This window comes from Dipodomys merriami, unplaced genomic scaffold (assembly GCF_024711535.1).
Source record: "Dipodomys merriami isolate MVZ:Mamm:240054 unplaced genomic scaffold, mDipMer1.0.p SCAF_49, whole genome shotgun sequence".
NCBI lineage: Eukaryota > Metazoa > Chordata > Mammalia > Rodentia > Heteromyidae > Dipodomys > Dipodomys merriami.
Genome location: NW_027206057.1, coordinates 9,614,296 through 9,758,474, shown reverse-complemented (window position 1 = coordinate 9,758,474; position 144,179 = coordinate 9,614,296). Strand labels below are relative to the sequence as shown.

At 40.1% G+C, this 144,179-nt stretch overlaps 3 protein-coding genes and 1 pseudogene across 6 annotated transcripts in view; 1 reads left to right on the top strand and 3 right to left on the bottom strand.

Annotated features, from left to right (window-relative positions):
- The window catches only part of LOC138809252 (aldehyde oxidase 3-like), a 93,066-nt gene extending 59,054 nt beyond the window's left edge, over positions 1-34,012 (bottom strand). For both annotated transcript variants that reach the window (XM_069995772.1, XM_069995773.1), the window contains exons 1-14: positions 33,788-34,012; positions 32,275-32,332; positions 30,585-30,681; positions 29,367-29,475; positions 27,635-27,761; positions 21,327-21,388; positions 18,420-18,500; positions 14,861-14,941; positions 11,115-11,259; positions 10,607-10,699; positions 7,086-7,237; positions 5,266-5,359; positions 2,459-2,568; positions 1-173 (exon numbers count right to left, since the gene is read on the bottom strand). The exon at positions 1-173 is cut by the window's left edge and continues 12 nt beyond it. In XM_069995772.1, coding sequence (XP_069851873.1) covers positions 1-173; positions 2,459-2,568; positions 5,266-5,359; positions 7,086-7,237; positions 10,607-10,699; positions 11,115-11,259; positions 14,861-14,941; positions 18,420-18,500; positions 21,327-21,388; positions 27,635-27,761; positions 29,367-29,475; positions 30,585-30,681; positions 32,275-32,332; positions 33,788-33,841 — 1,436 coding nt within the window. In that variant the 5' untranslated portion in view covers positions 33,842-34,012. The remainder of the gene's footprint in view (positions 174-2,458; positions 2,569-5,265; positions 5,360-7,085; positions 7,238-10,606; positions 10,700-11,114; positions 11,260-14,860; positions 14,942-18,419; positions 18,501-21,326; positions 21,389-27,634; positions 27,762-29,366; positions 29,476-30,584; positions 30,682-32,274; positions 32,333-33,787) is intronic.
- Positions 34,013-44,687: 10,675 nt separating this feature from the next.
- Aox1 (aldehyde oxidase 1) lies at positions 44,688-110,402 on the bottom strand. Of its 2 annotated transcripts, XM_069995770.1 has the most exons (36): positions 110,233-110,402; positions 103,930-103,987; positions 102,550-102,646; positions 101,216-101,324; positions 99,463-99,589; positions 97,937-97,998; positions 96,244-96,333; positions 93,911-93,991; positions 93,239-93,383; positions 92,556-92,648; positions 91,556-91,707; positions 91,056-91,149; positions 87,018-87,127; positions 85,464-85,648; positions 83,626-83,788; positions 82,504-82,596; positions 78,216-78,385; positions 77,794-77,908; positions 77,336-77,458; positions 73,574-73,670; positions 69,833-69,957; positions 68,435-68,568; positions 67,455-67,542; positions 64,235-64,321; positions 63,323-63,514; positions 61,419-61,646; positions 58,164-58,259; positions 56,311-56,439; positions 55,580-55,654; positions 53,752-53,804; positions 52,465-52,579; positions 48,817-48,882; positions 46,830-47,018; positions 46,051-46,104; positions 45,762-45,929; positions 44,688-45,111 (listed from the first exon to the last, which is right to left on the bottom strand). In XM_069995770.1, exons 1-36 carry the CDS (start codon positions 110,275-110,277, stop codon positions 45,061-45,063), a joined length of 4,059 nt encoding a protein of 1,352 aa, XP_069851871.1. In that variant the 5' UTR covers positions 110,278-110,402; the 3' UTR covers positions 44,688-45,060. The 2 variants fall into 2 exon arrangements, with proteins under 2 accessions (XP_069851871.1, XP_069851872.1); XM_069995771.1 differs by lacking the exon at positions 46,051-46,104 and having other exon boundaries at positions 110,233-110,401.
- Positions 110,403-117,946: 7,544 nt separating this feature from the next.
- Positions 117,947-119,970, top strand: LOC138809300 (mitogen-activated protein kinase 6 pseudogene; annotated as a pseudogene). Its single transcript, XR_011366781.1, has one exon. The product of XR_011366781.1 is annotated as a mitogen-activated protein kinase 6 pseudogene (transcript).
- A 4,872-nt stretch (positions 119,971-124,842) lies between these two features.
- On the bottom strand, positions 124,843-143,008 carry Sgo2 (shugoshin 2). The gene is made up of 8 exons (XM_069995840.1): positions 142,926-143,008; positions 136,571-136,703; positions 135,289-135,464; positions 134,339-134,416; positions 132,134-132,219; positions 130,591-130,826; positions 126,406-129,225; positions 124,843-125,027 (listed from the first exon to the last, which is right to left on the bottom strand). Exons 2-8 carry the CDS (start codon positions 136,695-136,697, stop codon positions 124,843-124,845), a joined length of 3,708 nt encoding a protein of 1,235 aa, XP_069851941.1. The 5' UTR covers positions 136,698-136,703; positions 142,926-143,008.
- Between the last annotated feature and the right edge of the window lie 1,171 nt (positions 143,009-144,179).

Genomic DNA, 144,179 nt, shown 5'->3' with positions numbered 1-144,179 from the left:
TGTCGGCAGGATTTGTTTGCACTGACTGTTGTAGAGCCAAGCCCTCCATATAAGATGTTCAGGTCCACAATGGTGGTTGTGTCCTCTTTGAAAAGGACTCTCATCCCTGTGTTTACAACTGCGAGGGCATTTTGTTGACATGGAGCTTGTCTGAAAGCTGACACAAACTCCCACTGCAAAACAACCACAGTGACTGATCATTTTGAAAATTCATGAACCTGAGAAAGTCTCCAGAGCAATACAATAAATACCTACCTCTCATTCACTTAGATTTGCTTATTTATCAGTGCTTATCCACCAATCTTATACTAGGTATGCACACACACACACACACTACACAGTCATGCATTCAGTCTTAGTTGGAACACCTGAAAGTTAATGACATTTCATAATGACATAATGACATTTCATCATTAAAAATTTCCACAAGCTGGGAACTGGTGGCTCACACCCATGGCTCAAAGCCAGCCTTAGCAAGAAAGCCTAACTACCAAAACAGCCCTTAAATGGAGCTATGGCTCAAGTGGTAGAATGCTATACTTGAGCACAAAAGCTCAAGGGCAGTGCCTGAGCCCAGAGTTCAAGCCCCAGGACCAGTACAAAAGAAACAAAATCCACAGGTAACTCCTAAAATACATAGAATTTCTCCTTTATAACTATCTAGACTGTCATGATAATGAGTCATATTAATGGTTAATGGTACAATACTATTATTTAATATATAATTCATACTCAAGTTTCTGCAAGTATACAGTTGGGAGCCTTATATCTCATAAGGGCTATGAAGGTATCATCTTTATAGCCTCTTAGCTTCTTTATTCTAGAGGCATTCTAGAATAAAATTTTATTAATAACACTGACGTGTGTGTGTGTGTGTATGTGTGTGAGAGTGTGTGTGTGTGTGTGTGTGAGTGTGCGCGCACATGCGCGCACCAGTCCTCAGGCTTGAACTCAGTGTCTGAGCACTGTCTCTGAGCTCTTTTGCTCAAATCTAGCTAGTGCTCTACCATTTGATTCACAGATCCATTTCCAGCTTTTTGGTGATTAAATTTGAAATAAAATCTTTGAGCCTGCGCTGGTTTCAAACTATGATCCTCAGGTTTCAGCCTCCTGAGTAGCTAGACTTATAGGCATGAGCCACCAGAGCCCAGCCTGACACTGACATTTTTGAGTCATAGATTAGTTGTTTTAAAAATTCTCTCAGTTTAGCTTATGTGATTTTTTCTTCATGAATTGGTGTAGGTTAAACTTTGGCAAATAGATACTGTCATTAAGTCATTAACAGTCAAAGCTGTATTTTGCCCAATAACAAACACATGAAATCCTCATATGCTGACAGTATCTTCATATGATCAGAACTCAGTTGGTTCTTATGTACTTCTCTATAGTTCTCATTAATTTGAAGAAAACATTAATTTGGGATAGTGAGGCAAAAGTAGAAGATTTTTAGAAATGCTTCTTTTCCCTTTCCTTCCTTCCTTCCTTCCTTTCTTCCTTCCTTCCTTCCTTCCTTCCTTCCTTCCTTCCTTCCTTCCTTCCTTCCTTCCTTCCTTCCTTCCTTCCTTCCTTCTCCCCCTTCTGCCCCTCTCTCTTTTGTGGCAGTACCAGAGTTTGAATTCAGGGCCACTTTAGCCAAATCCCCAGCTCTTTCTTATTTATTTGTGTTATTTTTAGGTGGAATCCTGCCTTTTTGTTCATGCCAGCCTGTCTTCAATCATCCTTCCTATACCTCCCTTATGACAAGGATAACATAAAACACACTTCCTGGCTTGTTGGGTGAGATAGAGTTGTGCTAAGGCCTGAGCAGGCCTTAAATCTTGATCTCCTTGATCTTTGCGTTGGAATGGCTGAAATTATAAACATGATTCACCATACCTGGCGTCTGCTATTATTTATTCCAGTTAACTCTTTTAAAGCTGACGGAGGGGTAGGGTCCTTGTTCTGCCACCCATTCAGTGTGAAACTTTGTTGAAATGCAGTAAGGTCATTGGACCTTCTTAATGATATGATTTGTGAGTAGAGGAACCATAGAGCGTTCGGAGAAAGAAGATATGAAAATAAAGCAATGTCCTGAATTTCTCTAATGAAGGTGATTGACATCTAGTCTTTCATTGTTGTTTATACCTATGTAAAACATGTTCTTTTTAACCATACAAGAGTTTGTATTCAAGAGCTTTACACTTGCTGGACAATTGTTCAAGCCATGCCTTCAGCTTGTCTTGCTTTGGTTTAGCTTTAGTTTCAAATAGGGTCTGTCTTTTGCTTGAGGCTGACCTCAGACCTTGGCCTTCCTACCTTAGTCTCCTTTGTATCTGGGATAACAGAGGTGAGCTACCATATCTGTGGAGCTAATCTGTAGTTCCAAAGTCTATATTTGTATTATGCTGAGTATCATTCAAGATAAAAATAAAGCAACTAACAGGTAAAAGTGAGTATTGTAAACATCATAAACTCATACCTTCTCGGAGACTGGAATGAAAATAGAAACTAGGACATGTTCTGGCTTCAGACTTGCATTTGTTGCTCCAGACAGAAAATGATCATTTAAAGGAATTTGCTGCGTTCCTTCTGTTAGAAGAAAATAAAGGCATTTTGTCCAAAGGTTACATACCATTGAAATGATTTTATACTTTATTAAATCCAGCTGTATTCTTATTCTAGAAATCAAATGGAATGAATAACCACAAACAATATTTTGACTGTCCCTTGATCTGATTGTATCAGACGTGTTTGACCTCTGTCTTAGAAAAAGTTTTCTATCTGTTCTAATAGGCTTGGACTCCTACAGTTTATAAGAAGCATGCCATGTAGGTTATAGTGTGTGGTTTACCAGATAGATGGATGGAAATCAGTGTGAAAATGTGACAGTGTCTGAAAGTCAGTGTGCAGGGACACATGTGAGGGAATGTGAAGAGTTGGGATATCTGGAGACAGATGCTGGTGAGCATGGTACTTGTGAGGACTGTGACATCAACAAAATAAAATTCCCATGCAGCAGTAATGCCAATGTATAAAACAACACTAAGCTTGTGATGATTTCACACCCATATGCTAGGTGATGCAAACAAATGTCACAGTCCTGGCTGACCCATTTATTGGAAGGGGGCTGTTCTCCTCATACCATTTTGGGGAATTCTTTAGGGGAATCTTCTTTTAGGATCTGGGTGGCACTACATTCTTTATCCTTTAAAGGTGGGATTGATTTGTACTAAGAGGTAAAAGATTCAGACGCTAGCTTGACAGAAAAAGCAATAGGTTGAACAGATTGGTTTTGCTTATGTGGTTTGTGAGTCAGGGAGAATTTTGCTGTTTCCTGTTTTACTTTCCTGGGCAGGTCCTGTTGAAACTTCTCTCCCAACTACATTTACTTGACTTGGTCAGTATAAAATTCAGGTTTTTGAATTATATTAAGTGAAGTAAGCCAAGCCCAAAGAAACATAGGTCCCATGGTTTCCCTTATTTGCAATATCTAGTATATGTATGAGTCAAGCAGAAAAGGTCAGATAAGATGATGTTAGGAAAATGAACCCTAAGATATGTATTCAAATGTTTTTTTTCTTTCATGCAATTGTTTCTAATGCATTTATAAGATTATTTCTTTGTTGCTTTGTATGTCCCTCCCCCACAGTATAACCCCTGCTTTCACTGTATTTGATGTCGGTATAATTTGTGGAGGGGAAGGGGAAAAACAAGTCATTTAAATAAGGATACAGGTGGACCGTTGCAACAATGAGAAGTACAAGTCGTTATGTCGAAAATGAACTTTACAGTTTTGGTGGGGGGGGGGGGGCGGGGAGGATTTGGTGGGGGTTGGGGGGGGAGGATGGGATGGGAAGGGTAAACAAAGGAGGAGGCTACAATGCTTGATAAGAAATATACTCATTATCTTGCCCATGTAATTGTAACCCCTCTGTACAGTATTTTCACAATAAAAAATAAATAAATAATTTTTTAAAATTCAGGTTTTTAAATTCAATAGCCCCTTATACCATGAGATATAGTTTATGGTATGGATTCCACTATACTTATAAATTTTCCCAAAAAGAGTTCTATGATATTAGAAAGGGTCCTGTGATTTTATGTACATATCTATACACTTGTCTCTGACATAGAGTTCCTGACATAGTTTCCAAAACTCTTGTAGACAGCAAAACTGTGAGAATTGTTTGATCTAATATTTGGGTTTTGGTCCCAGCTGCTGATACACAGCTCCTAAGAACTCTGTAATTTCTGGAGTGGCAGATACATCTGATACAAAGCCTATATCTGATTGATAGAAGCATTTTTTGATCCAACAATGTTTAACTCTTCATGGACATCCAAATAGCCTCAGGATGATAATTGCTTGCCAGAGTAATGAATCACATGATTACAGGATTGTCACTTTCTGCAAAGTGAGACTAAGAAATAAAGTTAACTTTTTTCCTTTAGAGTACTGAAGTATAAAAAAATCAGGCTGGATATGTGGCTCATGTCTATAATCCCAGCTACTCAGCAGACAGAATTTGAGAGAATAGTACTTTAAGATCAGCTCAGGTATAAAGTTAGCAAAGATCCTCCTTAACAAATAAGCCAGATGTTGGGGCTGGGAAGGTGGCTCAGTGGTAGAGTGCTTGCCTTGCATGAGGCCCTGGGTTCAATTCCTCAGCACCACGTAAGCAGAAAAAGCCAGAAGTAGCACTGTGGCTCAAGTGGTGGAGCACTAGCCTTGAGCTGAAGACTAAGGGACAGCACCCAGGCCCAGAGTTCAGGCCCCATGACCAACAAAATTAATTAGTTAATTTAATTTAATTTTAAAAAATAAGCCGACATGGTGGAGCATGATTGCCATATCAGAAACTCAGGTGGAAGGCTTGTAGTCTGAAGTCAGCCGAGGGAACAAAATGAAATTTTACCTTAAAAAATAATTAAAGCAAAAGGAGGCTGGGGACATACTTCAAGTGGCAGAGATCCTGCCTAAGAAGCATGAAGCTCTGAGTTCAAATCATTGTATCACCAAAAAAAGAAGAAGGAAGAAGAGGAGAGAGGAGAGAAAAGGAAGAGGAGGAGGAGAAGAGGAAGCGGTCTCTTAAGGACCTAACCATGTAAATGCATGACATACTGTAGGTCACAAAGCTACTAAAACAAAACTGTCACTAAAATGAACCTTTGTGCTCTAGTACACAGTAGCATCCAACAACACACACAAGGATTTATATTACCCCATGGTCTGTTCAGTTAGGATGAAGCTGGCATTACCCCCAATAAGAGAATTCAGTAGCTCACCTTTGGAAGCAACATTGAGAATGCATTTGCCTACCCCTAATATGGGGTTGAGATCAGAGATTGGCTGTCTGCTAACAATATGACCACCTAAGGACTGAAAGAAAGATTAATAAGAAACTTGGGTGTTATCCTTGTGAATATTGAATTCAACACAGATGACACATTTTTTCAGCTTAATTCAGTAATTAGATTAAAACATCTTCCTGCTGGAGAGATTGTCTTGCACGTCTTAAAGTGTTTTCTAGGAATGACTCATCTTTTAGTTATTTACTGAATAGAAACCATGAAGACAGCAAAGTTTACTTCAATACCACCCTCTTCCCAGATCTATGTAGAAGAGGAATTCTAATGGATGGAGAACTGTCAATGGGTGGAGAATGAATTCTGTGAATGAAAGTATTCATGGGTAGCTTGCGTGGTAACTGACAAGAAATGGTGATGCAGAGTAACCTCTGCTCTTCCTGACTCACAGTGGCAGGGCAGGCATTAGAGTGTGCATGGGGAGTATGGGAGGCTGAAGTGTAGGGGGTGAGGAAGTTGCTGAAGCAGTGTTTGGAAGAAGGACCAGGCAGCATTCCTGAGATACCAACACTTGCGAGATAGGAAGAACTGGTGTTCCCCAGCTAGGCCCTATCGAAACCACCCTCATGCAATGGCCATGAGAAAGGCAGATGTGACACAAGCCACCAGAGATGTGATCTGTGGGCCACATGCAGTAACTACTCTGTGGTCTAGGGAAGTTATGTCTTGGGAAACGTCATTGATGAAGATTTCATTAGTTGTGGATTTACTTCCAACAATGAATTGTACAGGACTGAGATTACCTTGGCTTGCTAAAGAGCCCCATCTACAGGTAGAACAATTAGTCCAAATCATACAGCCTAAATGTGCATGTCATAGAATCTAGAAGAGGCCAGCAGAAACACAGAAACATATTCATTAAAGAAGAGGATTTTGGCTGGACCACAGAAATACTGTAGCAGTTCTGTTGTTGTCTTGCTGGCAACCCAATCCAAGGACTCACACATGGGTAGGCAAGTGCTTGGTCATTTAGTCACATCCCTGGCTCCTAATAACTCATTTACATAGATATTAACAGTTAACAAGGAAAACAATGTATATTATTAATAGTTTATATTTTATCTCTCTATTATTTACAGTTAATATTTCAATAAGTAGGTAGGTAGGTATGCTACAATTGTAATATAGTATTACAAAAACTGTCAAGTAAATTGGGTGGCTCTCATACATGTGTCAGTTATTTTCAATAAACCTATTAGTTATCTTTAAAGGATAACCAGTCAAAAGTCCCATTTGAAGGATAGAAGATAGACCTTTCTGGGGGCTAGGGGCTCACGCCTATAATCCAAGCTACTAAGATGGCTGAGATCTGAAGATTTTGGTTCAGAGCCAGCCCAGACAGAAAAGTCTATGAGACTCTTATCTCCAATAAACTACTCAGAAAAAGTCAGAAGTGGGGCTGTGGCTCAAGTGGTAGAGCACTAACCTTGAGCACAAGGAGGCTCAGGGATAGCACTCAGGCCATTAGTTCAAGCCCCAGGACTGACAAAAAAAAAAAAAAAGACCTTTCTCAACAAGATAGATCTGCGGTAACAATTGCAGACAAAAGTCAAGTCCTGGGTGGGTGGGCATCTCCCACACCAACCTGATCACTGAAGTAGCTTATGCCACAAAAGTATGAAATCAGGTAACCCACGAGCTAGCCATGTGAAAATGCAGCAGGAAATGGAATGAACAGTGAATGATTCAGCTTTTCCTTCCTAAGGGCACCACCCCACATGGGGGCATGGAGAACCTACTGCCATGTTCCTGATCTGTTGTCCAGCCAGGGTTTGTAGGTGTTTCAGCAGAGCACGGTACATCTGTGTCTTCTCCTCTGGGAGCTGGGTGACCACGTCGGCTAGGATGGTCTTCACCTGTGCCAGGCTGAGGCCTGCACCCAGAGTCAGTCCTGAAAGCAAGACAGCGCTGGCAATATTCTGTAAACTTGGCCAAGAAGAGGGCAAGTGGGGGAGGCAGGCAGGCCACGGGCAGTGCACAACATCACCTTTCTCTCTCATAAATGTTTTATTTTCTGATTATTAAGGTAATACTCATTGCAGACCAGCTCATAAATGTGGGAAAGTAGGGGCAAAGAACAACAATAATGTGGGATTTGGCAAACACAATAAAAACCATTAAAGCTGCTTTTCTGTTTTACCCAGACATTGCTCCATCACCAGATGCTGTGTGGTCCACCTCCGGCCTGCTCTCTCACTCTCTGCTCATACCAGGTGATGCCTGCAGACCTTTGTATCTCCATCCCCGCCTTCTCTACCTGGCATCTCCCATCTTCCTTTTGATCTCAGCTGGGAGAAAGCTTCCCAAGTTCCTGTAAGGTTGGATCACCCTGCTATCTGCTCCTTTGACGTCAAGTACCTCGCCTGTATGCAGGAGAGGTCACAACTGCAATTTTGTGTGTTATTTGTATGACCATCAAATTATAAGTATCATGAAGGCAGGCTCTGGGCTTTTTATTTCCAACCATCACATCTCCCATACCTTGCACTATACTTGTTTCCTTGTCTAACTTCAAGCCTTCTCCATTTGAAGGCTGAGAATGAATTCCACACCTCTACCATCATGCCTTCCTTAGTACTCTCTTCTCTATATTTCCACTCACTCATATCTGGTTCCAGGTGATTAGCACCAAATCATTCTCTAATTGAGCCACAACACCAAGCAATACTGTGAGTAAATGCTGACCTTTGACACACCATCATCCACTAAACAAAAGTTTCTTAGCATCTACTGTGGTTATGAGCACAGACAAGTTCACCTCTACAGAAAGTTAATGCTCAAGCCGGGCGCTGGTGGCTCACGCCTGTAATCCTAGCTACTCAGGAGGCTGAGATCTGAGGATCACGGTTAAAAGCCAGCCCGGGCAGGAGAGACTGTGAGACTCCTATCTCCAATAAACCACCAGAAAACCGGAAGTGGCGCTGTAGCTCAAGTGGTAGAGTGCTCGCCTTGAGCTGAAGAGCTGAGGGACAGCGCCCAGGCCCAGAGTTCAAGCCCCACGACTGACAAAAAAAAGTTAATGCTCAACAGGGGAAGATGGCCATAACCAGACAAATGAACAAATGATACAGTTGCAGCTATGAAGAGCCAAAGCCTGGAACTTGGGTGAGTATGAGAACAGGTGCTCGCAAGCATCTGGCATTGTCGTTGTGGTGATCGTACGGAACTGCCAGACCAGTAGTCATGCTTAGGAAATAAAAAACTGAATCTCTTCTTAGCAAATTACCTTTCTTTGTCTTTCTATTTCACTTTGTATTGCAGCCATGAGCTTATTTTTAGAAAGCATTGCAAATAATTCACCATGGCTTATGCTTCTAAGAACTTTATGGCCTGTTGAGCAGCACACCAATGCTTTAGATTCTGTTTAGGGAACATACACTCAGCAGAGGGCGCTCACACATTAATGTTGGGATGTTGGCTAGAGAAGGTTCTCTGCTGTACTTCCTGGAGGGAGCTGAGACCATTTGAGGAGAAAGGCTTGATTTTCATTAGGCAAATAAGGTTCTATTTTATTAGCCTAATAGACTACCTAAAACTAGGTATCTCCTCTCAAGAATCCAAAGATTCTTTTATTATCTTTTTTAATCTAGGGAGCAGTTGACTGCTGCTCATCTACCTCCCATGGCTTTTTATATTGCACTGTGAAATCAGGATATAAACCTGTTTGGTCTGTCTTAATGAGGCTATGATCTACTATTGAACAGAGGTCGCTGCCCTTTGAGACTACAAAACAGGTATTTATTTAGCCCCAAAGCATGTTGATGACAAGATGATCAAGTTCAATATCAAATAAATAAAGATTCTGAGAAAATGAGTTGATTCTTCAAAAGTCAGAACTGTGAAGGTGACTTGGTCCTGAAACCACAGGTAAAATCATCAATCAGTATTAATAGATTGTGTGTGTGTGAGCATGTATCTGTGTGTGTCTGTATGTGTGTGCCTGTGTGTTTCTGTGTCTGTGTCTGTGTGGGTCTGTATGTGTATGTCAGCCTGTGTGTGTGTGTGTATGTGTGTGTGTGTGTGTGTGTGTGTGTGCTTTCCCAATACCACGAGTCCTCTTACAGGATTTAAGATGATGAGTTGAAAGTGGGAATCTAAGCCAGGAGCTGGTGGTTCACGCCTGTAATCCTAACTACTCAGGGGGCTAAGATATGAGGATCACAGTTCAAAGCCAGCCTGGGCAGGAAAGTTCTTGAGACGCTTATCCCCAATAAACCACTAGAAAACTGGAAGTGGCACTGTGGCTCAAGCGGTAGAGGGCTCGCCTTCAGCTGAAGAGCTGAGGGACAGCGCCCAAGCCCAGAGTTCAAGCCCCACAACCGACCCTCCCCCACAAACACAACAACAACAACAACAAAATTGTAACAAGCCGGGTGCCAGTGGCTCATGCCTGTAATCCTAGCTACTCAAGAGACTGGGATCTGAGGATCACAGCTCAAAGTCAGCCTGAGGAAGGAAAGGCTGTCAGACTCTTATCGCCAATAAAATGCTTAAAAAAAACCTCAAAACTTAAAAACATAGCTGTGGCTCAAGTGGTACAGCATTAGCCTTGAACAGGTTTTCTTGAGCAAGCTATCCAGAAATCACCTGTGTATCATCAAATTGCCATCAAATGGCCATTATCCTTAGACATCGATCAATTACTGTGTTGTATTTTATCTCTTAATCTTTTGCATAAATGGCCGTTTGATGTAGTTAAAAGAAGAAGAAGAAGCTCAGTGACTCAGGGGCAGTGCCCTGAGTTCAAGTCCCAGGACAAAAACCATAACAAACAAAAGTATTGAGTTCTAAATTGTATTGTGTGTGTGTGTGTGTGTGTGTGTGTGTGTGTGTGTGTGTGTGTGTATGTGTGTGTTGATAGTGGAAGATTTATGGATTTATGCTCCTTCTTGTCTCATAGCTTTGGGACAGTCATTGAAATTGGATCTGCCTAGTTGGAGAAGGAATAGACCATCTGCCAGTGAATATGCTTGTGAGGGAAGATACAGATTAGAGATAGCTGGATGGCTGGAGCTGAAAGCATTTGTTGAATGCCAGATCTGTGCAGAAAACTGAGTCTCTAAAGAGGATGTATGGTCTTTAATGGGATTTTCCGTATTTAGAGGATATTATTTGAAAAAAAAATCAGTGTGACTCAATCTAACAGTGCCAAATATGATTTCCTCCAAGGATACAATTTGGTAAGATGAAATAGCTTTTGTTTCCTTTAAGCAAATGGTTTATAACATACAGACCTTATTGTAACAAATAGAGAACACACCTTCTTTTGTCTTTGATATTGCCAACAATTCTGAGATCTTTGCAGGGGAGATGATAATTGGATAGAAAACACCTTTGAACTTCATGTCAGGTCCTAAGAAAGGGAGAACAATTATGATTAGCAAGAAAGAAGCCAACTAGATTTTATTTTTTTAAAAAAAGCTAGGCAAAGGAAGGTTACCTTTTTCCTTAGTAATTTCCCACATATTGGGACTTACTAATCATTTTTGGATTTTTGTCTCTAGAAACATCTGTTTTACTTGAAGAAACAGAAAATTTAACCCCAGAAAAACCCAATTACATTCTACAGTGGGAATGACAGGCCAGACTACTCATTAGGTGCCAGAGAAATTACATGATAAACTGGCCACTCACTTGAGAAGAGTGAGGTGGGGATTTGAATTATGTGGTAAGGATTTTGATGTGTAAATAGATGCCACAGCTTCCACCCCAGTTCAGGAATTTAGGTTTCAATATGGAAGTAGAATGGGAGTCTGTTTGCTACTTACCGAGAGCAGTGTTCCCCATTACAAGAGGAGCATTAGGGTACTCTGTTTTTAGTTCCAGGAGCTCTCTTAGCGTTCCTGGGATAATCCAGGTAATCCTCTCCCCTTGAAATGTCAGAATTTTCTTTTGGGGATTCTCCAACATCCTCTGCAATATTTAAATTGAGACATAATATTATATCAGTGACAAAACACATCGATTTCACTACAGACCACCAAACTCAAATGAACAGGACCTGCTATAGCTAAAACAAGACACTTGTACAATGTCCACCTAGTCAATTTATAATTAAATCCCCCTGAATTGTATATGTCTCTTCTCATCTCTTACAACTTAATCAATCAACGTGCATTTCAATTAAATCTTAACATAGAAATAAACAGGAAATAAAGATGCATCAGGGATGAGATTTCTAATGTCAAATAAGTATTGACAAATAATGATAGAATATCCATAGAAAATGAACTATTTTGTGTCTGACAGCTGTGTGCTATTTCTTATCAGGTTAAGTGTGTAGCAAATGCTATTACATATGCTGAAAACACAGAAGACCCATGTTCTAATTCCAGCCAAGTCACTAAGTTGCCAGATGAAAATTCTGGAAAATGTTTGAACCTTGCTAGGTCTGGCATACTTTAGTTGAAAATTGGAATTTTAGCTAGATGACTTAGAAAGGTCTTTTGGCTCTCAGAGATCACTGAAGCATGTGATTAAGAAATACAGTAAAAAACATAGAATGTCCAATTTATCAATGCCAGTGGGACCTTTTTCTCACAGATTTTACTGTTTACTAAACAAGATTGAAAAGTTTCAGAAGTACAGTTTACACGTGGGACTTAATCAGCAAAAATAGCTAATGGACAGAACTTCTTTATATTTTTCTCTAATCAGTTCCTCTAAAATCAATGACTGTGGTAGGTAGCCACAGATATAAACAAGAATGAAATAAATATTTATGAGGGTAATTTAGAAATATTGACCATACTTAGTAGAGCAGCCTTTTCATCTCCCTTTACTTCTTTTCTTTCTTCCTTTCCCTCCCTCTCTCCCTTGCTGTTTCTCCCTCTCCCTTGCTCCCTCTCTCCCTCCCTCTCTCCCTACCTCCTACTCTTGCTCCCTCCCCTCCCTCTCTCTTCCCCTTCCTTCCTTCCTTCCTTCCTTCCTTCCTTCCTTCCTTCCTTCCTTCTTTCCTTCCTTCCTTCCTTCCTTCCTTCCTTCCTTCCTTCCTTCCTTCCTTCCTTCCTTCCTTCCTTCCTTCCTTTATTTTTGTGCCAGTTGTGAGGCTTAAACTCAGGGCCAAGGCTGAGCTTTATTTGGTCAAAAATAGCACTCTTACCACTTGAACCACAGCTCTACTTCTGGATTTTTGTAGGTAGTTTGTTGGAGATAAGAGTCCCACAAACTTTCCTTTCTGGGCTGGCTTTGAATTGAGAGTCTCAGATCTCAGCCTCTTGAGTAGCTAGGGTTACAGGCCTGAGCCACTGGTGCCTGGTGTCTTCTGTGGGTTTTTTTGACGTCTGTGCTCTCCATTTTGATTCAATTGAGGGATCATTTAACACGCTAATGTTTCTTACATCTCAAATTTGTTCCTATTCCACTAAAGCTAATTAGAGTTGTTACCATATAGGGTGGTCAGGAAAGAATACAACATTTGAGGGAAACTACTGATATTTAGGTACTATTTCATGTAAGCTAATCTGGGAAATATAAGTCTAGTTTTACAGGAATGACACTTCCCAAATTAGGAGAGTAACCTGGTCAAGGTGCCACAGATGGTTAATGTGAACAGGACAATGAATCAAGGGCTCAAAGTTCCTTGCCTGGAGTTCTCTGAAAGTGAAATTCTGGCATGCATCTGGAGATGCATGACTAAGCAATTTCTACTGGCTAATAATAAACAAGAGAACCATTTCTTAAGCAGGAATAGAATTGCTTAATGTGTTTGAAATTCACTTCAAAAGCATCTTTGCTATTGTAAAAATTATTTTGCTCTCTGTGGGAGCATCCAAAGGGAAAATATTTTGGTAGAATTTCCAGGGTTCTGTAGACTGAGTGATTTCAATGTTGAACAGAAGTCAAGGCAAAGGCTGCTGGAATAAACAGAAACTAAAGGTAGCTTGGCTAAAATGCACATTTCATTTTCCATAAAGATTCAGTAAAGGTTACATTAGGTCATGAGAAATGGAAGACCTTGAGAGTGGGTGAACTCTGATTAGTAAAATAATTCATGTATTTTCATTAGGTGAGAATAGCACTTCTCAAAATACAGCCCAAGGATTCCTGGAGGCCCCTGAAATCCTTTTTAGGAACCCCAAGGTCAAAGCTATTTTATGAGTCTAATAGTGGAGTTTTACAAAGGCTACACAATACAACCAGAGGAAATCAGAAACAGATATCTGAATCTTGCTGCCTTCTCTTATGCCAGTGTTGAAGAGATTTACAAAATCTAAAACAGTGCCACTTTTCCACTGATTTTTCTTTGGAAAAATACAGTTACTATTCATGAACATATGCCATTTATTCTAATGAGCTTATTTTATTTATAAAGAAATAAGTAAATGCAGGCTGGACATGGAAGCCCTTTTATATAATCCCAGCTATTTAGGAGGATTGTGGTTGGAGGTTAGACCAAACAAAAAGTTACTAAGCCTGCCATCTCAACAAACTAAGTGGTTGTTGAGGTTCACATTAGTAATCCTAGGTATGCTGGAGGCACAAATAGGATGATCAAGGTGGAGGTTAACCTGGGAAAAATGCAAGATGCTAGTAAAAAAAAAAGGTCTGGGGTGTGGCTCAAGAGGTGGAACACCTGCATAGCAAGCACAAGGATGCTGAGCTCAAAGCCTAGTATCGCACAAAAAAGAAAAGAGAAAAAGAAATGAATAAAAATTTCAGTTATTTATATTTTTGCAGTTTTAATTTCCATTACTGCAAGCACCAATAGATATAACACACATGAACAAAGCTCTTTAGAGCTAGTATAAATGTTAAGGTATAAAGGGCTCTGAGAATCTCAAGATTCTCTGGATGAACCAACAGTGTCAGAACCAGCTTTCAGCCTTTCCCTCACAGAGTGAGCCAAGAGGCAGTCGTGGGGCATGTGGAAACCCTACACGGGGTAGGCAGAGTTCATGGGATCAAAGAACAGTGGCTCATGTTGTCTTCATTCCAAGCCCAAGTAACTCTGAGGGAGGCCTAGAGGAATTGTTTTGGTTTATTTTTAAAAGATCAACGTTTAACCTGTGCTGGCTGATAGAGAACAAGAGACTGGGAGCTTGGAGCTGCCCTGCTGACTTTAGTGTATGTCCTGAACTTTCCTGGGAACTTAATAAAGATACTTGGGCCATGGGAAGGGAGAGAATGAAGAAGGGGGAGATACTGGTCAAGATGCATTGTACTTGTAAGCTGACATACTGAATGGTAACCCCTTTGTACAACTACTTAAATTAAAAAAAATAAATGCCTTGTATAGTACACACACACACACACACACACACACACACACACACACACACACACACACACACACTTGTGACATGCTGCCTTGATGTTGAGGTTAGGAAAGACTCAGGAGTCTACCTGAGACAGAGTCTTCAAAAACCATGCCCCACAAGTCTCAGAGTGACAGTAATGCACAGTTACTCATGGAGGCCAAGGGTGGCAGAAGCCTGACAGTACTTGAGGAGCCCCTCCATTCCCCCCCCCCACCCCCTAAGGCAAGGAGAAGGCCAGGAGAAAGAGAACAAACCATTAGCTCAGGAGGGAATATAAGCTCTTGAGTTGGATCCAATGGTTGAAATTCTTCTTTCTCATACAATTTGGCACAGACCTTAAGAAAGAAAATTGTGTTTTAGTCTTTGCAAAAAAACAGAGACAAAGATCAATAAGCATCTTGGTGCTTGGTAACTCTTCAGTATTGAGTATCCCCTCTTTGAAAGGCTTAGACTGGGGCCTGGGGATCAAAGCAATGAGATAGGCCAGTCCTTTGGTTCCACCCTGGCTGGCAAAGCCTGGAGAAGGCTGGGCCAGGAAGCAGAAAGAAAGTTGCAACTATGCGCTTGACCCCGGGACCAGCTGGAGAGCTAATTACCCTGAGTGGCAGCAGAAGCCAAATGCCTTGGAGTGGCGCAAAGAGCAAGTTCCCTGGCTCCACAGACCAGGACCTGTGAACGCTCCTGAAAGATGGAGACACAGACGCCTAAGGGAGGCTATTCATGGAGTGCAGAGAGAGGTCAGGCGAATTCCCTCGAACCCAGGGGAGAAGCAAATAGGAGGAGGGGAGATGGGACATATGGACCACGGGAAGCCTTTCAAGCAGGCTTTAGCTCTGACATGGCATTTGGGAGCCAGCAGGACCCACTCAGCACTTTGGAGCCAGCGTTTCTGGGAAATAATTTTTTCTGTGGTCTACAGTAGTTTCCAATTCCAGGCCTGCAGACTCACTGCCTCTGCCTGCTGGGGAGGTTTGTAAAAGCTCAGAGCGAGTCCTAGGTCACTTCACAGGAGGCTCTAATTCAGAAAAAGCAAGAGAAGAAGCTCAATCAAAAATTTTAGAAGCTTTATAAATAACGTGTGTGTGTGTGTGTGTGTGTGTGTGTGTGTGTGTGTGTGTGTGTGTGTGTGTGTGCAAATCCTGGGCTTTTTCACTCAAGTGGCAAGCTACCACTTGAGCCGCAGTTCCATTTCTTTCACTTTTTTGTTGATTAATTAGAGATTAGAATCTCATGGACTTTCCTGCTTGGGGCTGGCTCTGAACTGTGATCCTCACATCTCAACCTCCTAAGTAGCTAGGATTATAGGCATGAGCCACTAACACCCAATTTATAAGAAATTTTGGGAGATTTTTGGAACTGTGCCCTGAGTTGGGTTGGAGGAGGAACTCACAATCAATTTCAGATAAAAGAATAGAAGAAGAAAAGGATTTGGGACTCATTTATGGAGATGTTACCTTGAGTCTCAGGAACAGGAAAGGATTAGGGGAGGCAAGCGCAGAAGAGCTTGGCTAGAAAGAAGACAGGAAGGAAGACAGAGAGAGGCAGGCCGCAGCAAGCTGTCTCTATGGGAAAAGCTGTCTCACAGATGAAAGACAGATTCAGCCCATGCTAGTTTACATGGGGAACTTACAGGACAGCACATCTCAGCTCAGAACAAAACAAGGCTTTCTAACATGTCTGCCCCAGGACTACCAAGGCCAGTTCTGACCACAGTTCTAGGAAGTTTTGCCCCTCTATTTACCAGTTCTCACAGGAATCCAATGTGACAGAAAAAGTAGCTGAAGAATCAACAATATGGTAGCAATGGCTTGAAGAATTATGCCAAGCACTCCATCAGATCTCCATAACATCATTTTTTAGAAACTGCATCTGAGAAATCAGAGGCCTGCCACACCCTCCGTTGCATTTCTATGGGTGTCAGAAACACTGAATGGGGGTCCAGGAGCCCATTCCCACATTTCCGCTGGGCTTCAGATCACTGAGGTCCCAGTTCTGGTTCCCCCTTCCCATGCCACCCCCAAAGGCAAAGACCACTCCGGTCCTGAATGCCACAGACTTTTGAGCATTATATTCTCAGAGTTCTCTGCTCCAAAGGCCCTCAAGGCACTCCATGTGGGCCTCTGTTCCTCTCCTCTCAGAGAGGAAACGTGCCTGGGCTTCAGCCAAGGGGTGGGTGATTGTGGAATGGAGGGCATTCAGACATGTGAGCTGGGTGTGAATCTGTGATTCCAGCCATGTAGGACAGAGCTAGGTAAGAAGAGGAAAGAACTGGAATAATCTACTTGTATTCTTGCTTTGTGCCTGTAAATGTCAGGGGCAGGCCTGACCTTTCTGTCATTCCAGGAAAGTATCTTTGGTAGCTACTGGGTAAACCAGTCTTTCAAGTTTTTACTTTTTCTTCACCCTTTAAACTAGGAATCAAACCGACCTGGCTGTGTTTTTGCTGAGATTACAATACCATCCATAAGATTTTAATACATTTTTCATCTATGTGCATTTACTAAAAAAAAAAAAAAAAACCTCTAGCTGGGTGACTCATGCCTGTAATTCTAGCACTTGGGAGGCTGAGAACAGGAGCATTGTGGTTTGAGGCCAGCTTGGGCAGAAAAGTTTGGGAAATCCATTCTCTACCCATAGCTGGGTGAGGTGGTATGCACTGGGCATCCTAAGCCTTATGGGACATTGAGAGGCGAGATTAGGAGGACTGTGGTACCAGGTAAGTCCAGGGGAAAATGTTCATTAGATTCCATGTACATGGAGGTGCCTGTGATCTCCAGCAACCTAAGGGATGCCTAAGTCAGAGTTGAGGTTCATGAAAAACAGAGCTGGAGGCATAGATCAGCATTATTGTGCCAGCCTAGCAAACAAGTCTCTGAGCTCAAGCCCTAATACCACAAGCAAAAGAAAAAAACAAGAAAATCAGGTCTAGCTACTGAAAATTTTATACAAGTAAGTAACATTTCTTAATAACATAACTGTGCAAGGATAACCACCATTAGTTTTTATATCTATATATAGAGATACATGTCTTTCTATATAGCCATCCTTTATTCTCACTCTGTATATATGTGTTTATATTATGTATATTGATAACATTTTTCAATTTGTACCCACATAACAAAGTTTCATAGTGTAATTACGCCATGATACATTAGGCAATCCCCCACTGTTAAAACATTCAGGTCATCTTTAATTGTCATTACTATAAAAGCATTTTGACCAATACCTCCATATAATGAAGATTTCCCCTACTTCTGATTATGCTCCCAGAGTAGATTTCTGGCAGTGGCATTGTTGGGTCAAAGAGTGTGCATATAGAAACATTTAAATTCTTAATACTAATTCTATTGCCTTGGTGAGCTATCATTGCCAATTTGACTAATCAGATGCTTCTGAACCTTAGTCATTAGGACATTGCTACATGTTTAGCAGTAGACTTGGAACTTCATGTACATGATCTATGTCTATCATTTATTCTTTCCAAACCTAAAACTTCTGGGATTATTATCCCAATTAGATTGAAGAAAACCATGCCCTTTTGTTCTAAAGGAATTATCACCATGCTGGTACCATCTTTGAGAACTTGTTATTTCCTGAAGGCCCAGGTCAGGTCAGGGGATCCTTTGCTTCTACATAAACCTGGGTAGATAGTAAAGGCAATGGGAAGAAAGAAGTGGAAAGCCTGGGAGAAAGACAACTGTTTTTTAGAACCCCTGAGCTTCTGAAACCAGCCCCTTGTTAGCTGGATGGGAAGGACTGAGACCAAATATGAGCTGGAGGTAAATAAAAGAGGGAAAGAAAAGAAAGACTTACATTGGATTTGTTCTCAGGTTTATTTTCTTTTTGATTCAAGCAACATCTCCCTTTTTCATTCATTTGGCAGCAAGATGAACTCTATAAAAGAAAAGAAGGATGGAAAAATCAGAGAATCATAGAGTTGTGAAATAATAGAAAAGAGGAGGAGGAGGAGGAGGATTTGATATGCTAGGACATCGATGTTTGCCCTTTCCAAATCATGTTGAAATGTAGTTGCCAGTGTAACAATTAGGAGTCAGGGCTTCTAAGAGGTCTCTATCCTCACCAATGGACCAATGCCATTATAACTGGGGTGAATTGCTACCTAAAGGACAAGTTAGGTCTCCTTTTGCCTCTCCCTTATGGTCTCTTTTTCTTCCACCATTGAATGCTTTCTACAATGCTGTGATGAAGCCAGAAGGCTCTCACTGGATGCGCTCCATGTTGAACTTCCCAGAATCTGGAACTGTGAGCCAATACATGTCTGTTTATTATTAATTACCCAGTCTATGGTATTCTGTTATAGTAACATAAACTGGACTAAAGATATGTTGAAAAAAGAGACAGGACCAATCCTGAGGTTGAATTTGTAGCTTAGGTGGTAGCGCCCCAGCCAATGAGCCGAAGAAAGTATCAGTTTGAGTCCTGGTCTTGGACCAAAAACAAAAGATATGATGAGAGTGGTGGTAGTAAATATATTAATTGTGGCTTCTGTTTTGTTAAGCCTTCATCATGTGCCCAGTATGATGCTTTATGCTTTGCAGACATGATATAGTTTTAATTCTTGTAGTCAGAATCTTATTTTACAGATAAGACACTAGTATTGAACAGCTGATTTTATGTTCAGAGAGGACAGGCATTCATTTGATGAGCAGTTAGCTCAAGGGATCTAATATAGGTAAAAGAGGGAAGAAAAAAGGCTCACATTGGATTTGTTCTCATACTTGTTTGGGATTAGGCCTCACTTCAGAATTCTTCCTGCTTCCCAGCCCAAGAGCCCTGCACTTAACACTGGCCCATTTTTTTATCTCTGTGCTCATCTGACTCAGTGACTAAGATCATTAGAATGAATTAAATCACGTTTAAACTCTTCAGGAAATGGAAAATAAAGTATAGGTGACAATGGAAGCTACTTAGAGTCTGTACCTTTAAAGTAGTGAATGAGTGAGTGAATGACTTGAAAAGGAATCAGCAAACAAATGAATACAGTATTTTCCATTGGTTTTATTTCTCCAGTTCAGATAGGTGGTAGTAGTAACATTTGTTAAGTTTTCCACAGAGTGGTAAATGTTTTACATGCTAACATGACCACTTTGCTCATGTGGCTCTCTAGTCTCCATCTTTGATTTGGTCATATTTCTTTGCATACCCCCTTTTGTCACCAACTTAAGTTGTTCTCACATTTCCATTTCTTTTAAAGAATCCAAGACTTCATACATCTCTGGATATATTATTTCTGTAGTTTATGAAGTGTATCTTTACAAGAAAATGATTTAATTTTTTATTATGGAAGGTTTCATATAGTCTTTCTTTGATATTTGCTATAACAGGGCTTTTGGGGAGAGGGGTGAGGGGAAGAAAGTAGAAGAGAGTAGTATAATAAAAGCAAAATTGGTTTATGTCCCAAGTTCACAGAGATCTTGAAATTCTTCTGACTTCCCACATAGCTTTCATTATTCATAATGAGTCCCTTTTGACTATGCTTGGCTTTATCCTATGAGGTGGCTTAGGCTGGGACTATAGAAAGTCTCAGGATGATGCTAGTCAATGGAAACACCAAGTGATCAGAGAGCTAGAACTTTCAGTCCTACCTACCTTCATCTGGGCAGATAGGGGCTAGAGATGGAATTCAATCTATTGAGATGGAATTCTTGCAAACGAGGTTGAAGAGATTCTGAGTTGGTGACTGTATCTGTATGCTGATCTACCTCAACTCCAAGACTCTGGACCCTTCTGGACCTTGCTCTATACAGATCTTCATCTGTTTCCTTTATAGTAGTCTTCAGAATAAGCCAGCAAACTTAAGATTATTTCTTGAGTTCTATGAGCCATCGTAACAGATTATGGAACCCGAGGCAGGGGGTGAGGGGACTCCTGATTTGTTGTTGGTAGGTGAGACATACAGGAGGCTGGGACTTGCAACTGATGGATGGAGACAAGGGAAATCATGTGAGATCGAAACGTCAACTTGTGGGCTGTGACACTAACTCCAGGTGGTCAATGTTGTAATTGGCTTAAATTGTAAGACACCCTGATGGTGTCCAGAGAGTTGGGGAATTGCTAGGTGTGGAATAAGCCACATATCTGGTGTTAGAAGTGTTCTGTTGGAATGTGGGAAAACACTGTGTATCTTGAGTGAAGGGACTTCAGAGGGCATGGGTAGGGAGAGGGTTAAGGCTGATGCTCTGTGCAGGTTGCTTGGTGGAGATTGATTCCAAGCAATGTGAAAGATGGAAATGGCTTCTCTGCTCTCCCCCATCAACCACCAGTGTATTAATCAGAGGCAAGCACATTCAGAAAGAACATAGCATTTATTTGCTGAAAATGTTCCACTTTGGCTATGATTCAACAAAATGTGCTTGCTGAAGTGACAGTATGAGAAATAACTTTTCCTGGGTTTTTTTTCCCTATCATAAAGTAAGATGTTAGGAGGATTGGTCTAATCTATTTTCACTTAGAGTGTGCTATTTTATAAACTCTGCCTTCAAAAAATCTATTACAGGGCTGCTACCTGTCTACATGTCTGAAAAAAAAAGCCCTAGTTATGTTTACCAAGATGAGCAAAATGGCAGACCTTTCTCCTTGATGGGCCAGCACTATGCTTTTCTTTGAAACCAATTGAGAGGGACACACAGAACGGGGGCTAATGCTTTGCTACTAAACTAGAACTGCTGGCTCAGCAGTTGCTAGTTATTTTATACTCACGGAAATAAAACTTTTCCCACTCTCCACAATGGGTCTGTATCCAGTACAGCGACATAAATTGCCTGGGTGGAAAGAAATAGAGTGTTTCAAATGAAACCCAATTTCTCTACATTTGAAATGTCTGCCTCATTCACTGCCAGCTCTCATTCACTGCTCCCTCACACTGCCCCCACCCCAAAGTCATAAATCTCACAGTACACGGACACAAGGTCATCAGATGTTATTTCTGATACATTTCTGGAGTGTACTCTTTATTTTGGGGTACTGGTATGGAGGGTTGAATTCAGGTCATGAGCTCTTGAGGTCTTGCTCGGACACTGTACCTCTTGAGTCACACCTCTACTTCCAGGTTTGTACTGTTCAATTGGAGAAAAGAATCTCATGTATTTTTCTGCCTGAGCTAGCTTTGAACCTTGATCCTCAGATCTCAGTCTCCTGAGTAGCAAGGATTACAGTGTCTGGTTGGGGTTTATTCTTAGAAAATAAAAAGAACAGAAAAATCAGTGAAGAGAAGACAGAGAAAGCCTCTGTAAAGGGATCCAAGTCACATGCTACGATGTGTACATCTTGTGAGCAGAGTACTGACTGCTTTTGGCCCAGAACTTTCTGTTCAAGGATGCTCATAGAGTGAAGAGCCTTGGAAGATAGGCAGTGCCTTCATGAAGACAAATGGGCAGGAATGGTGATTTCTAGGGTAATATGGATTCAGTCACCTCTGAGCCTTACCACCCATTTCAAAGGACAAGTGCCTTGAAGTCAGGGTACCCTCCTGTAAATATAGCCCAATGACCACGCCGGCATCTGATTGCTCTCTTTATATGGCCTTAAAGGAGCGATGACAAATGCTCCTACTATTGTTATACTAGCGTGATGAGTAATAAAGTCCTGTGTCTCTGACCCAGGGATCTCCTGTCTTCTGTCAGAAGCTGTCAAACTGTACCAGACTGTACTTGTTAGCTTGTAAGTAGGATGAAATCTCTCAACCCTTTTCAGTTCTTGACAGGCACTAGATGGTGTTCTTATCAAAGGAACTGCTGCTGACACTGACAGACTGAAGGAATACTGCTTATAGAAAGCATGTCCAGGATACAAGACCTTGATCTAATCAGGTGTTTCTGTACTCTCCTTATTTCTGTGTCCTTTTATTCTATTGGCTTTATTTAAGGGAGAGGAGGTCATAGATTATTTGAGAATCTGATGATATTTCTTTTCTGTGAACATACACACAAAATGTGTGGGTTCATTGATCCCCTAAAGGCATTAGCCAATCATAAATTAGAATCTCTGTTCAGGGATGATTTTTCCCAAGTTGAAGGCCTATCGGGCTACTCAGCATACAGTTAGCAGTCATTAAGGACTCTGGAAGGGAACATAATTAAATTAGAGAAAGAAAGAGTTAGGAAACCAAAATATTCATAGATGACTATGAAATCAAAGGGGATAGTACTTATGTTGGGGAAAAGGACTGGTGGTAAAAGAAGTCTTGTTACGTCTCCAGAAAAAAATGACTAGGAAAAAATGGTCTTAGAATAATAATAATTTTCATATAAGGTAGATAAGAACATGGATTCTATAACCAGACTGTCAGGTTTCAAATCTTGGCTCTTTCATTCATTGGTTATACAATCTTGGGCAGTAATTTTACCACTCTGTAATCAGTTTCTCTACAACTGGCACATACCCAGTATTTACCATCGAGTGATATACTTAAGAAAAGTGCCTATCATGGTGGTATCTAGATGTCCAGGCACAAACTTTTAAACAGAAAACTTGCCATTTTGGTGTAATAAGGCTACTGATGTCTGACACATATCCCCAAAGCTTTGAGAGATGAGATCCAATCATGGGATCTGGCCATGTTAAAAGACAAAAAAGAACAAAAGAGACAGAGGCCATATGATCACAAAGTATATACCTGAGAAGAAATCCAGGAACTCACAGGAAAGAAAGAGACCATTTTGGTGAGAAGTTCAGATCGTGGACCTGAACTCTGGGCCTAGGCGCTGTCCCTCAGCTCTTCAGCCCAAGGCGAGTGCTCTACCGCTTGAGCCACAGGGCCACTTCCGGCTTTTTCTGTTTATGTGGTGCTGAGGCCTTCCCAGCCCGACTATGGCTCTTTTATTCATCACTCATGGACGGCAATGCTTGCTGCAGGTAATGGTCCCGATTCACTCCTACTTTTCTTAAACTTACTATTTGTGTGCATGTAGAGGTGGGGAGGTACTGGGGCTTGAGCTCAGAGACTTGTCATCTTACTTGTCCTCCCCCCCCCCTCCCCCCGCAAAGTCTAGTGCTTTACTACTTGAACCTCCTCCACTTCTGTAATTTTGCTGGTTAATTGGAATGTGTCTCTCAGAGTTAACAGCCCAGGCTGGCTTTCACTATAACCTTCAGATCTCAATCTCCTGAGTAGCTACTACTGGTCTAAACTTGATTATTTCTTTATTAATTAATTGATCATCTTCAGGTTATCTACTAATAGCTATACAAAGGGATTTCAACTCAATATGTCAGTTTGTGAGTACAATGTATTTGATCAATGTCATCCCTTCCACTATTCTCCCTTATCTGTCCCCACCCTATCCATCCTCTTAAATTACCTGGTTCCATTTTCACGTAAGTACATTGCATATTTTTTTTTTTTTTGGGTCCGGTCGTAGGGCCTGAACTCTGGGCCTGGGCACTGTCCCTCAGCTCTTCAGTCAAGGCTAGCACTCTACCACTTGAGCACCACTTCCGGCTTTTTGCTTATGTGGTGCTGAGGTATCAAACCCAGGGCCTCAGGCATGCAAGGCAAGCGCTCTACCACTGAGCCAACTTCCCAGCCCCAGTACATTGCATATTATGATTGTATTCAACCACCTTCCTCTCTCCATTCATCTGTCCCCCTTGCTTTGCCCTCACTCACCTCTACCAAAACATGCTTCAGCGTCTTGGTATTCATTTTATTAAAAACGGTAAGTTAGGTCTTCAAAGAAGTTATATCATTGGAATCCTCCCCTGTGTATACCATACGCTTATCAATTTGCTAGACTTAAGAGTCTCTGGTTCTGAACCTTCTTTGCCTTCTGATATCTGCTTTTAGTTTCTCCATTTTCAACAAAATGCTAAAATGCTCTAGTCTGTCCATTTTCAACAAGATATTCCCTGAATCCAGCCTCCTTTTTGGTTCTTGGGTCTGTTTGAACACTGAGCTTCAGCTCTGGTTCGGGAAAGCATTTGAGCCACAACTTCACCCTACCAGTTGGACTAGCATCTAATTCCTGGAGGGAGTTGGACATCACAGGAAAGCAGCCTCAACAAAAGGTGCGACAAGGATGGTTAAAAATGGGAACTGAGGAAGACTACAGCTGCGAAAGCATCGTGTAAGGACTCACATGTGAAAGGTCTACCTTTTATACAAGAAGAAAGGGGGAGAAAGGCAAAAAAAATTCTCAAAATTAGGATGCTGCTACAATGAACTAAGGCTATCAAGCAGATCACTTGGCCATGATGTGAAAGTAGCAAGATGTTAGGTCAGAGTGTCTCTCTGAAGAATTCTGGCTCTACTTCAAAGACAAAGTGTGCAAGAAGCCAAGTTTAAAAAGAACAGTGTGTGAAGAAACAAAACAGTACACAGAGCATGGAAGGGTCTAGAGATGAGGTTTGGAAGATAGGACTGCAGAGAAGGAAGAAATAAAGGGAGGGTAGTAATCAGATTGCTTTCTTACCAGCAAAAATGAAGAAACAAGATGAAGAGATGATGGAAGCCATGAGACAGAACTGGAGACGAAGGGAACAGTGTGGCCCAGAGCAATGGCAGATTGGCTAAGTGCCAGGCTGAGATTTTGTACAAAATACAATAAATGACAAAATGCATATTTAAAAAAAGAGAACAAATCCACTGTTCAGAGATGATGGAGAGAACTTCATCACTCCTATTTTGTTACCATATTGCTCACCAAAGGAATGCCTGGTAAACTAAAAGCACCAGATAAGCCTAGCTAAAAAGCTCTGAAGTTCAAGATACATGGAGATGTTTAAATTGCACTTAGTCTTTTAAAATGTCTCATGACATGAAAGTAACTTGTAGCTGAGATGATCAATAATCTTTTTTAGATATCATAGTAAACAAAAGCAGTCCCAGAATACTAGAGACAGGCAACCATTGATTCTGGTGGATTTTGTTTGGGGCCAGTCCTGGGATTTGAACTCAAAGCCTGGGCACTGTCCCTGAGCTTTTGTGCTCAAGGCTAGCACTCTATCACTTGAACCACAGCTCCACCTCTAGCATTTTTTTTTTTTGTCGGTCGTGGGGCTTGAACTCTGGGCCTGGGAGCTGTCCCTCAGCTCTTCAGCTCAAGGTGAGCGCTCTACCACTTGAGCTACAGCGCCACTTCCGGTTTTCTGGTGGTTTATTGGAGATAGGAGTCTCACGGTCTCTCCTGCCCAGTCTGGCTTTGAACCGCGATCCTCAGATCTCAGCCTCCTGAGTAGCTAGGATTACAGGCGTGAGCCACCAGCGCCCGGCCACCTCTAGCATTTTGACAGCTTCTTGGAGATAAGAGTCTCATAGACTTTCCTGCCCAAATTGTCTTTGGACTGTGATCCTCAGATTTCAGCCTCTTGAGTAGCTAGGATTGTAGGCATGAGCCACCAGCACCCAGCTTGGTTCTGTTTTTTTTTTTAAACAAGATGGATGGTAGGCAAAGTTCAGTGGCTCATTCCACTTTAAGCTACTTGTGAGGCAACATTAGAAAGACTGAGATTTGAGGACAGCCTAGACAATAATCTAAGAGTAATGGTGTTCATCTTGTAATCCCAGTTACTTGAGAGGCATAGATAGATCACAACCCCAGGCCAGCCCCAGGCAAAAAGCTTTCTGAAAAATAACTAAAGCAAAATAAAAAAGAGACTGGGGTGTAGCTAAGGCTGTAGAATACTTTCCTAACAAGCATAAGGCCCTGCATTCAAATCTTGGTACTACCAAAGACCAAACAAACAGGTAGATAAAAAAGGTGAAGTTGACCTCTCTCCAGCAATTCTTTGGGTCTGTTCTGAATTGGACTACTGAAGACAGAAAGAATCTGGGAACAGTAGTCCCTAAGAAGAGATTGGGTACTCAAGAAAGCTATCCTCTTTCCTTTGGGGATGAGAAACTTGGATTAACAATCTGCTCAAAGCAATCAGCACAATGTATCAGGACCTCAGGAGGCATTGGACCATATCAGTTGGTGGAGAGGAGTAGAAGGCAAATACATGATTATTTTTAAAAAATGATTCTTGATTAAGCGATAGTTTGGTGTTAGCATCATTGATTACTTTTCTTTTAATTCTTTGCTTAACCTACTCTGTTCAATATTTTAGCTGACAACTTGCATAAAGACAGAGGTAATGTTTACCAGATTTCCAAATATCAGAATAGAAATTACGTTCTTTGGCAAGCTAGAATGCCCATTTATGTAAAAAAAAAATTGGGGGGGGGTCTGGTTGTGGGGGCCTGAACTCTGGGCCTGGGCGCTGTCCCTTAGCTCTTCAGCTCAAGGCTAGCACTGTACCACTTGAGCCACAGTGCCACTTGCGGCTTTTCTTCTGCTTATGTGGTGCTGAGGAATCAAACCCAGGGCCTCATGCATGCAAGGCAAGCGCTCTACCACTGAGCCACCTTCCCAGCCCTGTAAAATTTTTTAAAGCATAAAAGTGTTCCGAAAAGGACAAAGAAGGAGAAATACTACTTTAAAAGTCTTGAAGCCATTTCAATCAAATTCTTGTAAGTGTCTGAATCACAAGCAATTTCCCTATTAATTCTAAGAGTCTGTGATTCTGTGAGAATTAATTATACTTGAATAACAACTGCAACACAAAAGCCACAACAACAAACACAAACAAAACACCACAAAAACAATCCCAAGGTCACTGATTCTTTTGGTTAATTCTAAGTGTATAATTGAAGTCCTAATATTTCCAAACACTATTTCAATATGATTGCAGGCACATCAAACACACCCACACAGACTGTTTCAATTAAGTATTTGCTACTCAATTCTATATAATACATCAGTTACCGGAAACAACAGATACAGTGCCAATCTCCACATGGGAAACTCACTTTACTTCCTTACTGAGGCTGGGTGCCTTAGTTTCTCCTCCTGCTAAATAGGGATAGACAGCACTTGGATACTATGTAAGAAGTATAGATCATAAGGGTCAAGGAGCACATTTCAATCATATCTTCTGGCCCAGTTCCTTGCATGGAAGGCTCTAACATCCCTGGTCCTTTTTTAGGGATGGGAATAAACTTTCTACAATTAAGGAGGTTCGTGGCTTACCACTCAAAGATTCCATTAGCTGCTCTGTGGACGGTTGTGGGTGATTCCTTAGGAGAGTGTAAATACTCATCACCATGCCTGGGGTGCAGAATCCACACTGGGTGCCATGGCCTTTGGCAATCCTTTCCTAAAGAACATGAAATTCAGGTGTAGGACCCTTCAGAAAGGAAGCAGAAGCGTTTTTTTTTCTCTGACTACACGTGGTACAGGGCCTGTCAGGTAATAACCAGTAGTGCTGTTGATCACATTTATGATGCAAAGTGAAGCTTTCTGTGAAAAGACTTAATCAAGATAGCTGAGGAAGGAAGTGCTCAATGACAACCTGGTAAAGCCAATCAAAACGATAGAAACAGCTGGGTGCCGGTGGCTCATACCTGTCATCCTAGCTCCTAGGAGGCTGAGATCTGAGGATCGCAGTTCAAAGCCAGCCCGGACAGGAAAGTCTGTGAGACTCCTTTCCAATAAACCACTCAGAAAACTGGAAGTGGCACTGTGGCTCAAGTGGTAGCCTTGAGCTGAAGAGGTGAGGGACAGCATCCAGGCCCAGAGTTCAGGCCCCACAACCGACAAAAATAGAAACAGAAATGAACTACTTTTTAGGTTTCTTTTTTTCCAGGTAGGGGGTGTCATTTGTGAGGCTTGAACTCAGAGCCTGGGCACTGTCTCTGAGTTTTTTTTGCTCAAGGCTAATAGTCTACCACTTTGAGCCACAGCTCCACTTCTGGTTTTCTAGTGGTTAATTGGAGAAAAGCATCTCACAGACTTTCTTCCCTGGGTTGGCTCTGAATTGCAGTCCTCAGATTTCAGCCTCCTGAATAGTGATGATCACAGGCCTAAGCCACTGGCACCAGCTGAAACGACCTACTTTTATCTGGTCCTATCCTCATTCAGCTACCACTTGTCACTCAGCTCTGACACATACAGCATAACAACATGGAGAACTTTCTTGTGTAGGCTCGTCCCCATAAATAGAACCTATCTTTTCTTCTTACTTTTTGTTCTGACCTTGGCAGGTGACCTTGGTAGGTACCCTTGACAGGTAACGAAATTTCATTTATGTGTCAACATTTTTACTAGTGAGTTGGTACTATATGTGTTAAAAACTTGGCTCAGAGACCTACATGTGTGCATTTGAGATTCTGGAGGCTTCCTGGGAGGCAGAGGGCAACCAGGCCTCCTCTCTGGCTTGTTACTCAGTAGTCTTTCAGTAATCTCTATAAACCCAAATTCCCTTAAGGTATTTTAGAATAAGACATCATCTTTGCCCTCAAAGAGTTTGCATCTTAATTTTGGAGATATGCATCATATATGACTAGAATTTGCAGCCTGGCTATTAGCACAGACAAAATATCAAATGCACATCCATACTTTTTCCCCCTTTTTTAATTGCAGAAACCAAAAACAAATATTCTATATCTTTCTGAATGGACCCAAAGCAGTCCTGAAACCACAATGCCTTCCTGAGGTCATGGTGGGAATAGATGGAGGCCTGCCTGGAGTCACGTCCTCCTTAACCACTTCTGCCACATTTTTAGAACAGTTTAATAAGCTTCACAGCATGATAAAGAAAGCCGCAGAAGAAAACTAACATTAAGAAAAGGGTTCTTTTTATTCTTCTGAAGAGGACAGAGACTTCACCTGCTATTTTGTTCTCTAAAACTATAAGCTAAGGACAACCAAAGAAGACACATAAGTCTCAGTTTTATTTGTATGTGTTAAAATATGTTCTTACCTGGACAGGGTGAATCCTGGTCTTAGTGTTTCCTATTCCTTCCACAGTGGTGATGGCGGCCCCATAAAGAGAGCAGATAGGCACCAGGCAGGCAGCAACAGAGAAGTGACTTCAAAGTTCACACACAGTAGAGCAAGAATAAGTTGCATAGACCAAAACAATGTGAGGGGAAAAAAGAAAAAAATAGATGATCATAATTGTAATTACTTTGTGCTACTTAAATATTCTAATTAAGAATTCCATTTTTTTCCATCCAGGCAATCCTGTTAAAAATGTAAGAGCAGCCAGGAACTGGTAGCTCATGCCTGTAATCCTAGGTACCATAGTCAGAAGGTTGAGATCTGAGGATTGAGGTTTGAAGCCAGGCTAGGCAGGAAAGTCTGTGAGACACTTATCTCCAATTAACCGCCAAAATAACCCTGAAAATGGAGCTGTGTCTCCAGAGGTAGTGTGTGTGTGTGTGTGTGTGTGTGTGTGTGTGTGTGTGTGTGTGTGTGTGTGTGTGTGTGTGTGTGTGTGTGTGTAAAATCATGTAATCAGTGGCTTACTCTTCAATACAGGTTACCTGTGATCTTATAAACAGCCCCGAGGGCTGGGGAAGATGTTAAATAAGACCCACCTGTGAGGAAAATCCTTTAATAATTTTACCTATTCCATGAATACAAGTACTTTGTTTGGTTTCCAGTGCTAGGGCAACAGTACATCAGTCGATACTGGTGAGATGAGTAATGGGGACCAGTAGACTTTTCCCAAATGCTCTGAGCATTCGTGCATGTGAGGTTCAGTGTTCTCCTCAGGAGGACCATGGCAATGAAAGAGTTGAGCCTGGCTCTGAAGTTGGTCATCTCTTCAAGAGGGATACTAGGAAAGAGGGTATTGCAGTAGCCTTCCAAGTTCTCCTGGGTGGTGAGTACTTCATAATAAGAATATAGGTTTAAAAATGGGTTGGCTTGAACTGATGCTTTAAGACTCAGTAGTTCTATGACCTTGGTAAAAGAACAAGCTCGCTTAGAATCTCAATTTCCTTCATTTGTAAAATGAGGATTCAGAGCAATCTTGTACTTCTTTCTTCAAGTACCAAACATATAAGATTATTCATTTTGGTTCTAGCTCATAAAAACTGAGGTAGCTTAGCATTCTCTACAGAATGGGCTGAGGCAATCCTGTGGGAAATCAACCTGGAGTCAGTGACATGGTTTAGTCTTGGAGGAAGGCTACCTGATCTTCTTGGAGATGGGATCATATCTTGAGATCATCACTGTGCAGGCACCGCAGTTCCCACCACCACAGCTATCTTTGGTTCCTGTGAGTTGGACTTGGAAGAGTTATGATCAAGGGAAAATGTGATTTGAACTCTTTCAGATTTCATGCTGAAATTTTCTCACATGGGAAGAATGACTTGAAGATAGTATGCCTTTCTTGAACTATCTTGCTTAACCTACAAATGATTTGGTGCCTGGAGTAAATCAGTCAGAGCTCAACTATTACATATCCTAGGAATTCACGAATGACAGTCACCTGTCATTTGGAAAGTTTGAAATCTGAGTCACTGCTGCATTGGAAAGACTTCAGGTCAGTGTCCTCATCATTTTAATTCATGCAAAATCTGAAGAGAGAACATCCAAGAGGCATGCCAATGATTGAGAATGGAAATTTTCCAGTGTAATTGGAGACTCTACATTACTTATTTTAATGAGAGAAACATATAATAGTTGGAAAAGAATGGAATACAATGTGCAGTACATGGGCTGAAAAAAGGGAGAAAAAACGATAGTCATCTGACACAAAAATGTTCTTTCAGTTTATCCTTAAATTGGCAATGAGGAAGACACAGGGATGTAGTTAATAAGCAATGGTATGTCAGAAATGCCCCAGTGCTACCACAGTACCTTGTCCATTGATATGAGTCTTAACCCGAAAAGTAGAAAGAGTGTACAGAGTTGGGTATGGTGGCTATTAACTATAATCCCAGCTATACGGCACATGTTGATAATCAGATAGAGATTCAAGGCCAGTTTGGGCAAGTTAATGAGACCCTATCACAAAGAACAGGTGAATAGGTATGGTGGGAAGAAGAAGAAGAAGAGGAAGGAGAAGAAGAAGAGGAAGAAGAGGAAGAAGAAGAAGAGGAAGAGGAAGAAGAGGAAGAAGAGGAAGAAGAAGAAGAAGAAGAAGAAGAAGAAGAAGAAGAAGAAGAAGAAGAAGAAGAAGAAGAAGAAGAAGAAGAAGAAGAAGAAGAAGAAGAAGAAGAAGAAGAAGAGGAGGAGGAGGAGGAGGAGGAGGAGGAGGAGGAGGAGGGGAAGGAGGAGGAGGAGGAAGAGGAGGAGGAGGAGGAGGAGGAGGAGGAGGAGGAGGAGGAGGAGGAGGAGGTAGGTGGCATATGTCTGTTAACCCAGTTACTGCTGAGGCCTAGGAATGCCTAGGAAACAGCATTGAAGTCTGGGACCAACCCTAGGCAAAAGTGTGAGGCCAAGTTAAATGTGATGCTGACCAAGAAACAAATAACTCCATAAGCTGACATTTCTCAGAATGATTTAGGGATCCTGACAGTGGAAAAATCCAGTTTAAATAATATCCCCAGGTGATCATTGTCTTGGTTTAAACAGAAAGATCTTGTGATAGCCCATCCCGTTTGTGAGACATGCAATCTACTTGATTCCACTGCTACAAAATAAAAATGTTTGCAATGAAGCATACTGTAAGGCAGCAGTTGGATAACGTCAAAAGAAGGCACCATTTTTTTTTTTTTTGGTCGGTCATGGGGCTTGAACTCTGGGCCTGGGTGCTGTCCCTCAGCTCTTCAGCTCCAAGCGAGCGCTCTACCACTTGAGCTACAGCGCCACTTCCGAAGGCACCATTTTCAGAGTCATAAAATGTGCTTTGTTTCCTCAAACAAACAAAAGGATACGAGTTTTTCTCAGATAGAACAATAAATTCACTTCAGGGTCTGCATTCTTCTCGATGACCTGTACAAAGGAAATGATTATAGATTAATGCAATTTTCCTGGGGCCTATTATGAGTTCTGAGTAGCTAAAAAAGTCACTTAGTATATGTTTGTTGATCATGTCTGGCTGGCTTGACCAAACACTGCTGTTTTCAACTATGAAATTATGTAACACTGTATTATCTTCAAGTTTATTTTGGTAGGACAAGTGTGGCTTTGTTTCAAAGGCTATCCAACAAGATGGAATATTAACACAGCATTAGTTTCAGGAAAATAATTTTTTAAAGGCATGAAATATTGTAGAGTTATACAGAATTTTCTGTCTTGAACCCATGCATGGAGCAAAGCCATGGAAAACTGGACTGAGGTTTTAAATCTTATCACTATCTGCAAAACCCACTCTTTGAAAACCTACAGTTTTTGAAAAGTATAATAAACAAGACCATGGCATCAGTAGACAAATAGCATTCTTTCAGCCACTAGCACTCCATTTAGTGCAGGGCTCCTCAGGAGATGGAGAACGTGGAAAAGGGCTATACATTTTAGGAGCTGACAGATAAAAGCCAAGCAACCCTTTCCCACCAATATTTGTTCACTCAGTAATCTTGGTACATTGTGTGACTATGCTCAGCATTTACATTTTGCACACCTGCATTCACGGTACACAACACACAGTGCCATTAAGCTCAGTTTGAGCTTTACCCTTTCTTCTCTGCTAATAGTGATGAAAATAAGCATATTGGGTTGCAAGTCACACACAATGTCAAGGTCAGTGGGAAGTAAAGAGTACATGCCAGTCTTGGATTATGCCTTAGCTCAATCTAAAGAATGCAAGACAAAATAGGACCAAAAAGGAGCAAAGGTATTACTATGAACACGGAGAGCTTTCTCTCTAGCTTTCTTATGGGTTTTCTCTTCCAGTGTTTGGCTACTCAGACCTGAACAATTACTTGCAAAAAATTTGAATACTTTAGAGGAGTGTGTGTGTGTGTGTGTGTGTGTGTGTGTGTGTGTGTGTGTGTGTGTGTGTGTGTGTGTGTATGTGTGCGTGAGTGCGTGTGCGCGCATGCAGTGGTAGGGAATCAGAGCTGGGGGAGGAGGCAGGGAAGAGGAAAGAAACAGAGAATCCTAATAAAGAGAAACTGGTACCTAACACTTGGATGAATTCAAATGCAATTACACAATGTAGTTTCAAGATGTCAACTTAATCAGATGTTTTTCCTTGTAGCCATTCTAGTACATTTGACATGCATTACAGTCTCTCTTTCTGCCTCTTCTTCTCTCTCTCTGTCCCTCCCTCTCTCTCAACAACTAGAAATACAGATTACTATTAGTTATTATCTAATGGAGAAAATCATTTGTTCACATACTACTCATCTGCATGAAATATTTTCTTTGGCAAAGGTAATGAAAGTTTACTTCAACCAGACTTTCATTGCATTCACAATTTGAGTAATAACAATGGAGAAAACTTACTTTTTTTCCATTCACAAAGAAAACAAGTTCATCTGTCTCCTTAGACTGAGGCATTCTGCCAAGGCAAGTGGCTGAGGTTTGGAAGGTTGTGTCAATGAAGGACGGTGATGTAGGTCAGCTTTCTGAGCGTGCTCCTTCAATTCAGGCCTGTTTTTATGCTTCCAGTCTCCTCCCTCTGCTCTCGCACTGCCCTCTTCCTCAAGCCACTTTGGAAATTCAGTCTTCAGTTCTTCCTGCTCTAAGGACAACCCACTGGAATGAACTTTGCAGCAAGAAGAACCTTCTGCAGTCAGTGAAATGAAGCTGAATTACGCAAACACACTGCATGCAGATTGAGTTTCTGGATGTTTGTATGCACTTGTTTGCTTGTTTGACTTTGAATTATAGAAAGAATAAGCCAGGCACCTGTGGCTCATGCCTGAATTCCTAGCTACTCAGGAGGCTGAGAACTAAGGATTATGGTTCAAAGTCAGCCCAGGGAAGGAAAGTCTGTGAGCCTTTTATCTCCAATAAACTACTCAGAAAAAGACTGAAGTGGCATTGTGGTTCAAGGGGTAGAGCACTAGCTTTGAGCACAAAGAGGCTCAGGGACAAGTGCTCAGGCCCTAAGTTGAAGCCTATCACTGGCCAAAAAAAAGGAAGTTTATTGAATAAACCTAAACAACACAGAAGTATGAAGTAAAAATAAAAGCATGAAGTAAAAGTCCACCAAGCTAAAGTTTTTCAGTTAACTATTACCAGGTTCCTGTGGAGTCCTATGGACAGCTTTGAATACATGTATCAGTGTACATAAACATACACACACATGCATGCACTGTTTCTGTTAGTTCCTAAAAACTGAGGGGGGACTATTTATAAAATTTCAGAAGTTGCTTTTTACAGGCTTCTTAGGCTCTCTGTATGAGAGGATGTCCATTTTCCCTTCCCGTCCTCACCAGCATTGAGCATTACCCACATCATTCCTTTTCCCAATAGACAGTGATAGTTTGTGATTGGCATTTCTCTTCTTTGGTGGGATGATGTATCATACTACACATTTTGCACATATTCATGTTTATTCTCTTGTCTTTTGCTTTCTTTTGTTAGGTTTTGTACTTTCTTAGCTATCTGAACATTTTTTATATATATAATGGGTATTAACCATCATCTGCTATAAATGGCTAATTATTTCTTGCCAGTCCATTAGTTGTCTCTGGGACACAACATGGTATAGAGTTCTTCAGCTTCAAGTATTCTGCACCCTAGTGGCTAAGGCCTCTTAGCAGCAGGGGCATCTTGCAGCAGCTACATAGTCAGAAGGAGCCTGGGCTGCTGCCCATGAATGGCCTCCACCTGTCACATCAACAATTTTCGAACCCCTATGTCAGCACTGTTATGACCAATGACAGGCTGACAAATAGTCAGGCTTCTTTTTATTGGTTGTTTGGCATCTCTAATTATAGGTGTGTTAGCTGAGTGCTAACCTGTGGTGCAAAACTGCTCACAGATCAGGCCGACTCGCATACACCCATTCATGTGACTCGTGCCCCCACACTCCCAATCTTTCCCTTACATTCTCCTGACCACCTGGTCAAATCATTTGTGGTGCCATGAATATTGTAAGCTTGGGCCTGTCTTTCCCGCAGAAACTGGATAAGCACACACATGTGCTCATGCCACTTGCTTGCTTGCTCCTTGCATTCCTGTTCGAGCTCAACTCTGGATATTCCACCCATCTCACTGCTTCTGCATTTGCATGCTCTATGCCTTGCACTTTAACACAAGCCTCCATTGTCTTCCATGCATGTAACACAGAGAGGCATTGCATGCTAGCACAGAGGCAAATAGAGGGATGCAAGCGAAAGCATCCTATAGGCAGAGAACAGAAGCAAAGGCTCCTAAGTGAGAAGTCCAGGAAGTTCAGATGGTAGAGAAGATGCTGAGACAAAATGGAGAGAAAGGCAGGAGCAGGACCACCCAGCACACATACTTTGCCAACTTAGGAATGTGGGACACAATCCTGGTGGGATGAGTGGAAAGCCATCAAGGGATAAGAACTCAACATAATCATATACGAGGTGCCTTTGTGTGTATTTATGTGGTGCATGTGTATCCATAAAGTGTGGCTTCACTGGAAGAATGGTTTAAAAGGGACACAAAATATACACAGGAAAGGAAAAGATTATTGTAATAGTCAGGGTGGAGGGAAAAGCAGGTGGCTGGGAGTAACAGCACTGATGGAAATAGTGGAAAGAAGATTTTTTGTTTGTTTTTTGGTCGGCTGTAAGGCTTGAACTCAGGGCCCAGGCACCGTCCCTGAGCTTTTTTTTTTTCAAAGCTAGTGCTCTACCATTTTGAGCAATAGTTCCACTTCTGGTTTTCTGGTGGCTAATTGGAGATAATTAAGCCTGGACTGGCTTTGAACCATGATCCTCAGATCTCAGCCTTCTGAGTAGCTAGGATTATAGGTGTGAGCCACCAATACCCAGCTGGGGAAAAGATTTAAGAACATCATAAGAAGTCTCTTATGAGGAGGAAAAGGGCAGGAGTGACATAAATCAAGATATATTGATAAGTTGAATTGAAACCCCTTTGTACAACTACTTAAAGATAATAAAAGCCAAATAATCAAAAAAGAACTGTCTCCAAGGCAAGACTGCCATATTTCACGTCTGCATGATGAATGCACAAAGACGAGCATCTGGGATCACTCCCCTATTTGGGTGAACACCGAGGGATATTGCATTGACCAGGAGATGTGTGGAAGAGGAGCAACTTGTAAAGGGATAGAAAGGGGCCCCAGCCAAAGAGAGGTCCCCCTCTTTTTAGAACAGTATCTACTTTTCTCCCCTTGCTCTCCCACCACTTATGTCAATTCAGTCTCCACTGTGGTCCTTTAAAGCAGAAGTGCATTCATGCCAACTGCTCCACTTTGACTGGGATCCCAAGCCCACATCCTCATGACTGTGCTAAATTTCTGTCAATCTTTGGCCACTGAAGAAGTGTTGCAGATACAGCCTGGGCCCCTGGAATGGCAGAAGACACCTTATCTATCTTCTCCAGCATCATCTTTCTTGGTGAAGATTACTCTCAGGGTTGACAGAGACAGAGGTTTTAGAAGATCATGCCTTGTTGTTAGTCTTAGAGAGTTATAGGCCTCCAAAGGCCAGCGGCATAGAGTTCCCTGGACTTCACAATGTCTTAACCTTTACCAAAGTTTACTCTTTCTCTCCACAAATGATATTTGTTTTTGGAGATACAGTCCATGTACTTACTACATGCTTGCCTTTTTAAAATGGATGATTCAGTGGGTTTTCATATAGTCACATAATGTGCAATCACCAACAGGAATTCCAGCATGTTTTCATCACCTCCTCCCCTCAAATTTCTCAATCCCTGGAAACCCTTATTCCACTTTGTCTTTATGGATACATTAGATGTAGATACTTTGTGAGGATGGGATCATATATGCAGTCTATTTTCTTTCAAAGTTCATATATGTAGCATCATGTTAAAGAATATGTTGATACATGTGCGTCCGTGTCTATATAGAATGCCTTATTCAGCCTTTATATGATGCTGAATAAGATTCTCCATATAAATATACTACATTCTATTTATCAAATCTCATCAGTTAATACAAGTTAATTTTGTGTATGCGTTGTGATGAACATGCTTTAAATCTCTTGGAGTATCATATGCTGAGTCTATGCTCTTGGGGTTTGAACTTGGGGCTTTGTGCTTGCTAGGGAGATTCAATGATTAATATATTGGTGACTACCAAACTGTTTCCCACAGCACCTGTGCATTTTTACACATTCTTCAGCACTGGAGAAGGGTTTGATTTTTTCACATTATTCTTTTCATTTTATTTTATTGTAAAGATGCTGTACAGAGGGTTACGTTACATGAGTAAGGCAACGAGTGCATTACTTCTTGATCATTGTTGCCCCTTCCCTTCCTTGTTGTCCCACTATCCTTTTCCTCCCCCACCTCCCACTCCTCCCCTGCCACTCTTCCCCCCACAATCCAAAGTTGTAAAGTTTGTCTCCAATAGACTGTCCTGTGGGTATCTTTGTTGTCATGGGTTATTCCATGTCCTTGTTTCACATTAGACATATGTATATATAAGATGCAGGGTACCAAAATCAAGTACAGTGACAATAGGCAATATGCTATAGGGGAAAGAATATACAAAGGAAACAACAACAACAACAAAATAAAATCGTATGGTACACTTAAAAGAATAACAATAAAGACAAACCTCTTGTGTCTATATCATGGGGTTCGTTTCATTTAGCATCATCTCATGGCTTTTGAGCTTTTCAGCTCATCTGATAAGATTATCCTGTATGTATACTAATTATTGCAAATAAGGGAAACCACGAGAACTACATTTCTTTGGGGCTGGGTTACTTCATTTAATATGTTTTTTCCAAGTCCTTCCATTTCCTAACAAATGGGGCGGTATTGTTTTCATTCTGATGGAAGCATAGAATTCCATATATATATATATATATATATATATATATATATATATATATATATATGTATGTATGTATGTATATATATGTATATATATGTACACACACACACACACACACACACACACATTTTCTTGACTCACTCATCTACTGAGGGTCATCTGGGTTGGTTCCATATCTTAGCTATGGTATAATGTTGCGATAAATATAGTTGTGCTGGTAGCTTTAGTATGGCCTTGTTTGTGATCGTTTGGGCAAATGCCCAAAAGTGGGATTGCTGGGTCATAGTGGAGCTCTACGTGGAGTCTTTTGAGGAACCTCCATCCTGCTTTCCAGAGTGGTTACACAAGCTTACATTCCCACCAACAGTGCAGTAGGATTCACTTTTGACCACATCTCCTCCAGCATCTGTTGTTATTGAATTTCTTGACTATAGTCATTCTAACTGGGGTGAGGTGAAATCTCAATGTTGTTTGATTTGCATTTCTTCTATAGTCAAAGATGTTGAACATTTCTTTGTGTGTCTATTGGCCATTCTTATTTCCTCTTCAGAGAAGTCTCTTTTTAAGTCTTTAACCCAACTGTTAATGGGGCAGTTATTTCTTTGAGGATTTAATTTTTTGAGTTCTAAGTATATTTTAGATATGAGAACCTTGTTTGTTTATAGCTAGTGAAGATCTTCCAGTCTATGGGCTTTCTTTTGATCTTGCTAGCTATGGCCTTTGCCATGCAGAAACTCTGCAGTTTCATGCAATCCCATTTGTCCAACTTTTCTTTGATTTGTTGTATTTCTGGATCTTTATTAAGGAAATTTTGGCCTGTGCCAAGGAGCCCCATAGTTTCTCTTATTCCTTCCTGTAATGTTTTAAAGATGTCTTTGGATCTATGTGTGATTTTAGGGAAAGAAATGTTCCTTGAATAAATTTGGGTACTTCGGTATTTGGTGAATAGATATTTAGAATTTTTGTTTTATCCTCCTGTAGGATAGGTCCTTTTATTAGTATGTAGTGTCCATCTTTATTTCTTCTCACTAATTTTAATTTGAAGTCTATTTTAATCTGATATTAGGATTGCTACTCCAGCCTGTTTGTGGGGGTCATTTGCTTGGTAGATTTTATTCCAGCCTTTCACTTTCAGAATATGTTTGTTTTAGTGGGGAAAGTATGTCTCTTCAAGAGAACAGATAGAAAAATCCTGTTTTTTGATCCAACTAGAGATTCTGTCTTTGATTGGAGAGGTAAGTCCATTAATATTGAGAGGTAGGATTGAAAGGTGTTTGGAAGTTCCTGTTATGTTATCTACTTTCTTAGGGGCTATGTCACGTAGGTTCTGCCTATGTTTATCTGATTCTTTGTTTGGGGGCTGTTTCTCTGCCTTCATCATGTTCTAGATGGTTCTCTATGTGTAGGACATCTTTAAGTATCTTTTATAGTGCTGGTTTGTTGGAGACATTGTTTCAATTTTTCTTTGCTGTAGAAGGTTTTTATTTTTCCCTCAGTTATGAAGGAGAGTTTAGCTGGATGCACTATTCTTGGTTGATAATTGTTTGTGGCATACTTCATTTAGGCTCTTCTTGCTTTCATGGTCTCTGCTGAGAAATCTGTAGTTATCCTGATTGGTTTTCCTTTATAGGTGATTGATCTTTTCTCCCTGACAGCTTTAAGGAGCCTTTCTTTGGTTTCTATTGATCCTTTGTGGATTACAATGTGGCAGTGGTATGTCCTATTCTGGTCTGGTCTATTTGGGGTTCTAAAGGCTTCTTGTATCTGAATGGACCTATCTTTTTACATATTTTGGAAGTTCTCTGCTAGGATTCTGTTAAATAAATTTTCTAGGCCTTTGGCTTCTGTTTCTAGGCTCTCTTCTACACCCATTAGCCTTGACTTAGGCCTTCTGATGGTGTCTTCTATATGCTGAATAGATCTATCATATTTTTTGGATTTGTTTTGAATACTTGTTTGTTCTTTCTTTATAATGTCTAGGCTGTCTTCTATTCCAGAGATATGATCTTCTGCGTGGTCTAACCTACTGTCCAGACTTTCTACTTTTTTATTTCTCTTCCTTCTAATTGCTCAGTTTTAGTGGCTACAATTTCTTTGTTGAAGCTTTGTTTTAGATCTTGATGGATTTCTTTGCCTCCTTGGTTTGGTTTTCTGTGTTCACCTTCTAATTGCTCAGTTTTAGTGGCTACAATTTCTTTGTTGAAGCTTTGTTTTAGATCTTGATGGATTTCTTTGCCTCCTTGGTTTGGTTTTCTGTGTTCACCCTCAAATCCCTTAGTTGAGTGGCTATATTTTCACTGGACTCCCTTTCCTTTTGTTGGAATTCAGTCAACTTTCTGGTTGTGGGTTTCAGGAATTCATCTTTTGTTTGCCTTATCATGCTCACACATAGCCTTATGTAGGCTTTCAATTTTTTCATTCAGCATGTTTACCAGTATTGTTTGTAAAGCATTTTGAGAGGTATCCTCTGGATTTTTAAATTAACTGCTCTGTTGCCTGTTTATCCTGTGTGTGAGTTGAAATTCCTTGACTTGTCATCTTGTGTTTCTGTGGCTTGTTCTGCCCATTTGGGAGTGAAAGCAAATCCAATTCCTCATTAGAACACAAGTACCAACCCAGAGTCCTGTAGTTGCCCAGATTTTGGAGGTTTATAATTAACTATGGGTATTTCCACTCTATCTCACTTTTTTTTGTAGTGAATGTCTATACACATAAACACCAGAGCACAATTCTAAGACAAGCACCTACCCAGAACCCTGCAGTTGCACAGATTTGGGGAGTTTACAATCAATGAAGGGTATTTTCACTTTATCTGACTTTTGGAGGGGTGTAATTATATCCTATTACACACCAGAACACATATCTAGGACTAGCACTTACCCAGAGCATGGTAGTAGCACAGACTTCGGGGGTTTATAATCAATAATGGGAGCTTTCACAGTATCTCATCTTTTGGGGGAGTGAAATTATATCAGTTACACACTAAATCACAATTCTAAGACAAATCCTCACCCAGACTCCTATAGTTACACAGGAATTGGATGTTCCCACTCAAAATGGGTGTTTTCACACTATTTCTCTTTTTTGGATTTGAAAATATCTCCACTTCCCCACCAGAACACAATTCTATGGCAAGCCTGAACCGAAAGCTCTTCAGTTGCACAGACTTTGGATGTTCTCACTCAAAGATAGGTGTTTTCCCTGTATCTCTCCTTTTTTGGAGATGAAAATATATCCAGTCCCTCGCTGGCACACAATTTTAAGATAAGCACCAACTCAGAGCCCTGTGGTTGTGAAGACTTTGGAGGTACACAACCCAAATAGGTATTCCACTTTATCTCTCCTCTATTGGATATGTAAGTAGGCCCAATACCACCACTGAGCACAGTTTAAAGACAAAATCCACACCTGGGCAGTATCTTTGCTCTAATTCTAGAGGTTCCCAATCGTACATAGGTATTCCCTTATTTACCTCTGCTTATCTTTGTCAGGGGAGGGGATTGTGTTTCAGAAGCGGGGATTATAAACAGTTGTAATCAGTGAGTAGCTTTGTTCTGAGGTTTAGGATGGTTTGGGGCTGAAGGGATAACACCCCAAGCCACTCTGGCACAGTCTCACTGTCTACAGATATAGTCTGGGTCAGTGTTTCACACTTAGGGATCAACAGAGTAAAGAAAGCAAAGAGGGAATGAAGGAGTAGAAATAATTGTAAATGGGTGAGGTGTAGTTAGGGGAAAGATTAAGATATACAATGAAATATAGGAAGAGAAAAATCAGATTAGAGGGATGTAGCAAAGGAAAGGAATAGAGGGAGGAAAGTTATGACCTAATTTCTAAGCAAGAAAGAGTAGAAAAGTTAAAACAAAACAAGAGGAAAAAAAGACAAAAGGAACAACAACACCAACCAAAACAAAATAAAAAGGAAAGAAGAAAAAAATACACAAAAAATAAAAAATTAGAACAATTATGCACATATGAAACAATAATACTAATATTAAGAATACCAATATTAGCTGGGTGCTGGTGGCTCACGCCTGTAATTCTAGTTACTCAAGAGGCTGAGATCTGAGGATCACAGTTCAAAGCCAGCCTGGGCAGGAAAGTGGGTGAAACTCTTATCTCCAATAAACCACCAGAAAACCGGAAGTGGTGCTGTAGCTCAAGTGGTAGAGTGCTAGCCTTGAGCTGAAGAGCTGAGGAACAGTGCCCAGGCCAGAGCTCAAGCCCCGACCAAAAAAACCAACCAAAAAAAAAAAATCGAATACCAATATTGTGCAGTAGGGAATTGGGTGATCAAATTATATTCTGAATTAAGTCTATACACAGTTATGAAGGAAGGCTAGTGGTCACTGTAGGCTGTGTATCCAGTTGTGAATAGAACAGCAACGAGGAAGGGGAAAAAAACCCAACAGGATGCTGTAAAAAGGAAAAACAAGAAAACAAAACTAAAACCAAAAACACATTAAAAAAAGCTGACAAAAAGGGAAAAAAGGCAACAGAGTTAAACTAGTTGCAAAAAATAAAGAGGAGCAAAAAAAATTTAAAGAAGTTAAAAAAATGAAAAAAATTTTGGGGTGAAAAGGAAAAAGAGAGAAAAAAGTATCTCCTATTAATTTGGGGGTGCTTATGTCTCCCGTAAATCCCTGTTCCAATCCCTTGATGACATCTTTGATTTGCTTGTAGTGGTCGGTTTTCCCGGTTGCTTGGTTGGTTTCTCAAATCACCTTTGTGGGTGCACAGAAAAAAGTTCAGGCTTGGGGACTTTGAGATCTTCTTCCCAGACTAAAAAGCTCAATCTGCTTTCTTTTTGCTTTGTGCTGCCAGGAGGAGGTGGCTGAGACTGCAGTTTCTTGCTGCTGGGACTGAGCTTGGGCGTGGTTAGGGTTTGGCCCTGTCTGGAGTCAGTGGCTTTTCCCAAATTGGGGAGCCGCCATTGGGCCTGCAGTTGGCTGAGCTGCCAGGTCGGCTGAGGTATGGGTGGAATTCCTTTGCTGCCTGCAGGGGTGGTGGCTGCCTCTCTGTGCTCACCAGGTAGTGAAGAGTGATTGCACTTCTGGGCTGGGCAGCCTTCCACTGGGCAGAGCTGACTCTCACAGATCCAATTAAGGAAAAATAGTGCTGCCTGCTGCTTTTGTGTCCTAAGTTATCTCTGCTAGCTGTTATGGTGGAGTTTATGCCAGTATCCAATATGGCATTCTTTTTTGATGGTGGAGAGGGGTGGGCTGCCTTCCCTGAGCTGTTCTGTGGGAAGGAGTGGGGAGACTCACCGTTTCCCTTGGCTTTTTGGCCCGGGTCAGCAGTGGTCAGCAGCATATGGAGTTCGGCTCATGATCATTCAGTCCACAGTGGAGATGGGTAAAGAGATGCGGGCCCTCTGTCTCCGGCCGATTGTTTGGCCCTTGTCTGGCTGGTCACATGGCAGCGGCTTGTGCTCAAATCTGTCTTCTGGTGCAAAGTGCCTGGATTTTTTCTCGCTAGGCAGAATCTCTGTACTATGATGGCTCACTTGGTGTGATTTTTTCCCATAGTGAATTATTCCCTGAACTGCAGAAAGTTGGTTTCTTAGAGAGAGCTCACATATAGCCCAGCTAGATCTCTTCCATCTTCTTCTGGTCTCTTTTTTCCACATTATTCTAACACTCATGATTAGTCATTCTGATGACTGCCATCTTTGTCCACTCATGATTAGTCATTCTGATGACTGCCATCTTTGTCGTAGCTGTGTGAAATATGTCTCTTTGTGGTTTGCATTTCCTTAATGACTATAGTTCGAAACATTTTGTCATATGCTTAGTGGTAAATTTGGAGAAATGTCTATCAATTCCTTTGCCCATTGACAGTTGGAAAAGGGTGTGTCAATCATACATATATATACTGGACCTTTATCAAACAAATGCATCCTTAGTCCTCAATCTCTTAGTGATTAGTATCTTTTTTTTGTTGTTGGTGGTGGTCGTGGGGTTTGAACTCTGGGTCTGGGCGCTGTCCCTCAGCTCTTCAGCTCAAGGCGAGTGCTCTGCTACTTCAGCCACAATGCCACTTCCAGTTTTCTGGTGTTTAATTGGAGATAAGAGTCTCACAGACTTTCCTGCCCCAGCTGGCTTTGAACCACAATCCTCAGATCTCAGCCTCTTGAGTAACTAGGATTACAGGTTTGAGCACCAGTGGTATCTTTTAAAGTATGAATTTTTGTAGTTTGATGAACTCCAACTTATCTGCTCCCTCAAACCCCCCTCCCCTGCCATGTGGTCAGACACTCTTTAGCTACAGAAATATTCTTAAAATAAAGGGGGATAGGTCCTGGGTGTAGTTCAGTGGCAAAGTGCTTACTTGGCAGGTACAACACTCTGGGTTCGATACTCAGAACCATTTAAAAAAAAGGTGGGGGGGGGGAAATAACAGATAGGAGCAAATGAAAAGATGACAAGTTTACAGTTTGTACTTGTAACAAATTATTTATTAAACTACTTTTCATTTGATGGTATAATTTCTGTTGATAGACATAAGCCAATATGAATCATATACATCTATTCCATTTAGCTAGATGAAGCTAAGGGACAGATTATCATCCTAGTGGAAACCAATACTTATTTATTCCATTTCCATTACAATTTATAAATTGTTGAAGTATATCTGTCAAATTTATTGGAACACTCTAAATTGGTTCCTATAAAAGCTGTATTCTGTGGAATGATTTCTGAGCATGAGAATCTGGTTTTCATATCTAGCATCTCAGCACATAGAGATTGGATAGATGACCCTATTTACTCCAGGGTCATTCTGTTTACTCCAGGAGATTGCATTTGATTCACACAGGCACATTCCAAGGAACATAAGACCCGGGTTCATCTCTTGGAATCTGAATAAAAAGAACAAATGGTGAGAAATAGCAAAACATAAAGTAGGCCCCAAACCACCAGAAGCCATCCAGGGTAATGAGAGGCTGGGGAGCAATGGTATATGAGCTGTGAAGGTCCCAGGAGAGATTCAGCCAGGGAAAGCTACAAGCTAGCACCTCACCCCTGAAAAGGAGGAGATGGCATTTCCTTCCTTCTAACATCAAACATCTCACCACTGAATATAACCATGAGGAGCTGAGCTGTTTGCTGAGTGGAATGCGGATGCAGGAGTGATTCCTGCCATTGTACCCGCCTAGAGCCTGCTTGAAGGGAGAGTGGAGAGAGACCATTGGAATGGACAGTATTCTTGGTGAGGGTTCTAGGTTTAGGGTATATTTCCCAAACTCTTATCACTGAGTTCAGCAAATGCCCTGGGAAAGGAGCAAAACAGGGAAGGAATATGAGCTAAGGGGAATGAGTCCTCTTTTTTTCCACGTGGCACAGAATGGCACTCCCAGTGCAGTTCACACAGACACCACCCAGGCACATGCACAAAGGCCAGTCTACTCAGGGATTCTAGTCATCTGGAAAACTATAGTGATGAGTTAAAGAAACTTTAACAAAAGCTCAGAATTCTATAATTTTTTTCCTTTTAGTGAGAATGGCCTACCATCTTGGTGAACTTGTCTTCACAGGCCATTCGAATCTTCTCTGGGGTCAGAGGACTACTGAGCTGCCATGGTCTCTGCAGGCCTCTCTCCTGTCGCGCTGCGGTCACAGCGTCGTGGATAGCGAAAAACACCGAACACCCCAGGAACACCCCAGACTCTCCCAGACCCTTGAGGAAAGCAAGCCCTCTGGATTACGACACATAGACAGATACACTCTCTCTTCCCTCGATGTATACACGTGCATATACATATCTGTATATACACACACATATATTACTCTGTACCTACCTGTATTAGAAAGGTAATCTCTTGATCCAATATTCCCATTCCTAGAATTCTAACCTAGACAAATGAGTCTAAATAAAGTAAAAAATAACACAGGCATAAAGGTAATTATTATAATATGAAAAGACAAATTTGACATGTGGTAATAGCAGTTCATGTCAGACTCCAAGATTCAGAAGAATTAAAACATCTGTTAGGTTGAGTGCAGTGACTCAAGCCTGTAATTCTAACTGCTTGGGAGGCAGAGATGGAAGGATTGCCAACCTGTGCCAAAAAAAGTTTAAGACTCCATCTCAACCAATGACGGGGAGCTGTGGCATGTGCCTGTTTTCCCAGCTACTCAGAGAAGCACATAGCTGGGTTCAGTAAGATGGGCCTATCATCCCAGCAACACAGAGAGGCACGAAGAAGGAGGATGGTCATTCCTCACACAAAGCAAGACCCTATCTTGGAAATAATCAATGGAAAAAGGGGCCAGGGAGGAGGGTTTCAGTAGTAGAGTGCCTACCTCGCACTGAGAGGCTCTGAGTTTAGTCTCCAGCAGTACAAAACCAAACAAAACCAAAACAGAACAAAAACAAACAAAAAAAATCTCAACCAATCAAACAAAAAGCATTAAAAATCGTGTTGTTAAACTAGTTTGTAAGTAACACGCATAATAAGGGGTTTTCTTCAAAACCCTGGTAAAACCACTGAACAACCAGGTACGAAAATGGATGCAGCCTTCCCTCCACCCCACAGACATGATACGAACATACATCTATTCGTAGAAGACCACGTACCTTAGATGAATACAGGGTATTTGAATTTTCAGATGGAGGCAAAAAAGAGATGTGCAGCTCAGCGGGGATGTCACAGATGGCAGGGATTTTATATTGGTTTGGACCGCGCGTGTACAGAACACCCTGAGGAGAATATTTCAGTTCCTCCATTGTATAAAGTCCCATGCCTTGAACAAATGCACCTTCAATCTGTGACAAAAATAAAAGGAATTTATGCGCATGAGAAGATACAGTCAACAGGAGGTATCATTTCAACTTCACACTGGGATATTTTGAATTTTAAAATTTCAGTTTGAAGAGGATTTCCGGGGTGTCCTGGAGCATGTCCCTGCCTGCCTTCCTAAGAGCATTTCTTCCCATCGCATTTGGTGCTACATTCAAAATCAAATGATGGGGCTTCTGATCTTGGTGTAGTCATTAAAACAATTGCTGTAGAAGAGTGCTTACATATCATCTAAACACCCTCCTCTTTAATGCAGACAAAGTGACCAAGGCTCTCACTGACTGATTTGCCCTCATAGTAGGCTTTCAGGATGAGAGCTCCATCACCTTGTCCATTGTCTTCACTCACAAGCTGGCTGGTCTTGCAACAAATTAAATGTTTCTGCTCCTTGTAACCTGAAGGAATACACTAGGAACTCTCTACACTTTCTCCCTGGACATAAGCATGCAGCAAAAGTGCCTTTCCAAACATTTTAAAAAATGATTTTGGAGTTTCTTCTTAGGTTACTTCCTTCCTATGACCACATCTCCATTTCTCACTTCTACCAATAGGTAAGGAGTTATCATGCTATTAGGTAAATCATCCTAAAACTCAGTCAGATCACTTCTACATATGAAGCTAAGTAACTATTTTTGGAGACTCCTCATCAACAAGACCATCATCCACCCTGTAGCCCCAGCTTCAGAGCTGGTTCACTCAAACACAGACACATAGTCCTCAGCCAATGTGATGTGAATACAGGTGTGCTGCAATTTGGGTCTTTCTTCAGGTTGATTTTCTTCACTTTTCTTCCCAAGTGGTCTTTCCTGACTATCAGGTCCATCCTCACTTCCTCCCTGAAGCCTTGGTTGATTTCTCCACTTAACAGATTCATCACCCCATTCTCCAAGGACACAAAGCCATGACTGGAGAGAGGATATATTTTCCTGCAAATTGGAGCTAGAGAATAGAGTTTCCCACAGGCGGAGGCAGTTCAAGCAGGTCCCCTGTCATTGGTGAGTGTGTGACTCTCCAAAGATACAACCTACTTTTTCTTCATGGAAATGCAAGTCCAGAGTTGGTAAATTTCCATGCTAGACATTGAAATTTTTCAATTTTGTTAATTATTTAAAATCTGAACATAAACATAACTGTGGGCATCACATGCTGGTGGCTCATGCCTAATCCTAGCTCCTCAGGAGGCTGAGATCTGAGAATCATGGTTCAAAGCCAGACTGGGCGAAAAAGTCTGTGAGACTGTTATCTCCAATTAGCCATCAAAAATCTGTAAGTGGAGGGGGCGTGGCTCAAGTAGTAGAGCATTAGCCTTGAGCAAAATAGCTAAGGGACAGTTCCCAGGTCCTGAATTCAAGCCGAAATGGCACAAGAAAATAACTATGGGTAAGAACATTATCCCACAGGCTATTTCTCAATAGCTACTGCTATAACTGAAGTATGGTATCCTAATTCAACTTTAAATTCCTATTGTGTGCCTATGCTCAGCACTTGGTACTAATTTACTTATACCCCACAGGTTCAGGGCCCAGAGGTACCCTCTAGCTTGGTCTTGTTTCAGGCCAGTTCTCAATTGCAGATTGTATATTTCTTCAAAAACTACCTAAAATAACTGTTTCCTCTCCCTTTTTAAATAGTAAGTCATTTGAGTTCTGTAGCTGGTCTGAACAGAAAGATGTTGGCTAACAGGCAGAGTAAGCAGAATGTAAGCAGAATAGAATGTTTTTCCTGCAGATTTCACAGCAGTTTGAACAAGTTAGTTACACATACCTGGCCTATGTCAAGGGCTGGGTTGATGCTGTCGCCAACATCCATGACAATGTCTGTTCTGATGTTCTAGTAATAAAAAAAAAAATCACCGGTTTATTTCAATGTAAATCATGTAAAGAGAAGCTGAAAAAAAACTTCCTGCTAGGCTAGCATTGGCATAAAACATTTTTTTTCTTTTGGATCATATTGTACCAGGAGAAAAAAACAACAAACATTTTATTATGTGACAAGTTTTATTATGTAAAACTTTTGGTCATATTGGGGAGTGAACTCAGGGATTCCTACTTTCTAGGCAGGTGTTCTACCACTTGAGTATCCCCAATACATTTTGCTTTCATTACTTTTTGTATAGTGCCTATGTTTTTTTGTCTCAGGCTGGCCTTGAACCACAATCCTCCTGATCTCTACCTCCTGAGTAGCTGGGATTATGGGTGTTTGCCACCAAGCTTGGCTACAACGTAAAACATTTAAAGGAATGAATACTCTAAACCAGTTTACACCATGTGATTGTTTTTTTCTTCCTCTTGGAAATAATCTGTATTTTTCCTGGAAATAATAAGAACATAACGTATTTGATTGATTTTGATTTAAGCTATGGATACAGACAATAGATTGAGCTTAATCCGCTACAAGAAACCTAATAAATAACACAATAAAAGAAAATATCTATAATGAGCAATATCTATCATGAGTAATACTTTGGTGATGCAATACTTTGTGGCTAAAGTTCATTGCAACATACAGAGTCCAATTGGCTCAGTGATGTTTACTAAAGTCTAGAGTTCAGGAAGTCCAAGTGAAAGGTCTTTGATCTGTCATCTGTTTACCTAGGGGGTGAAAAAAATGAAAGCTGAAGGAAGGAGGCCAAGCCAGGCTGCTGGCATTACCTGCAAATCACTGCCATGACTTGCAGATTTGATTTCTGATTAATAAATTTTAACAAGAAAATTAAACAAAGATCTAGCCTGTTTGACTATAGTAAAACATTATGCCAGTTGTGGTGGATTACATCATCTCAATCAATAGCTGGGCATGGTGGCACATGTCCATCAGCCGAGCTACTCAGGAAGTAGTAAATAGGAGGAAGGTGGCCCTGGTTAAAAGAAACAAAACAAAACATGAGATTTATTCCAAAGATAAGTAATGCAAAAAGGACTCAGAACATGGCTCACGGTAGAGTGACTGCATAGTAAGTGTAAGACCCTGAGTTCAACCTCAGTACCCCAGATGAAAGAAATAAAATTGAAAAATAGAACTTTAGGTACTCACATTTCTTACTGAAAGACACAATGAACTATAGAGTTATTTTGGACACTAGTTAGCAAGACTCCCTTGCAGGAGACAAGTAACCTCAACTGGAGGTGAGTGGAGGTATGCTAAAGTTAGCGAAGACTCTATTGACTTACTATGTTTTTAAAATTTAATTTTACTGTCAAGGTGATGTACAGAGGTGTTAAAGGTACATACATCAGGTAGTGAGTACATTTCTTGTTGAACTTGTTACTCCCTCCCTCATTTTTCGTCCACTTTCCTTCCCCTACAAACCCTACCCCCCAAGTTGTACAGTTAATTTCCAACATATTGTCTTGTGAGTATTACTGTTGCATTGGTTCACCCTTTGTCCTTTGTCTCCCCATTTTGTTGTTCCCATTCCCTTCCCTAATTCCTATCCTCTGAAGTAGTATGAGCCAATAAATATTTATCAGTCTTCATTCATTTATTACACAGCAATAGGTAATATATAGGTGTGCATTCAGGTGAGAACAAATTTTCAGGGATGAGGGAAATTCTACTAACACAAAGAAAATGGTGGAGATACAGGCCTCCAAGGGAAGCCTTCTGGGAGAATGTCACATGATGATATTCTGCCTGCCACTAATACCTAATCTGAACTTCAGCTCTAGTTTTTACGATTAGATTATTTATCACATCTCTTAAGATTGTTCAAGTTATGAGAATTTTTTGTCCTTCATTCTTTATTTTTTCCTTCTTTCCTTCCTGTTCTCCCTCTCCCCTTCCTTTCTTCCTTCCTTCCTTCCTTCCTTCCTTCCTTCCTTCCTTCCTTCCTTCCTTCCTGCCTTCCTTCCTTCCTGCCTTCCTTCCTTCCTGCCTTCCTTCCTTCCTCTCTCTCTCTCTTTCTTTCTCTTTCTTTCTTTCTTTCTTTTTTTGCAAAGTCTCCCTATAGCCTAGACTGGCCTCAAATTCTTACTCTCCTGCTTCATCCTTTCAAATGCTGGGATTACAGAATGCACCATCACACCCAATGCAGAAGATTAATTACCAACTCATTCTTAGATCCTAATAAAACCAAGGTATATACAAAATATAAAAAACTCCAATATGTTTTGCTTCTATTTGAAGATACAGGGATTTAGAAATCAGTGTGAGAGAATTCCCTCAAACTAGAGAGCTATGTTTAGAGTCACTTTGCTTTTCCCTAGTCCAAAATTCCCTGAAATAAATCTAGACTGAGTTAGAATCCAGACAAGCCATGCAGATTCAATAAAATTATGCATAATTTCCAAGATTAAGCTTATGGTCATGTTAAGTTAATACAACATGAGAGGACACTGTGAATGAAAACATATTACAATCTAAGATGTCAAATCAAAGAATATATATATATATATACATATACATATATATATATGTATATCAAGAACTACAACTTGCTTCTGGGTATGGTTTTGGACTATATTATTACTAGCCTAATAGTTCGGCCACAAAACATTTGTGAGGCCGGGTGCTAGTGGCTCACGCCTGTAATCCTAGCTACTCAGGAGGCTGAGATCTGAGGATCGAGGTTCAAAGCCAGCCCGGGCAGGAAAGACTGTGAGACTCCTATCTCCAATAAACCACCAGAAAACCGGAAGTGGCACTGTAGCTCAAGTGGTAGAGCGCTTGCCTTGAGCTGAAGAGCTGAGGGACAGCGCCCAGGCTCAGAGTTCAAGCCCCACGACCGACCAAAAAAAAAAAAAAAACATTTGTGAGGATCCCTGAAGTTCTATTTAATTATTAATCATTATTTATTATTATTGACAGAACAAGTAAATAACTTCTTTTACTGTTAAAGACCCAGGTACAAGAAGAAAAATGGAATCCCTAAAGCTATCTAAACAGAAGAACCTATCTTGGTAAAGTATTTCCTAGCCTGACCATTGCCTGCCCTGGGCTGGCTTTGGTGGTTGCCTGCAGATTATGGGTGCCTATGCAATCATTCAACATTATCATATAAGAGGTGAGATTTTGTTTCATTTAAAAAGAATGGGGAGGGCTGGGAAGGTGGCTGAGTGGTAGAGCACTTGCCTTGCATGCATGAGGCCCGGGTTCGATTCCTTAGCACCACATAAGCAAAAAGAAAAAAGCCAGAAGTGGTGCTGTGGCTTAAGTGGTAGAGCGCTAGCCTTGAGCTGAAGAGCTGAGGGACAGTGCCCAGGCCCAGAGTTCAGGCCCCACGACTGGACCCCCCCCCAAAAAAATAGAAGAATGGGGAAACTTAGAAGAACTACCCATTGTTTGAAAGGTAAGTTGGTATGTGACTATTTTCTCCAAGTAATATAGAGAAATCACATTTTTCCTCCAATAAATGGTAAGTGTAAACTTCAGGTGCATGCAAGTACATTGGAAGACATTTTCAGTAGTACCTACCTTATGATCCCCTGTCAGGCAATCAATTTCAACCTCTGAACAGGCAGCTCCATAGACATAGTATTCGAAGGGATGCCCCTCACCTTTCTCCCAGTCCATATTTGACTCATAACCCCTGAAACAAACACATTCTTGAGGAACATTGTTAAATGATCAAGTAATCACAGACTATGATGACTGAACAGACTATAGGAGCTGAGCAAGTCAGAGGAATACACTTGTATGGTGATATGAATACCCATAACATATACTTAGTAAATGTATTGAAAAATTAAGTATTTGCATCTTATTCAACCTGTATTGTTGAATAAAAACACCAGTTATTCCTGATCAGTGAATCCTTACTCCTAGAGGTTTATATACTTACTTTATGACTACTTGTCCTACTGCCTATAGCCAATGTAATGTAATCTTACCATCATCAGATTGGGGATACTCAACCTCTATCTCACATCAATCACGATGTTAAAGGTACATACTTGCTTGATTTGTTTGATTTCCTGACTCCAGGATTCACCTCTGTCTGAGAGGCTTGTCCCTGGCTCTCATTCTATGTCCTTACTATCAGACTCGATGGCCTATTCCCTACTCTTCTTTCTGTAAGGATTCCAGGTGAATGTCAGGGAATTAGATGGCAGCTCCTTGAGAGTCCTCTCTACCAACAGTCATCTAGTTCCCCAAGCCTGGAGATGTCCATTAAAAATGCTTCCAATGCCCATTCCTGCTCATCAGTCAATGCCCCAGGACTGCCACAACAAAATGAGGTTAAGACCCTCTCTTATCACTCTGTTTTCTGATGGCATCAGCTCTCCATTAAATAATCAGATAAACTATTCTCCAACGTGTGTCATTTCTCATTGATTCACATCTTGACACCAGAGTTGTCATCAAATTTCCTTCTGCAGTCTAGGGGATGTGAACAGCTCCTGCCATAAGTGCAGTTTAATTTGTATCCCTCCTCATTTGTTTCTTAACTCAAGGGAACCAAAGGTGTTTCCCACAGAGTCAACCACTGATGTGGATTCCACACAATTCCTCAAGAATCTTATCATACCACTCACTAGGATTGGAATTATCATTCAACTGGTTTTCATTTATATGCATGTTTTTCCTAGCAGAAGTCTATCGGGACACTTGGATGAATTAGTAGCTAATTACTCTTTATAACAGTAGGTTAATTGAAGGTACAAAATCAATGTATGCCAAATTGCAAACAGAACTAAAACTCTTCCTCAAGATACCATTTTGTTTTCCATAACATGAAACTGAATTAAAAAGAATACTTACCTGAAATATCCAACAGCTGAAAGGCTAATGCTTTCATCAAAAGCAGCCTGTGCCTGTGAAGGGAAAAAAAAGGGTGTTTTGCAGAGAGATTTCCTCAAGACTTCAATTTTGATCATGTGTTAAACTATCAGTGGCAATAACTAGGCAGAACTGAGATGAATCTGTTCCTTTTAACACTGTCCATCCACACAAGCATTTGTGGTTCACTGAAAGTAGTAATGGTGTTTGTTCAGTGCATATGATTACAGGAAATGACCTCCAGGGTATGTTAAACTTATAGACTTGATGATAGTGATCAATACATATTCCGCTTATGAGTAAATTCATTCAGTCATCTGGAAAGACTTAGCCTATTAGCACAGGCCATTTTAGGAAACAATGGCTGGTTGTGTGTTCAATTTTGATATCATATATCTGTAGCAGTTTCAGTGGAGGAGAATAATTTTGCTAACTTGTACCATTTACAGTAAATGGTTCCCTGACTCTGCAAGTGCATACAATTGAGTACTAAATGGAAAAATGACTCTTAGGGCCAAGTCTTCAGGTCTAGGAGAGAAGGTAAGCCATGTAACCATTACAGAAGGCCAAGGAGAGAGTTGAACATCAGCATTGTGCGATGGGTGGTGGAGAACAGACTTTCCTACACCTTTCTTCATCCAGCCGCTTTCAGCTTTTAGGGGGTTACACAGTTAGGGCAAAGGCAGAAACAAAGATGCCCAGAAAAGATGGAGAGCTTTCATAAATAGGAACTACAGAATGAGTCTTGATGAAAAAATAGAAAACTTTTGGGGGATGGTGATGGGGATTGAACCCAGGGTCTCTAAAATGCTAAGTACATGTTTTACTACTGGGCTACCCCACTCCTCAGCCTTGGAATCATTTCTAAGTGAAACTCACTAAATAATACTTGAATAGGCCTCTGTGTGTGTGTGTGTGTGTGTGTGTGTGTGTGTGTGTGTGTGCTGGGGAAGAAGGGTATATGTCAGTCCTAAGGCTTTAACTCAGGGCCTAAGAGCTGTCCCTGAGCTTTTATTCTTCAAAGCTAGATATCTACTTCAGTTACAGCTCCACTTCTGGCTTTTTAAATGGTTAATAAGAGTCTCATGGACTTCCCTGCCTAGGCTGGCTTTAATCAGCAATCTTCAGGTCTCAGCCTCCTAAGTGGCTAGGATTATAGGTGTGAATCACCAGTACCCAGCTAGACTGGGATTTTAACCATGCAAAAGTAATATTCCATAGTAATCATTACACATGGTCTCAGATTTTACAAATACATTCCATACCATTTGGTAATTTGTAGTCTATTAGTTTAAAATGTTTGCTAGTTGACCTCAGAATGTGTGGCTTCTCTTTCAACTAGAGTGTAAGTGTACCAGAGGAAGAAGGCATTTCCATGTCAGTGCCTGCTACACACATACTCAGGGGCCTGCTTTCTATTTATGTTAGAGTACCTGCATACTTTTTACCTTCATAGAGGTGATTGCACTGTTGCTTTTCTATGTTAGGAATAGAGGAATCTAAAGAATCAACAGAAAGTACCAGAAAGTAGGTTTTACAGGATGCAACATTCATTAGTTCTAGCTTAGTTCTTAGTTCATTAGTTCTTAGCTTCATTAATTCTAAAGCAGGAGTTATGACAGAAATAACTTTTTCTTTTCTATAATAGAAACATCTCTCGGATGAAAGAGTTCTTCCATTATATTCTGATAGGATTTTTACATGAAGAAGGCCTCTGATTCTCATTTTGCAATGATGGTAGCCCTTCAACTATTTTCGTAATTGCCCCATTTTTATCTAACAAAAAATTCTGAGAATCTACAATTCTCACCCAGTCTTTCCAAGTTCCTCCAGGATTCTTGTTGATGATGGGTTCAAGGCGCTTCATAAGAGCTTGACAAGCATCCTAGGAATTAGGGATTATGTTTTAAATTCAAATCATCATCACAATTTCAAGCAGATGCCAGTTTCAAAACAACATGGAATGTCCTCCCTTGGGCTTATGTAAGAGGGCTGCAGAAACCCAGACAAGCAGGAGACCACCCCATAAGAGGGTGAAGTGGAAGTGCCCTGTGGTACAGGCATGCACATGCACATATCAGGTGTGAACCTTAGAAGCCATGCGAAGTTAGGAATTAACAGAAAAAATGGTTGACAAACCACAAACCACTGCTTTCAAATGTAGTCTTACATTACAGGGAAGTTTGCTGGGGTAGCAAGAAGCCAGAGTGGAAGACAACAGAGCTGGGGTAGAAAGACAGAAACCATTTCCAAATCTGTGGTAAGTGTCTGACTCAAGGTGATAATAACATAACATGGCAGTGGAAAGATCTACAGACCTTTCTGACAGAGTTAGAAGGACTGCTGACCAGTAAAGTGGCAAGAGCGAGGGAGAAATAGAGGTGTGTTTGCAGCACAGGCAAACTGCTGGGTGCTATAGCTCCAATTGAGCTTGACACTGGAGGAGAGAGGCAGGAGAAGGGCAAATGTTACATCTGAGCCCAACCTACAGATTGGCTCTGGGAACTTTAAGGACTTTGATGTCACAGATGTGGTTTTTACCTTTACTGCCAGCCCATTAAGGTCTGCCACCACAGACCCTCCAGAGATATTTGTGTTAGGCACTGTTTCTGTGCTTGTCCCACGCAGGTGGACATTTGACATCGGCATCTTTAATTCACGGCTGGCCACCTGGGTTTTTGAAGAGAGTTTATTTCCTTATACCATGTCTGGTTGTAGACCCATGCACCAGTGCACACTGTACAAAGGATGGGGATAGACTGCGGAATCATGAGTTCTTGAAGGCACAGAAAGCTCCCCCATTTTTTGATGGACAGTGCTAGGGCTTCACCTCAGACACTGGGCACTATCTTTTAGTGTTTTCACTCTACCACTTAAGCCACAGCTTCACTTCTGAACTTGTGGTGGTCCAAGATAATAATCACAGACTTACCTGCCTGGGCTGGCTTTGAGCCACAATCCACAGATCTCAGCTTCCTGAGTAGCTAGGATTACAGGCTTGAGCCACCAGCGCCTGGCAGAAAATTTCTCTTTTTCTAAAGACCCTGTAGCCAATCTGGGCTCCAAGTTGGACACACTTTCTTTCTCTGTCATTTTCTTATGCATGAGAGCCTTCCGGAGAGGAGGGGAAGCCAAGACAGGCAGAAATGTTTCATTTGAATTTTTATAATCACATCTCCATACTCCAACCATTCTTGCTACACCTACTGCAATCCTCTGCAAAATTCTAGCAAATTCCACATTATCAAAAATAGAATTGATGCTTCTCTCCTATGTACGTTTCTGGAGATGCCCCAGAAATAAGCTTCTCTTGTGAGAAAGGACAGCAGTCTCAGTAAACATGAGCATCCCAAGAAGGAGGATATAGTACTGGGGCTGAGTGCCAACACAAGGGCTTAGAAGGCTGCTTTGTTTTTTTATTTATAATACCAGAACAAGTCACATTGCTGACCTCATTTGATCCAAAATACTCTTTCCTGGTAGCAGGGTGGCTTGCTAGAGTTTGCCCATAACTGTCCAAGAAGAAGGCATCTACCAGAGCACATAAGTTCTCAACATAAATGCCTTATAATGCAAACACTGCACCTCACCTCCAAAATGAAGAAAGGAAAAGAAAGGGAAGGGAAAGGAAAGGAAATTATTAACAATTCTCTTTTTGTAGGGCTAGCGATAAAACTTAGGGCTTTACATGTGCTAAGTATGAGCTTCTACCACTGAGCTATAGCTCAGCCCCAACAATTCTTAATGACAGGACAAAGTAGTCACCTTGGTAAGATTAGATGGGGAAAAAGCCATAAAGTTACACAAATAACATGTTTACCTTTTCTTTTTTGAGAAAGGAGAGACCTCAAGTTAATAAATACTGCTAAATTGTGGAATCGTGTCCTTTTTGTCTTTTAATTTTCTGCCTCTTTTGAATGCTTTATGGCTTATGATGTTACTATCAATGATTAGCAAAACAGAAACTAGTTTAAAATTAAAATAAATGATCTCAAAGGAAACTAGGAAAACTAGCAGTGTTTAACTACAAGAATCAAACCTGATTTGTATTTGATGGTTCAAGCACTTAATATAGAAGGACAAGAAATAGTGTACCACATCAGAATTTACATATTATTTCATTGCTCAAGAAAAAGAAATTAAAAAATATTAGTTAATATATTTAAAGGAGAGAAGCAAGTAACACCTCACTGCTACCTTCTTGTTACTTGTTACTTCTGGTGCTCAGTTATAAACTTGGCTTGTTTACAAAGTTTCTTCTCAGAGATTAGTAGCTTGAACTATGAAAACCAGTCTCCCATTCTTTCAGAACGGAAAATATACATTCATAGTTTCTACCTCATGAACACATATGCAAGGAAATGCCAATAAAATCCAGCAATTTGCATTCTTACCTGAATCATTTTAGTGTGGACACCCTGCCCCATTTCGATTCCACCATGAGTGACCAGAGCTGAGCCATCTAGGTAAATATGGACCAGGGCAGCAGCCTAAGCAGAGAAAGATAGAGAACACAGAGAAACTCTTTTGTGGTTGATATGATCACATTTATATCAAGTAAAACACTTTCTTTAAAAATCAAATTTTTTCATGCCTGACATAACACATATTACCCAAGCTGAGCCAGGGCTGACGTGAGTTCTGCCTTGTGATCACCCCACTAGAGACCACACTGTCCCTTGAGCTGTGCATCAGATGCCAGGTGATGCCAGAGGCAAGGGGTCGGGGCTGATGCTAGCTTCTGTTTGGTCACACTTTACTGTCCTCATGCCATGTGACACGGAGTTTCACATGCAATAATTGCCCAAGAAATGTTCAACAGATGAATTTGCCAGAACATAATGATCTGATCTGTTTTTTAAGTTTGCAAACTTTAAGTTTTCCGAGATCTGTAGCTTGACTGACATGCAATTGGGCTGTGTGTGTGTGTGTGTGTGTGTGTGTGTGTGTGTGTGTGTGCGCACGCGCGTGTGCGTGTGTGTGTCCTCTGTTGTGTTAGCCTGCTGGTGACGGCACTCTGCCTGCAAGTCCAGGGCAGTCTTTCTGTTGAAGACTGTTGGGTAATTTGTTCCACATGGTGTGCAACTGGCCTCAGGCTATTAACAAGGTCAAATTTGGTTCAGTTAAGTGGCACCACTGGATGGCTCATTGTGAGCATCACAAAAGATACGTTCACAAAGCTTCATCTATAAAATCAGCACAAATAAAGGAATGGGCCACATGGCTCTCCAATATAAATAGAGGAGTTTAGTTGAGTGAAATTTAAATCTTAAGCAAGAATTTCTGGTATTGGTGAAGTTAGCTCTAATTCTGAAGCTTCCTCATATAAAAGCATTCACAATTTGGGCTCCTACTCTGTGCCAGGTGCTGTATGGATAAATGTCCTGGAAACACAGAGGTTAATTAGCTACAATCTGTGTCCTTCAGAGGTCACAGTGTAGGGATGAAGTATATTTTGGTGACATGCATTTAACCCCCTCAGCTATTGGGCAAGGGCTACTTCAGTTTAGGGGTAGGACAGTGTGGGGGATCTGAGGTGACGTCTTTGTTTGGTTACTCACTACCTGGATGACTTTGGATAAGAGAATAAGTTGAGATAGGTTCCATTTCCCTCCACATAAAGTAGAATGAATCACAATAGAGAGACTAGACAAGTGGGACATTGCAAACCCCAGCCCAAGATCTTCTACAAAGAAGTAGAAGTAACATCCAACATTTCGAGTTCCTGCCTCTGTCTTGCTGCAGGACCGAGGCTTTCAGGATGTGCCTTCAAGAAAGAAGCCTGACACTGGTCTCAAGCTCTTCTCTTCAGCCTTGAGCAAGACTTTTAAGCACAGAAGGATACCGGTGGAGCTTCTTTGTAGCCTCTGAGGATGCATTTGTCCTGCTGGCTCTTGCCTAGTACCTTTTATGGTTGTACTGAATCCCTCAGTCCCCATCAAAGGATGGTTTGGGAAGAGAATGTTGGGAAGTGCCCAGACCTGAATTCTAACCTTGGCCCAGTTTCTGCCAGCTATGGGACTTGCAAAACAGAGATAATTTTCCCCAAGATCCTGACCACTGTGCTTCAGGGAAAATGGTCTTTACTGATCTCTTTGCTAGCTGCCAGCAAATAGGTTTATCCCAAAAGTATACAACAAGAGTCACTGCTTACAAACCCCTTTCCCAGTGGGAGCTTCCTTTGCTCTGCTCTCCTCTGAAATAATGGCATTTGGTTATATAATCATTTTTCCCTTTGTTTCTCAGCCATGGTTTCTGGACTCTTTCTCCCACCCCTAAGTAAATATTGTGCAAGTAGCTAAATGGCTCAGTGTTCATTTTTACTGTCATAACCAGGCAAGGAGCAGCAAGAGTAGGATTTAATAACTGCTTGTCATTCTCAATAAAAATTGCATGTAAACATTGTAAGGATGGAAGCGCAGCTCTGCTAGGTTCACTGTTCAATGGATGGATGGATACGGAATGGAGGAAGGACATTCTTTTGCACTGGATATTTACATTTATTTATGTGTATGTATCCAGGAAAATCTTTGCATGTATACATGCAAGAGCATAGATAACGAGAGTTCTCACCACAGCTACACAATGAGCTAAAACATAGCAGCCCTTTACCAGCTGTTAGGGTTAAGTTTCATTCAAGAATAAAGAGGTGGGAACAGCAAATGGTATTTAGCATTGAGGGGTCTGTAAGAAGCTGTGGAGCAGAGTCCCAGTCTTCCTTTTCATACCCTTAATAGCATTGTAGTGAACAAAGTCCTAAAGTTGTGTTTTAAAAAGTTTTTTTAAGTGGATTTTTTTTTCTTGTGAAAATACTGTACAGAGGGGTTACAATTACATGAGCAAGATAATGAGTACATTTCTTATCAAGCATTGTAGCCTCTTCCTTTGTTTCCCTTTCCCATCCCATCCTCCCCCCACCCCTCCACCCAACCCTCCTCCCCCCCCCCGCCCACCAAAGTTGTAAAGTTCATTTTCGACATAACGACTTGTACATCTCATTGTTGCAATGGGTCCACCTGTATCCCTATTTAAACGATTTGTTTTTCCCCTTCCCCTCCACAAATTATACCAACATCAAATACAGTGAAAGCAGGGGTTATACCATGGGGGAGGGACATACAAAGCAACAAAGAAATAATCTTATAAATACGTTAGAAACAATCGCATGAAAGGAAAAAAAAACATTTGAATACATATCTTAAGGTTCATTTCCCTAACATCAACTTATCTGACCTTTTCTGCTTGATTAAAACGTTTTTTGAATGTTTTTAGTTTCTGAGTTTAGTTTATCCAATCCTCTCAAATTCCTTGCAGCCTCCTGGGAGAGGAGTGTTGCTCCCACCCTCCTACTTCACCCAGGGGCAGTCCAGGCTTAGGGAAGTTGTCTCCGCTGTTTATTGCCAGTATCAGACGTAAGTCTCAGGTTTCTAATTTACGATCAAGAATTATTTCACCACATGTAGAAATGTAAACAGAGGAGCCCTTATCTTCTCTGGAGTAAAGCTAGCTTTGCTAACAATATTGCTGACATTTAAGAAGTGGATATCGTAAGCTAATGGTTAATCCCACACAGCAGAAACCTTTTCCAACCCCTTGGCTTTGTCTCTGCAGATTCCAGCTGTATTCCCACATGTGTATGAAGAACTAACCTGACCCATGGAAACAGAGCCAACTCCAATAGGAAATTTCAGTGGGACTATGGCCAGTCCTTTCTTCTTCCAGTAATTCTCTATGTTGAACTTATCCACTGTGGCTCTTCTCAGGGAGAAGGAAGACTTAGCCAGACATTCTCTCCAACACTGGATTAGACGTGTGGCATTAATCTCTTGTTTGTAGGGTGTTTGATCAAGTCCCTTGTACATATTTATTGTTCGAACCTATGAAAGAAGAAAAGAGATTAAAGGCAAAAAGCAACTCAACAGATTAGTTTCATCTATGTGTTGTTCTTCTGGTCTAGTTCTGTCCATCCTCTAAATTCCAAGCTGGGTTCCACCTAATTCTTCCTGAAGCCTTTCCCAAGGCACAGGTTCTCATCTTTCACTCTAGATTCTATTAGCATGCACCTACATGGATCAGTGCTGCTTGTGTGAGTTCAAAGGAAGGAATTCTTTGCTTATCTTTCTATATAGGTCACCATAGCCCTGCTGACTCTTAATGCTAGTTGCATTTGTGGCCATTTGTTGAAAGGTATCCAGGCGAAGTGATTTGGATTATCCAGATGCTATGGTACAAAAATGAAATCCCTTACAAACTAAGAATCATTGGTTCATGACTGTAATCCTAGATACTTAGGAGGCTAAGGCCTGTGGGCTGTGGTTTGAAGTCAATCAAATTGAGAAAGTCCTTGAGATTCTTATCTCTGATTAACCACAAAAAAAATCATTGTATTTGATGTTGGTATAATTTGTGGAGGGGAAGGGCAAAAACAAATCGTTTAAATAGGGATACAGGTGGACCCATTGCAACAATGAGATGTACAAGTTGTAGAACTTTACAACTTTGGCGGGGGGGGGGGGGAGAGGGAGGAGTGGGGGAAGATGGGAAGGGATGGGAAGGGGAAACAAAGGAGAAGGCAACAATGCTTGATAAGAAATGTACTCATTACCTTGCCCCACATAATTGTAACCCCTCTGTATGGTATTTTCACAATTAAAACAAACAAACAAAACAGGGGTGGAACTATGGCTCATGTGGAAGAGCAGTAGGCCTTGAACAAAAAAGCTCAGAGTCGATGCCTAGGCCCTGAGTTGAAGCCCAAAGACCTACACGCATGCACACACACACACACACACACACACACACACACACACACACACACACACACACACACACACACACACACACACACACACACACACACACACACACACACCACAAAGACCCCTTACTTCCCATACATAGAGGAAAGAATAAGTATAACTGATGTCAAGAAGGACAAAGAAATTAGAAGATTCTACTCCAAGACATTTGAAGCATTGAGTAGCATTCTTGCGTTTCCAGAATTGGCAACCAAGTTGTCTAGCTATCCAGTCACACCAGAGCCAAGCAGAATCCAGCACCATTCTCCCGAGCCCCCACAGCTGTGAGAAACAGACTTCTGCTCCTTACATAATAATCTAGCCAGGAATATTTTGTTATGATAATGGAAAAATGAACAAATACAAACTCCAGCCAATAGAAATTTCTCACTAAATGGGCAAGAAACAATGTTTACTCCTCAAAATCCTATTTCCAGGGGTTTAGAGAAGTCTGAATAAGACAGGATTGCTAACTTCTTAATGTGTATTAACTAGCTGACTGGATGACCTGGGACAAACCTTTATCTCATTGGATCTCAATTTCTTCATCTTGAATGACCCCCAGCAGTCCTCCCATGTCAGACAGTTGACTTTTTTTGTTGTTGTTCGGTAGTGGGGCTTGAACTCTGGGCCTGGGTGCTGTCCCTGAGCTCTTCAGCTCAAGGCTAGCACTCTACCGCTTGAGCCACAGTGCCACTTCCAGCTGAGCCACTTTCCCAGCTGACATTTTTTAATAGTGAAATTGATAATGTTACCTGCTCAGGGGATAAACCACATTTGGATGCCACTTCTGTAATACAGAACTCGGTGATCAATCCTGTCTGAGGAAAGCCAAACCCACGAAGACTTGTGTTGGATGGCAGGTTGGTTCTGCATGCCCGACCCAAACAGCGTAGGTTGGGAAACTTGTAAGCATTGTCCATTTTCAGAAGTCCCATTTCTATCAACTGGAGAAATCCAGAGTCAATGTGGTAAGACCCTTATCCTTCCATACCTGTTTTGCCATTCTGAGACCTTTCTATATCTCCTTTCCACATCTCAACAAACATCCTAAAACACACCATTCCCCCAGTTAAATAGCTAAGTGATTTTTTAAAGAACCTGAGCAAGTTTCCCTTTGAAACCATTCTTCTTTATATATTTTAGAGTAGTATATTTTCATTTCTACACTTCAAATATTTCTAAAAGCCTCAGAAATAGTCATAAGCCCTAAGCACTAGGTCTGCAGAATAAAATTTTATGGAAAACAGGAAAAAAGGGTATTTGTTCTATTGCATTGATTTTCAGAAATAGGTAGCCCTCTCTCCACCTTTGGGAGATATTTGGCAATATTTCATGGTATTTTTGGTTAAGACTGGAAAGTAGGGTGTCATTGACAAGGATTCTGCTAAACATCTTGTAGTTCAAAATTTTAGGAAGGCCAACATTGAGAAAGTCTGTCCAATGCGTGCACCTGAGAGCAGAGTTCTAAGTATTCAAAGTGTGGCAATAACACAGACCCGGCCAAAATCTCTGGGCTCCACCTGTGATTACCAGTAACATTAGACTATTCCAGCATGTGGTCTCTACACTTTTACAATCAAATATTGTTTAAAATTGAACATTTTATGTCTTGGACCATCTTATACAATATTTGTTAAAGAAAGTGAATTGCCTTGCACACTTACCATTAATGACTCATCCAGGGTGCTGCCTCCATTGCTGTAATGCTCCATCTCCAAGGCCAAGATTCTGCCATCATTCATGAACCCAACCTAGAAGAAGAAAAATGGCCTTTGATACTGGCACTAGGGGCGGGGGGTGGGGGGAAGTCTCTCTGAAGTTTGCTTTGCCCTTTGGGAATCTTCCACACATTGAAAAAGTTTCTTGATAGATTTTACAGTTATTTCTTGACATGTAGCTATATAAGCTAGCTCAGTAGTTTTAGGAAAGCTATATAATCTCTCTGGTTCTCTGTGAAATGAAAATGACTAAGGCAATACATGGACAACATAGACACACAACTGATACACAGCAGTCTAGATATAAATCATTAATATTACTATTATAAATACTGTTCTTGTCTATCCTCACACTATTCTCCATTAGAAAACATTTTTTCCTAGCATGAATCATCACCAGGATGGCTTTAGTAACCATAATACAGGGTCTTCCATAAAGTCCTCTGATAATGAAGGACATTTCTGTTTAAATGTTCTGTCATTTCTATCTAATATAAACGATATCATCATTGTCCTTCCTTCCACAAGGATCTCTCCCTCCAACTGGTTTCTTTCTTCTAGAGCCCTCCAAGCCATGTTTATAATTTTATTCTCCATTGTATTTGCCAAGCTTTTCTACACTCTTCGGCTCAGACCCAACTGCTTCATGTCTAAATGCATCTGTGTCCTGGTGGCCTACTGGTCTGGTCCTTGCCTCACTCCTGGTCATCTTCTCGTGATCATCATGCAAACTGCTCCAAACACCCACGTTCAGTGATGGCACTTAAGTGATCAAGTCATCTTTCATTTTTCTCACATTAGATCAAACTAAATTCCCATTCTGTGTCTCTAGGCCCCTCAATCTCTCATCAACGCACACAGCCAGTCTTATTTCCAGTATTTTCAGTTCTAATTCTTCCATCTCCTTCCTCTCATATCAAATGTGTCATGATCATTCTATGTATGTGTATTTTTACTCTCACTCATCTTACTACTTGATATGTGTTCTTTCTGCCCCTCTATTCTTGAAGGTCCATCTGTGTTTCACCTTGTCTTAGAAGTCTTCTGAACATACTCCAACTTATATGCATCTCTTCCCATAGATTTACTTTGTGTACTTTATCTTTTACCCTGCAATTACTGTGTTTCCATGCTGACATCATATGTGTAAACCTTATTCTTTTTCTAAAAAAACACCTTATTCTTTTGTGGAAGGAATTCCTTCCCCAATTTCTCCCCAAAAATAATTTTCTCAGGACAAAGTTCACCTTAATAAATCTTTTAAAACTAAACCAACGACTGGGAATGTGGCTCAGTGGTAGAGTGCTTGCCTTGCATGCATAAGGCCCTGGGTTCGATTCCTCAGCACCACATAAGCAGAAAAAGCCAGAAGTGGTGCTGTGGCTCAAGTAGTAGAGTGCTAGCCTTGAGCTGAAGAGCTCAGGGACAGTGCCCAGGCCCAGAGTTTAGGCCCACAACTGACAACAAAACAAAACAAACCCCCCACTAAAACAAAAAACTAAACCAAGCTAAAAATTCAACTTAGTTTGAAAGAGATATTTTTATTAGCTTCTAGAAATATGTATTTAGGTATACCTGTTGTGGTAGAGGCCATGTTAGGCATTCAACAAATCCTGTAGTCTTGTTCTAGATACGCAGAAAAACCATGTTTCCTAACCACCCTTGTAGATAGGTGGCAAAGTTATTGCCAAGGATATTTAAATTCAAGGAAGGTCCACTCCTCACAGGTCTGGTGCCTGAAATTCATCTCCCATGACACCATCTCCTCCCTCTTCCCTGCTGCTGCCTGCTATGCATAATCCTGTGGGAAACTCAGTCTCTGGACAGAACTATCCTATAGAACTTCCTATAATGGTAGCGATATTCTCTGTCTTCTTTGTCAAATATGGTAGCCATTAGCCACGCATGGACATTAAGCACTTAAAATATAGCTAGTGTAACTGTGTAACAGAATTTTAACTTTCTTTAATTAAAGTAAATTTAAATATAAATTGCAATAGTCACATACACCTATTGGATATATATTAGATGGTACAGTCTGAGGGGACTAGTTGCCACCAGATGAAGAAAACTTGGATCCCTGAATGAGTTTTTGGGGGCTAAGTCTTCCCTTCCCCACCCCCTACCACCTGCTTGGGGACATTAGGCTGTTACTTGAATAAGAAATTACTTAATACATATTTAAAATCCAGGGAGTCTTTAGTTGTTTGTCAAACTAGTTAACCACTCTGGCAAGTAGAATGATCCCTTCTAAAACAAAAGAATAATTATTTGCTACATGGGTTAGGGAAATGAACCCTAAGATATGTATTCAAATGTTTTTTTTCTTTCATGCGATTGTTTCTAACACATTTATAAAATTATTTCTTTGTTGCTTTGTATGTCCCTCCCCCATGGTATAACCCCTGCTTTCAATGTATTTGATGTCGGTATAATTTGTGGAGGGGAAGGGGTAAAACAAATCGTTTAAATAGGAATAAAAGTGAACCCATTGCAACAATGAGATATACAAGTCATTATGTTGAAAACCAACTTTACAACTTTGGTGCAGGGGTGGGGGAAGACGATTGGGTGGGAGGGCAGGGGGAGGATGGGTAGGGATGGGAAGGAGAAACAAAGGAGGAGGCAACAATGCTTGATAAGAAATGTACTCATTATCTTGCCCATGTAATTGTAACCCCTCTGTACAGTATTTTCACAATAAAAAAAGGAAAAAAATTATTTGCTACATGGAAATAGGATACAGTTTTAGAAGAATGCCCTTGATACATTAAAAATGAAAAACCCATTTGCAAATAATTACAATTTCACATAACACTGTTGTTATCAGAATTATTCTACTTTACCTCATATATGTGAAAATAAATACAGTTATCAGATCTACTTTCATAAATTTATATACTCACAGGTTTTCTGGTTATTCCCACTGTAATGGACACATTTGAGCTAGTACTTTTTCTCTAATGGACACATTTGAGCAAAGCAGAAAAAGCTTTTTTGAGCCAGCCAGTAATTAAACAGCACAAGGAATACAGAGTTAAATAGGAATACCACTTGTTCATCTGCCCACTGTGACTCCCCATTAGATTAGTCAAATGCTGCCCTCTGCATTTATGTAATGTTGTATTTGCAACCTCAGACCTACCCCCACCCGTTTTCTACTCACTTTGAACTTTCCCAGGTAAGGGTGGCGGCCTCCAGTTATTAACATGTCTTCTCCTCGTTCCAGAATGCAGCGGACTGCACGACCATGTCTGACACAGAAAAAAAAAAAGGCAAAGGGTAGAAAATCTTATCCAGTAGTTATTATTTGGCATCGTGCAGCTCCTAGGGAGAGCTCGAGTGATATCCATGCACATCACAGAAGAGCAAACCTACTCCCACACAGCCTCTTCTGACTGCATCCTGGCTTCAGGTTAGGGCATACGCCTGATGTTAGCTACTTTGGGAGAGAGGCTCTTCGGTACCAAAGGCTCCAGGGTGTGATATTTCTCATTGTGAAAGTACAAAGGTAAGTGATCCCAAGCCACACATTAGACTAGTTATAAATGGAGGAGCACAAGTGGTATCTGACTTTTAAGAATTCCTGATAGGACAAGTCTAGAATCAAGATCTTCTTGTTTCTCAAGATAAAAGAACTGACCAACATTTCTCAGTAAGAAATTACATCTTCTAGTTGTGTCTGTGACAAAAGTAATTTCCTATGGTAATATTTTGAGGCAAACAACAATATAAATAAATAAGCCTAAAAAAAGCAAATGCTCTATTTAACTCAAGAAACAGAATGTATGTGCATATACATACTTATATGTGCTTCAAAGAGTCACAGTCCTATACATATACTGGTCAGTTCAAGGTACTAAGGTCAAGTAACCTCACCTGTTTGGGATTGATTTTGGTCAACTTTGCAGGTGTGCTAATATTTTTTATTTCATTTTTTTGTAATTGATTCTTATTTTGGATCTAACTGTATATAAATTGATAACAGAATGCAAAGGGCTTGTGATCGGTTGCTTATTTGTGTTTGATATCATGCACGGTTTTAAATAATCTTGGCCCAGATGATCCTTCACCCAGAATTCTTATATTCCACGTGACTTGATTTTCTTTTTTGTTTTATTTATATAGCAGTCTTCCTCCACTTACTTGCTGGCAGTGAATGCAGTGATGGCTGCCAGGATGCCAGTTTTGACTATCTTTCCCCCAAATGCCCCACCGACACGTCTTACATGACACATGACCTTGTTAGCTGGGAGTTTCAAGGTTGAAGCAACGATATCCTGTGAATTATAATAGTTTTCATTAATCTGACTTATCTTCAGTAAAGACTTAATTGTAAGCATCACTGTCACAATCCACAACCTCAACAAAAAGAACCTGTCATCGAAATATGAGTGTGATATGATGGGCACTATACATGTGATTCTGTAATTCTGTACATGACACACAAATAATGTGGTTATGCCAAATAATGGGGGAAACCCACCAATAACCCTGCCATGTTCCTCAACTGATCTCACCATATTTGACTGTAATGATAATGCCAGAACGATTGTTAATATTAAGTAGCCCATCAATAGGTGGAAGATAATTCTGTGTTTGCATTTCTTTTCCTGTGAACACCAACCCAGGTGCACTTTCACACTAATCCCTAGGAATAAATTTACTGAAGCAAAAAGATTTTTCTGGATTTCCAAGACTCTTCAACTTATTTTTCCCCCCTGAATTCTATTCTGTTTCCACTGAAAAAATGAGCACTTCTCTCCTCTTTATCGTGTTACTCATGAAATCAGTTTGTTTGCCCTAAGGTGATGCTGGGAATGAAGAACAAAAAAGAACCAAGATGGAGTTCATCTGGTTCTTCTTATTGTCCTAACATCTCCAAGGCCTCATTCTCCTCATTGTCATATTCTTCCTCTTCTGGTACTATGATTAGATGAATATTACCCTCTAAATTAAGACTTCTCTGCTTTGTCTCCCTAACTTTCACCCTGAAGCTTAAGCCATAAACCACACCAGTTTAGGCAATTATTGTGGTAGTCATGGGACAAAGCGAGGCATGTGAAGGAATGAATGGATTTAGATCTTGCTGTGGAATTGTCTGGAAATATCCTTTCTTCTCCTACACCTTGACCAACCTTTTTCTGACCATAACGCCAACTTTCAGGCTTCTTTTTCATGGGACTTTCTGGCACACTTTATCTAATATTGTTTTCTAATCGGCTTCCTGTGAGTTAAGTGCAATACACTTTGGAAAGCAGATTTTCTCTTGTGTTCTTTTCTTTCTTTTCAATGCCAAGAACAGAGCAAAAGCTATGTGCTGATTGCATTGTTTTAATGTCACAGATCCACAAACAAAAGCCTTTGCTTCAGTAAAATTCTTCCAGAGGTTTGGAAATTATATGACTATTAGTATCCAAATCAATATGGCTATTTTTATTCAATATTACTTTGGTTCCTGAAGAAATGACTTTTTTACCTCTAAATGTTTTTGGTACATTTTGCTGACAGAAATTGTGCAGCCATTTCCTTCCACATCCATACCTGTATGTAGCTGGGACCCTGTGTGGACACATAGATATCCAATTCTTGGTCCTCTCCTTTGGGAACAACAAGCATGCTTTGAGTTTCCATATAAAAATGTTCTTGACCTCCCATATGTATTTCACCTGTTATAGAAAAATATTGAAAGTCAAGGAACTCATCAGGAAGAATGGTAGTTGCCCCTAATCTAACGTCATTATGCAGAAACTTTATTGACCTTGCCCCAGACCACACAATGGATAACAAAACACAGAATTTAGCTTCCAGTATATCACTTGAAGGAGAATTGTATAGGGAAATGTGCAAGGGCACTATAAAAGGCTGCAGAGTCTTAGGGGAAGTTGTGTGAGGAGTTTCTAGACTCAAAAATACTATAGCAAGGCAATTTCCAGTTCCAAGACAAGATAAAAAAGTACTTCTCCCTGTTCTTCCTGTTTAATACAAGCAGGGTGTGAATGGATCATAAAAAAATTGAGTCACGGGCTGGGAAGGTGGCTCAGTGGTAGAGCGCTTGCCTTGCATGCTCGAGGCCCTGGGTTCGATTCCTCAGCACCACGTAAGAAAAAAGAAAAAAAAAATCCGGAAGTGGCGCTGTGGCTTAAGTGGTAGAGCACTAGCCTTGAGCTGAAGAGCTGAGGGACAGTGCCCAGGCCCAGAGTTCAGGCCCCATGACCGGACCAAAAAAAAAAAAAAATTGAGTCACTATGTCATACTAAAACCTGGTGTCAATAAGTATAGGGGAAACCCCCCCTTAGATTGTATACATTTCTAAAACTGTATTACAAGTCCTATTCAAACTACTTAGGGCCTAACCATAACTCCAAGAAAACAAGGCTTGCCTATCAGCTATCTATACTTGCCAGTCAGAACATAAAAGCTGCTAGTGCCAGTGGGGACTCAATGGGTGGGCTCAACAGCACAATAGGAGCAGCAGAGGAAATGATTCATGAACAAGAACATGTAACAGAAACTGGTCAATCTAAACAATGGAATAAATAGACTGGAAAAAAAATGAACAGACTCTTATAGACTCTTAACATTTGTGTCATTGAAAACAAATATTTGAAGAAATAATGGTCATATTATTCTGCAAATTTGGCAAAGACACAAACCTACAGATTCAAGAAGCTGAGTGAATTCAAATGGGATAAAACCAAAGAAATCCATGTCAACACACATCATAGTTGAATTTCAGAAAACTGAATGGAAAGAAACTATCTTGAAAAAAAACAAACTATTTTCAGATAGAGAAAAACACCACATCATCTGTGGGGAAAGAGCACTTCAGAAGACAGCAGATTTGGGGCTGGGAAGGTGGCTCAGTGGTAGAGCGCTTGCCTTGCATGCCTGAGGCCCTGGGTTCGATTCCTCAGCACCTCATAGGCAAAAAGAAAAAAGCCGGAAGTGGGGCTGTGGCTCAAGTGGTAGAGCACTAGCCTTGAGCTGAAGAGCTGAGGGACAGCGCCCAGGCCCAGAGTTCAAGCCTCATGACCGGACCCCCACCCACCCCCACCCCCACCCCGCCAAAAAAAAAAAGACAGTAGATTTCTCTTCAGTAACTATGGAGACCAATCAAAATGGTACAAAGTCTTCAAATCAGAAATGCATACCCAGTGAAAAAGATCTTCAAGAACAAAAAAGAAATTATGTTATCCTCAGCTGAAGGAAAATCAGCAGAGTTTATTTACAACAAACCTACCCTAAAATAATGAATAAAAAGGAAATTTGGGAACAATGGTTTAAAACATGAATATCTTAGATTGTTTCAATATTATTCTTTCTTCCAATATAGAAGACCAAAAGTACAGATAAATATAACAGACTCTTTTCTTAAGTTTTCTAAATTGTGCTAAAACAAAATTATAAGCTGGGCACTGGTGGTTCACACCTGTAATCCTAGTATCTCAAGAGAATGAAATGCAGATTGTAGTTTGAAGCCAGCCTGGGCAGGGAAGCCCATGAGACTCTCATCTCCAGTTAATCACCAAAAGCTGAATATGGAACTGTGGCTCAAGTGGCTCAGGCCCTAACTTTAAGCCCCAGGACTGGTATACACACACACACACACACACACACACACACACACACACACACACACAATTATAATTTGGATTCTAAAATAGTATAGGAAATAGTTGAGAAAATTATTAATAGTTAAGAAAAGTATTAAGAATCTTATGAATGGAGATGAGTAATGAAAAGGAAGAGAGTTTTGGCTTGACACTCTACATGAATTGATAAACTGTTGATATATGAATATGACTGTGATGTAGACAGACACACAGACAGATAGATACATACATAGATACAAAGATATAATTATAGAGAGATACACACAGATAATAAACTATTTATATATAAATACATAATAGATGTTTTAAATGTTATATAAAAGGGCTTTTATAAAAGTTTATATAAGGAGATACATTCAAAAAGACTACAGATAAATCAAAATGAAATTCTCAAAAATGTCTAAGTAACCTCCAAGAAGGTAGGGAAATAGTGAAAAGCAGAGGGAACCAACACAGTATAAGGGAACAACCAAGTATGGATGGCTGCCATATTCGGTGGAAGCAGAACTTAACAAAATTACTTGCAAAATTATTTGCAAATTGTCTATGGGAGGAAGACATATTGCATTGGGCAGTTGGACTCTCTATCTCTTTTCAAAATCAGAATTAAGGAAGAGAACAAAATATCACATATAGGAAAGGTCACACATAAAAGATAAACCAGAAAAATAAACAGTTTGTTTCATTTATAAAATATAAATGTCAATTTTTTTAAGATCTGAGATTTTGTTTAAGTTTTTACCAGTCGGAAAACCCACATTGGTATAATTAGGCTCAAATTCATAGCTTTATTACTTTATTAAATATTCATTTGTTTTATTTTATTAAAAACTATTGTCAAATGCTTTATTTAGTAATAAATTTGTTTTATTCAATTTTCATCTTATTTAGAATATGCAGATCTTAAAAAGCATTGGATAGGAGTGTTCCTTTGCCATCATCAGCAGAGTTGAATGCCCTATGCCACAGCGTTGCCCATGTCTGCAATCTCTCCTTTCTACTTCACAGTGCCTCCTTCTCTTCACCCTCAGGTGAATTTTTTCATTTTTTAAAGTTTTATTTCCACTTAATATGACAGCCACTCATACTTGTTTGTTCCCTCATACACTCTGTTGGTTCTCTCTGTTTTTCACTACTTCTCTACATTCTTGGGAGTTACTCTGGACATTTTTGGGAATTTCAATTTGATTTATCTGACGTCCTTTTGAATATCTCTCCTTATGTAAACTTTTTTTTAAAAAAAAAAGTCCATATATATTTCAACTCTCTATCAAGGCTAAAACCAGTTTGACAAATTAATCATTGAGCTACAATTTTATCTCACTATGGGCTTAGGAATGATCTCCCCAGATATTTTCATTTTAATAGAGACCCTTAAAGACCAAAGAGCCACTTAGATATGAACATGTCTATCTGTACTAAACCAAACAGGTCAAGTCAGTCATAGGAAAGGTAACCTGTTTCAGAGTTCTGTGAGTAGCTCTAGCAAATCTTACACCTGAGACACATGGAGATGAATTTGTGAATGAGTTTATCAGCTCCTAAGCAGCAGAGCGCACTGAGATGGTCAGATGATATTCTAAAAGGCAAACGAAGACTTAAACTAGAAAACTTTCTAGAAGACTTACTGGATTGTTTCCCTTTTCATCATTTTTTCTCATAATCTTACCTTCAAGAATTTGGTCAACCACTTTAAATGCTTCATCAACATTTCCACATTCCAGTTTCCTTTCTTGCTCCAAGAAGGACTTGTGTTGTATAGCATCCTAGAAAGAGGACAGAAAGGTGAAGCAGCCTGAGAAAGAGCTCCAGCCCCATGGCGGTAGCCACAGATACAGTGTTTCTCCTCTTGCTCTGGAATTCACTCACCATTTCTGTGGCCTTGGGGAGCTGAGCTCAGGAGACTTTAGAGATTCTCAGGGATTAAATGTAAATTTGACCACTGAGTCTAAAGAAACTAAGCATGTTCACAACAAAATGAAACAAACAATCAAAAAACTTGGTGTGTAGGTGATCCTAGATTGAACTAGCATTTTCTGGGCAGATTATTCTCTTAGAAAACCCCTTTAAGGTATCCAAGGCCAGTAAGGACAAGGGCTCAGAACTGGGCTTGGACCCAGATCTAGAGCTACATTTTCTCCATCTACTAGCTGTTGACTGTAGGCCAGGTACTTCCCTTCCCTGAACCTCATCTACACAATAGAAGTTGCAGTTGTACATATTGCTCCAGGACAGTTGTGAAATCAGACATGTAAATAGCTTACCTGGCATAAATTAAGTGTTAAATAAATGCTAAATGAACACACTAATGTTTGGAATAGTGGAGGCCTCGCCTGCTAGTCCCACCCTCCTTTTTCAGGGAGACAAATGCTCATTCTCACCAGACAGGGGAGCACCAGATAACACCAGATAACACCCTGGAACACCAACCTTTACAAGTTCTGCCTGGGTACCACAAATCCACTTATATACTGGTTTCCCCTGGTTACCCAAAGAAGAAGTGCTGTGATGTCATTATAATAACCTGGGATGATTCTTTTATCTATAATCAAGGATGTCACTGCAATTATCTAGCTTAATTTCTGGACATTTATCTTGCTGTAAGGGTCCACTGGCAAATGTGACCTCTAGTTTGTGCTAGCATTATCCACTATGGATTATTGGCCATCCATGGAATTCTAGCCTGCTGAAAGTTGAGGATTTTCATCACTCTGGATGCTTTGGCCACTTACGCCTATACCTGCCTACATCTATTCAAACCATATACCTTGCAGGAATGCTCTTTTGTGATCCTACTGTTTCCTCCATTGAAAAAGTGGGTTTGAGCTAGTGCAGTAGCTCACACCTCACCTATTTTGATAACATTCTTCCTACTAGAATCAATGTATGAGTTTAATTTTTTATTAATCAAAGCTCAGATATCCCTCAGGTTGAAACAAGGAACAAAATTATCTGAGTCCCATTTTTAAAAGTTTAATCATTTTCAACTACTAGCTGCTTGTTCTTTGAACCAATTTCCCAGAAATGTGCCTGTAAAGATACCATAGCTCTCTGTGATGGTGTTGGTTTAATCCATTCTGATTCAGGTGATTGGCCTTGAAGAACTTAACTTCTGATTATATTATGATCTATGAAAGGTAATTATTTCCACAGTGTCAAATCAGGCAGTTAGGGATCTGCTGGTTTCATTGTGGGGAGACAGGAAGAAATGATACTGGTTTATTTATTTGGACTTTTATTTGGCTGGAGGGTAGGGAAAGGAAGAGAGAATATTTAAGCTACCATATTGGGGAAGGAATTGCATGCAAACTTTTTTTAAGGCCAGTCCTGGGGCTTCAACTCAGGTCCTGGGCTCTGCCCCTGAGATTTTGTGCTCAAGGCTAGCACTCTATCATTTGGGTCACAGCTCCACTTGTAGCTTTTTGGTGCTTAATTGGAGATGAGAATCGCACAGACTTCCTTGCCTGAACTAGTCTTAAACTGGTATCCTCAGATTTCATCCTCTTGAGTTAGCTAGGATTAAAGGCATGAGCCCCCAGTGGCCAGTTTGCATGAAAACTTTTGATTAAGTGTTTTAGAAATATTTTCTTTTTTAGAAGTAATTCTAACTCACAGACAGTATTTGGAGAAAAGAATATATAAAGTATACATGTATAAAGTATATATATATATATATATATATATATATATATATATATATATAAAGTATATATATAAAGTTGCATTGGCAACAAATGGATAGAAGGCCTGAGAAGAAAACAGAATTTGAATTTGAAACCATCCAGGGAAATTTGTGATGTCTAATCACACTTTAATTCCAACCAAACTTCTGTATTTTGTATTAAAATATAATAAAAATTTATTTTAATTTAAAAATACTAGCTGGGTATAGCGGCATATGCCTATAATCCCAGCACTAGGAAAGCTGAAGCAATAAATCATGAGTTCAAGGCTAATCTGGACCACACAGGACTTTGTCTCTAAAATAAAATACATAATTAAAAATGCCAAGGGAAATGCCATCTCCCTTAGCACAACCTATCTAATGGGAAACACATCCAAGACCAAGTTCTCCTGATGATACTAGTCTTGACCAAGTCATGTTCTCATTTTCTGCCTGAGGCCACACTAATCTCCTAGTAGTTATTCACTATATTGTGAAGATCTTATTGTTCCAAGAGGACACAGAGTCTGTACATATTGAATCTAGTCCACTCGGTGTTTTTATTCTTTTTTTAAATCAGTCCTAGGGCTGGAACTCAGGGCCTGGGTTCTGTACCAGAGCTTTTTCAGCTCAAGGCTAGTGCCACTTCCAGTGGTTTTATTCTTTAATTCTTTAGTAAATTATAAGAACAAATAAAATGTCTATAGAAGAACATTTCATGGAAATAAATCTATAAATTTCCAATTTTCTTTCAAAAAATTAGGATAGAAAAAAACTAGGATAGAAAATACAACTCTCCAAAAAGGTGCAATACCTATGTACATCTGATCATATAAAATAATATTTATCAAAATGAATTCTAAGACATGGAAACAGAGGATTTTTTTCTTTGTTGCTGTTTTTGTTTTCTTTTCTTTTTTCTTGTTTGTTCATTTATCTGTCTTAGGGAGGGTAGGGAAGGGACACAGGAATGGAGAGACAAAGAGTAAACAAATGCAGTAGTGATACTCATGAGACACAATGTTGAAAATGAACTATACAACTTGTGGGTGGGGATGGAATGGAAAAACTGGGAATAAGTGAGGTGACATTTTCCAAAAAGAAATGTACTTACTGTCTGACTTAATGTAACTATAACTTCTTTCTACATCACCTATATAAAAGCAATTAAAAGTTAAAAAAGAAAATAAACTCTAATTTTAAGTTGCCAGAATGCCTGATGGCATCATAGGACCCAGGCCTCATACGCATTTGAGATATGCAATAAAATCTAAATGGAGTGTCTTCAGTTTTTGTTGAATAGTCCACTTTATCAGTGCTCATGCTGTACCTGTCAGAGCCTGAGAGAAGGTAGGCCAGAGCTACAGGGTGGATCTATTGTCCTAGACATTGTTGGCTGTCTAGTATCCTTCTTCTTTTCTCCAGTCCAGGGGGACAATTTTTGTTTAGGTCTCTACTGCTCTAGACAGTCATGTGCTTAAAAAAAACATGATTTCACCTTCGGCCTCAGCTGACCAACAGTTCCTTGGTTCCGCTGGCTACCCATTAATGCTAAGATACACATAGGACCTAACTAGGCTGGATTTCAGATTTCTGCTGGGTCAATATTGTGCCTTCACATGAAGAAGGAAGCCAAGAATTCTAGATGCTGTCTTTGAGCAGCATGTGATTTTGGAAGTTACCTTGAGTCAGGAGATGCCAAAAGCATTTTTCTGATATACCACTGGCCTTGTTGCCTCTAAACTGACACTACTTTATTCGCATTACCTCAATTGTTAGGATCAGTGGCTTCAAGTCTTGGTAGACAATCTTCACTCTCTCAGCAGCTCGTCTTGCCTGAATCTCAGAATCTGCAACCACGGCACAGACAAGTTGACCCACACAAAATACCTATGACACAGAAAAACTTTGTGGTCCAGGAAGGCAGAGGACAGACTCACTCCCAGCACGGGCTGAGACACACAGTCTTTGTTAATAGTGCTTAATGACACTATAAGAAAATATAAAACACCAAAGTGGCTTTCATATAACTAAGTCAACTTCTCTACTTTCATAGAATATCAATATTTGATAATAAATCTATTAAATATTAATATTTTATAGGAAATATATTTTAAAAACCAGTGTATTTTATGATGTTTCAAATTAGATGCTATCTTTAAGAAAATCCAAAATGCTATTAGCTGAGAACGTTATTTTTTCAGATAGAGAACAAAGGTATATACCTCATCCGTTGCCAGAAGTGGCTCTTCAGCAAAGGAGTTCATGTCCTTTAGCTGTTCTGCAGTCACAATGTCCACCACACCTGGCAGGCTGCGAGCTTCGGACAGATCCATGGACCTAGGGGACAACATACCACACAGGACCCCTTCAGGAGGCTATGCACACAGCCCACAGTGCATTGAGAACAGTCAGAAAAGAAGATACAGGTAAGAGCTACTCAAGTCATTCTCTGCCATATATCTGGGAAGAAATTTAGGGATTAGGGCGTTATGATATGAAAGAAAATCTGGTCATAAATCTGCTATTTCATCTTATTTCACCTTTCGTCTGCCTTGGATATTGCCAACAAGCATATCATAGCTTTCCACGAATGGACTGAGGCAGCTAAGGAGGCAATCATGAGGGTTATGGGTAGAACACTCACACAATCTTAGCATGAGCTCTTGAGCTAGTTACAAACGTCAGGAAAAGCTCCTGGTCCACCGCAGGCATGTCATCACAGTAGACGGCTTCCCCAGTGGCATGCTTAATACCAGACAGATGCATCATGGGCCGGCCAATTGGGTCTTGAGGAAGCTGCCTTGGATTGACATTCTGTTTAATAAACAACCAACATATAATTTTTATATTTCTGTAGCAAAAACAGGAATACTCATGTAATGCATCTCTCCCACAAGAAGGGCAGTTATACAATTTGCCCCCTATCCAGGACATGTTGAGAAAACAAAGCAGTCACAATTCATAATAGCACCAGGACAATAAGTCTTTTTATGATAATTCAACAGTCAATTAGACTAGATAGCTATGATGCAAGGCTTTTCCTCTCCTGCAGCGCTTTTTCCTGAGATCCTAAAATCTTTTTATTTATTAACTTTTTTATTGGGAAAATACTGTACAGAGAGGTTACAATCACAAGGTAATGAGTACATTTCTTATCAAGCATTGTTGCCTCCTCCTTTGTTTTTCCCCTACCTTCCCTTCCCTCCCATCTCCACAACTACATCTGCCCCATGCCTAAATTGTAAAGTTCATTTTTCGACATAGCGTCTTGTACATCTCAAATTCCATTTGCATAAGTAAATGAACCTAAATCTTCCTTCTGGGAAGAAATATAAAATTACATTCTCTTGCTAGTGTTCATATATTTTGCATATAGAGATTAAGGTATGAGTATGGATTTGAAGCAGCTCCAGTACACACCAGACCCACTGATATAGTGCTATGTCTTCATGAACAGAGCTCTTAGCAATTCTCTTCTCTCTTTCCTTTTGATCAGATGGTGATCAAAAGAAAAAGTGCTATGGGGGTTTTAACAGCTACATTTTTTTCAGATAGTAGGAACTGATTCCTTTGTACAATATTCCCTAAAGTGTGGAATGATGATGTCATATTGGGCTCTCAGCTCCCACAATACTTCAGTAAAAATTACCCACATTTTTTTAGTATTTTTTTATTGTAAAGATCCTGTACAGAGTAGTTACAGTTACATGAGTAGGGTAATGAGTACATTTCCTATTGAGTATTGTTACCCCCACCTTTGTTTTTCCCCTACTATCCCTTCCCTCCCCACCTCCCCTAAACCTCCCCGCCCCCCGAAGTTGTAAAGTTCATTTTCAACATTGTTACAATGGGTCAACCTGTATCCTTGTTTCAGCATTTTGTTATTTCCCTTCCCCTCCCCAAATTAGGAAAATGTATATACAAGATGCAGGGCACTGGAATCAAATACAGTGAAAACGGGTTATGCCATGAGGGAGGAACACACAAAAAAGAAACCTCATCTTTTTTTTAAACTAAGAGACTTTTTGTTTTATTTTATCATTCTAAAAAGCAAAATGGTAGCTAATTCAAGCTTATTCCTAGAGTTTTCTGTTGCTGACACTTTTAATGTAAAGAATAAAACATATCATAACATTGACAGAAGTCTTTGAATTCTTACTGTGTGAGGCCTGCCAAAACATTGAGGAAAACTTCCAAAATATATCTTTCTTCTTTTGAGTAGGCAAATATGAAACAGATTACATGTACACTGCAGTCATCTGTAATGATCTATTAATGCATTTATTTGATTGCTTTCTGCATGCTCTATGCTATGGCTAAGACCCTGTTCTCTTGTCCTACAGCAGATGATCTCAAGCTACATGGTGGAGTGTAGATCATGAATGTCCCCAAAGACATTACAGGCTTCATCCCCAGCAGGCTGATTTTGACAGGTAGTAAAAACTTTTTAAGAGGTAGGGCCTACTGAGGGATTTCACATCGTTGGTGGAATCCCCTTGAACAGAGCTGTCTCCATCTCTTCCTCTTTCTCCTTTTCACTTCCTGGCCATGAGGCAATATTTTCTCCACTCTGAACATCTGCTCTACCAGAAATATAAAAGCAACAGGTTTACCTAACCATGAACTAGAATTTATCCCATACTGTAAGCCAAAATAACAACTGGGCATTAGTAGCTCATGTCTATAACTCTTAACTACTCAGCAAGCTGAGATCAGAGGATCTCAGCCATCTCAGGCAGAAAATTCCTTGATACTTCATCTCTAAAAGAGTCAGCAAAAATCTAGTGTAGAGGAGTGACTCAAGTGGTAGAGCACCAGCCAAGCAAGCATGAATTCAAAGTTTGTACGAGTGAAAAAGAAACTCTTTTTAAGTTGATTATTTCGGGTATTGGTTACAGTGATGGAAAGTTAACTGAAACACTAGTAAAATTCTTTTGTGTTAATAAAATAATCTGAGCGAAAATGCTCATAGTGAAGGTTGTAAAGTTACTCTAGCAACATGGAACTTGTGTGTGTGTGAAAGACATAGGAAAAACAAAAACAAAACTCCTCCATGTGGAAAATAAGCTGCATCCCAAACATTGCCTTGAAATCTATAATAACAACCCCCTCAGTTTAGCTGACTTGAATGCCCACTGATTTGTTGCTATTCCTTTTTGAAATGCATTCCCTTGCCAAGGCACTGTTAGGATATTTGTAAGTGGAAGATTGTGAATTCTATATTTCACAAAATGCCAGGGAAGATGGCAGCTGTTTTTAATGTTCAAAATGTTCATTTCTAAATAAGTTTTGGTATATTTGAATTTTTGAACATCTTGAACTTAAAACTTCAAGGGGTATACAGCAACATGATTTTTCATTATAACACACTGTAGGCCTTTATAACTAAATCCAACAACAGATTTAATGAACTGGTGTTTTTAAAACTCTCTCCTTATTCTTGACTTATACTCTCTGTCAAGTTTCTTAATATTAATTCCAAGGAAAAACACATCAAGTTTCATCTAATTTGGGATGTACTTTATGATGTTGTGTCAGAAAATTCCATTTGAAGGTTATGAGAAATTTTGTTCTTTTTAATAGCTTTCATTCGAAAGGCTGGTAAACAGCTAGAAGTCATGTTTGATTGATCTCTAAACTGTAACTCATAGAAAACCTACTAGAACTAGGAGGGATTTGAGGTAAAATATTGAGTCAATATCTCGTAGACCATGTCCACATTTGATTACAAAACAAATCAGCAGCTCTCATAAAACTGTTCCTTGTCAAGCACTGGTAGCTCACACCTGTAATCCTACTTACGCAGATGGTTGAGCTCTGAGGATCACAGTTTAAAGCTCACCCAGGCAGGAAAGTTTGTGAGACTCTTTTATCAATGATTAAACACTAAAAAATGAGAGGTAGAGCTGAGCGCCAACCTTGAGTGAAAAAGCTAAGAGACAGTGCCCAGGCCCTGAGTTCAAGCCCAGTACAGGCACACAAATAAATAAATATATACATACACACATAAATAGGTAAATGAATAAATGTGGCATTGCTTTACATTAGCTTATAGGTACTGTCTGTCTCCTCAGATGAAGCCAGAGCAACTCAAGGCCCAATTTAGACACAACTTTGTACTTTGATCACAAAGCTAAGGGCAGAAAGCATGGCAAATTGGGTAGCTCCTTTATGTTAATGCCACAAGTCTATAGTACAAAACATATGACTGCTAAGATCAAAACAGATGCTTTTGTTTAAAATTACCACTGCTAGTTTTGTTTTTCTTTGTGAATCTTCATTGGTTTTGAAGTGTGTGTGTGTGTGTGTGTGTGTGTGTGTGTGTGTGTGCGCGCGCGCGTGTGCACGTATGCACGCACAGCACATGCACATGTGGTGCTGGAGGTTTAACCTAGGGCCTTGCCTCTGCTAAGCTAATGTTCTACTATCAAGCTAATTCTAGCCCAGTTTTGAACTGTTCTTTTTTTGGGCAGTACTAGGGATTGAATCAGGACTTCCTTCATGCCTGGTAGGTAGGTACTCTACTACTTGAATCACACCTCCAGCTTGGCTTTGCATTGGCTATTTTTAAGGTGGAGGTCTTGCTCTGTGTTCAGGCTGGCCTGGGATACAATCCTACTACCTATTCCCACATTGATTGGAATGAACTTCTCAGCCATTGGTGGGAGGCCGGTGGGTCACACTTTGCCCAGGCTGACTTGGAACCTCAATCCTCTGATCCCTGCCTGACCACTTCCTCCATAGGTAGCATTCATCTGGCTTTGATTCTAAACTTCTAATTTACACTGAAGGAGACTGTGAACTCATGAGAAGAGCTGCTTGGGCCTATTAAGCTTGAGAGTCACTGAGAGGCGGCAGGGTGTCCAGGTGAAGTTACCATAGCCCAGAATCTTGGGAGCAACAACAAAAGCAAAGATAAAAAGGCTTCTCACCGGGTAGTTTAGTGTTTGCCAATGGTGTCTGGAGTGAAGATCTTCTAAAGCACTCTCATAGTTGTCTGCCAGGCTAGGACAGTGAGATGGGTCCTGAAAAAAGGAGAACCATGGTAGATATTTAGATAATATTAGAACTATAAAGTGGAACTTTTAAATGATGTTATTTGGTTCACTAAGGAATGGTCTTAGTACACTGTTCATTTTGAGGAGAGTCTGGCATTGGCTGAATTTTTTGTTTCTTATGACCTGGCAATAGTATTTCACTTATCTATGATCTCAAGACTCCCATCTGAAACCCTCTGGTTTCCCTCTATACTGAGAAGATACCTTCCTTCAAAGCAATGATAAGCTAGACACCAGTGGCTTATTCCTATATTTTCAGCTTCTCAGGGGGCTGAGACCTGTAAATTGTGGTCCAGAGCTAGCTCTGGCAGACAAATCTACAACACCTTTATCTCTAATTAACCAGCAAAATGCTAGAAGTTGAGGCATGACTCCAGTGGTAGCGGCACCAGCCTTGAACAAAAAAAGTCCCGTGAGAATCAAGGCTCACTACTGGCAAAATAGTTAAATAGATAAAATAATAAGTGGAGACTTTGTGGCACTTACTTAAAATTTTAATAAAATGATTTCCAGACCAATAATAGCTTCTAGTCTAGTGTGGTTGGCTGGTTGTGGTATGGGGCTCATGAAGCCATGGCTCAAGTTTCTTTTGGGTCAAGCAAAAGGAATGCAGAGAATTCTTTCTTTTAGTTCTGTCCTCGCTAGCCAAACGTTTTGTCACTTGAGTTGGCATGAGTGAGACCAGACACAGAATGTCTGTCTTATCTGTGTTGTGGTTCTGACTAAGTAATCAGTACTCTGAAGCACAAGGGTCCAGAACCACCCCTTTCCTAGGATGACCATGCAGTAGGTGCCACCATCATTTCCTGCATGAGAGAAAAGCAGCAGGGCCCAGAGAGGAAAGCCAAACACAAGAAGGCAAAACCTCTTCAAGCGGAAGAAAAGAGGTTGGATCATTCTATTCCAAAGCAACTCAGCAGGGCGGGGGCCTTTACTGTGGACATCGCCATATCCTTCCAACACTGGGAGAACTAATACATGGCCAGTTCCATTTACCATTCTCTTCAAAATCTGTGACACTTCCAGGTAGAACCGGAAGAGGAAGCTGATGATGAGGGTCCTTTTGAACTCCACTTTCCCTCCTGGAGCCCAGCCTGGAAGGGAGACTTCATCCAGAACCAGCCTGCAAGCTGTGTCCAGCATCTCTTCATTCCAGGGCCTGGGAGAGATAAAGGAAGAGACTCCTAGGCTGGCAGGACTAGTTATACAGTTGAACTAGTATATAGTATACTAGTGTATATACTGTATATATTCTGTATACTAGTTATACAGTTTCAGTGAATATTGTAAGACAAATAGCTACTGTGTAATGTAAGAAATAAGAGTAAAGTTCTGGTGTCAGGCAAGCCATGTTCACAGCAGTGTACCATTTCTCAAAGTGTCTAATTTGAGTTTCACCACCAAAATCCTTAGCTGTCTGGGAATGGTGGTACATCCCTGTAATCTCAGCACTAGGGAGGCTGAGCAGGAGAACTAAGAATTCAAAGCCATCTTACATAATAAGAGTCTGTCTCAAAGACTAACAAACAAACCAAAATGAAACAAACTGTTGTTACATCAGGAATCCATTCTGTCTGTTGCTAGGACGTTTACTGTGTGTCCAGTTCTACGTTAACACTGTGAAAGCATTCATTCATTTAATCTTCTCAATTGAATATTTAGGAGATGCCTGTCTTTGACAGGCAAGGAAACTGAAGGACCATAAATTTAAGTGAACTGACTGGGATCACGTAGAGGCTGAACTGAGATTGTGGTCAAGCAGTCTATCTCACCAAAGGCTTAAAGTGTATGCTTTTAACTGTGATTCTTTATTACTTTGTTATTACCTGTAGACAGAGGAAGTAAGGTAAGTAAATACATCTAGCAATTAATTGTAGAACAAACTTATATAATCTATTTTTATGACAAAAATATGGGATGATGGGCATTCTCTCTCTTGTCTCTTATCTCTCTCTCTCTCTCTATATATATATATATATTTATATATATATACATACATACATACATACATACATATATAAACAATCATGATATCTTCCTGGAATTTCCTGCCATTAAATAGGTTACAGTGAATTAATTGAAATGCAATAGACTTTATGAAGAGCACAAACAGTAAAAATTCTTTAAAACGACTAAGTCAAAGCACAACAAAATAGGTGCCAGGAAGTGGGTACTTGCAAGAGGGCAAGGTGGAGCCAAGGGGAGGGGGAAAAGGAATGAAAGGGGAAAGGGGGAGAATGCAGGCAAGAACTCATTGTAAGTATCTCAGAACTGAGATATACAAGGGAAGGGGTGGGTTGAAGGGGTGTGTGAAGATGTTGAAGTGGTGACACAGATCGAGATTCATTGTAGGGCTGGGAAGGTGGCTCAGTGGTAGAGTGCTTGCTTTGCATGCATGAGGCCCTGGGTTCGATTCCTCAGCATCATATAAGCAGAAAAAGCTAGAAGTGGCACTGTGGCTCAAGTGGTAGCGCGCTTGCCTTGAGCTGAAGAGCTTAGGGAAAGTGCCCAGGACCAGAGTTCAAGCACCACTATCAACAACAATAACAAAACAAGATTCATTGTAAACATAAATTGCTTTGTTAAATTGCAAAAAAAAAAATCAATACATAACCTAAACTGAAGATAAAGGAATGACTGGGTTGGTGGGTAAGAATGTTGAAAGGGGTAACATTGGTCGAGAGGCACTATATTCATAATCTACTTTGGTTTATGGCAACTCCTTTGTACAACTACTTAAAGACAAGACACATTTTTTAATGGGAAAGTTATAATAATTACATCTTGCCACTGATCAGGTGGCTGTTACTGGAGTGTAAGAACTCGATGTTTACCTTCCAATGAGTTTCTGGCAGGAATTCTTGGCACAGATGGTGGTTGACCCGACACCTCCATACAAGATGGACAACTCTTTAATTATACCGTCCCCTTCTCTGAAAAAGACTCTCATTCCTGAATTGACGATGGCTAGTGCATTCTGTCGCCGCTGGGCTTGTCGGAAGGCGGACACAAATTCCCACTGCAAGGAATTTAGGTGACCCATACAGAAACACAGAATGACAATGGAGTGCCAGTGTGTATACTGTGCCACTGAATTCATGTTGTATCCTCTCTTATCCTATCCCCTCAAAGTCAGATGTTCAAAACCCCCAGGACTTCAGTACTTTGGACATAAATCTTCAGAGAGCAAAAGTTAAAATGGGATTATTACCTTGATAATAAAATTAAATTTAAAAATGGGATTATTAGGCAGGGGCCTTGTAAGAAGAGGGACTTTGGACATAGACATGAAAGAGGGAAGATCATGTGAAGGCAGGAGGAAATGACCAAGGCCAGAAGTCTGACCTTGACATCAGATACCTGTTGGAACTTCTAGAAAACAAACCTTTGTTGTGCAAGCCAGGAGTCCGTACTTATTTGCTCTGACAGCCTTAGGAAATGAGCATGTCCCGAGTCAGGCATGATTACTCCCATGCTACAGATGAGCAATCAAAGGCTTGGAATGATCTAATGATTAGTTCAGATCTTGAAACCAGAACTCAAACCTAAGTCTCTGCCTTCGAAGGCCTTGCTTTCCCCCACTAAGTTCTACTGCAAATGTATTTTTTAGCCTCTTTCAAATCCCAAGAAACAAGCAGAGGTATATTCTTGTGTCTCATTTAGGGAAAAGCCTGGTGGTACAAAAATTGTATTTTACCTTTCTCTTTTTTAAGTACTGGAGTTTGAACTTGGGACCTTTTGTTTGCACATTGCCACAAAGCCACTCCTTCAGCCCCTTTGCACATTATTTTTTTTCATAGTTGCAAATAATTTGCCAGCATTCTTCCTCTGTTATCCTCCTTTATGAGATTGGTCTTCCTTCCTGCACATGCATGTGCATGTGTATCTCCTGCATATGCCCATGTTGGCTTAGAACCATGATCTTCCCAAGCTCGGACTCCTAGTAGTATGATGACTAGTAGTGAGCCACTGACACACATCAAAATCCTATTTATGCTTCCAGTGTAGCTGAGGTGACAAATGCACTCTATCACATCCAGCTTATTGGTTGAGATGGAGTCCTGTTAACTTTTATGGTCCCAAACTATAAGCTCTGCTTTCCAAGTGGCTGAGATTATAGGTATGAACTACCATTACCAGATGTTAAAAAGTAACTTTAGGATTTGTGGGGAGGGGAGCATGAGAAAGTTCTAGTTCTAGGAATACTAGGAAAGTGTATAACACAAATGAAAGCCAGCTAGACATAAGGCCTGTAAAACAGTGGCTCTAGCTACTCCTCCAGTGGAGTTTTCTCTCCTCGGCAAACACTCCACATTTTTTTCTGAGCCCCTCAATGCTGGGATAAAGGAGTTATGGACCCAGAGGCAAACCTGAAAGGATTTCCTCACCTTCCTGGAATAGGGGATGTTCACTGAGACCAAGATTTCCTGAGACTTCAGATCCGCACCAGGACACTTGCTGAGAAATTGTTCATTTAAAGGGATCTGCCGCTCCCCTTCTGTGGAAAGAATTGACATTTTCCCTTGGAGTAGTCAGTCTATTAAGTAACTTCCAAAATGTGAGAAGTGATTCAAATTCATCAGGAAACTAGTTGCTTGGGGAAAGAAGTGCTGTTTCTATGCTTACACGCCTTTTATCCTCTGATGGCGTCTGGCTAAGATTCTTCTAGTCTAGGACCCTCTTTCTCCTCGCCTTTCTTTTTTGCTTGCTTATAGATAAGAGATACTCAGCAGAGTAACAACAAGTTTTAGCTCAATGAGACCCTTGAAGTCTCTCTTCCTGGAAGTATAATTCTCTTACAGCCTTGCCAGGAGTGGATACTAATATTACTTTTGATCGCTGCTCAAGTCAGTCAACAAACACCCATTAAATAACCAGGAACCCAATGAGTACAGTAAGTAGTGAGTTAAAAAATATCCCCTCCAATGAATTTCTGTGCCAGTGAGCTGTTGTTTTAGTCATTTACATCTCTGCCCAGCAACTGAGGAATTTCAGTTCTTTAATCAACATACTGAAGGTAGGAATAGCCTACAGCTGTAAGAAAATATGACTTCAGTATGAAAGCTAAGGGGTTTTTGTTGTGTTGCCAATACTGGGGCTTGAACTCAGGGAATGAGTGCTGCCCCATTTTACTTAAGTCTGGTGTTCTATCCCTTGAGCCACAGCTCCACTGTCAGCTTTTTTTGCTGCTTAATTGGAGATAAGAGTCTCACAAACTTTCCTGCACGTGCTAGCTAAGAACTTGATCCTCAGATCTCAACCTCCTGAGTAGTTAGGATTACAGTCTTGAGCCACAGGCACTTGGCTTAAGAACATTTTGGTGTTTGCATCCTATCACAAAACGTTTCATTGTATGACTTTTTATAAAAGGGTATTACTTAAATTGAAAACATTGAAATCTTTCTCCTGAGTATTATTTAGTAGTTTATCCGCTTGGAGTTGATATTAGTAGAGGACATCCAGTTTTCTCAGCACTACTTGTTGAAAAGGTTATATTTTCTCCACATTTTTGGCACCTATGTCAAAAATTTGCTGGCTTTAACTGTGTGAGCTTATTTCTGGGTCTTTGATTCTGTTCCATTGTTCTACATATTTGTCTTGTGCCACTACCATGCCATTTTCATTATTATGGCTTTGTACTTTAGTTTGAGATTGAGTACTGTGATATCTCCAGCATTATTCTTTTTGCTCAGGATTACTTTGTGTGATCAAGGTTTTTTATGCTTCAATATGAATTTTGAGATTATTTTTAACCTCTGTGAAGAATGTCATTAGAATTTTGATGGAAATTGCATTGGATATAGATTGCTTTTGATAATACTACTTTTCACAATATTGATGCTGCCAATCCATGAGCAAGGAAGGTCTTTTCATCTTCTGGTGCCCTCTTAGATTTCTTTCTCCAGTAATTTATAGTTTTTCCTAACAATTTCTGCTTCCTTAATTAAATTTATTCTTGGGTACTTTTTAAATTTTTTGAGGCTATTGTGAATGGGACTGTTTTCCTGATCTCTTTTTCTGCTCATCATTGGTACATAGAAAGGCAACAGGGGTTTGTATATTGACTTTTGTATCCTGCTACTTTGTTGAAAGTTGTTTATTAGATCTAAGGGTTTTTGTGGAATTTTCAGGGTCTTTTAGTAATAAAACCCTATCATCTGTAAGTAAGGATAATTTGACTTCTTCCTTCCCTTTTATTTCTTTCTCTTATTTTATTGTTCTGACTAGGATTTCTAGTGATATTGTGGAGGATGTAAAGATAATATGATATTTGACTTAGATTATGAAAAATGGATAATGAATGATTTTAAGGTATATATGTAAGTGTGCTGTAGATAAGACTTCCCTGGTAACTCATTACTTTAGCTAGTAACTGTAATTGTAACTCTGTAACTCCATAACCTTGTAACTCTGTAACTCTGCTTCTGCAGTTTTCTGAGCAATGGGAGCCCTAACCCAGAGGAACCATTACTACCCTTTGTTCTATTCCCCTCTTTTCACAAGCAAAACCTTGGCAGGAAATTTAAACTTAAGGTGTGCATTTCTTGTAAGAATCATTGGCTAAAACCAACACCCTAGCCCAAAATGCTTAAAAACCCGTATGGGCCGGCACTCGGGGCCGTTTCCTGGGATCCCAACTCCAGGTGCGGTCCTGGCGCGTCAGCACTTTTCACTCAATAAAATCTTTTACATTTTCACTGCGGAATGAGTGGTCTCACTGCTCCTCCCCACTACACTAGTGCTGGATTAAAATAGGAGTTGGAAGACTAGGTATCCTTGTCTTGCTCCTGACTTTAGAGGAAATGGCCACACACTGGCGTACAAACATACAGAACATACATGCACACATAAAGGCTATAGTCAAATACAATCTTTATAATGTTGGGGTACATTACTTTTATTCCTAGTTCCTTTGGAAAGTTTGTTATAAAAGATGGTTAGATTTTCTTAAAGGATCTATTTGCATCTATTGAGATATTCATATGATTTCTGTCCTTGATTCTTTTTGGTGCTAAAAGGAGTACATATTTAGCAATGCACTTAACAATGTAAGTAGGTAATACATGTTTTTAAGTGAACAAAACCACCAAATTTACAGAGGGTCATATAGAACTTCCTAGTAATTGTTGGACAAGTTGGAATAAGAGAAATAAAATTCCAAGACTTAGTTCCAAAAATAAAATCAAGTAAATAAATAAATATTGATTGATTGATTAGTATTTATTAATATATTTATATATCTATTCATATTTATTAATATATTTTAATATATTTATTAATTTTTATATTTATTTTTATTTATTTATTTATTATTTATTTATTTACTTGATTTTATTTTTGGAACTAAGTCTTGGAATTTTATTTCTCTTATTCCAACTTGTCCAACAATTACTAGGAAGTTCTATATGACCCTCTGTAAATTTGGTGGTTTTGTTCACTTAAAAACATGTATTACCTACTTACATATATTGTTAAATTAAAAAACACAGCTGTAGGCATTTGAGAAGTATAAAGCATGATATGGATGTCCAAAGCTCCTGGACTATCTGGGAAATATCTTAAATAAAGGGTCCCAGTAGTCCTCCTGGTTTGTAGTTACTTTCAACAGTCAGATCACATCGAGACACAAACCAATGCAAGCATGTTCGATGTAGATGACTAGTATGAGAAAAAATTTTTCTTATGGAAGATCTCAAAAAGAAACAGATGATCAGATTGGGAGTGTGTGGCATGCATAAGACCAGACTGATCAACTTTCTAGCCTTCAAAAGAGTCTATATTATTATTAATAATGAATATTATATATTCATAATTCTCTCCAGCAGAGAAATTTTTCTCCAGTGAAGAAAATTGTTAATATAGAAATGGTCATTTTTCAATAACTGAAAAAAATAAGGTAGAGGGAACAGATTCAATAATTGCCAAGTAGTTCTGAACCAATAAATAGCTAATAAACAATGGTGAGCCTTATCAGAAAGAAATGCAAATTAAAACAGCAAAGGATTATTGTTTATCCATCAGAGTGGCAAATAGTAAATTAAAAAAGCAAACAAAATCCTCCCTGTTGCTAAGGAGAGAAAAATATTTATTCCCTACTGTCCCTCATGGTGATATAGTGTTTCTGGACAATCTGGTGAACTATATTAATTCCCTGAAATGGCATGTCTTTTAATCAACTACTTTCATCTTTTAGGAATTTATCTAAAGATGTAATAATATACATCTGTAAAGGTTTAGTGGCATGGATATTTTTGTTTACAATGTTTCTAATGGAGAAAATATTAGAAATGGGTATTCTAAAATAAGTGATGTGTTTGTTACTTATGGAATATCATGAAGTTAAATGAAATGAAATTAATTACATTAAAGATTAAAATGCTATTGTAGAACAAAAAAAAATTCCTCATATAGGAGCTAGCACTTACCTTTTGATCGCAAGTTGAGGGTACAATTACCCACAGCCAAGAGAGGATTCAGATCTGAATCAAGGTGCCTGCTGACAATATGGCCCCCTAAAGACTATAAAATAAAGATATTTTCACTTCTGTTAAGTAATTGCAAAATACAAATATTAAAATCAGGATTAAGGGGGCTGGGAAGGTGGCTCAGTGGTAGAGCGCTTGCCTTGCATGCCTGAGGCCCTGGGTTCGATTCCTCAGCACCATATAAGCAAAAAGAAAAAAAAGCCGGAAGTGGTGCTGTGGCTCAAGTGATAGAGCGCTAGCCTTGAGCTGAAGAGCTGAGGGACAGCGCCCAGGCCCAGAGTTCAGGCCCCACGACTGGACCCCCCCCCAAAAAAAGAAATCAGGATTAAGCAAGTTTCTGGAGAACTAATCCTTTTGTGTGTTCCAGAAGATAAAAAGTGATTCACCAAGGACAGTCATCCTCAGGATGCACACTGAGTTTACCGCTGTCAAATGCATACCGCCATGTTTCTGATCTGTTGTCCAGCCAGAGTTCTCAGATGCTTCAGGAGAGCATGGTATGTCTGTGTCTTCTCTTCTGGGAGTTCCTGGACCACCTCAGCCAGGATGTCCTCTACCTGGGCCAGGCTGAGGCCAGCACCCAAGGTCAGTCCTGAAATAAATAATACAGCATGATAGCTTCTTACCTGAAGATTTCCATTAGGCTACTGGACACTTGCTATCCTGCTTACTGCTAGTGGTAATGGTGATGAGGTGGTGATACTGTGATAGAGGTGAAGGTGGTGATAGGATGGTGTGGGGGGTGGTATGGGTTGTGTCGGTGAGCATGGCTGGTGTTAGAAGTGGTGGAAGGTGTGGTGGAAACACTGATGGCTAAGTTCTTTGAACGCTCACTCACTAGAAGGTATTGCTCTGAATGTTGTGGATATCCCCATGAATGTGAATAAAACTCTGAGTTATTAATAGACCCACTTCACAGGTGACAAAAAAGTAATCACACACACACACACACACACACACACACACACACACACACACACACACACACACACACACACACACACGTCAAGGATCAAACTGGATTCCAAAATCCACCTTATGATAATTGCTTCTTATCTTTTCCATTAGATCAATTTTTTTACAGGCATGGAAAGCCAATCAGATAGCTACTTAATACATAAAATTTCATTGCTTACTCGTGAGCTTCTGGAAAGGGAGGGATCACACCCATTCATCTTTCTCTTCTGTATGACACTAGCTTCACTGAATAGTGGTTACATTTCTCTTAGAGTGAAGACAAAGCTTTTTTTTTTTTTTTTGTAAAAATCTGACAATTCAGGCAATTCATCTCTTGTGTAACTTTAGAGAGCTTTTTCTAGAACCTTCCTCCAGAATGCCATGGCTCAGATAAAAGGAGAATCTCTGTGCATATAGTAGCTGGGGATAATTCTCTTTGTCTTTGTCTGTAAATTGATGAACACAAGACCCTTAAGAACTCACCATTACATGCATGTTTTCTAACATTCAGTTCTTCAATTCTATCAGGAGAAATTATAACCGGGTGGAAGACACCTTTAAATTTCATTTCAGGACCTAAAATATTAGAGGGAAATCACCATGATAGGGATAAAAAGGAACTAATTGCCCTTTTAACTTAGAAATTATAATTTAACAGATACATTATCTCTATAAACATCTTTATTCTTCCTACTGGGCTATGTATTGCCAAACCATATACAGAAAGATTGGCAGGTGGATCTTCTCTAAGCTTGGAGGACTCTTTAGAAGTATCAACCTTAAACCTTAGGTAATACAGCTTCCTTAGAATTCTCTTGGAGAACTTCCTAGATAGACCAGGAGTAGTTGGGTTTCTATCAAGACATCACTGAGAGATGAAATAAAGAGAAGTTTCAAAATGGGGCCCAGGTCCTCTCATCATGCCAGAACCGTGGTCACTGCCACCATGGTTCGTCATGAAGCAGGCATTTAGGACATAGGCTGGCTCCACTGAATACACAGGGACTTGTTCGTTTCCTGACAGAAAGTCTCTTGAGCAATGCTCAAGATTAAAGGATTACAGATGCAACCTCAGGCTGCATTTCCTAAGAATTGACCTATATGAAGCTATCTTCCTTCGTCTTTCCCCTCAGTTTCCTCACAAGAAGTCCCTGGGATCTACATACCTACAGAGGTGTTCCCCATGACCACAGGGGCCTGGGGATACTTAAATTTCGCTTCCAGAAGTTCTTCCAGAGTCACTGGTGAAATCCACATCATCCTATCACCACAAAAAACCCTGGTCTTTTGTGGTTGTTTCTCAGCCATTATCTATTGGGGAAAAAAAAAACAACAGGGATTCAAGATACTTGTGACCAAACTGCCATCTGCTTCCATTCTATTTGTGTTGTAAAAGATATAGGAAATAGAGATCTGAAAACTAAAACTAGTGATCTAAAAGTAGAGCTTTGCCAGGCATCAGATTTCAGGATACAAATATGCCAGTGTTTAATTCCTTCTAAAGGCTGTTCCATGTAGTGGTTATATGCCATAAAGTGCATTTCAGTACTTAATGATATGCTCTACAAATTATCCAATGGAAAAATGAACTTCTGTAAAAGAGGAAGTGGGGATCATGCCTATGTACATTGTATCTTCATGACTGTATATAGATACCACCATCTGCTCATTTCTCCCTTGGACCATACTCTTCAGAGCTTAGAATAAGAATGACAGATGAGTGTCGCCTATTTATTGATCAGCTTTTAAAAGAATTCAAAATCAATCATCCCCTTCTCCTGCCTCCCAGATTTCACCGTCAGTTCTTCTCTAAGATGAGCTCAACTCTCCTTTCTTACCTTTAGCTCTGGAGGAAATATCAGCTCCTGGGTTGGATCCAATGGCAGAAACTCCACTTCTGAGAAGAGTACTGAGCTTGTCTTAAAAAAGAGAGAGAATACCAGAGATTACAGTAGTCTCCCTCACTCTTATTCTCAAGGAATATGTTTGGGTTTTTTTTTTTTTGCCGGTCACGGAGTCTGAACTCTGGGTCTGGGCGCTGTCCCTCAGCTCTTCAGCTCAAGGCTAGCGCTCTACCACTTGAGCCACAGTGCCACTTCCGGCTTTTTCTGTTTATGTGGTGCTGAGAAATCGAACCCAGGGCCTCATGCTTGCAAGGCATGCACTCTACCGCTGAGCTACCTTCCCAGCCCAGGAATATGTTTTAAAACCCCAAATGGATACCTGAAGCTATAGATAGTATTGAACTTATTATGTATGGCATGGTTTTTCTTATTTATTCTTATTATAAGTCTTAGCATGTATTTTTTCCTTTCCTTATTATGTTTAGAACTTTTACTTTTTCACTTAAAGGAAACACTCTGCAGCTACCTCTGGCAAATATGATTTTCCAAAGTCTTGTGTTTTGAGGATGTTAGCAAGAAAAATAAGACTTGAACTGGGTGCCAGTGGCTCACCCCTGTTATCCTAGCTATTCAAGAGGCTAAGATCTGAGGTTTGTGGATCAAAGCCAGACAGGAAGGAAAAAGTCTGTGAGTCTCTTTTATCTCCAATAAACTGCCAAAAAAGCCAGAAGTGGAGCTGTGGCTCAAGTAGTAAAGTGCTAGCCTTGAGCACAAAAGCTCAGAGACAATGTCTAGGCCTTGAGTTCAAGCCCCAGGAGAGATACACACACAGAGTTGAACATAGCATTGCAATATCCTGCCAACTACTAAGTGACAAATAGGTGGGTATATGGTGTGGAAACACTGGGAAAAGGGCTAATTCATGTCTCAACTGGAGCTGAGAGGAATAGGGTGAGATGAGATGTTATCATACAGCTCAGAATGGCATGAATGCATTTTGACACATGGGGATTATATCTTGAATTTTCCATTCAACTATTTAGACCATAGTGAACCCAAATGACTGAAGCTACAACAAAAGTGAAAGTCTATATAAGGATTGCCTACAGTGTCACTTTCAAGCAACTCTACTTTAAATCCTTTATAGAATGAGGCTGGGAGCAGACAGATCAGTAGACCAAATTTAGCCAATCCATCACCATCTCTGAGCTCCCAGTCAGGGTTCCAAGACAGTTTTCTGGCAACTCTGCAGATATCATTGGGGCTCCGATCCTCTCAACACCCCATATCTTCTTGTTGGCCCCTGGGACAGGAAAGGAAGTGAGCCAGCTACCCACACATAGGTGATCATGAGCACTTCCTCTATTGCTTCCTCATTACTTCCACTGCCTGTTCTTCTTCCTCACATAGCTATTTTGCTTCTGGCCCTTTAAAAAGTCTTCAAAGAGAACTTCTTCAAAAACTGAGTGACAGCAGGGCTCAATGTGTTTTTCCCTCATATAGATAATTATATTTGAGTCCAGAATGAGAGACCAAGTTGCCTCTCATTTTTTAAAGTATTTTTACATCTAGTTTTTAATTGGACTTGATATCTCATGGTTGTTATTCTAGCTACTGAGGAGGCTTATGGTTTGAGGACTGCTTGAGAAAAGGTTTGAGAGATCCTACCTTGACCTGTAAAACTCTGGATGTGGGGATGTCTGCCTGTCATCACTGCTAAATGGAAAGCATAAATAGGAGTACTGAGGTCCAGGCTGGCCTAGACATAAACAAGAGGCCCTGTCTAGAAAACACCTAAAACAAAAAGGGCTGGGGACATAGCTCAAGTAGTAGAGAGCTTGCCTAGCAAAGCAGAACACCATAAGTTCAAACCTCAGTACTCTATGTGTATATGTATGTATGTATGTGTGTATGTATGTATGTATGTATGTATGTATATAGTATATATTTCTTTTAAATGACACATAGTATTGAGATTGCAATGTGTATATAATATATAATTATATACAGGGTAACTGACCTGCTATTTCAGAAATTTATGATTTCTCACTTGTGTTAAGAACAGTAAAGATCCTCTTTACTAGAACAATTTGGAAATATTCTTTCTATCCAACTGCACCCTTGTATCTATTAGCTAACTTCTGTACATCTCCCTGAGTCCTTCCTAGGTTGGCTTTTTTCTATATAGAGCTGGTGTGAGAATGGGGGAAGGAACGTCAGCAGAAGCTCAACTTGGCCAACTTGAGCAGCACTTACTCCTCCAATGAGGAAGTTATCTGCTGCCTATGTGCTGAGGAAACTTTATAACAACTTTACATTTCACTGACCTTGTTATCTTCCTCCAGTTCTGGCAATCCATTTACTCCTTGATCCAAACAGCAAACCCCATTTTCTTTACTTTGACAGCAGCCAGAAGTCTAATGGTGGAAAATAAATCAGTAAGAAATTTAATGGTGATTCTACCATAAAAGAAATGGAGTGGCAGCAATCTAAACATCATAACATAGAATCAATAGGGATACTTAACTCCCCTGGACCTACATTCCAGCCAACACCTGATAACTCAAAAATGAGATCATACATCTAATATAGTGAAATTTAAACCTTAGCCTGCCAATGTTACATTACTCTAAAGTTGGGAAAGATCATCCAACATAATGCCTCTTTATAAGAAAATGTTAAATACATTTTAAAACAAACCAAAAAAGTATATAAAGAATAATTAAAATCAAGATTATTAGATGTCATGAAAGCAAATCACTTACATGCAAACATTCTAACCCACTCTAATGAAAACCTGAGTTTAGGATGGGGTTAGCATACCTGCAATCCCAGCTACTCAGGTGAGAGATTGGGAGTATTACAGTTTGAGACCAATTCAAAGAAAAGAAAATAGTAAGACTCCATCTCAATAAAACAAGCCCTATAGTCCAGCACTGGTGGCTAATGCCTGTAATCATAGCTACTCAGGAGGCTGAGAGCTAAGGATTGGGGTGTGAAGTCAAGTCAGCCCAGGCAAGGTCTTCACTAAACTACTCAGAAAAAGCTAGAAGTGGAGCTGTGGATCTAAGTACAGAGTGCTAACCTTGAGTAAAAAAGCTCGGGGACAGTGCCCAGGCTGTGAGGGGCTTGAGTTGGAATGCCAGTTAGATGGGAGGCATAGGCAGGAGGATCTTGGTCCAAGGCTAGCCCAAGAAAAAAGTACAAGATCCTATCTGAAAATTAACAAAATTGTTCCCCTGTGTAAAAATGGTCATGGAGTACCTCACATGGAAAAGTACCCACCTAATAAGTGTGGAGCCTGGAGCTCAATCCAAAACAACAACAAAAAAATTTTAAATGAATTTATAAGAAAGTTTGAATAATAGTAATTATTAAATAAGTTAAACTATGTAAAGATTTTGTACTAAGCCTGATGTATAATGATACATACTAACCATGATCAATCATTAATATTGACTATTCTAAATGCTAACAATAAATATTATAAAGTATTGCTATCATCACTCTGTTTTTATCTACTGTCATAATTTAACTTCCAAAAGGCAATCTTTATACATGTCAAGGTTGTTTGTTGCTCATCTATTCACTCATTCATTCATTCATTCAACAAATATTGATTTCAAAGCTCCTCAATGAGTGCATCGTGATGGTCGTGCACAAGGAGAGCTCTGTTGTCAGGCAGCACACAGTCTAGTGAACAAGTCTATGTTGAGGAATGCACATCCCATGTTCACAGAGAGCTACAGGAACACATGGACAGGGTACCTGGCCCTGATAAACAAAACCTCCTAGAAGCAATAACCTGAAGGCAATGTCAAAATGTTTAGGTGCTTAAGATGTGACTCCCTAAACAAGCTCAATGAATGAGGAGGAACCTTTCATCCAAGGTGAAAAAACGAATAGCAGTGGCGGATTTAAATCCTTATTATTAGTAAGCATGATTGTTGCCCTAGCACATCTAATTAGCCCTAACCATTTTTCATTGGGAAAAATATACCTGTGTGCCTTTCTACTTACTTTACAGAAAGTCTTGCCTGCTTCAATTATGGGTCTGTATCCGGTGCAACGGCACAGGTTACCTGAAGGAGAAAAGCCCAGCTCTGTTCACTGAGTGACCTAGATAGAGGCACAGGCTGCCAAGTACATGATGGAAGGAAGGACCCCAGCCCACAAGGAAGGTCTGCCTAATTTTTTGGTCCATTTCATCTAGAAAATCCTATTTGAAATAGATTTTCACAGCTCAGCCATTTGTACTGGCTTCTACTAAGCAATTTTTATACCTTCCTCATAATAGGTGCTCAAATGACAATGATTTTTTTAAAAACTTGCTCTGTTGTCACACTGCAGAACTAAGTTTAATTTCAAGAAGCTATTTTACTGACACAATTGCCCATATACAAAATGCTATGTATATGAAGCGTATACCATATGATATGTTTGGAGAGAAGAATATGCCTGTGGGTGACATTGTCCAAAAACAGAAATGTACTTATTACCTGACTTATGAAATAGTTATTCCCCTGTACAATATCTTAATGACAGCAGTACAATTTTTAACAAAAGAATGCATCTGAGAATCCAGCCTCACAGTTGATGTTTGTGTATATATCCATCACTTCAATTTTGTCATGCCATTTCTATCTATCTATCTATCTATCTATCTATCTATCTATCTATCTATCTATCTATCTATCTATCTATCTATCTATCTATCTATCTATCTATCTATATACCTACCTACCTACCTATCTATCTATCGGCAGTACTGGCTTTTGAACTAAGGACCTTGAAATTTCCTGCCTGGCTTGCTTGTTAGGCTGGCACTCTACCACTTGAGTTATACCTCTAGCAAGCAATTATTTATTAATTTACCCATTTATTTAGTGACAAAGACACTTAGCAGAAGATCTACTCTCTTAGCAAATATTTCAGTATTTCAGTATACAATACAGTATTGACAACTACTGGCACTTATAATTATGGGAATATTAAAAATTAAATGATTTAGGAAATACACCAAAATATACATTAAAAAAGAAATGTGTCAGTGAAATGTAATGTATGGATCTGGTTTAGAGCTTGATTTCAATAAGCTAACATATAGTTTGCATAACTTTGAACAAATCACTTGTTTCTAAACCTCAGTTTCCCATTTAGGAAATGGTGATGATAATAATACCTATCTTACAAATTATTGTTAAGGTAATCTTCAAATAGCTTTTAATCCAATACATGGCATATAGTAGGTGTACAATTTATGTGGCATCATCATTTAAAAATAGAACCATAGAGCCAGGTGCCAGTGGTTTACACCTAGCTTCTCAGCGATCTTAGAATTGTGGTTTGAAGCCAGCCTAGGCAGGAAATTCTGTGAGACCCTTATTTACAATTGACTACCAAAAAGCTAGAACTATCAAAAAGCTGTGGCTCAAGTAGTAGAGCATCAACCTTGAGGGAAAATGTTCAAGGACAGCTTCCAAGCCCTGAGTTCAAGCCCCAGCACCAAAAAAAGAGGGGCAGGGGAAGAACCATGTATAACTTACCACCAAGGGCATCAGTTAACTGATCCAGAGTAGGCTCGGGGTGGTTCCTGAGCAGCGTGTACATGGACATCACCATCCCAGGGGTGCAGAAGCCACACTGGGTGCCATGACACTTGGCGATCCTCTCCTGGAAGCACAGGAAGTAGAAATGCTGACCTACGGCATGAGATGGTTCTCAGGAGAGCCCTCTGCTGGGGAAGACTCCCCTGAAAGCTCATTTCAAGACTTCTCTAACTAAGCTGGGTTGACTGATTGCTGAGTTTTCTTCTCCTTCAACCATGCTATGAGCTTCACTTTGGACAGTGGTTCTGAGCCTTTGGAATCATCAAGGGGAGCTTAAAAATGCTGGGACCCCAGGGGAACCCAGATCACTTGGTGTAGAGTCTCTGGGGAGATTGTTGAGTCACAGACACATATCTGTGAAAGACTACTGAGAGTCTCAATGTACAGCTGAGGTTGAGAATCACTGAAATAAAGGAAGTCCTTCAGAAAAATGAACCAAACTACACTCAAGTTAAGAAACAATTTGAAAAATAACTTGATAGTTTTTCACGATTGCCTTTCATCTGCCTATTAGTATACCAATGTTCTAGTGTGCAGTTTATAAAGCACCCATCTTAATCCAGAAAAAAATAATCAAGGAAATACTATATTGCTTCCATACTGCCTTTCCCTCACCCCCTAAAATGTAATCTTTGGAGTCGAACTTCTTGGGGACAAGTACACTTTAGAATCTGTCTTCTGACAACATTGAATCACTGGCAGAAAATGAAAGAGTGCTCCATGCCTGTGTGCACTTGAGTACTGAGGTATTCCTCACGAGCTGCTGAGATTTTACATCTAGAGAATGTGAGGTTTTGCATTTTCTATGTTGCTTCTGCCTTTCTCCTATCTAAATGACCTCATAAATGACCTTCATTGACTTAGAACAAAGCAGATAGCAATGGCATCTGGGGAATGTATGAGTAATCCAAAGTAGGAGTCTGAAGGAGCCTTCTCACTGAAGGCTCTCAAAGGAGTTGTTGTAGGGGAAAGCCACAGATTCCACTGTAGTGCCCATCCCATGTCTTATGTACAAACCCTGAGCTTGACAAAGCTTTTGATGATGGAGATTTTCATTGAGCTATAAAATCCTGTTATTTTCTACTTTCTAAATGAAAAAGGAAAGAAGGAAGGAAGGAAGGAAGGAAGGAAGGGAAAAGAGGGAGTAGGTGAAGGGAGGGAAGAAGGGAGTGAAGGAGGAGAGCAAGAGAGAAAGAAAGAGACAGGGAGATAGGGAAAGAAGAAAGGAGGGAGATGGAGAGAGAGGGGGAAAGAGAGAGAGAGGGAGGGAGGGAGGGAAGGAAGGAGGTGGAGAGAGGGGGGAGAGATGGAGAGGGAGGGAGAGAGAGTAGTGTTCCAAAATGTACTTGAGTTCCATTTTTTCTTGATTTGGGGAGGTACAAAGTAGATAGACAGGTCCCACATAATCCAAAAATAGAGGAACAAAACCAGGCCATATCAGTGTTTTCTTTAAAAAGGAAAACTCTTCTAGTCTCCCAAAAACATCTTTCCAAGAAGTTAGTCATGGAACACTCAGATATCTCAATATCAACACGTCAGGTTTCATTCTTGGCTCCAGCTGGGTTTTACCTGTTAGCAACAACCAAGCAGCAGGCCCCGACTGCTCTACCTCTACAATCCCAGGAGCTCACATTGTCATCAGTGGTTTTTGAATCATAGAAGACTTACAAGGGAAGAGGTACAGCCTCACCTGAATAGGATGAATTCTGGTCTTGGAGCTTCCTATGCCTTCGACTGTGGTAACAGCAGTGCCATGTAGAGAACAGATGGGGGTCAGACAGGCATTGGCGGGATAATGCCTTCAGAATGCAACAGAGAAGCACTCATTACAAATTACCTCATGTCCAGTGAGAAAGAGGAAGTACTCAGAGTCTCTTACAGGCAGGTTCTGTATGAGGTCTCTAGGCTGTGCCTCTACATTTTGTTCTTAATGCAGACTCATATTACTTTTTATTTACTTAATTTTTATTGTAAAGGTGATGTACCAAGGGGGTTGAAGTTCACATAAGTCAGGTAATGAGGACATTTCCTTTGGAACAGTGTCACCTCTTCTCTTCTTTTCTCATAGTTTTTTCCCTCCCAACCTCCCTTCCTCCACAAGTAAAATTATACATGGACATGATAAATCAAACAAGACTCTAAACATGCACACAGTGAGACCAAAGGGGGAAATTCTTAGGAGAGGATCACAAAGGCTCAATAGCCATGTGCATATGATCATGTAAAATGATGTTTATCAAAATGAACTTGAAGAAATAAAATGAGGGTTCTTTTTTAAAAAAATTACTTTTTGTGGATCTTGTTCCCCTTTTGTTACTGTTTTTTACTTCTGTACTTTTTGTTTTGTATGTAAGTTTATCTGTTTGGGAAAGAAATGGTGGGTGAAAGGGTGAACTAATTTAGCTGATACTCACTAGACCCTAGGTTGAAAATGAACATACTCATTTTACAGAAGTAGACACTGAGGATCAGAGTAATTTACTCATCAACTCAGCTGGAGGATCAAATGGCAGGATTAAAATTAGATATCTTAATTACAGTTCCAGACTAATCTCAAACAACTTACTTGATTTTCTTTGGATAAGGGCTGACAATGTCTAATTGTTTGCAACTAACTCCCCCCACTAAATGCCATTCCATCTTCTGGGAAGATGCTAGGCTTAGTCTGACCAGGAAGCTGAATTTGCTTTTTGTTTGTTTGTTTGTTTTTTTGGAAAAAGAAGTAGGTAGGGTATGGCATGTAGAACTTGATTCTCTGCCCCCCCCCCCACCTCCACACACACACAAAGGGGAAAAAACACTGCTAGAAAATATCCAGTTCAAAACAACTCTTAAAAATAAAAACCTGGGGCTGGGAAGGTGGTTTATTGGTAGAGCGCTAGCCTTGAGCCTTGAGCTGAGGGACAGCACCCAGGCCCAGAGTTCAGGCCCCACTACCGGACCCAATAAATAAATAAACAAACAAACAAATAAATAAATAAATACCTCTCATTTACCAAATAATTGGACTTAGCTACCAGTTACCTTATCTTCTTGGTTCTAGAGTTGTATTGCGAGATCATCACCGTGCAAGCGCCACACCCACCCCCTCCACAGCCATACTTTGTTCCTGTGAGTCGCACTGAAGAGTCACAGTTAAAGATAAAATATTGTCCATGATTTTCTTTCTAGGATAGCCAGCCCTGACCATAGGAGGCATCATTATTATAGATTGTTAAGTATGTAATTATTTGATATGTTTTTAACAAACGATGTAGGTATGTCTTAGCTGCTATCTGTATTTTGTAAATTCTTGATTTCTTTTTGCATGTTATAGTATCCCACCCCTCCACCCTGAAGGAAACTAGACCTCAAGTTGCCCCCCTCATTCTGTCTCTTCTCTCTGTGTCTCTGTCTCTCTGTCTCTGTCTGTGTGTCTCTCATCAGACTTTCATTGCGGTCTAAGAGCTCCCAAACCTCTCTGACTCTTCCCTGATTCCTTTCACAGAGACATATCTCCTAATAAAACTCTTTCACGTCTCTCTCCATTGAGGAAGGGCATGCTTCTTGAAGAATCAAAACAAGATGATGTCTTCCATCTTGTTTACTAGGGTGTAAACTAAACTTTAAATATTATACATCTGACCGAGTCAGATATCAGTGCCCATTGTTTTCATGTTCAAAAATCTCAGGAGATTCTCAGGAGCATACTTCTGTGTCTAAAAAGTAGCTTTAAATACCTCAGGGTGATGTTCTCTTCCCCCTCCCTCCCTCCAGCTGTCACTTGATTTTGCAGATCATTTTGTGGGGTGTACTGGTCTCCGGAAGACCAGCATGGTAAGAAAGTTTTCCTACAATGACATTTTTCAGGTTCAAGTTCTCTATAATAGACATAAATTGATGTGTTAAATGAAGACTGTTTGTGTAACTTCTTGAAGAAAAATATGTCAAATACTTAAAAAAACAAATTTCTCCATGTTTTACTTTCATTTAGGAGATTTCTGTGCTTTCTTTTTTGCCTGGCCTTGAGGATGAATCATTGAAAAATGTGTAAATATTATGACTAATAATTCTAAAGGATGCTTCACTAGTCCCTTTAAACAGCCACTGCCTCAATTCCCAAATGCTAGTTTCTCTGATTTGTACCATTGATTTAGTGTTAAAACAGAGAACCTAAAAATCTCGGTTCTTCTGACAGCCACAGCGGTGAAACTAAGATATAGGATTTTTTCAAAGATGAGACATAGATGAATATAAAGTTGTTTAAAGATGAAACAAAGAGACTCAATATGGCTATAAAAAGGTATTTCAAATATTATATAATAAAGTCATTGAAGCTAAAGACACACATATTCTCTCTCACTCACACACACAGACACACACAGAAACACACACACACACACACACACACACACACAAGGATACACTTCTTCCTCAGATATGGTAACAGCATTGTTTCAGGATCCACATTTTTTTCTATCACCTATACAAGAGAAAAAAAAAAGTAGTTATGCTAAAAAAAAATCAAGAAAGCTGGTATGATGCTCACATGGGGAGGATTGTGCTAATTTAAGGAAAACGTATATTTTTAGGGAATTAGCTAACACTTCTACTCATATTTTCACATTGATTTCATATTTAGGTACGTCTGTGATGCACACATCAACCCTGAAGTGTGGAGTCTCATTCGTCAGCTCAGTCCTCCTGCTCTGTTCCTGACGCCACTGTCCTTGGTCCTGAATTATCACTACTCTGAGGTAGTACTTGTGTTTCCATTAAAGACTATGAATGATGGAGGCATAGAATTCCATTGTGTATATATACCACATTTGTTAGGAAATGGAAAGGCTTGGAAAAAATTATATTAAGTGAAGTAAGCCAGGCCCAAAGAAACATAGGTCCCATGGTTACCCTTATTTGCAATATCTAGTATATGTCTGAGTCAAGCAGAAAAAGGTCAGATAAGGTGATGTTAGGGAAATGAACCCTAAGATATGTATTCATGCCATTGTTTCTAACACATTTATAAGATGATTTCTTTGTTACTTTGTATGTCCCTCCCCCACGGTATAACCCCTGCTTTCACTGTATTTGATATTGGTATAATTTGTGGAGGGGGAAAACAAATCGTTTAACTAGGGATACAGGTGGACCCATTGCAACAATGAGATGTACAAGTCGTTATGTCGAAAACGAACTTTACAACTTTGGTGTGGGGGGTGGGGTGGGGAGGATTGGGGGAGCGGGGGGAGGATGGGAAGGGATGGGAAGGGATGGGAAGGGGAACCAAAGGAGGAGGCTACAATGCTTGATAGGAAATGTACTCATTATCTTGCCCATGTAATTGTAACCCCTCTGCACAGTATTTTCACAATTAAAAAAAAAAAGACTATGAATGAGCCCTGTTCAGCTTCTCATAGAACACCTGATGTAGATGAGGGAAAAGACAGGAGAAGAACAGAATATGAGGGTGGAGTGGAGTAGAGTAGATGAAGAAAAACAGAAAGAGACAGAGGAGCTTCTGGAATAGAATAACTTCCTGAGAACTGCGAGATTACCAAATAGATACCCGAAAAAGAGAAAGATATTCCAACCATGAGCCAGGCACACATGAGCAAGTGGGAGGAAAGAATGAACAGATCCATCACAGCAAGCGGTTGCACCCATGGCTGGGATGATGGGAACATCATGACTGCTCTCGTTCCCAAGTGGAGGCGTTCTCTTTCCTGAAGAGCAATTTGAGGTTTCTTTTATGTTCATAACACATGATTAGCATGATTAGCTTCACAAATTCCTAAGTCAGATAAGGAAAGGTCATTTCACTAAGGAAAGGTCATTTTCCCTTGCTAGTTACTCTGGTCAGCTCAGAACCCCTCATCAATGGGCAATACAGGAAGAGATGTGAGTATGTGTGTGTTGGTATGTGCATAGGTGCATGTACACATTCTGTAATATAAGAAAGCATGTGGGACATATTTTAGGCATCCTCAGCTTAACCAGTCCCAAATGGAAGTCTTTATTTCCTTCTTCTCCCCACCATTTCACAGCCTCACTCTCTGCTAGATCATCTACCCTTTAAAACCTGAGCTACATTCAACTCTTCTTTGAACCTAATACAATCATGTAACTACATCCTGCCACGTCCCTTGAAGAACCTGTATTTCTACTGTCACTATTAGAATAAGCCCTTCACTTCATGCCTGAATAATTATAACCTCTGTCCCACAGGCCTACCTACTTGCACTCTTGACACCCACAATGCCACCCACTACACCAAATCCAAGTCTATCTCACACATCTGCTCATGGCCAAATCACCTTGCTGGGAACTCAGGGATTATTAATATAAACCCTCTCTGGAATAATGGAGCCAGACACTCTGCATCTTTAATGAGCAAGCTGCCGGGGTCTCTGGCGAACACATACTCCAGAAATCCTGAAGAACAAGAAGAAATTCAAACTCCTTGGCAATGTGTACTGGGTAAATTGCCTTTTTCACTCCCTGATTATTGACTGGGAGCTTTGCCTTAGAGAAATGGCTGCTCCCAGCGGTGTGTGGTCTTCGGCTTTTCATTATATTTGCATGCAAGGTATTTCTCTGTGCAAAGGACCTCTCTCTACCTACAAAAAAAGCTTCATGCCATTCATTATTATGCTCAAATGTTCTCTGTGGAGATCACTACCACTCAGTGTACCCTTCCTTCCCTGATCCCTATATAGGAGGAAAATAAAGAAAATCAGAGAAGTTATTTGCTCATGTAACTGTAACTCCTCTGTACAGTATTTTCACAATAAAAAAAAATTTAAAAAGAATCTATTCACTGTTTATCCCAGCCTATCTATTCTCTTTCTTCTGCCTGGAGTAGGGATGAACTGGCTAACTCCAGTAGCCGTCTTAAACTATGAGGCCACATAGTAATTGCAACACAGGTAAAAGAAAGAAGGAACTTGGGTCTTAGATAATAAGAGGAAACTTGTGGTATTTTCTCAACTTTTCTGTTTTTAGGTGTACTTTCTACAAAAGGAAATTTTACTTAGGCCTTGAACAACTGTTAGTTTTAAGCCTATACTGTTGCAACTGAAGCTAAAGCTAATTAATAATATGGTGAGCACACTGAAACCCAGTTAATGGAAAGACAGAATCTGAGTAGCCTAGCCAGTACAAATTATCGTAATAGGCTTAAAGGATACTTATGTATTTTTTAGAAGAAATTGGCAGAAGAAGAAGGTCATTCTCTTTTAGATATTTGTTTCAGAAGATGTTGCCAGAGATTAGCGTCTGGCTCAAAGGGATACTGCCTTAAAATTCATTTCTTTTTCTTGATTTGGTAGATGTCATATTTGGGGGAGGAGAGTGGGAACAGAATTTAAGCAAGATCCTATTCTGCAAGCTCTTCTTCAACCAGGAAGTTGAGACTAAGATGAGGGCTGGGGATTAGAGAGAGGTGGTGAGGTAATGGGGAATAGATTAATTCCCACTGGCTCTGAACTAGAACAAGGATGTAAGAACTTGGCTGCCCTGGGCAAAGGCCAAGTCATGGGGGTTGTAGGCACACATCCCAGAACAAATCACGGGGTCACAAGAGTTGAATCTGCCCTTTTGAGAGTTCAAGTTCCCATTGCCAAAGTCCCTAGTGGATCAAAGTCAGGGTCAGAACAGAGAAAGAAAGAAAGAGAGAAAGAAAGAAGGAAAGAGAAAGAAAGAAAGAAAGAAAGAAAGAAAGAAAGAAAGAAAGAAAGAAAGAAAGAAAGAAAGAAAGAGAAAGGAAGGAAGGAAGGAAGGAAGGAAGGAAGGAAGGAAGGAAGGAAAGAAAGAAGGGAGAAAGAAAGAAGGGAGAAAGAAAGAAAGAAAGAAAGAAAGAAAGAAAGAAAGAAAGAAAGAAAGAAAGGAAGGAAGGAAGGAAGGAAGGAAGGATGAGAAGAGAGAGAAGAAGGGGGTCAGGCTAAGAGGGAGAAGGTGGGAAGAAAGAGGTAAGTGTTGTTGGGCACAGTCAGCAGACACTCCCACAGTGTCTTAGAGGCCGGAGGGGTTGACTTCTGCACTTCCACCTGACCTGCAGGCTGCTTCCAAATTAATCTGTTGGCTCTTCCAGCTTCTTGCCATGTTCACCTCCTCTTCTTTTCTCTGAACTAGTGAGGCCATCCTAACAGCCCAGAAATCTCCTTCTCTTCCAGAAGAAGAGAAGGAAGCACTAATCTCCATCCTTCAAAGATAGCTCTTTCCAGATTCTTCCACTAATACCAAACGAGTCATGAGTAAATGCTCAATGATTGTTCCTTGGTCTTCTGATGCTTGAGCAGATTCTGGCTACTAATGCAGCAGGTTGTTTTCCTGTCCAGCTGTTAGCAATGGCCTCTTCCTTCCCAACCCCTCTGTATGGAGCTTAAATTTCACCCCTCAGGTCCAGGGTAAAGATAGCTATTGGTTCCATTTTGTAGAGGGGAAGACCAAGGCTCAGTGTTAGAAAGCAGTTTTTGCTTGAGCTGAGGCCCCCCTCAGTCACCGGCTGCAGGAGCAGGGGGTAGTTCAGGATTCATGCCTTTGGACTCCAGGAGCCAGTGTCTCCTGGAATGATATTCTTCGATGTCCAAGCATGGTATGGTATGCACTATTCTGGGGGGTTTCGTCCTCAATTCCATGTTAAATGGGTACCCTGTACTTCTGAGGGTCCTCATAGAGCAAGTTTAGAAATTTCTCTATAACTTGACCTCTGGCAACCATGACAGAGCTTGCTTGCCAATAACTTTAGCTTCAGCTTGATAACACCTTTTGAAGACCTGAGATTTTCACAAAAAGCACATACCAGAGACCATCCTGACTGCCTTCAAAGATTCCTTTAAAAACAAGGTGGTAATCCCAGAGGTCATATCTGACTTTAATACACCTCTTGTCTCTGTGGCTTATCTCCTACTTTCCTAGACTTTTACCCTCAAACCAGAAGGTGTATCTTAGTTTTATTCACATACCAAGCAGTAAAGTATGGGAAGGCTAAGATAATTTTTAATGGGGTAATTGTAAAAGGAGAGTTTATCTCTAAAGTACACAAATGGTTACAAGATATAAAATGGGCCTAAAGATAAGAACCAGCTTATCTACTCTATTAAAAAATCAATAGTATACAAACTGATGTTAGTCATTGTGTTAAAAAAAAAAAAAAACAACAACTGGGTGCCAGTGGCTAACCTGTAATCCTAGCTACTCAGGAGGCTAAGATCTGAGGATCTTGGTTTGAAGCTAGTCCTGACAGGAAAGTCAGTGAGACTCTTATCTCCAATTAACCACTAGGAAAACGAAGTTGAGCTGTGGCTCAAAGTGGTAGAGCACTAGCCTTGAGTGAAAAAACTCAGGGACAATGCCTAGGCCCTGAGTTCAAACCCCATGACTGACAAAAACAAATTACCATACAGTCTGTATAGGAAGTAGGGGAGAGAAAAAGGGAGAAAAGGTGTTATACGCAAAACACCTGTTACCTCATTGAACTAAAAATCCTTACCATAACTTATAAAAGTCTACTAATCTGCCTTTGTTCAATCCTACTGATCTATTCCTTACACACATAAAACACCTTTTGCCCCAGGATTTTTGCACCTGGGACTTCTCTTCTCAAAATGCTCCTTCCTGAATGTTTGCTTGGCTCACTTCTACTTCACCCCAGACACTGCTCACAGGTCAGCCTAAGAGGCTAAAATGTCCATCTCCCCTAAAGCATCAGTCATTGTCCATCTTCCTTTGGCTTTGTTTCTATACCAGCACACATCACTGCCTGACACCATGCATTTGCATTTGTGTATGCTTATTGGCTGTCTTCCCAGCACTGCAGGCACTCTGTAATTTCTGCATTCGATAAAATCTAACTACAGCCTGGCATATAGCTGGTCCTTAACAAATGAACTGAGTGTCAGGAACACTCTCAAGGAGTAAGTAGTGTCGTCCCCTTATAGTAAAGGAATTGTGTCTCTATTTGCAATGAAGAGTTGGAATTTCATCCTTGCTGGTTTAGGCAACCACAAAACCACTTTGCTTATGGTCTCATTCTGTTATACAAAAAGAAGACACGATGGGGATACCAATCACTTCACCCTCCAAGGATCCTGGGATCCCATGCAGCAGAGGCACAGGAAGTTTTCATGGAGGCTTGGACAGTTTGAGGGGTCCTCTTTCAGGAAGCAGATGATGAAAGCACAAGGCGAAATTAAGCCTTAGAACAGGGCTCAGGAATGAGGGGCTGGGTGCTAAACCTCAGCCAGAGCTGGCGTCCTCTGGACCAGGGCTGGGGCCCTTCTTAGCCAGAAACAGAAGGCTCTAAATGGGCCAGCACTGGGCATGTGGAAGGGAGGACTCTCGACTTTTAACCTTCGTGCCTCAGCTTCCCTTTTCAAAGCAGTGCCAGTGTGTGCTGAGGACATTCATAGCAGATGCTGGGGTCGGTGCCTGCATCCAGGGAGTGTTTTAAAGGATGTCCAGGGAAGTTTGTTGCCCCCAAGCTCTGGACCTTTTCTGGAACAGTCAGATCTATGAGACAGAGGACAGAAGCCACAGAAGCAGCGGGGGGCCTTGTGAGGCTCTTGGGCCCCTAAGCACCACCAGGGGCTCTCAGAGCCCCATGGTCCTGTCACCCCTGGAACCTGCTTTCCGCTCATCCAGACAGGCCACAGAGGCCCAGCCACCCCCGGGCGGGCAATCGAGGCCGGAGCTCCCGAGCGTGGCCCCGCGGGGAGGGGGGCTCACCTTGCGGCCGTTCACGAAGAAGAGCAGCTCGGAGGCCCGGTCCATGGCGGCGGCGGGAGGCCGGAGCACCTGCGGTCCTCCCACACCCACACCCCGGGTGGCTCCGGGGAACTTTCGTCCTCTCAGACAGCTGCGCCCTGGTCACCCGCGCTCTGGGTGGGCTGAGCAACTTTGGCGAATGAGTAGCTGGCCGGGGCCCGTCCCCCGGCCCTCCCCGTCCCCCCCCCAGCGCCCTCCCGGCCCTCCCCGGCCCTCCCCGGTCCCTCCCCGGTCCCTCCCGGCCCTCCCGCCCCTCCCCGGCCCTCCCCGGCCCTCCCCGGCCCTCCCCGCCCATCCCCGCCCCTGTTCCCCCCCCCCCCCCCCGCCCCAGTCCCGGCCGCTGGGAGTCCACGCCACACCCTTGCTGTAGCCTCGCGTTATCCGTCTCCTGTTGGTGCATTCTTCAAAGCGGCTTTTCAGCTCGTTCTGAAGTCCTCGCCGGCCATCAGACCTGCCACAAAAGTTCCATTTTTGGTGCCAGCCGGGACACGGGGGTCGCAGTCCGGCCAAGCGTGGACTCTGCCACTGAGCCACACCATGGCGTGCTGGGCACAGCACCACACTCGCTTCTACCCGCCTCTGCGGGAAGGGAGCTGACGGACAGCGGCACATGCACTGCTTTCTGCTTTAGAAAAAAACAAGCCAAGTTCATTTTTAAAGTCAAGAGCTACCCTGGATGGGGTGTTCACACCAATGACAATGTTTATCGGGTGTACATCAAGAGACCTAAAACACCCACCTTGGAAAACTTAAAAAAAAAATAAAGCTTGGAAAATACTTACATATAAAGATTGGAATCACCCAGAAGACCACTTTTTAACTCTTGTGTATGTGGTATATGGTGTGTATATGTGTGTGTGTGTATGAGTGTGTGTGTGTGTGTGCATGTGCCAGTCCTGGGCTTGAACTCAAGACCTGGGTGCTGTCCCTTAAGCTTTTATACTCCAGGCTGGTGCACTACCATTTGATCTGTAACTCCACTTCTGGCTCTTTTTTTGGTGATTAATTGGAGACAAGTCTCACAGACTTTCCTGCTGGGGCTGGCTTTACACCACAATCCTCAGATCTCAGCTGCCTGAATCACTAGGATTGCAGGTGTAATATTATTTTCCAAACTTCTTTTCATGTAACATACCTAGAACATTTTCTGATATTATCTGATTTATGTAAACTTTTTTGTGAAAACACCCAAAACTTGTAAGAGGACAACTAATATGTCTTAGGAAGCAGTGAGTGCTTCCTTCTGAAGTGTGCTAAAGCCTGAGCTAGATAGACACAAACTTCGAATTCAAACACATTATCATTTTCAACTGTCAAAAATAAGGTATTTTTAATTTTGATGTTTTTTTGAAACAAAGGCTACTTTATATTGTGCTCCTCTTTCAATTTAGAAGTGCCCTCATGCTCTTCTTTTCCATGTTTTTTAAAATAATTTTCATGGGTTGTCTTATGATTGTACATATTAATGGGAGCCCAGTGTGGTTTTGATTAATGTTTATGTTGTATAATTAGATTAATTAGTGCATATCACTCATCAATTTTTTAATGACATTAGGGAGTTTGAATTTAGGCCCTTGTGTGCTTCCAGCTTGTTTTTCCTTGGTATTGTTAAGATAGGGTTTTACTTTCTACCAGGCATGCCTGAGCTGTGATCTGCCTAGTTTTAGACTTCCTATCTTCACTGGATGACAGACACACTCCATCAATCCTAGCCCCCCTTCCATGGAGAGATTTGTTAAGATTTTTCTATCCAGGCTGGCGGGGCACCACAAGGTAGTCACCACTCTCAATGATTCATACCTTTTTATAATTTTATCACTTTCAGGTACAATAAGATATCCCACACTCACTTGGTTTATATCCTGTCCCAGATTTATTAAATATATATTTTTTCATTGCTACAATAAGCCAACCTGTATCCTTATTTCAGCATTTTGTTATTTCCCTTCCCCTTTGTGAATCAGTAATTTCTCCATAGAGCCCTGGTTCCTATGAATGGGTAATAATATTTAGGAACCATAATCTGAATAGTAGAGGTTATCATAGCCAATAAGTTGTCATTATTTCTGAGCATGTTCAGTGAACATAGCTAGGAAATATAAAATTTTGTAAAGGAAGGGATGAAAAATCCTAAGTTCATATCAATGTCTCTAATTAAAATTCAAGATTGTGAACGTTTAAAAAAAAGTCTTGGATTTTGCCATGATTTGTCCCCATCAAAACTTACGTTGAAGCAACAGTACTGGAGGTGCAGTCCAATGGCAAGTATTTGGTTAAGGAGAGAAACTCTCATGAGTGGTTTATTGCCTTTCTTCTATGAGCTCTCAGTCTCTTTGGATTAGTTACCATAAAGCTGCCTCTCCTGTTACCTCTTCCTATATACCAGCTTCCCTTCCACTTCTTGTGGTGGGTTCAAACAGCACAAGGCCCTGGCTTCCCAGGTTATGGGCCAAATAAACCTTTAATAAACTACCCTATCTCTGATATGCTATATAGCAAAAAACAAAACGTTTTATAATTGTTATCATTTTCTTATGCCAACAATCTTGGTTCTAGAACCTTAACATTAATTGCTTTATCCTATTCACAGAACAATTTTAAAACAAACTCATCAGCCAGGTAGCTCATGCCTGTAATCCTAGCTACTCATGAGGCTGAGATCTGAGGGTCACAGTTCAATGCCAGCCCAGGCAAGAAAGTTCCTGTGAGACTATTATCTCCAATTAATCACCAGAAAACCAGAAATGGAGCTATGGCTCAAAGTGGTAGAGTACTAGTCTTGAGAGCAAAATTGTTCAGGGACAGCACCCAGGCCGGCCCAGAGTTCAAGCCTTATGACTTACAAAAACAAAAAACAAAAAACACAGTAGACAGTAGAATAACAGTAACAGTAGTATAGTGAGTGAAAGTCCTCTTTATAGTTCTTGTTATCCTTAAAGTGAACCTACTGAATATGTAAACTCAAATGCCCCCCCACCCACCAGGTGATTTATCTCAGTTTTCTGTCACCCACTTGGCAGGAAGTTATTTTCATATGGGGTTGCTATCAAATAAACTTTCACTTTTTATTTAATTTACATTGTTCTTGTTACAAACTGTAACATAGTGACCTTTTTTGCAAGAAACTTTTGGTATAGTTGACTAAAAGTAGGATTGCAGGGTCAAATGATAAATGATACAATTTTGTTGGCTGTTGTCAAAATCTTTTCTGTACTTACATAATTTTTACATCCTCCCAGCAGTGTAGAATAATCTCATGTGGTAACAGAATAAAGGGGTTGGATTACCAGAAACTTTGGGGAAGTTCTGAAGGAAGGCACTGCTCAGTCACTATGTATCCCTCAGAAGCTAGGTAAAGAGCTTTCAGAACTGAGATCTCTATGGCGAGGATGCAAGGGTGGTGCTGGCATATTAGGATATTATAGAGGTCTCCCTGATAAAGCAGCTCCATGGCCTCTGAGGGAGCACAGCCCGATAGGTGCTGGTACCTTGGAGAGAACAGGATGTGTGTTCTAGAAGTACTCAAGTGGACGTAAGTGTAACAAAGGGTTCTGTCCTTGGGTGAAGTGCATTCATTACTGAGGAGATACTGACAAGAAAAGCAAGCAATTTTTTTTTTTGTCTCTTTCCAACTCCTCTAGTGCCCCCTGTTGTCAGGAGTTAGAATTATTCAGGTAGCAAAGTAGAAATGTTATTTTTCCGAGTCTCAGAATTACATGGCAAAATGTAGTTTGGTCTAGAAATGAGACAACAATGTCATTCATTAAAAATGTAGTATTAGCAATAAAAGAGTGAATGGGGCCCAGAAACACAACAAATCACAGAAAAGTTGGACAAATGGGATTGCATGAAGCTGCAGACCTTTGCATGGCAAAGGACATAGCTAGCAAGATCAAAAGAAAGCCCATGGATTGGGAGTGGATCTTCACTAGCCATACAACGGACAAGGGTCTCATATCTAAAATATACCTGGAACCCAAAAAATCAAATCCCCCAACAACAAATACTCAAAGAAACAACTGCCCAATTAATAAGTGGGCTAAAGACTGAAAGAGAAACTTCTCTGAAGAGGAAATAAGAATGGCCCATAGATACATGAAGAAATGCTCAACCTCCCTAGCCATAAGAGAAATGCAAATCAAAACAACATTGAGATTCTACCTACCCCAGTTAGAATGGCTAGAATCAAGAAATCTAATAACAACAGATGCTGGAGGGGATGTGGCCAAAAGGGAACCCTACTGCATTGGTGGGAGTGTAAACTTGCTCAGCCACTTTGGAAAGTAGTGTGGAGTTTCCTCAAAAGACTCCACATAGAGCTCCCCTATGACCCAGAAATCCCACTTTGGGGCATCTACCCGAATGATCACAAACAAGACCATACTAAAGCTACCAGTACAAGTATGTTTATTGCAGCATTATTTACCATAACTAAGATATGGAACCAGCCCAGATGCCCCTCAGTAGATGAACAGATCAAGAAAATGTGGTATATATACACAATAGAGTTCTATGCCTCCACCAGAAAGAATGACATCGCCCCATTTGTTAGGAAATGGAAAGACTTGGAAAAAATTATATTAAGTGAAGCCAGACCAAAGAAACATAGGTCCTATGGTTTCCCTTATTTGCAATAACTAGTATATGTCTGGGACAAGCAGAAAACGTCAGATAAGATGATGTTAAGTGAAATGAACCCCAAGATAGGGACACAAGTGGTTTTTTCTTCCTTGCTATTATTTCTAACACCCCTTTATGATGAAGGTTTTGGAAAAATTAGGAATCCATGGAACATTCCTCAATACAATAAAGGCTGTATATGACAAACCTACAGCCAGCATTATACTTAATGGTGAAAAACTAAAGCCATTTCCTCTTAACTCAGGAACAAGACATGGATGTCCACTCTCTCCACTTCTCTTCAACCTAGTATTAGAATGCCTAGCTAAGCAATAAGACAAGATGCAAACATAAAGGGGATCCAAATAGGGAAAGAAGAAATAAAACTCTCCCTCTTTGCAGATGACATGATCTTGTACTTAAAGAATCCCATATACTCCACTCCCAAATTACTCAAGCTGATTCAAAACTTTGGCAAAGTAGCAGGGTATAAAATTAACCCTCAAAAATCAATGGCTTTTCTGTATGCCAACAATGAGAAAAGTGGGGCTGAAATTAGGAAATCAACTCCATTTGTAATAGCCCCATAAAAAATAAAATACCTAGGAATTAATTTAACCAAAGAAGTGAAGGCCTTCTATGATGAAAACTTTAAAAACTTGAAAAAGGAAATCAAAACACAACTTAGAAAATGGGAAAAACTCCCATGCTCCTGGATTGGAAAGATTAACATCGTGAAAATGGCAATACTTCCCAAGGCTATCTACAAATTTAATGCGATACCTATCAAAATTCCAACCTCATTCTTCAAGGAAATAGAAGAGGCAATCCAAAAATTCATATGGAACAATAAAAGACCCCGAATAGCAAAAACGCTCCTCAACAGAAAGAACACTGCTGGAGGAATATCAATAACAAATTTCAAACTCTACTATAAAGCCATAGTAATCAAAGCTTATTGTTGTACCATGGGACTCCTCTGACTCATCGAGGGGCTGTGGGGCCACAGACTGACCCCATGGTTGGCTCTGGTCTCCAGCTGTGCCAGTGGCAGCTGTGTCTCCGAAGCTGTCTTATTGTTCATATTCTTGACAGTAAATATATTTTAGATATGAGACCCTTGTCCATTGTATGGCTAGTAAAGATCTTCTCCCAATCTGTGGGCTTTCTATTGATCTTGCTAGCTATGTCCTTTGCCATGCAGAAGCTCTGCAACTTCATGCAATCCCATTTGTCCAACCTTTCTTTGATTTGTTGTGTTTCCGGGTCTCTATTAAGAAAATTTCAGCCTGAGCCAAGTAGGCTAGGGTTTCTCCTATTCCATCCTGAATTAAATCCCCCAACAACAAATCCTCAAAGAAACAACTGCCCAATAAATAAGTGGGCTAAAGACTTGAAGAGAAACTTCTCTGAAGAAGAAAGAAGGATGGCCAATAGACACATGAAGAAATGCTCAACCTCCCTAGCCATAAAAGAAATGCAAAACAAAACAACATTGAGATACCACCTCACCCCAGTTAGAATGGCTATAATCAAGAACTCTAACAACAGATGCTGGAGGGAATGTGGACAGAAGGGAACCTTACTTCATTGTTGGTGGGAGTGTAAACTTGTTCAACCACTTTGGAAAGCAGTATGGAGGTTCCTCAAAAGACTCCACATAGAGCTCCCCTATGACCCAGCAGTCCCACTTTTGGGCATTTACCCAAATGTTTACAAGCAAGACCACACTAAAGCTACCAGCACAACTATGTTTATTGCAGCATTATTTACCATAGCTAAGATATGGAACCAACCCAGATGCCCTTCAGTAGATGAATGGATCAAGAAAATGTGGTATATATACACAATGGAATTCTATGCCTCCATCAGAAAGAATGACATTTCCCCATTTGTTAGGAAATGGAAAGGCTTGGAAAAAATTATATTAAGTGAAGTAAGCCAAGCCCAAAGAAACATAGGTCCCATGGTTTCCCTTATTTGCAATATTTAGTATATGTATGAGTAAAGCAGAAAAGGTCAGATAAGGTGATGTTAGGAAAATGAACCCTAAGATATGTATTTTAAATGTTTTTTCTTTCATGCATTTGTTTCTAACTCATTTATAAGATTATTTCTTTGTAGCTTTGTATGTCCCTCCCCCACAGTATAACACCTGCTTTCACTATATTTGATGTCGGTATAATTTGTGGAAGGGAAGGGGAAAAACAAGTCGTTCAAATAAGGATACAGGTGGACCTGTTTCAACAATGAGAAGTACAAGTTGTCATGTCAAAAATGAACTTTACAACTTGGGGGGGGGTTGGGTTGGGGGTAGGAAGGATGGGAAGGGATGTGAAGGGTAAACAAAGGAGGAGGCTGCAATGCTTGATAAGAAATGTACTCACTATCTTGCCCATGTAATTGTAACCCCTCTGTACAGTATTTTCACAATAAAAAAAGAAAAAGAATAAGCTTTGACTGTGATTGTGGTGAGCTGGAGCCACCTGATCACTAACAAGACATCTTCTGTCAGCCACCAGCCACAGGGCTTCCTGTTGAAATACAGCAACAGAGGAAGAAAAGAAGCTAAACGGAACTAATGCTTACCAGTACCTTAGAACGATGCTGCTCAGGACCAGTCCAACACTGAATGTATCTGCACTGTGAGGAGAATGTTCATACAAGCCTGTCATGTGCGTATTTATTCACATTTTTGTTAAATGTTAAATCGTTTAGCACAGTAAATCTGAGTGCATAGTATGTCATTTCATTCCATTTGAGTTTCTGGAGTGTTTCTTTAAATGTCTGCAGAGCTGCTGCCCCTTTCTTGAACTATGAGTACTGCAATCTTTTTAAGTCCCAATATGAATAGAGATTTTTGAGTTTTAAATCTAAAAGGAACTCAACGGGCCTGGTTGGCATATGCAATGAATATCCAGAAAGCGTCTCGCTGTGGAAGCATAGTTATTTTTCTTCTCCCTTTTTGAAAGATCTCTCTTTTGATGCCAGTTTTCTTCCTTGTTTACACAAGTTCAACAATTGGAAAGGAAAAGGCAATAGTAAGGGTTTCAAAATGGCAGAGAAATTTGAAAGTCTCACGAACATTCATGGTTTTGATCTGGGCTCTAGGTATCTGGAATTAAAACCATTGGGTTGTGGAAGCAATGGCTTGGTTTTTTTTTCAGACAATGACTGTGACAAAAGGGTAGCCATCAAGAGTGTCAAGCATGCCCTCTGTGAAATCAAAATTATTTGAAGACTTGACCATGACAACACTGTGAAAATGTTTGAAATTCTTGGTCCCACACAGACTTGGCTCATGTGCTAGAGCAGGGCCCTCTCCTGGAGGAGAATGCCAGGCTTTTCATATACCAGCTGCTGCACGGGCTCAAGTACATTCATTCTGCAAACCTACTGCACAGAGATCTCAAACCAGCTAATCTTTTCATCAATACTGAAGACTTGGTGCTGAAGATAGGTGACTTTGGTCTTGCACGGATTATGGATCCTCATTATTCCCATAAGGGTCATCTTTCAGAAGGATTGGTTACTAAATGGTACAGATCTCCATGTCTTTTACTTTCTCCTAACAATTACATTAAAGCCATTGACATGTGGGCTGCAGGCTGCATCTTTGCTGAAATGCTGACTGGTAAAATCCTCTTTGCAGGTGCACATGAACTTGGACAGGTGCAACTGATTTTAGAATCTATTCCTGTTGTCCATGAGGAGGATCTTCAGGAGCTTCTCAGCGTAATTCCCGTTTACATTAGAAATGACACGACTGAGCCACACAAACCCTTAACTCAGCTGCTTCCCAGAATTAGCTGAGAAGCACTGGGTTTCCTGGAGCAGATTCTGGCCTTTAGCCCCGTGGATGGCTTGACTGTGGAGGAGGTGCTCTCTCATCCCTACATGAGTATTTCCTCCTTCCCCACATAGGAGCCCATCTCCAGCCATCCTTTTCACATCGAAGATGAAGTGGATATTTTGCTTATGGATGAAATTCAGTCACATTTATAACTGGGAAAGGTACCATGACTGTCAGTTTTCTGAGCCTGATTGGCCTATACACAACAATTTTGATATTGAAGAAGTTCAGCTTGACCCGAGAGCTCTGTCTGAGTCATGACGAAGAGGTGCAAGTGGACCCTCAGAAATACTTGGAGACCCAGAGAAGTATCTGGAGGACCTTGCTTTCAAAACCCATTACTCCACAGAGTCCTGCTGGCAGTACCTGGACCACCATGAGAACAAGTACTGAGACCTGGAGTGTAGCCATACCTGTAACTACAAAATGAGGTCGTCCTGGTACCTTGACAACTTAGTGTGGAGAGAGAGCGAGGTTAACCATTATTACGAGCCCAAGCTTATTATTGACCTTTCCAACTGGAAAGAACAAAGCAAGACAAATTGGATAGGAGAGGCAAGTCCAAATGTGAGCGGAAAGGATTGGTGAAGGTCCAGATAGTGTTAAGGAAGCCTCCCAGCAGTGGGCTGAGAAGGAGAGAGAGAAGGAGCAGGGATTTGATTTCAAGTACTTCATTGCAGGAACTATTCAGCTCAGCTCGCAGCATGAGCCCACTGCTCATGTTGTTGACAAGTTAAATGACCTGAACAGCTCCGTGTCCCAGCTAGAATTGAAAAGTCTGATAGCAAAGTCAGTGATCAAGGAGAAGAAGGAGAAGGGGATGGCGAACCTGGCGCAGCTGGGGGCCTGGTACCAGTCGTCCTGGGACAGCCAGTTTGTGGGCAGCAGGGAGGAGTGCTTCTCATCAGTCAGTTCTGCTGGGAGGTCAGGAAGGACGAGCAGGCGGAGAAGGAAAACACGTCCACCACCTACTTGGACAAGTTCTTTAGAAGGAAGGAAGAGTCTGGAGTGCTAGAAATTGAGCCAGAGGAAGAAGGCAGGCTCGGGGCCAGCCACAGCGGGGAATTCCTCTTTAACAAGCAGCTCCAGTCCATAGGCAGCCCCCAGTTTCTCAGCCCCATGGGGTCACCACTTCAGTGCAGGCCACCTAAATACCTTCTGCGCTGAAATCCTCCCCTCAAATTCCTCACAAGACACACAGCAGCATTCTGAAACACCTGAACTAAAATACTCAGCAGACATTTCCCTTCGTGTTTTTCATGAAATGTTTTGTATTTATTACTAGTGTTTGCCATTTTTTTACTTGAATCAGAAGGTATCATTTAGTAAGGAATTAGTTCTTGGTTTTTAAAACCCAGTCTTTTTTTCCCTCTCCACGTGAGAGTTTTCATTGTAACTGGCATGTCGTTTGCACACACAGAATAGAGCAAGCTAATGCAATGCGGGGGAGGTGGGAAGGGGGGGACGAGTGTTCAGACACCGCATTCTCCTACTACAAGGAGCTGATTTACAGGAAACAAAAACCTGGCCTTGAAATTTACACAGTGAGACTGTAAATACTTGCATGAAAATGCCTTTTTCCAAAAACATTTTTCATTCATTATTATTTTCAAGTTTTTCATACTGTACACATTTCTTAAAACACGTGATACCAGCAGCAACTGAAAATGAATGCCGAGTTTGGTACACACGTGTTATCTACCTCAAGGTAACAAGTACGTGGCAGAACCAGTTCCACCCAGCGCCCGTGGGCGCCCCGTGCAGCAGCGTCGCCGCCATCGTCTCAAGTGTTCTGATTCCTAGTGCATCACATCTTATTTATTTTAGCAAATCAATCTATTTTCTGTATTTAATTATAACAATTAACTTGTTCAAAACCTTTACTTGCAGCTACACTTTGTCCACGTGGCACTCTGGTCTGTTGCCTACCTAGCTGAACCTACAAGTCAGCCCATCCGACAGCTGCCACTGCTTCACCACTACTATGCGTTCGTTTAATTAAGTACTCACTGTGTACAGGAATTTGTATTTTGGAGGTGCTTGATCTATCTACAAAGAAAATTTAGGAATTACTTTATTATAAAATGCTCCTACAAGTCTTGTGTTTATTTTTTAAAGCCTGTAACGTTAGACTTGTGCATGGAAGTAAATAAGGTACATCATTATGTAGTTTCCCAATTGTACACGGTAGACATTTGTTGTTTTTGCTGAATGATCTATTATTCCTCATCCCCAAGGCAAGCATGATAAACTAGGTTAAATGTAGCATGGGACAGCACAGTCTTAGAGTTGGTTCCATCTATTTTATTTTGCTGAATACTGTCTGTATCTTTGGTTATCCTGTTTGAAGAAAAAGGACAAATAAAATATGGCCAGCAAAAAAAAAAAAAAAGAACAATAACAAACACTGGAGGGGATGTGGGGGAAAAGGAACCCTGTTACACACTGGTGGGAATGTAAAGTACACACACTCTGGAAGGCGGATTGGAGATTCCTCAAAAAAATTAAAAATAGAACTACCGGATGAGCCCACCATACCACTTATAGGCCTCTTAGAATATGGTAAAGACACTTGAACGTCCATGTTCACTGCTGCACAATTTATAATAGCCAAATTCTGCAAAAGCCAAGATACCTTACAAGAGTGGATCAAGAAAATGTGATATTATATATATATATATATATATATATATATGTATATCTATCTATCTATATATATCTATATGCCACATCCAGTTACTCATCCATTAGAAAGAATAATGTCATTTGTAGGGAAATGGATGGATTTGCCTAGAACAAATCATGTTAAGTGAAATAAGTCAAGCTCAGAGAGACAGATGGTACGTGTTTTCTCTCATATGTGGAAACTAGATCTAAAATATAACTATGTATACCATATACAGGGCTTAATGCATTTACACACAAACTAAAGGAGGGTATTCTTAGGGGAACTCAAAGGTATAACTCCCCTGAACAACTGAAGTACTTTTTTATCAAAACAGTGGAAGTGGAAACATGCTTTGGGGTGTGAGCAATGAGGGGCAGACAGGAAAGCAGGGAGTAAGGGTAAGCTAATATACTCTTTCTATTCGATGTACATTATATGAAAAATGAACTATGAAACCTGAGGATAGGGGAGGCCGAAAATGGGGAAAGTGAAGGGAAGAGTGACATTGAGAGGGGGAAATAGGGGAAAGAAAAGGAAGATGTGACATTGACTAAGGGTGGCTCTGTACTGATAACCTGACTTAAGGAACTATAACCCTTTTGCATATAACTTAACAACAATGACAACAAAGAGTGAAAGAGAAAAATTAAAGCTGGTCAAGGCAGGAGATAATTTTAAATTCTCTTAGATGTTTCATATATATTGAATGGTTCAAAAAAAGATATTCACATACACTGAATGCAAAACAAGGTAATTTGGTATGCAAGATAACCAATATGTAGATATTTATTAATATATTTTATTCAATTAAAAGGGTAAGAGCTGTTTGGTTCAAGAATGTTATGTAGAAACTTAAATGAAGAAGAAAATATTACATAGTGACAAAATTATTTCAAATACTACAAAAGTAGTTATGTACATATATGTAAATATAGGGATGGATAAACAAACATACATGAAATGCCAAAAAAGAATGAAACACATTTTTTCTCAAGTGTTTGTCAATCTTGATCCTAGCTGTATTTCTGTTCTGATTTCACTATGCTTCTGAGAACTCAGAAAAACTAGAATCCATAGGTTTTCCTCATCTTCTTATCTTCCTGAAGAAGAGAAAACAAGGCAGATTAGTAAGAACCCCAAACAAGGGCTTCCGCTTTGGAAAACTTCCCCATACTAGTAAAAAGACAGTTTCCTTAAAACCTGCTTTGCCTGCACGTGACGTGCTCACATGTCAGTGCTTTTCTTTAAAGTGTTTACTGTCCGTGATTAACTCTGAAAATTAATAGATTTGGTTTTCTTGACATAAAACCTTCAGCTCAATGGAATCATCCTATGGGTATTTTTCTGTGACTAGCTTTTCTACTCAGTATCTTTACTCATTTTTAAACTTCTCTTTTCTAAGAACACTAAATATACTCATTTTATATTTTATACCTGATTCTGCCATCAGTTGTTTCTACTGGAACCTTGTTCCATGGTTTGTACATGTGTGTTTTTCTTTACTTAAGTTAGCTGTTTGGGGGGGGGGGGGGGCGGGAATGGAAAGGGATAGGAAGGGGAAACAAAGGAGGAGGCAACAATGTTTGATAAGAAATGTACTCATTACCTTGCCCAAGTAATTGTAACCCCTCTGTACAGTATTTTCACACACACACACACACACACGGTATTTTCACACACACACACACACACACACACACACACACGGTATTTTCACACACACACACACACACACACACAAAGTTAGCTGTTCATTTACTTTGCAATTTGAGCTGTGGAAAATATGCTGAGGCAGAAATGGTGGGACAAAGTGATACTCAACTTGACACCATGTTGAAAATGGGAAGGGGGGGGCGGAAGGGGAAGAGGTTTAGAAAGAAAGGAACTCAATACATGACTTCTGTAACTATAATCCCTTTGTATACCACCTTTACAATTAAAAAAAAAAGTGCTGAGGCCTGAGATGAAGGAAAACTCCTGGAGAAAATATTTATATTGGCTCCTTAAAGACACAGGTGCACTACAATTCATGGATTCCTTAAACTAAATCCTCAGCTTGAAGGTTTTGTGCTTTCCAGTTATTAGGAATTCCAGTTATAATCTTCATAAGAGCTCAATATTGGTTATGAATTCTCAGAATACTTTTTTTTCTTCTCCATTCAGAAGTAGAGTTATTTTTTCAGGCTGAAGAAGCTAGGGAAGAGTTATTTTTAGCTTGCTGCACTACTAAGAGAGCAGCTCAACTTTACTAAAGAGAATCAACTGTTAAGACTCTTCATTTCAGCTGGACTCTAGGATTTATATCATGTACCCAGACTCATATGGCTGTGAATCTAGTGCTCTGCTTCACCTAGTTAGATAATTACCTTCAGGCAAAAGCCAATTTCAAGCTCCACTTACCCTTTCTGGGTTCATGCTATCACTCAATCACAAATCTGAGCTTTTCTTACTTTTCTACTAGCTAATAAATGAACAAAAAAAATTTACCCAGTAATTTTACTTATTAAGAGAGTCAATCTACCTAGTACTCTATGTTGCAAGAAGTAGCATTCTATTTCTTCTCTATATTTTACATATATGTACATGTTTTTGTATGAAATGTACTCATGGTCCCAAACTTAAAAGGTAGCAAAGACTACATGAATATTATTGTGGTCTTTGCTCCGTGCTGTACTCCTGCTTTGAGTTAAGCAGAATTGGGAAACTTTACAAAATATTGCAATGCACATCCAGTACACATAGTGAACGATGGCAATCCAGTTGCTACTTTTTTCTTTGTCTTAGATTGGAAATGAAATATAGGTATATCAACATTTTCTGATTGCTCCCATAAATACCATCTCTCTCCCTCATTTTTTTTTTTTTTTTTTTTTTTTTTGCCTTGAACTCAGGGCCTGGGCATTGTCCCTGAGGTTCAAAGCCAGCTGGAGCAGAAAACTCCATGAGACTCTTATCTCCAATAAACCACTAGAAAACCGGAAGTGGCGCTGTGGCTCAAGCGGTAGAGCGCTCGCCTTGAGCTAGAGCTGAGGGATGGCGCCCAAGCCCTGAGTTGAAGCCCCAGGACCGACCAAAAAAAAAAAATTCTATTGGTGTGTTTGTTTGCTTGTTTATTTATTTATTTTGCTGGTACTGGGGTTGTAAATTCAGGGCCTTGAGCTTTTGTTGCTCAAGGCAGGTATTCCACCATTTGAGCCATACTCCTTCCTCCTTCCACTGATTTTTTTCCCCGTGTGTGTGGGGGGGGAGGGTTAACTGGAGATAAGAATCTCAGACTTTTCAGGCTAGCTTTGAACCAAAATTCCCAAATCTCAGCCTGAGTAGCTAGGATCATAAGATGTGAGCCACATTACTTGGCTAAGAATACATGTCAACAATATTTAGGTTTTACTAATAGTTAGAAGTACTCAAATACTAATTCAGGAAATGCTTATAAAAACCTGTGAAATAACTGAAATACTTGCCTTCTGAGGTCTGGCTCTTTGAAATTGAGAGATATACACCTTCTTTTTCTGTTTGGCAAGTCTGAAGATAGATCTTTAAACTCATTTTCCAATTGTGCAGTGTTATTTGAAATAAAACAGGTATTTGTCAAGTCCTGCAATTTATTTTTACCTGAAATGAATTTTTCACAAACATTTGTAAAGTATGTATGACAGAGATATGAAAATAAATATGAAGTATTTAGTAGTCTGTAAATCATAAGGAACGAATTTTAAAACATAATTTAACTTTGTAAGGAAAAGAGGCTTAAAACTTAAAAAAAAAATCCAAAAAGTCTGCTCTGAAACACACACTGAATGTAAAAAATTCTTCATGTTTCAACTCTTTCCACAGAACCACTCCAATTACTGGATATTTATTCACTCAACACATACATTACTGACTGGTTGCTCAGTCTGTGAAATACTGTGAGTGACAGAGAGGTGGAAAATGGTTCACCAGTCCTCTAACAGACCTTATGACTAAATCTTTGGACTTCTTTTGCTTCTAGTACCTTTTCTCTGGAATATCTTTATCCATCAACATCCTAGTAATCCACACACACACACACACACACACACACACACACACACACACACACACACACACACACACACACACACACACACACACACACACACACACACACACACACACACACACACACACACACACACACACACACACACACACACACACACACACACACACACTCTTAAATGGTAGGTTTCTAATAGGGAAAAAAATGATATGGGAATGTCCAGTAAACATCTTATAGTTTAACATGCTGCCTATGTAATGACACATTTGCAGATTCCTCTAATCAAAATTTCCCTTCATTACATCATCTAGCATAATTGGTCTACTTTTTAAAATTTATCACGCCTGTCTTTGTACTTTCACATACACATGTTCTGAGGATAGAGGCCAGGCTTACTTTTCACTCCCTAATAACACCTATAACTGCTTTGATCACAATAAATGTATGTTGCTGGATAGACAGAGCCAGACTTAAGAAATCTACAACTGTTTTTGGTAAAATAAATGAGAGCATTTTCTTGACTACATTTAAAATATTCACTTTCCGGGGCTGGGAAGGTAGCTCAGTGGTAGAGCGCTTGCCTTGCATGCCAGAGACCCTGGGTTCGATTCCTCAGCACCACATATGCAGAAAGAAAAAAGCTGGAAGTGGCGCTGGGGCTCAAGTGGTAGAGCACTAGCCTTGAGCTGAATAGCTGAGGGACAGTGCCCAGGCCCAGATGACAAGAGAAACTATCAGGATTATTAGATAATTGGCAAAGGCTGAAGATTTTTAGGTTAAAAATGTTCAATATACTGTTATTATTCCAAATTTCTTTAATTGCTTCAACTCTAATTTCTTCATGCTGCTTTTATAGATACTATGTACTGTTTTAAAACTCCCCAAAAATGCCAGTTTTAGTAAGATATTCTTTACTAGGTTAAAAAAAGAAAGCACTTAAAAATGTGATTACTTTAGGCATTGACTTACCTATTTCTGATTGTTTTGTTCTCTGGTTAACTTTAAGTTTCACTGCTTTTATCTTCTCATGTATATCACCTACTGGAAAGATGGGTAAGCTCTCCAAGACACAGTTTTCTTGTATTAAATTTGTAGAAGAAATACTCAAGGGTATTGAACAATCTTGAGCACTGTTAAAGGAAGAATTCTGTATATAAGATGAGTATTTCTCAGATAAAGATGGTTTTAACTCCTTTGTGCAAAAGTCTGACTTCATTTGCACAATTTTCTCACTCTCCAAATAATTTTCCTTATTGGCCTGAGAAGAGTGAACTGGCTGTCTGTGGTCAGTGTCAGGAATTATCTTTATCACTTCCTGGGTATCTGGAGGTTTTAGGAAAGTCTTCCTTTTCTTTGATTTGGATGTCCTTTTGTTTACTTTATTGACTGAGCACTTTTCTTCCTCCACTCCCATGGATGGAATATCTCTTTCTGTATTCTGAGTTACAGTGCTTTGCTTTTGATTCTTAAGTAGTTCAATCTGGTTTCCAGGCTCAGAATCTGCTTCCTTAGTGATATGTTTTAAATCAGATTCTAAGGTCACAGGTGCCTGTGAAGAATCTGTTAACAGCAAAATAGATTTGCTCTTTTCTCTTGTCAAACTGTTCTTTGCCTTGGCTGATGACTTTTTTCCATGTTTTTTAAGTACCTGGTAAGGATTTGGAATTTGATCACAACTTTCCTTCTCGTTACTATTGACTTTCATATAGGGTTCATTAGTAATGTCTTGGCATTCTCGGTTTTGCTTAGATTGGTTTTTAAGATAATCATTAATATCAGTTTTTTGGTCATGAACATCAATGTCTTCATATATTTGGTCCATTCTAGAAATTATTTCTGTTCTCCGATTTACTTTCAGTCTAACTTTCTTATTTACTTTTAATTCATTTTGCTGAGCAACTTGTTTATTAGTAACATGTTTTTCCAAATCCAATACACTCTGTGTCTCATGATCACAAAAATTTCTACTCTCTTGGGTGGGAAGATCAGCTATTTGAAATTCATTTGCAATTTCTAGATTTTCTGAAATAGTATCTGTATCTTTCTGGGTTGAAGAAACTATGTGATCTTTTTCTAGGTCATGTCCACCTTTGTTATCAGTCTCATATGTCTGTTTGACTTCAGAAATTACTTCTGTCTTTCTATATGCCTTTTGTCTAAACTTATCTATTTTTGAATCATTTTGATAAGCAGGTTGCTTATCATAAACATGTGTTTTCATTTCCAAAATACTTTGAGTCTCATAATCACAGAGGTTTCCACTGTCTTTGGTACAAAGACCAGGAGTTTGAAACTCCCTAGAGTCTTTTAGGTTTCCAAGAATGATTTCATTATCCTTTTGAATAAAGAGAGAATTATCCTTTTTTGAGCAAGATAGACTTTTTTCACTATCAAAATTCATTTCAGAAATTATTTTTGTCTTCCGATTTACTTTCTGTCTAAGCTGCTTAACTTTTGATTTGTTTTGTGGAATAGGGTACACATCAGTGATCTGCTTTTGCAAACCAAACACATTCTGTATCTCATCGCTATGTAAATTCCCATTATCTCTTGTGAAAAGAGTAGGTATTTGAAACTGTTTTGAATTTTCTAGGCTTTGAGATATAGTCTCTTTATTCACTTGGGTTTGGGGAAAATTGTTGCTTTTGTCTTGGTCAGATACTTGGCTCACTTCAGAGATTATTTCTGTCCTCCGATTTACTTTCTGCCTGAGTGTATTTACTTCTGACTCATTTTGCTTAGCAGGCTGTGTATCAGTGACATACTTTTTGAAACCAAGAATATTCTGAGTTTCATAGTCATATACTGTTCCATAATCTTTGAAGGAAAGATGAGCCATTTGAAATTCACTTGCACCGTCTGGGTTTTGAGAAGTGGTGTCTAAGTTATCTTTTTCCAACCTCTGAATCACAAATGTCTGTCTAGAAGCTTTACTTTTATCATAAGTTATGGAGTTCTGACCCATATCAAATTTATTCTCTTGTAGGACTATGTCTAAACTCTGGGAGAAAGAATATGCTTCCTCTTGTTCATCTGTTTCATGAATTCTTTTCTTCATTGTGTTATAGTGTGTATTTTGTCTGTCACCTTGATCAAAATCATTCCGTAGAGTTATTTTCTTCAGTATGTTTACCTCAATTGGCTTTTCAGTGTCAAAAACAAGATTTGGATCTTCTGCATCGTTTTTGCCATTCGGAATAGATTGTCCTTCTGGTCTATTTTCAATCTTTTCTTCAATATCCACATCTGAACTGCTTTTACATTTTTTCTTTGATCTTTCTCTCTTTTCTTCAGAGCTTGGGATTCTTACTTTCCTGAAAGTTTCCACTCCACAACTTGTTTTTTTAATTCTTTTATTTTTACTGCCTCTTGAAACTACAATTTTGCTTACTTCACTAGCTGGTAAATCTATGTCAGCATTTTCATGCACTGTTTTTTTCAAATGAAAGTCATCATTACTCTGAACTTGATTCATGTACTTTACATTAGATTCACTGGCAGACTCAGAAGATAACATATTTCTTTGCATTTTAATATTTTTTTCATTAATACAGTCATCTATCTCATTATTCCAGTTTATTCCTGAATTTGAAATCTGCTGGTGATCTAATTCTGTAGCACTGGAGATGTCTATAATAGGATCTTTTGACTCCCAAGAAGACTGACGCTTCTTCCTTTCAGTCACATTGTTAAGAGATGAATTCTCCCTTCTGTGGCTGATAGATGAGTCACTTCTTATCTCACTCACTAAGGAATTCTTAGAAGTTTGGTCTGAGTGGTAATGACTTTCTATAATATGAACAAAGAAAAGATCCAGTTCTAAGTAATCAAATAAGTAGTAAGTTGCTTGAAACAAATTAGAAACAAGCTGTTTTACAGTGAGGATTTCTAATAATTTGTTCTGTTTAGATCCTTACATCATGTTAACAAAAAGTACGTTAGAAATAATCAGAGTACTCAATCATATTTTACACTTATCTATGGAAAATACACACTACTGAGAATTTACTCTGCTTAAGCTCCAATGGAAAAATGGAACATAGACAACAGTAAAGACATTAATACATATTATGAGAGTTGAAGGAGACCAACTAATGAACCCAAATAATAGTGGTAGCCCTTATAAGGATACAATTCTAGAAAAAGTGATTACACTATGTATAACTGTAACAAGGAACAATAATTCTGAGCTCTAAGTTTAATAGCACAATTTGAAAAATTGAAGACAAATGTAAACAACATAAACTATACCATAGGATTATCATTTAGGAATATAATGTAAATAAAATGTAAATATTACCATTTTTTTCACTAGTCATTATGCAGGCTCAAGTTTTGCTTTAGAAATAATTATGTTCTTTATATACTCTATACTCACCTAGGTCCCCAATTTTCATGGGAAAAGGAGAGGGCAAAATTAAGTAAATGTATGGTACTTTTTGAATAATAAGGTAAGGTAATAAATCTCCTTAGGTACTGCTTGCAAAATAACAGATTAGGCCACTGTGGGCTTAAAAATTTTCAGCATTGGGGCGGGAAGGTGGTTCAATGGTAGAGTGCTTGCTTTGCATGCATGAGGCCCTGGGTTCGATTCCTCAGCACCACATAAGCAGAAAAAAGCCACAAGTGGTGCTGTGGCTCAAGTGGTAGAGTGCTAGCCTTGAGCTGAAGAGCTGAGGGACAGCACCCAGGCCTAGAATTCAAGCCCCACGACTGGCAAAAAAAAAAAAAAAAAACAGGAAAATTTTCAGAGTATTTGTTTGTTTATGCCAGTCCTGGGACTTGAAATCAGGGTCAGGGGTCAGGGCTCTGTCCTGAGCTTCTTTTTGCTCAAAGCTAGCCCTCTACCACTTGAGCCACAGTGCCACTTCCAGCTTTTTATCTGAGTAGTTTCTTGGAGCCCTGCTTGGGCTGGCTTCGAACCACAATCCTCAGATCTTAGCCTCCTGAGCAGCTAGGATCACAGTTATGAGCCACCAGTGCCTGGCTAGAATATTTACTTTTAAATTAAAACCTTCAACAGTCATTTTAAATGGTAGAAATCAGCAAATCTGTAGCTTATTAACAATCCCCTACATTTCCCTCAAGAAAAATGTCTGATGAATATAATTATTTATTGATACTGATATACTTAACTTTTTAAAGCAATCTCACCTATTGGAAGTGCACTGTCAGTGGAAGAAATGTGTTCTGAATCACCTAAATTATACATGTTTTGATTATCTTCTTTAAGAAATAACATCTCCAAATTACAATGAGTTGATATTGATTGTCTTGTTGATAGTGAAGATGAAATATTGGGTGATGTTTTTGGTACAATATTGTCATGCTGCGTTTCCTCTTTACCATTATCAATGTCATCATCATCATCATCTGAAGTTAGTGGGACCCTAAAGGCGAGTGAAATGAGTAAAATTTTATATTTTACAAAAATAATTTAGAAAGACTATAGAACATGAATATATAACACATATAAGGAGATAACTTAATGTCATGATGAAAAACTTCATGTCAATAATTTAACCATTTAGATAAAAGAAATGAACAAGTCCTTTAAAAGAATTTGTCTATTTCCTTACAAATGGGGTCATTCTTTCTGATGAAAGCATAGAATTCCATTGTGTGTGTGCATGCATGTATGCATGTATATGCATGTATACTATACCACATTTTCTTGCATTCATCTACTGAGGGGCATCGGGATTGTTCCATATCTTAGCTATGGTAAATAATGATTAGATAAACATAGTTGTGCTGGTAGCTTCAGTATGGCCTTGTTTATGGTCATTTGGGTAAATGCCTAGAAGTGGGATAAGCCAGATCCAAAGAAGCATAGGTCCCATGTTTTCCCTCATTTGTAATAATTAATATATGTCTAGGATAGTCCTAGCATATGAGCAGAATAGCTCAATAGTTACATACATATTACCATATATGATGCTAAGGGAAATGATCTCCAAGACATGAACATAAGAGATTTTTCTTTGTTGTTTTTTTTAATGGTGTGTGTGTGTGTGTGTGTTTTCCCCTATGGTTTATCCCTCAATAGTTACATACATATTACCATATATGATGCTAAGGGAAATGATCTCTAAGACATGAACATAAGAGATTTTTCTTTGTTGGTGTGTGTGTGTGTGTGTGTGTGTGTGTGTGTGTGTGTGTGTGTGTGTGTGTGTGTGTGTGTGTGTGTGTGTGTGTGTGTGTGTGTGTGTGTGTGTGTGTGTGTGTGTGTGTGTGTGTGTGTGTGTGTGTGTGTGTGTGTGTGTGTGTGTGTGTGTGTGTGTGTGTGTGTGTTTCCCCTATGGTTTATCCCTGGTTGTCACTGAGTTTGTTTTTGGTACCCTGGGTATTGTATATATATTAATCTGAATTAAGAAAGGACAAAGGGGAACATATGCAACAGCGATACTCAGACAGTATGTTGGAAATGATCTGTATAACTTGAGGGGGTTGACAGGAAAGAGGAAGTGGGAGAAAAAAACGAGGAAGGGGATAACAAGTTCGACAAGAAATGTGCTCACTACCATACTTATACAACTGTAACCCCTCTGTATATCACCTTGACAATAATATTTTTACAAAAATTAAAAAACTTAGCCAGGGGGAGGTGGCTCACTCCTATAATCCTTGCCACTCAGAAGGTTAAGATCTTGAGGATCAAAGTTTGAGACCAGCCTAGGTAAAATGTGATTACCTTGCAAATGGAAGGCGCATCAACTTGCATTGTTTACTCATCTGTTTCTTCTGGCTAGCTGGCAGTAAAAAAGAACTTTGATGAAACTAGTTTTGAAAAGAACAAAAAAAAATGGAATTAAACAGTTTTTAACCTTATTATGCTACACTTGTTATTGAAGTACCAAATTACACAAGGATATCAACAGTAATAGAACTATTTTTACATTATATTTTACAGATGAGTGAGAACAATGTGATAAAGTTTATCCTTAAACGTTATCTTGGTAAGCTGTTAAAACAGTTTATCCCTGAACAAAACATCTGATTATAATCACTACTGATATTCTGTTAATCAGTTTTCCAGATTTTCTTCTATGTATAGGAATAAATATGTGTATACACTCAGACATCTATATTGTATACATACATTAATATAATTACTGGATATTATTCATATTGAAAAGTGGAAGTCCAGGTGATTTCATTGTTATCTTTTGCATCCTTATGCTTTCTAAATTTTGACACTAACATTCTTTTTGAGTAATTTTGAATAAAGGTTAGAAAATGAAACTATATACTTTCTATAAAGATGTCTCCCACCAAGCTGTTGTCGGCAGAAGCTGAACAGGGAGCCTAAACTTTGACCCTTAGGTGGCAATATAAAATGCTTCCCCTTATTGACAGTATAGACTCTGCTAAAATAGAAGATTTAAGATCTGGAATCTTGTAACACAAGACATCTAAAGCACCACCATAAAACTACTTTACCAATCAATTCCTAAAATAGCTAAGAAAAAAAAGAGAAATAATAGAAAGACAAAAGGTTCAGCCTACAAATCTAAGAAACCAAGTAAAAGGATAAACATAAAGAAATTCATGCCAAGTGGCGCTGTGGCTCAAGCGGTAGAGTGCTTGCCTTGAGCTGAAGAGCTGAGGGATAGTGCCCAAGCCCAGAGTTCAAGCCCCACAACTGACCAAAAAAAAAAAAAAAAGAAATTCATGCCAAATCACATCAAAAGAAAAATTTTAAAAGGAAAAAAAAAAAAAGAAAAAAATCAGTAGAAGAATTTTTAAAAACTGGGCTGTGGTAGCTCATGCTTATAATCCTAAGTACTCAGGAGACTGATATCTCACTGATCTCAGAGCTAGACCAGGCAGATAAATCTAAGAGATTCTTTTCCCCAATAAACCAGTATGGCTTTTTGTCCTTGTATTAATATGCATGTGAGTACACAGGCACACACACACATACAAAAAAAAAAAAACTATATAAGCGGGCTGGGAAAGTGGCTCAGTGGTAGGGTGCTTGCCTTGCATGCATGAGGCCCTGGGTTCAATTCCTCAACACCACATATGCAAAAAGAAAAAAAGCCGGGAGTGGTGTTGTGGCTCAAGTGGTAGAGCACTAGCCTTGAGCTGAAGAGCTGAGGGACAGTGCCCAGGCCCAGAGTTCAGGCCCCATGACTGGACCCCCCCAAAAAAAACAAAAACTATATAAACATTGACTCAAAGTTAGAAAAGCAACAAAAAGTAAACCACAAAAGGGCAAGGCTTATTTTGTAAAAATAAAAACCAGTAAGTTTACAATGATAAAACTGAATTCAAAATTGAAGAAAATGATTGTGTGTGTTTGTGTGTATTAGTCTGGGAGCTTGAACACCAATCCTGGGCACTGACCCTGAGCTGCTTCTGCTCAAAGCTAATGCCCTACTAATTGAGTCTGGTTTTATATTATACTGAGTAGTCCATACAAACAGCCATACAAATATATAAATTTTGAATTTAAGATATTATGATTCTATTAGCATGTACCTTTTAGCATACTGTTGCAGATTAATCATTTTCAATTTCAGGTTAAAGTACTTATTTGCAAAATTAAATGGATTTTGCTTTTTGAGGGTAGTTAGAGATAAGAGTCTCATAGACATTGGCTTTGAACCATGATCCCCAGATCTCAGCTTCCTGAGCAGTTAGGATTACAGATGTGAGCCACTGGTGCCCAGCTAATCCTATTACTTTTAACAAAATTCTGTCTTTATGTAAGAATTTCAGTATCAATTACATAGACTAGTAATGTTCTATTTCTTAAATTGGATATTACTAATGATTATCATTTCTTTGTACAAAATTTGGAATGTGAATAGATATTCATAACTTTGATGTTATTTAATCTCAATTATCTTTAGTAATGCTGAAAAATGACACTGCTCACACATAAACTTACCTCAGAAAGACTGCTCATTTCAATTGCAGTTATTAAGTTATTGTTCATGAGTGATTCTATTTCTATAAGCTTCTTATTCTGTATATGTGAAATAAAGACCTCTTTTAATCAAATTAGATTTAGGGTTTAGTATAATATCATACATTTATGAATATATCACTGTTAAAAGACTTTATTGAGATCATATTCAGGTAAAAAGGTTTTATATTATACTGAATAGTCCGTACAAATTTTGAATGCTTTAAAAATATTATGATTCTATTAGCATGTACCTTTTAGCATACTGTTGCAGATCAATAACTTTCAATTGCAGGTTAAGGTACTTATTTGCAGAATTAAATGGATTTTGTAATAAAAAATATTATGTTCCATTTTTCTGTCTTATAACAACATATATGGCAGCAACTAAACAGTAGTCAGTCATAGAAACTTAATTTTTAAGCAGTGCAGAACATTTGCCCACATTTATTTGATTTCTGCTTTAGACTTAGATCTATAAATGCAGGTAAATAATCATAGCTAAAAATAATCATAGCTGAAAAAAAAAGCAAGGATTACAAATGTCACTCTATTTAGCTTGTGGACAATGAATGAAAAGATTAAAAGAGAATACAAACTCTCTGTGACCTCCTTTCCTTTAAATTCACTGTAAGAACCATGCTTATCTTTTTAAAATGTAATAATGCACCAAACTTTACTTACAAGGGGCAATCAAATGTTAATCAATACAATCAAATGTATCATACTGCTTTGTAGAACACATAGTACATATTTAGAATTAGACTTAGGATGTCTATTTTATTACTCATAGGTGTTTAGCCTATATCAGAAATTTGAATAGCATATTGACTTTCTTAATTCCTTACAATTGGAGGTTTGCAAAGCATTTTCAGATCTTCTATAATGTAGCTTTAAGGATTTTAGTCACAAAAACAATAAATCTTCTATACCAAGTTATTTAGCTTTAGGCGAAGAAAGGTATTTTCAAAATTCAGTTTCTCCACTTCTTTTTGCAGTAGCATCTTTTCAGTTGTAATTCTTCTAGAAGTCTCTTTTTCTTTACTAAGAGCTTGAGCTAATGCTCTATTGTTGTGTTTTAGAGAGATTTTGAAAATAGATGAATTGTCTGTAAAAAGATTTTTAAGAGTTAATATTAACAAGAGTTCAAGCCCCACAACCAACAAAAAAGTTAATATTAAACTTTTATTTTAATAAACTTTCATATTCCTCAGCCTCTCAACTGTTAAACCGTTAATATTATGCAAATATACTCAGCTAAAATAAATTTTATAAAATATATTGAGATTTTTAGGTATTCAGAGAAAGATGAAGTATATAAAACTTAAGCTCCTAAAAGTACTTTATCCAGGTAAGTTTCAGACAGCCTTTCCTGGCATAGCCAGTATAGACAGACTAGAAACAGTTTAGGATTTCCAGAAAATGAAGGGTTAGTAACATTTTTCTGTTGTACTTCCCAAACTCAGAATATATCCTCATAACACAGGGTGTGTAATGATCCTGTCAAAGAGAGCAGAATACAGCTTCTGTGTGAGAGGGATTAGTTTAAAAGATGGCCCTAGAGAACAATAGGAGCAATAATATGATTTAAAGATTCCCGGGAGGCTTGGCTGTTCCATAAAGCAAAGGAGTTATATTAGCAGGAAATGAAAAAAGAATATACCCCCCATTTTCCTACTCTAGCTAAGATGAATACAACCATTGAAAAAAATTGCAGAAGTAATGAAAAGTTATCTTGGGGAATTTCCCTATCTTTTTATGCTTTGGGTTTTTTTTTTTTTTTTTACTCATTGCATCTTACCTCCAGAAATTATGAAATTCGATTTCAAACAGTAGTGTCTTCCTGATGAGCTTTCTGGCTATATACAGTCACCCACACTAGTGTGATACCTCTGCAAACCTCTGGATTACCGATAATCTAATTGCCACAGCATTCTAGAGCAATTATTCTTCTTTTTTCACTTTTCCAGAAAGGTATAGGTAAGATAGTTTCCTTGGGCTACCCCAGACTCATTGTTGAAAATTCAGTTATCAAAATTACCCATATGTACGATTTCAAGGATATACAAAAGATCAAATGATCAAAAGATCCAATCAGCTAACAAAGTAGACATTTTAGTAATTTTCTACAGTTGATCAAATAAAGTAACAAATACATTCAAAAAATAGAAAGAGTAAAATACATGAATACAAATTACAACTAATGGTACTTACTTAATATTTTTGTTTTGATTTTTGAAGCAAGAGAAACATTCAACTTCATTTTTGAAGTTCTTTTGTCTTTTACACGCCTCTTAATTACTGAAGTAACTGAGTTAGCTTCCATCCTTGGATACTCCATCACTGACTGAAGTAAAAGGAAATGAAAAAAGGTGTTGAGTTTGATTGCTAACTGACAAAAATAAATTCTAAAAAAGTGGCAGTAAGCCAAACGCTCATGGTTCACATCTGTAGACCTAACTACTCAAGAAGCTGAGATCTGAGGATCATGGTTTAGAGCTATCCTGGGCAGAAAAGTCTGTGAGATTCTTATCTCCAATTAACCAAGAAAAAGCTAGAAGTGAAGCTATGGCTCAAATAGTATAGTGTTAGCCTTGAGCACAAAAGCTCAAAAAAAGTAAAAAAGCTCAGGGACAGCACAAAGGGCAAATTCAAATGCTGGGACCTGCACCCCCCACCAAAAAAAAAGTGACAAACGTGACTTAGGATATGCTTCATTTGTACCAATTTGCAGAACTTTTTATATAAAATCTGAAAGCACAAATGAAATAAAAAAATAATTTAAAATAGAATCCAAAAATGACATTGCTTCTTCATTTAAACTCATAGTCTATATGCATGTTCTAGACTGGGTACTAACAGAAAAGCCAGGATTTTCCTATTTTGAGAAAGGAATGGATGCCAGGCACAGTGGCTACTCAGGAGGCTGCAATCTGAGGATTATGATTCAAAACCAGCCTGAGCAGGAAAGTCTTTAAGATTCCTAGTTCCAATAAACTACTCAGAAAAGGCTGGAAGTGGTGCTGTGGCTCAAGTGGTAGAGCGCTAGCCTTGAGCAAAAGAAGCTCCGGGTCAGAACCCAGGCCCTGAGTTCAAGCCCCAGGGTTGGCAAAAACAAACAAAAAAGGAATGGAATAGTTTATGTCCATACAGACACTGATTAGATAGGAATATAAGTAATCTTAGAGATGTGCTAATAGAAGCACATAAGAGCAATGCTAAACTCAAAGGAGAGAAGGACTGGAGAAAAAGGTAGAAAATTTTAAACTTGTCATTAGTTTATTAGATCTATGTTCAATTAGATATTAAGGTCTAATAGTGGAATTAGGAAAATAAATTATACATTTAACATATTACATTAGAATTTGATGAAGCGGCTGTCTGGGTAATGAAAAAAATCAGAAAATGTTTCACTTATAAGGGCAGATGTTTAGCCATGTACATGGACAAAATCAACCTTCCAAGCCTCCATTCCCTCTCCAAGCCTCCTTGCCTCAGTATGTATAAATCTAGAAAAAAGACTGTTAACTGCACTACTTACTCCCAATACTCAGTCTTCTCAATTTCAACCTGTCTTGTCTCTACAGATCATTCATCTTCCCTCACCCCTAAAAATTCCTAGTCCGTTCTTTATGAATTACCCTCATCCCTGGGTCACTTTATTAGTAATTTCATACCTTAGATTATTCTGAGAATATTGAAACAACTACCTCTCTACTGACATCTGTTTCTGCATATTGGTCTTGCTGCTGTTACTATGGATAAGCAGATATGAATGTGTGCACTGAATCCTCTGCCTTCCTGCCTTCTCAAAGCAATTACTCCAACAATTCTTTTCTATCACCAATTTTCCTCCTCCATTATGTCTTTCTCATCAACATACAGCTATTTCCCTTATCTTAAACAGTCCTATCTTCTTTTTACTTTATCTTCAAATTACCACTGCTATTCTCTGCAAATCTTACCTTATGAATTATCTACTCAGGCAGAATTCTCTCAAAAACCTATTTTAGTAAGGTGTTTATTCTAACTACCTTACCAAACTGACTTTGCTAAGGTCTCAAATGACCTCCATATTGCTAAATCTAATGTATGGTTATTGGTCTTAATCTAATTATATAGATCTAGCAGGATCTACATAATTTGATGTGGTTATTTATCCTTCCTTAAAAACTATCTTTCTGGGGCTGGGAAGGTGGCTTAGTGGTAGTGTGCCTGCCTTGCATGCATGAGGCCATGGGTTCAATTCTTAGTACCACATAAGCAGAAAAAGCCAGAAGTGGTACTGTGGCTCAAGTGGTAGAGGGCTAGCCTTGAGCTAAAGAGCTGAGTAACAGTGCTCAGGCCCAGAATTCAGGTCCCACAACCAATAACAACAACAAAAAATAAAACAAACTATCTTTCTTTGGCTTTCTGAGTCACTCTCCTAGAATGTTTTTATAGGTTCCTCCAACCTATAATAGGCTTTCCTCTGAACTGTTTGTCTTTGTCTACAGTATCTCATAATCCCAAAGTTTAATGCCACCCCGATGTCAAAACCTCCAAAATTCCTTATTGTTTGTATTTGTCTCATGAACTTTGCTAGATTTGAATAGTCAATTGACTATCCCACATTCCACTGGCATCAAATAAGCATATCAAACTTAATCCATCCAAATTTTTTTCACCAAGAGCCTACCCCTATTTTCAAGAGTTAATGGTAACTCCATCCTTCTTAGTTGTTCATGCCAAAACTGTGAAACTGTCACATCGCAATTCATCTGCACAGTATATTTAGAATCTGACCACTTTTTAGTATGTTTACTGCAACCAACCTAGAAATATCATCTCACCTGAATTTCTGCAAAGCCTAGTTTTCCTATAGTAGATCAGACAATGTAAAACTCTCCAATAGTTCCCACTTCTCTCTAAATTTCTTACAATTGTCCGAAAGTCTCTCTAATATCTTCCTTTTTTCCCCAGGTACTCTAACTTGAACTTCTCCTTCTTTCCTTCTAGCTCATTCTGGTTTTTACCATATGGGTCACTACCATCTAGATCTTCCTAGGATATGCCAGGTATTTTTCAGCTGCAAGTCTTTTGTAGTCATTACTCTCTATTTAGAATAAATATTATATTTAAAAAGTCTTCCTCAGCCTGGCGCTGGTGGCTCACACCTGTAATCCTAGCTACTCTGGAGGCTGAGATCTGAGGATCATGGCTCAAAGCCAGCCTGAGCAGGAAAGTCCGTGAGACTCTTATCTCCAATAAACCACTAGAAAACTGGAAGTGGCACTGTGGCCAAAGCAGTAGAATGCTTGCCTTGAGCTGCAGAGCTGAGGAATGGCGCCCAAGCCCAGAGTTCAAGTCCCAGGACTGACCAAAAAAAAAAGTCTTTCTCTGTCAAACACATCCACTCTTTCATCAATTATGCTCTTATAGTGCATCTAAATGTGACTTACTGTATGTATACTGCTAACACTCTGATCCAAGATAGTATTCTCTCTCATATATATTATTACTACAGTTACCCAAATAATATCACTGATACTATATTCTACCTTACTATTGATTGTCAACCTAACAATCAAAATGATACTTTATTTTTTTGGTCGTGGAGCTTGAACTCTGGGCCTGGGCGCTATCCCTCAGCTCTTCAGCTCAGTGAACACTTGAGCTACAGCGCCACTTCTGGTTTTCTGGTGGTTTATTGGAGATAGGAGTCTCAAGGTCTTTCCTGCAGGGGCTGGCTTTGAACTGCAATCCTCAGAGCTTAGCCTCATGAGTAGCTAGGATTACAGGTTTGAGCTACCAGCACCGGCAAACTGATACTTTTAAATTTAAGTTAATGTAGGTAACTCCCATGTTAAAACGCTCCATCTCATTTAATCATTATGATGGCTTATAAACACAACTTGATACTGTTGTGTTATGAAAATTAAAGATATAATATTTGATTTAGGTACTCAGGCCATGTAGAAATTAGAAGCCTCTTCCAGTGTCCTGCATCATGTATATACATTTTTTATAATTTGGGGAGGGGAAAAGGATATAATAAAATGCTTAAATAAGGATACAGGTTGACACATTGTAACAATGAGATGTACAAGAAACTATATTGAAAATGAACTTTACAATTTGGGGGCAGGGAGTTGGGGAGGGAAGGGAAAGGAGGAGGTAACAATGCTTGATAGGAAATGTACTCATTACCCTACTCATGTAACTGCAACCCCTTTGTACAGTAGTATTTTTACAATAAAAACATATGGAAAAAAAGAGAAAAAAGAAATTAGAAGCTTCTGCTTATCAATAATGGATGATTTTGTAACTTTGTTTTTGGACTAGTAACTAGGCTTCTGCTACTAACGAATAGGATCACTCCCATCTTTTGTTCTATTCCCCAAGCTTCTTGTGAACAGTCCCCTAGGCAGAAGGCCTTGGCAGAAATTGTAAAAACTTCTGGAGTGATCATTGGCCAAAATGTTCAAAGAGCCCAACTGTGCAGGCTTAAGTCCTCCCCCCTTCTCCCTTCCAGTTAAGAATGCTTAAAAGCTGATGCAAGCTGGCACTCAAGGCCATGCCCTAACACCCTGACATTGGGCATGGTCCTGACGCATCAGCACTTTGTTCTTTCGCTCAAATAAAATTTTGTTTAACTCACAACTCATCAGTAATTTTTGGGTCCTACTGTCTATTGATTCCTGGACAATACAATAATACATGTCCCTTTCCCAAAATTCCCATGAGGGCATTCTTCTGACCTCTTCACTAACATATTGGTCACTTTTGGGGGGCCAGTCCTGAGGTTTGAAATCAGGGCCCGGGCACTCTTTGTCCCTGAGCTTCTTTTGCTCAAGGCTAGCACTTTTCCATTTGAACCACAACGCCGCTTCTGGCTTTTTCTGTTAATGTGGTACTGCGGAATTAAACTGAGGGCTTCATGCATGCTAGGCAAGCACTCTCACTAAGCCACATTCCCAGCCTCATATTGGCCACTTTTGACATATAGGACCTTTACATACTTTTTTTTTTTTTTTTTGTCAGTTATGGGGCTTGAACTCTGGGCCTGGGCACTGTCCCTCAGCTCTTCAGCTTAAGGCTAGCCCTCTACCACTTGAGCCACAGCACCCAGGGCCTCAAGCATGCAAGGCAAGTACTCTTATCACAGATCGACCTTCCCAGCCCCCATTTACATACTTTTTATCCTTTAACTCTTCCTTCAAATAACCACAAGGCTTGTTCATTTCCTAAGTTTTTGATTAAATGCCACTTTCTTAGTAAGCTTATGCAACTCAAACATCTTAAAATTACTTGCCACAATTCTTACTGTTTTATTTTCTCCATTGATCAATGTCTAATAACACCACCAAAAATACATTAATTAATTTTCTTATTGTTTGTTTTCTCTTTCCACAGACTTTGGTCAAGGTTGTTTGGCACTGGCCTCTAAGTGTCTAGAACAGTGCCTGGCACATAGCCTGGGCTATGCCTGGGTAAATGTGTGTGGAAAAAGTAACTGTGGATGAATGTAAGGACCTTCCAATTGTAAAACTTGCCAAATAATGGAATGAGTCACCTTAGAAAATACTGAGCAGATGTTAAGGGAATGGACATGTTAACAAATAATGGGAAAAAAAATGACCTTACAACATTAAGGCTAAATACTTCTAAGATTTGCCTTAAAAAGTTAGAATCAAAGCCGCTCTCTATCCTATAGAAAGCAAAAGAGCACGCAGAAAACTCCACACAAATCGTTGCATCCTTCTACACTTGAAAGGACATCTAACATAAAAATTCAGGCCATCTCCTATCCCAAAGCCTTCAGTCAAGAAAAATCAAATTCATCTTTGTTTGGGAAGCAAGGTTAAACTGCCAACTCTCCAATACGTTGATTCTTAACAGTTTTCCTAACTTAACCAACGACCCTATCCACCGTTGCTCGAGCTAGCAACCAAGGCCTTTTCCTTAGCCCTGCCCTGTCACCTACCACATCAACGAATTCACCCAGGGGCACGATCTGGTGTAGGGGCGAGTTGAACCATCGTGACAGTACCGTGCATTGTGTAGCCCCGGCTCTAAAAACCAATCTATGTAACGTCTCGACTTCCAGACTTAGAAAACTATGTAAGATAAAGACATCATCTCAGCCCCTTGTGGTAACTGACCCTCGGCCCCGGGCCGCGGAGAGGCGCGGGCACGCAGCACTGCAGGAACCATCCCGCACTGGTCCATCTCTGGGCCACGTAGGGTTCTCCCGCGTCGGACCCCGGATCCCCCCGTCGGCCCCGCTCCCCAACGAGCGCTCCCACGGCGGACGCTCCGCCCCGCGAACGTCCGCAGGCTCCCCACCAGGGAGAAATCCGCGCCGAAGGGGCGCTCAGCGGCGTCCCGCCCCCTCCGGGAGCCGACCGCCTACCTCGAGCCCCTCGCCCAGCCGCGCCCCCAAAGGCCGCACTCGGGGGAGACACCACCAGGTAGGCCCCGGCCCCGAGCCTCGGCGGGGCCCAGGGCGGGCCTGGGGCCGAGGCCGACGGGGCCGCGAGCTCAGGCTCAAAAAAACACCGACTCTGCTTGACCGCGACGGACTTACGGCTCTGTGAGCGAAGGGCACCGCCGTCGGGAGTGGCGCGCGCAGCCGCCGCGGGCCGGGCTTCGGGTTTAAACTCTGCAGCCGTTGGCGGTTGCCATGGCAGCCAATCGGGTTCCGTGAGGGCCGCGCAAAGGAGCATGGTTACCCGGAAGTGGTAGGCGGAACGGGCGGGACCTCGCTGGCGCGCTGCCGAGCGCTGGGAGCTCCCGAGACAGCTCTGTGGGGCGGGGAGCCAGGAGGCCCCCTCCACGCACTGGTGGGAAAGGAAACGGGCCTCTAGCGAAATTACCTTCGTTAATCTGATGTCTAAGAGGCTTGAGAGCCGTGTCTCCTCTGTTGCTTACATTCCTGTAAGTCACCCGCTACCTCCCATCTTGCATCCTTGCCTTCACATTGATGAAGGCCTTTAGTTTCCTCCTTCCTTCCTTCCTTCCTTCCTTCCTTCCTTCCTTCCTTCCTTCCTTCCTTCCTCCCTTCCTTCCTTCCTTCCTTCCTTTCCCTCCCTCCCTCCCTCCCTCCCTTCCTTCCTTTCCCTCCCTCCCTCCCTCCCTCCCTCCCTTCTTCCCTTCCTTCCTTCCTTCCTTCCTTCCTTCCTTCCTTCCTTCCTTCCTTCCTTCCTTCCTTCCTTCCTTCCTTCCTCTCCTTTCTTTCTCTTTCTTTATCTCGTTCTCCCTTCCTTTCTTTCTTCCATGCGAGTACTACGGCTTGAACTCAGGGCTTCATGCTCCCTTGGCTTTTTTGTTGTTGTTGTTTTTTTGCTCGACGCTGGTGCTCTGTCTGCCACTTGAGCCATAACTCTACTTCAAGCTTTTTGCTGGTTCTCAAAAGTCTCTCAGATTTGTCTTGAACTTTGCCTGAACTTTGAAGCTTTGAACTTCAAGCCTCAGTTTGGGGCCTTCTGAGATGCCAAGATTACAGGTGTAAACCACCAGTGCTTGGCTAGTTTTCACTTAAAAGTCTTTCCTGTTTCCTTTTTAACTTTATGAGAGAATGGTGTTAATCGCTGTTACAACTGTGTTTATGCATGTACTATCCTCTTTATTTTTCAAGGCAATTAATTTTGGTTCTTTTCACACATAACTTTCATAATGTATATAAGGTCAGATGTGGTGGTTTCCATCTGTAATCCCAACACTAGGAGGCTGAAGCAGGAGGATTGTAAATTAGTGACCAGTGTGGGCTACCTAGCAAGTTCCAGACCATCCAGGGCTATAAAGTGAGATCATATCTAAAAGACAAATTAACCAACAAACA

Bases quoted from the DNA above. Each gene is read 5' to 3' on its own strand.
- Aox1 (XM_069995770.1), bottom strand. From the start codon at position 110,277: ATGGACCGGGCCTCCGAGCTGCTCTTCTTCGTGAACGGCCGCAAG. The intron at 87,128-91,055 runs GTAAGTGCTAGC...TTCTTTCCACAG, and splicing joins CCTCAACTTGCGATCAAAAG to AAGGGGAGCGGCAGATCCCT. The intron at 56,440-58,163 runs GTAAGAATGCAA...TCAAAAACCCAG, and splicing joins TCCACACTAAAATGATTCAG to GTGGCCAGCCGTGAATTAAA.
- Sgo2 (XM_069995840.1), bottom strand. From the start codon at position 136,697: ATGGAGTATCCAAGGATGGAAGCTAACTCAGTTACTTCAGTAATTAAG. The intron at 135,465-136,570 runs GTAAGTACCATT...ATCTTTTTACAG, and splicing joins AATCAAAACAAAAATATTAA to ACAATTCATCTATTTTCAAA. The intron at 134,417-135,288 runs GTATAGAAGATT...TCACATATACAG, and splicing joins GCCTAAAGCTAAATAACTTG to AATAAGAAGCTTATAGAAAT.